This window comes from Talpa europaea (assembly GCF_964194135.1).
Source record: "Talpa europaea genome assembly, chromosome: 5".
In the NCBI taxonomy this organism is placed as follows: Eukaryota; Metazoa; Chordata; class Mammalia; order Eulipotyphla; family Talpidae; genus Talpa; species Talpa europaea.
Genome location: NC_140071.1, coordinates 52,809,222 through 52,953,400, shown reverse-complemented (window position 1 = coordinate 52,953,400; position 144,179 = coordinate 52,809,222). Strand labels below are relative to the sequence as shown.

The 144,179-nt window shown below is 40.2% G+C and overlaps 1 protein-coding gene across 5 annotated transcripts; it reads left to right on the top strand.

Moving 5' to 3' along the window:
• Positions 1 to 46,572: 46,572 nt before the first annotated feature.
• Positions 46,573 to 113,178, top strand: PIK3R1 (phosphoinositide-3-kinase regulatory subunit 1; the record flags this gene model as incomplete). Of its 5 annotated transcripts, none has more annotated exons than XM_084233272.1 (15): positions 46,573 to 47,025; positions 90,033 to 90,125; positions 90,556 to 90,630; positions 95,840 to 95,971; positions 96,781 to 96,982; positions 97,182 to 97,261; positions 108,340 to 108,445; positions 109,189 to 109,287; positions 109,375 to 109,555; positions 109,685 to 109,810; positions 110,459 to 110,601; positions 110,812 to 110,988; positions 111,076 to 111,144; positions 111,801 to 111,971; positions 112,989 to 113,178. In XM_084233272.1, 15 exons carry the CDS (start codon positions 46,692 to 46,694, stop codon positions 113,176 to 113,178), a joined length of 2,178 nt encoding a protein of 725 aa, XP_084089398.1. The 5 variants fall into 5 exon arrangements, with proteins under 5 accessions (XP_084089398.1, XP_084089396.1, XP_084089397.1 ...); XM_084233270.1 differs by having other exon boundaries at positions 90,556 to 90,690; XM_084233271.1 differs by having other exon boundaries at positions 90,015 to 90,125.
• Between the last annotated feature and the right edge of the window lie 31,001 nt (positions 113,179 to 144,179).

Sequence of the window (144,179 nt, the reverse complement as noted above, 5' to 3'; positions counted from 1 at the left end):
TAAAAGGCTACTTTATTTGATATTAAAACTTTCTAACTTCCTTTTGCTTTTGCTTGCTATATACTTTTTCATGATTTGACTTTTAATTTTTCTCTGTACTTAAATTATGGTTCAATGTGGCCCTTGTAAAAAATCTAATAGACTTGTTAATTGAGGAGTTCAATCTACATTGATGACTGGTCAATTTTCATTCATTTCTTTCATGCTATTTTCATATTCTATTGTGATTTTTCCACTTTTTTCAATTTTCAAATTTCAGCTTTTTTGGATTATTTGAAATTTATTTTTTCCTCATTCCGCTTTTTCCCTTTGTGTTGTACTTTTAGTGTTTATTCTAGAAATAATTTTTACATTAACCTTTAATTTTTAAAATGGGCCTCCCTGGTGGTGCAGGTGGTTGACTGCCATGCTGTGAAGCTGTCCACAGCCTCTACAGTGCCGGTTTCATCCCAACCAGCTGGCGAGAATCCCACATGGCACGCAGACCTCTCCTGTCTCACCCGCTGCTCCCCTCAGCAATGTATTTCTTCAGTCTGCCAGTTCTGTGGCCCACTCTGGTGAATCCTCTCACCCTCCCACACATCCAGCCTGTACTCTGGTTCTTGTATAAAAATAAATCTTTAAAAAAAATTAATTTTTAAAAGACCAAATTTAGCCAACACTTCTAAGCAGTATAAAAAACTGACAGTTTAATATTAAGTTACATTCCTCTTAATATATGTTTCCTTAATCAAGGATTTTAGTTTTTTAGTATATAAATTAAATACCATTTTATTTCATTGAGTTACTATTTAAATACCAACACTTAACTACATTTAGTACTTATTCTTTTTAATTCAGATCTTTGGTTTCTTTTTCTTCATGAAATCTGTCATGTAGTTCTTTTTGTGAAGATCTGTTCATGGCAAATTTTGTGTTTTTTCATGAAAACTTCTCTATCGTATCCTATTGTTAAATGATAGCCTTACTGGATAAATAAGTCTGTCAAACAACTATTTAATTATTCTTTGGTACTAAACCTCTCTTTTTCTCCAACTAATGTTCTTTTTATTTTATTTCTATGGTCTTTTTACAATGTGTCAAAATATCAGGGTTTTTTGTTTGTTTTTACATTTTAAAAGTATGAGTTTATTAGGAAAAGGAGAAAGAAAAAGAGGCACCTGCATAGGCAGGTGGGCAGAAGAGCTGCTACATATCAATTTCTATTTAACTTGGGCTTTGTTGGAACACTTAAGTCTAAGAATAATTCTTTTCATAGAAACACCAATTCTATTCGCGTTTTTATGTAATGTAAAAATCTGTTAAACTTTCCTGTTATTTCCTCTAGCAGTCCGATTACAGTGTATCTTCTCACCCCATGCTCTTGACATTTCTTTGTATGTTTATTACTTTTCAGTTCCTTTCTTTAAATCTGATCATTCCAGTGTCTTTCATCTTTGTGGCTATGTCTCTGGTTGCTCTTTTGCTGACTCTTACTCTTGGTGGCTTGTTTCTCTATGTTGTTTGTTTGTGTGTGTGTGTATGTACAAAGAATGATGATGGCTGATGTTCCTTAGCACTTTGCACATTGCAGTTCATTTGGGGCCTGGATTTAGAGAGAACTTATGTATGCTTCTAGCCATCTGAGGGCAATACCTCTTTAGAATCTTTTTAAATACTGTACAGATATTGCCAGTTATGGCCCAAACTCATGTAGTTAGAAATTCTTTAAGGAGACATTTTAAAATATGTTTCCATCCTTATTTTTATCTGTATTTTACTACCTTGGTTGATAGTGGTTTTTTTTATTGCAAAACATCTTATATCCTCTTAGAAAACTTTTTGAAATTGTCACCACAAAATGAAAGAAATAAGTTGAAGAACATTTTAACATTGGGTTATTTTTAACTGAACTTTGTTGGGATCTCAGGGAACACAATCCAGTATGTTTTGCTTTAAAAGAAAGTTTTGAGACGGTGTCTAAGGCCATGATAGCAGAATGCATTGATTTTAAAAGAGAGCTTATGCAGACTCAAAATATGTGTGGAAAACATGGAAGTTCTGAGTCAACATTAAATATTTCCTTGGAAACTGAGATTTAGTGTCATAGAAACTAGGATCTAGGTTTCCTTGTCAATGCAAATGGACAGAATGGAGTAGTGTGGGCTCTGGGCTCTGTGCAAAAGTAAATGGTGATACTCCAAAATTTGATAAGTGAAAATCCATAAGTGCATGTAACAGTATGTAACAGTATGTATAGTATGCTGCCTTCCATATAAAAATAGGAGAAAAATGTGTATTTGCTTGCATATGTGCCAAATATCTATGGGAAGATACCTAGTAAATTAAAATTATGAGTTGCTTCTGGAGATGACAAGACAGCCTAGGCAAAAGGAATTGTGAGCTAGTAGGATGAGTTACTTCAAGTCCTATTTGAACAGATGAGCTAAACCATGGACTGTTGAGCCCTGTCTAAACAAGCTGGGCCACCACACTGACCATGAGGTGACATGCTAGACAAAAAGTGTTAGATTTTGGTTAATGATTATCTCAGAATTTCCTGGAGGGTAAAGGCCCAGAGCCATCATGTGCAACTGGAGTGTAACCCCCATCAGTGCACACCCAGATGTAACCCAACCCAGAACAAGCTATGATGCCACTTTTCTCCTTCACCACTCCTCAAGCACCCACCCTTTAAATATCTCCTCCTAACTCCCGTCAAGGACATATAGCACTCTCAGTGACACATAGCACTCTGGTGAATTCATTTCCTAGGAGGCAAAGAACCCATTCTTTTGAGTTGAGGCCTATGAGAACTGGATGGTAGAGGACAGCAGTAACACAAATTGTTGTTATGCATACCATTTTGACCCTTTTAGGTTTTGAGCCATAAAAATATATTATCTGTTCCAAAAAATGGGATATATTGATGCAGAGATTGACAGATTAAAAGATAAGATAAAATGAAAAATCAGTGGGTGACTGAGTGGGAATGTATCCCCTAAATGGATTACCAGTTTCTTAGCTACTGCCCATCTCCACTGTGCTTCATTTCCTCAACTGTAAAATGGGGATAAGAGCACCTACCTCATTGAATTATTGTGAGAATTAAAATAGTTTGACACATAGTATACAAATAAATGTTAGATATCATTTTTATTGCTATCCACCTGTGAACTTGGGAAAGTTGCTTATCTGGTTCATCCTGGACTTTGTATTTAACTATGTCAGTGTTTTCTTCTAAGCCCTACTTATTTACTGTGCAGTACTGTGGAGAATTTAAAACTTCTCTCCTATATCCTTTTCTTCAACAGTAAAATATAAATAATAATAATGTAACAATACTTAAGTTATACTGTAACAATAGTTAACTTGAAAAACCATTTCAGTGACTTGATATTAGGAAAGTGTTATTTTTTTCAGGTGTGATAGTAGTGTTGTATTTATGATTAATAAGTCATTATATTTTATAAATACATGCTAAAATATTCATGTATAAAAATACCTGATATTCATTGCAAGATCATGGCAAAATTGGCAAGATCATGGCTAAAAGAAAATGGCCAAGAATTAATGATTGCCATAGCTGAGTAATGCACACCTGAGCTCATTGGATTATTGTGTCTACTTGTGTATATGTCTGAATTTTTCCCTAATAAAAAGGTTTTTCTATGAACTGTCATTAAGTGAGGAAATACAGCATATTAGTAGCAGGTATGCAATAGTGGCTCAATAAATGACACCCGGTAGCCAGTCGTAGAACTGTTGGTTATAGCAGTAGTTGATGTAGCAGCCTATTTTTATTAACATCACTTGAAAAGTAGGAAACAAAAGCCTACAACAAGGGAATGTATTACCTGTTTTATATGAGGGAAACTACCATGTTTTTTATAAGTTCTCCTGATAAAGATCCCAGTTTTTTGATATTTGGGGAAATACCATTCTACCCCCCCCCCCATTACAAATGTCTGTAACATTCTCACACATGTTGACAGCACTCAAATTAAAAAAAAAATGAGAAACCCTGAAAATGGAGGATTTTCTCTCCATTGTTAAATATCAGGAGCCATTTTACCTTCATTATGAACTTCAATTCAACAATACCAAACAGAATGGGTATTTTCTTTCACTTATGCAAGTGTACCTGTACAATCATATACCCTATCTTCAACCACTTAGCCTGGAAGAGCTGAAAGTTTTAGTCATTCATGTGTTGCTGTGGGAGAAATCTCATTTTTAACCTTATTAAATTTTGTGCCCCGCCAGATGTGGCCAGTTTTATCTTGGATACTCACCAGTATTGGAGGGGAGGGGATGTGGAAATACTGCCTTAAAAAAGTTTCCCCCTTAACTTATTTTTACCCTTTCCCACCTCTGTCTCCATGGAAATGGGGTCAGAGGCCACCGGGAGCTCACAGGGAGCCCAGCAGCTGAGAATGAGAATTCTCACTTAGAGATTTCAGAGGAGAGCTAGAAACTCCTTTACAAAGACCAGCTGAGTCTTTTGGCTAAGATGGTCTCTGATAAATAAGGTGGCTTTATTTCCTACATGGAGGAGGAAGAGTTGCTATTAAGTAAAAGCCATTTTTGCTTTTAGAGTTGGACTTCTTTCATGCACTAAATCATGTAGGGAGGCATTTCTTAAAGTATTTTCAATGTAAACATTTTAAGTGATCATGTACATTTGGAATTAAGCAATTATCACTAATTTGATTTCTGTTCTTTCAAGCTTATGACAGTAGTGAATATTTGAAGAAAAACATTTGTGAACTTATTCATTACATGTGATCAGTTAAAATGATTCTGTGTGATGGAATATCGCCACCACACAACTCAACATCATTTAAGCTGAAAAAAAAATTTCAAGATCGTGGGCAGTCAGTACTATTCAATATGTTTTATGAATTAAGTGTAATGTGCTATTAGCTCCTTGTTTTTCTTGAACAAGTAGCTAAATAGTTAACACTCTTTCATATTTTTTGCACTTCATGTAGTTAGTTTACTTTCTTATAATCCATTGAAAATAGAAGATTGAATACTTAAACATGCCAAATATTTAAGTTAGTTTTTATATACTATACATTATTATTTATTAACAGAATTAATTATTGAAACATTATGAAATGTAAATTTAGGTTTGAAAATACCCAACCAGGTCCTTATTACATTTGGAGCTAACCCATTCTGTTTCAAGCTATTTGTTTTTTGTTTCTCTTCATGCCATACATCTTTATGGTTCCACATTTGCAGACTCACAATTATTCCCAAGTACTTGCAAAATTTCATTATTACTGTTAAAAAAAAAAAAAACATTGCTATTACTTTTAATCATCAATCACAAAACTTTTCTCAATTTTCCAGAATTTAGTCTGAGTAAACATCAGAACCACAGGACCCCTATAGAAGCTTTCATGATTCATTCTCTCTCTCTAACCCCCATCTCCCCACTCCCTCTCTCCCCGCCCCCTTCTTCTCCTCTCCTCCCTCTTCCTCCCCCCACCCCCTCTCTCTCCCTCCCTCCCTCCTGTGGTCCCTAGTCTGGCGAAGTTGCCTTGATTCTTTGGCATTTCCTTTGTCTTCCAGTCCTTTCGCATGTCTGTACTGAGCCCACTCTCTGTCCTGGGTTGAGCCCTTATTCCACTTTCTTTTGCTCTCTGAGCGAACGAGAACATCGTGTTCTGAAGCTGCCCCAGCACACATGCTTCACCACGCTGCCAAGTTTGCAGCTGACCAATTGGCCTATGTTAGAGGACTTGCATTTATAAAATTTACAACCCTTTATTTTCACCACCCCAACACCCTCCCCCCACACACACTGGAAAAGAGTGTGCCAAATGTACTGATAAATCAAGAGTCCTTTGGTTTTGTTGCAACAAAATGGGCAGTTATTTCTTTTCCCTTCATTGGCTCTCAGCCTTGCCATTCCCTTCTGAATGGATGAAAATAGCTGGATGTGTTGTATAAAGACATTTGGTAGTGACCACCTCCGTATTAATAGACAAATTTAAATGAAATTTACTAACAAAATGATATACAATTTCTTCAGTTTCTGGGACTCCACACTTCTGAAGTGATTCTCTTCCAAAAACCACTCCAGGCAAACTTGTCTTCTTCCAAATTAGGAAAACAGAAGGCTCCTTCCTTTTTCAGCTTGGGTCAGGCAGGTCTTTTGTGTTTAGATATTTTATTTGGGTTGGGGGGAGATTGCTTGATTGTTTGTTTGTCTTTATATTTTAAAAGGACATATTAGGAAAAGGAGACAGGAAAAAAGAGAAACACCTGCACAGACACAGGCCCGCAGGGAGGAGAGCTGCCAAGATATTTGGAATAGTCCTTGGCATTTGAATCTTCTAAGCTCTTTTAATATATTCAAGACCAAGAGAGGGTGAGGATTTCAGAGAGCAAAGGGAAGCCGTGGGAATTGTTCTCTCGCAATTTTAGTGATTTCTTGTGTTGCCTGTCCACTTCTTCAGGAAAAGAAGGTCTAGCAGGGTAGATGCAGATTTTTACAAGGCCTGATACTAACCAAATATGGAGCCCTTTATGTGAAAGAGATTATGAAATTAGAATCAAGAGTATATTTCAAATGAAAAAGAAACTATAGCAAATTCAAATTTTAAAAAGCCTTCGGAAGAAATGGCACCCTTCTTATCAATTAACAATGTTACAACCTAACTGCTTGCAACCTCCTTGCTTGCCCACCTATATGCCCCATCTTTTCCTCCTTTTTTTGATTTTATACTCTTTGATCCTTTTTCACATGGTAAAAATTTTATAACACCATTTTGTCTCTGATATAGTAGGTGTTGTTTCTTTTATTGACGGCTTAGAAAGATTCAGTTTTACGTGTTGGTTATGCCACAGATGAAACAATTTCTTCCTCTGGAGGTGCCTTCCGAGGAAAAGCCCTCAGAATTTCCAGACCTTTGATGTCTCTGGACAGGGCTCCAGCTGGCCATTTGGACATTACCTCAGCAGTGGGTCCAGCTCAGCCAGGTCCAGCAGCCTGTTTGTGGCCCTGGCAGTGGAAAGAGGATAGCAGCATAAGGTACTCGTGGCAGAGGCTGAGTCTGGAGACCCTTGCGCAGAAAGTAGTAGCCTGTTTTGAATCTTCTTGGTGCCAAAGTTGGGTTCCAGGATGAACTCGTGGTATAGGCTATCAGCGGGGGGACAACAAAAATTGAGATGGTATTGACAGCCCACTGACATCATCCACAGACCCTGGATATAGAGGGTAATGTCCTGGCTGGAATAAACCCCAAATCCCGAGGAAGACACATACATAGAAACTTAGAGGGGGTTCATGAAAATTAGTAGCCACAAAGCCTGAAGTTCTTTATCTTTAATGAGGTTCCACCTCTATGCTCAGTGCTCAGCATAGAGTGAACATTTTGCAGAAATGAAGAAGGAACTGAATTTCCTGGCCAAAGTGAACCCCCACTCAGTACACTTAAAATAATAATCTCCACAGCCAAGTTCACAGCCATATCCTTGTTCATCAGAACAGTACCGAGCACATAGTTGGAGCTCAATAAATATTTGCCAAATGAAAAATAATTCTCTTTTTCTAAATACTATTCCATTTGTAGATGGAACCAAAATTAGATACCAGTGTCCTTTATTTTCCTGGGTTAAAACAGGCCAGTCAACTGGAAGCTGCAGAATGTTGCTCACTTTTAATGTCTTCATCCACCCTTGAGATACTTGTTCTTACATCATCCAAGCTCCCAGTACCCCCCCGCAAAGTTGGGGGGGAGGCTTTAAAGCATAGTTTAAGCATTAAGTCATTTTCTTTTCATTTTGAGTGTGTACTCTATTGCTGCCCAGATTGTCAAATGTCAAGCCTTTTAGACAGATTCTTCCAGTTACACTATAGCGCCTGAATTTTTTCAGAGTACAAAAGTTATTTGCTCTCTTTTTTAAAACTTAGGCTAAGATATTGGGGGAAGTTTTTATTTTTTTGAAAATATGAACCTGTTTTCATCTTATTTCTTGAAGATCTGACATGTTCTTTTTGACCTGTAAGGAGAAAATAATGCAATCAGTATGTTCAATCTAGGTTATTGTGGCCTTTTCATTTCTTGAACCTCCAAGTCCCAGTGGGTCACTTCATTATAGAATTATGAGTAGGGAAGGAAAGAATGAGAAAAACAGCGATTACACAGAATTTTATAGCAAGGAGTCACATAATATAGTCTACACCTTCACTTTTTAGTGAGGAAACTGATGTTCAGGGAGCATCCTCCAAAGTTAAATGAGCAATGTGAATTAGGGGTTCTATGAGTCAGTATAAAGAAGTTATCAACTCTTATCTCAAATACAGTGTTAAATGAGATTAACAATGTCTGCATAGTTGAAAACCCATTATTTTATTATGAAACCTGCTAGGAGATAATGAGAATCACATTGTCTTGGGGAAATATGACAGTGGCATGAGACTGAGTACCTACTGTGCACTTGAACACTTAATGAAATAAATTGAGCACATTGAATCCTTCTCTCTAATTGCCTATAAAATCCTGCAAAAAGCAGCACTTACTATCTATTTAACAAACACTATTAAAACATCGCCTTAAGTCAAGAACATTGCTTAAAGGGACCTATGTTGATAATTAAGAGATGAACCCTCCTTCCAGGAGAGCACAAATAATGATTTGATTTCTATTGCTCGGTAACCAAATTTAGTAGCAATGTTTGTTATCTCACAGATCTATAGGTCAAATGTCTGGGTACAGCACAAGTAGATTCCCTGCTCAGTGATTCACAGGACTAAAATCAAGGTTTGATGAGCTGTATTTTTGTCTGGAGCTAGAGTCCTTCAGTTGCATGTGCTTGTGAAAGAATTTCCTTGAGTTTGTAGGACTGGCCGTCAGCAGGACTAATCTTATATCCTGCATTCCTTGCCACATGGCTCCCTCCATCTTCAAGCAATCACTGGGTATCCCCCTTACATCAAATGTTTTTCATAGTTCAAGTCTCTTTGGAAGAGCATCATTTCTTTTCACAGCTTCAAAGATATTAGGTAGGACAGGTCCACCAAGAGTAGTCTTAAGTTGATCTTAAGGTCAACTAGTTGAGCATCTTAATCACATCTGCCATATAAAATCGTAATACATTTAACATCTTAATGACATTTTGTCAATTAACATTATATAATCATGGGAGTGATACCACATTCACAGGTCCTACTCAAACTCAATGGGAGGGAATTATACATGCAGTGCATAAAGGGTCACTTTCAAATTCTACCACATATCAAAAGGTAGCATTTGCCAGAGTAAATGATACATTGAAGATGCCTGTAAAGAGCTATGACCCAAATGAGAGAACAGCAAACCCTGCCTGGTAGAGTTAGGGTAAAAGAAGAGGTACAGATTGGGCTGACAGGGAGAAATGAGTAAGAGTTCAACAAAGAGAGAAAGGACAGGTTCTTGTATGTGTTTGTATTATTTCTACCAATATAGCTAACACCCAGGAGTTCACAGAGCATGCCCCCTCGAGGGACTCCCTCCTTACTCCCAGCATGCTTAGCCTGGTCACAGACTCATAAGTAATATTTAAGAAATATTTTATTGATTTAATATCTAATTTATTACCATTATATGACCTAGAACCTCTCACCTACATTATTCTTACCCATCAGAGGCTTTAAAAATCTAATTTTTTTTTAAAGATTTATTTATGCAAGCACTGGGTACAGTCAGAAGCGTAGGAGGGTGAGAGAATTCGCCAGAGCCAGAGCAGGGAACAGAACGGGCAGACTGACAAAATACACTGCTGAGGGGAGCAGCGGTCGGCAGGAGAGGTCTGCACGCCATGTGGGACCCTCGCCAGGGATACAACTGGTGCTGTAGAGGCTGTGGGCAGCATCGCAGCCCATTGCACAACCGCTGCCCAGCGCACAACCGCTGTGCCACCAGGGGAGGCCCTAAAAAATCTAATTATTCAAGTCATCTAATAGACAATTGAGGAAATCTGAATACTGATCTGATATTAAATGATCTTAAATATTTATTGATCAATGTGATAATGTTATTGTGGATTTTTAAAGTTTTATACCTTAGAAATACAAACATTTATAAATATCTTGAAAAAAATAGTGAAATTTGACTTTATACAGAATTATGATATTTTTGGAGATAGTGCATATGCACACACATACACAGAAATACATAATTGATTTTTAGTGACTGGCTTCTATTAAACTCTCTTATATTTTTCTCTTAATCTACCCTTTATATGAGGCATTGTCCAGAATATGTTAAAGATATTTTAGCTTAAATAACAGAATGCGACTCTGCTTAATTCAAGGGAGTGAACAAAGAAATTACTGAAAGGATTCTGGCTGTCCAGTTGCAATAGCTAGTCTCCAAAGACAGCCCACAATGAACTATACCTTCCAGTATTTTCTCCATTTTTATCAAAATACAACCATATATATATATATATATATATATATATATATATATATATAGCATTGTATAAGTTTAAAGTATATAGCACAATGATTTGATGTATGTATATATTGCAAAATGATTACAGAATAAGATTAACATCTATCACTTCATATAACTACAGTATTGTTTACTTCTGAGTAAATCCGGAGTTCTCATCACAAGTACAATTTTCCCCACTTTTTTCTTTTTATTGTTTGCATACGAGAAGATGGATGCTAGCTGAACCTATTGTAGTAATCATTTCACAATACATGTAAATGAAACCATTATGTGATATGCCTTAAATATATATACAGTGATGTATGTCAAATTTTTTCAGTAAAACTTGAAATTGTATGTATATAATAATAAATTTACTCTCCTAGCAGTTTTCAAAAACAGTGTAATATTGTTAAGTGTAGTCATTAAGTTGTAAATTAAAGACCCAGTACTTAATTATAACTGGAGGTTTGTACCTTTTTGACAACCTTTACCTGATTGCCTTTCCCCCCACCCCTCCCTACCACTGACCACCTGTGGCAACCAACAGTCTGTTCTCTGAGTTTGGATTTTTATTTTTTGTTCTATAGGTAAATGAGCTAACATTTGTCTGTCTGGCTTATTTCACCAGCATCATACTCTCCAGGTTCAACCATGTTGTCCCAAATGGTCGAATTTCCTTTAATGGATAAATATTCCATTGGGTGAATGGATAGATGGGTTGATAAACACTAAAGTTGTTTCCGTATCTTGGCTGTTATAATGCAAAAATTAATATGGTGGTGCATATATCTTTTCAAATTAGTGTTTTCATATTTTTTTGGGTAAATATCCAGAAGTGGAATTGCTGTATAATGTTGTAGTTCTTTCAGCTTTGTGAGGAACCTTCTTACCATTTTCCATAGTGTCTGTAACAATTTATATCTCCACTAACAGTGCACAAGTGTTCCCTTTTCTCCACATTCTGCAAACACTTATCTTTTTGATAACAACCATTCTGACAGGTGTGAGGTGGTATCTCACTGTTGTTTTGATTTGCATTTCCCTAATGAATGAATAGTAAAATACAACTGCTCTTTTATGGGAGCTGTGAAATTATTTTGACTTTCAAAATAGATTCTCATTCTTGAAAAGACTGGAAACATTTAACTACATCATTGCCTTTTGATAGTTAAACAAGGGATCAAACCTGGTCAGCTGACCTTTATTCGGGGCTGTCATACTGCAGTCCAGCCCAGAAGACACAGACCCAAGTTGCCCCTTGGTCTGCTCACGTCTGCTGTGCAAATTAGGCTGAAGTCAGTCAAGTTGCAATGAATGTAATATGAAAATTGGGTGACAGTTAATCTAGCTATGATTGGTCAAGTGTCAGTCCTGGACAGTCTGTGGCTGGCCAGCTTCTTCCCAGAGGTGACATGTCTGGGCATGCCTGAACAAGCAGAGGTGTGCCATGAAGTACCTGGGCCCCCACCCCCATCTCTCAACATCTCTCAATCCCCATCTCTCTTTCTTTTCTGGTTTGCTTTTATACTGATTACAGTTGTTCCATTTTACTTCTTTTCTTTAACTTCTGTTTTCTATATTTCTTGTCATCATTCCCTCATTACCATTGCCATGTGCTTTAATCATAGATTATGAATATTTTTCCTTTGTCCACCACCTTTATCACCCTAGAGTATCCAGAGTCCTATTCTGCGTGCTGGATAAAATGTGTGTTTAAAATTTCCTTTAAAATATTCCTCATTGCATTTCCATTGAGTAGCATTTTTTATATTCTCCCTGGGATGTATTTCACCTGATCTATCTTGCCTACCAGCTACTTTTATATATTTGAGGGCAGTTTTTTTTTTTGCAGAAAATTGACTTCTGCTTTCTGAATCATCCCATATACAATAAAATCTAGGCGAATGTGTCCTCAGGCAAAAGTATACCTAAGTAGTTGAGGACCTTGATAACACTTTAAATAGCATGATATGCAGATTGCTAGTCAAATAGCAGTTCAAGGTCAAAGTCACACTGCTGACTTTATTCAGTTTCCTTTCCACTAAAACAAATTGACTATCAGACAATGTATAGTGATTTTTCTGTTATAATTAAGTTTCAAATTTTTTAAATTTACGAAAGTATACTGTAAAGTATTTAAGCAAAATAGAAGTGTAAAAAATACCCTCATTAATCTGAAGAGGTGATAAAAATTTGAAATGTTTGGGAAGATAATGGTTGTGCTTACAATCTAAGAAATTATCTTATGGTTGTTCATCTTTTCTCTTATACCCAAAAAGACATAAATTTCTTCAATATAAAATATTGAATAATTACTACTCCCTCCATGTCAAATTATTATCATCTTTCATCATCTTTGTGCTCCTTATCATCGTCAAAGGATCAGCTGCTCTTTGTGTTTTGTTGGGAATCTGTATTTACAGTAGATTTCTGTTCCTACCTGCAGCAAGCTAACTTTGTTTTGTTGAGATGCTACCTCTGTGAGCTGGGGCAACTCACTTCACCTTCCCAACTCCTCTGTAAAATATAAGGGGCCCTTGGGATTTTGATACAGAAAACACTACCCACCCTTTTATATTACTCAGAATAAAGCCCAACTCTGGACCCTAAAATAAATGCCAGGACACCCAACAAATTTGATTCCTCCATGGTGACTACTTCCTTGCTTTGGGGGAAATATTAATATGAAATTTTTTTGTATTCTTTATGTATTTCTGCTTCATCTGGCTATTAGACAATCCAATCCCAAAGGATCAAAGTGCACTTTACTCTCTGTTACTCTGAAAGCCCATGAAGAGACGGGAAAACATAAATGATAGCAAATCAAGCTAAACAAAAGGAAATCAGTTTGAGAGAGGGAAATAAGACTATTTTAAAAGTTAATGAGCACTCGAGTTGAGTATGAGATGTACGTAGTGATTTCCAAAGATCACAATAGGAAAAGGGGGTGAGGAGAGAATCAATTTCCAGTAGAAATCTAACAAGCACTACCTCAGTCAGGTGCTCAAGATCAACCTGAACAGTCAGCAATCGTGTTGACTATATATACTCTTGATGTATGAAAATGGCACTTTACTTTGAGATCCTGCACCCAAAAGCTTATTACTCCAGTCTGATCATGAGTAAAACAACAGACAAATCCCAGTAGAGGGGCATTCTCTTATCTCTTACAAAGTCACTAATGTACATCAAAATTTACCGAGGTCAACAAAACCAGCACAATTCTGAGAAAGTCATAGCCGAGAAGAACCTGAGATGAGAACTAAATGTAATGTGGTCCCTGGATGGGATCGTGGAATGGAAAAAGGACATTAGTTAAAAACCAAGGCAATCTAAAACCATGGACATTAGTTAATATATATCAACATTGTTTCATTAATCATAATAAATGTGCATTATAAGATATTAATTACAGGGGAAACCAAGTGCAAGTTCTATGGGAGTTCTCTAATATTGTTTCTCTGAAACTGTTCTAAAAAATCAAGTCCATTTTTTTTTTATTAAAAATTGAGGAATAGGGCCTCCCTGGTGGCACAAGGGGTTAAGCACCGCACTATGAGTCTATCCGCAGCCACTGCAGCTCGAGTTCGATCCCCGGCCAGCCAGGGAGCAACCCACATGGCAAAGCAGACCTCTCCTGTCTCACCTGCTGCTCCTCTCAGCAGTGTATTTCAGCCCCTCTGCCTGTTCTGCTCCCCGCTCTGTCTCTGGTGAATCCTCTCACCCCCTGCATCTCTGGCCTGTGCCCCAACTCTTGTATGCATAAAATAAATCTTTTTTAAAAATTATAAAAAAATAAAAAATAAAAATTGAGGAATAACTATTTAAAATATGAACTGTGGTCTGATAACATTAAAAATATTTTTGAATGTTACCAAGCCCAAATGGGAGGACAAGGGGGCTGAGGAGGGAAGGTTCGTGTTCTAAGTATTGACAAGTGATGCTTCTGTAATTGTGCCAAATGATTTCACCTTATCTGAATTTTCCTGGAATTCTCTAATGTAAAGAATCAATATTCTAGTGTATATAAATTTTAAATTTACTCAGTATTCCATGGCCAACTCACCTGTCTAGGCTATAGTAACTAGCACCTTGAATTTGAAATGTGTCAGTATAATCTATGTTTGTACCCAAGAAAGTAAGTTATCATATGGTCATACCAAGATGAGATTTCTGGCTGTACCATTTTTACTCTGTAATAATATCAAATAAATTACTTAACATTTCTAAAACTCATCTTCTCCTTTGTTTAAAAAAAAAATCGGCAGGGTTGTGGTGAGCAAGAAAATGAGCATAAAATTCCAAATTCATTATCAGGTACATAAAAATTTATAGTAAATGAGAGTTAATAATAAACAGGATACTCAATCCAAAGAAGATAATCTCCTCTGGTTGTGCCAAAATGTAACATAGAACTCCTTCCTTCAAATCCTCCCTTCTGCTTTAATAGGTCACACTTCATCAAGCATCTAGGATGCTCTTTGCCAGCAATTGTGCCGGTCTGTTATCCAAGTGAGTCTTGGTCATTAAGCAAAGTCAGGGTCTTTGTTACTGTTTTCATCACCACTGGTCGAGCAGAGAAAGACTGACCCACAGGGTACATCTCTGTCTGCCAAAGTCCTGTATTCCTGAAACAAAAACACAATAAAAACAAGACAGCGTCAGACTCTGCGCCCAGGCTTCAGAGTGGGTGGGGAGGGGCTCCTTCTCCTTGTTCCTCCGCACCTGTCACTGGGAAGGGATGGCCAGGACTAGGGCAGCCCGCTTCCTCCTCCCCCCACCGGGCTCCCTGGCTGCCCCAGACCCTCAGCTCCCAGCAACGCCTCGCAGTCCACTCCGCGACTAGAAAGCGCCCATTGAGGACTTGCAGCTGTCGGTGCTGCTGGCCCAAAAACTAAATAAAACCTCAACTTCGGTTGCAAAGAAGTCACTACTGTGTTCTTCCTGCACCCCAGTCATGGCTATCAAACATTCAAAGCAAAGTGGCAATGGTTAAACACTGCATGTGTTTACACCCTGAGTCTTGAATCACAATGGGGCTGCTAGAGCTGGCAAGGCCTGGCTTTATCCTGGACACTGGAGTCTGTTCTCTGACCCACCAGATAGAAGTAAGTTTAGCAAATACCACATCGCTTTGCTTGGATAGATGTTGACTCACAGGGACTTGAATGGGATTAGTCTCAGGGTTGGGATTGAAAGGCACATACTTGCAAAAGAAGCAACGTGTTGTATCACACCAGTGGGTGTTCAGAAGCTTTGAGGCTATGTAAGCAGTCTCCAGAGAGAAAATTCAAGCTTAGGGAATAAAATATATCCCCACCAATTAAAGGATATCTGGAATTGTTTAAAAACCTGAATTGAAGAAAAAGTGGGATGGGGGAACCAGTGAAAGAATGGTGGCAGTGTAAGGTATTGGTTAAGCTGAGTCATGGACGCCTTGGGCCTTATTTAAAGCTTTTTTTCAATAAAAAATATGCTACAATAAAACCTCTTTACTCACCTGTTTTCGTGGGTTACATTACCAAAAAAGTAGATTCTATTTTAAATGTTCCAATCTATTCTGTTTTGAAATTTTCAGTTTTTCCCTTTGATTTAAATAACATTAAGGATTTTTTTATATAAATTAAGTTATAATGGGCATATAACATTATATTAGATTCAGGTGTACAACATAATGATTGGATATTTGTATACATTCCAAAATGATCAGAGGTCTAGTTAACATCACCCTGTATTTCTACAAATGAATATTCATAATGATTACTTTCAAGATCTATTCTCTTAGCAATTTTCAAATATGTGAGGTAGTAATATTATTAACTATAGTCACCATACTATATATTGCATCCTCATGAGTTACTTATTTTATAATTACTGAAAATTGTAACTTTCACCCTCCTTTACTATTTCAACTCACTCCCCACCTCTGATGGCAGTCATCAGTCTTCTCTGTATCCATGAGCTGTTTTGTTTGTTTGTTTTTAGATTCTACACATAAGCGAGATCGTACTGTATTTGTCTTTCTCTGTCTGATTTATTACACCTAGTATTTGTTATTTCACTTAAGACAATGTCCTCAGGGCCTATCCATGTTACTGCAAATGGAAATATTTCATTCTTTATATGGCTAAATTATATTCCGGCATATATATATTCATTCATCTAGTTAGGTTATACCCATATGTTATCTATTTTAAATTTTACTTCAGTGAGTATAGGGATGCAAATCTTTTTAGTGCCTTCATTTTCTTTGGATGAATACTCAGAAGTAGAACCATTGAGTCATATGGTAATAGTTCTACTTTTAATTTTTTGAGGACTCTCCATACAGTATTTTTCAGCGGCTGCGCCAGTTTACTTTGCCACCAACAGTGCACAAGGGGCTCTTTTCTTCACATTCTCACCAACACTGTATTTTTTTGACTATTTCATAAGTACATCTGACAGGTATGAGGTGATTTGTCAGCATGGTTTAGATTTGCATTTTCCTACAATCAGTAATGTCAAGCACTTTTTCATGTACCATGTTGTTACCTGTATGTCTTCTTTGGAAAAATGTCTTCAGAGTCAATGCCTGTTTTTTAATAATTGAATTTTTGCTGTTGACTTGCATGAGTTCTTTATACATTTGGGATATTAACCCTTTATCAGAGATAGGATTTGCAAATACCACTCCATTTTCATTTTGTTGATGGTTTCCCTTTCTGGGCAGAAGCTTTTTAGCTTGATGTAGTCCCAATTGTTTGTTTTTGCTTTTATTGTTTTTGATTTTGGTGTCAGATCCAAAAAATCATTGCCAACATCAAGGAGCTTACTGCCTTTATTTTCTTCTAATAGTTTTTGTTGTTTCAGGTCTTATATTTAAATCTTTAATCCACTTGGACTTAATTTTTGTGAATGGTATATCATTTTAGTCTACTTTCATTCTTTTGCATGTGGCTATCCAGTTTTCCCAACACCATTTGTTGAAGAAACTTTCCTTTCTCTGTTGAATACTCTTGACTTTTTTTGTGAGTTTATTGGTCATATATGTGTGGGGTTGTCATTACAGTTTAAAATCAGTAAAACAATGCCTTCCACTTTGTTTTTCCTAAATTGCCTTGGCTATTTGAGTCTTTGTAGGTATATATAAATTTTTAGGATTGTTTGCTATAGTTCTGTGAAAAATGCCATTGGAATTTGTAGATCACAGATATTCTAACAATGTAGATTCTTCCATTCCATGAACATGGAATATCTTTCCCTTTATTTGTGTCCTTTTAAGTTTATGTTGTCAGTGTCGTAGAGTTGTCAGGTCTTTTGCCTTCTTGGTTATATTTATTACTAGGTTGTATTTATTACTTGGTTATATTTATTACTAGGTTATATTTATTACTTTTGATTCAATTGCAAATGGGGCTAATTTGTCTTTCTGATTGTTATTAGTGTGTAGAAATACAAGACACAGCATATTTACATATAGAAATACAATATATTTTTGTATACTGATTTTGAATCCTAGCACTTTATTGAATTTTTATTAGCTCTTTTTGATGGGGTCTATAGGGTTGGTAATTTTTTCTACCTTAAAAATACTTGTCATAGCTTTGAAAAATATAGAAAAGAAATATAATGAAGAGAATAATTTATGTAAGATGTCTCTGAATTTGTTGATTTTTTTTCAATCTATATAGAGAAGAGAGAAACAGAAACAATGATATTTTAACCTATCTGAATAGAATCCTTTTCTATTCAGCTTCATACCGTATTTTTTTTCACCTTTGGTGACCAATTCCCCATGCCATTTGATATTCTTATAGAATTACTTGTAATGATATTGGAATATTTCTTATTTCCAGAAAGTTCAGAACAGTTTTATTTACAACTTAAGAAATTAGAAAAGATTGTTATAATTAGAGATTATAGTAAAATTTATTTTTCATAGATGTATACCATGTTATTCAGAATAATTTAAGAATTGCAGCTGGATTCAGCATAGTATTTGGCAAGTACAAATATAGTAGTAAGTTCAAGTTTTCTCACCTTTCCATGTATTCTGAAAGGGAAATGAGAAGAAGGATGAAAATGGGACACGGTCGGGGGAGGGGGGATGTGGATGTAAGAAACTAAGCTAGAAATGGATAACAATGACTCAGCTCACACATGCACACATACACATCCATTTCTGCAGGCTTTGCACCAGCTGATATGTTTATTAAGTAAGAATTGGAATGAAAAAAGGATCCAGTGAAAACCACAAAAAATTAAGAGGAAAACACATATTCCATGCCAGAAATGCAGAGGAAACAAAGCCAAGGTGGACAGACTAAGGGCCATCCCCATCAGCATTGACTTAGTGCCCGCTCCACAGGGCTGTGAACTATGAAAACACGAGCTGCAATAATCCACAGTTCTTGGCCCTATAGAGCTCACAATCTAATGGAGTAAACAGGATATAAGCAATTGCTTCAGCCCAACATGAGACTGCATGTAGAGAAATGAATGACATCTAGTGGGGACCCACCAGCAGAGAGACAGGAGTCACAGAGATCAGAAGGTCTCAGAAAGGAAGCAACCTGAAGTCAGGATGAGAAAAGTGAGGCCTCATGAACAGACGGGGAAAGGGAAAGTAATGGGGGAAATTTTTACGGTTGGACTAACAAAGAAAAACAGCTAAATTTTAAAATGTCTTTTGCTGTAGACCTGGGACTCAAAGCTATTTGTTACAGATTTGCCCTTTTATTCTGTAATAGAAGTATTCTGAAAAGTTTTTCCCAAGACAAACTTTGATAATTTTAGGCATACTCCAAATAAAGGGAGTTGCCATTTAAAGGAACCCTGCTGTGCATTTGTTTATCTAGATAAGTCCTTATTTCTCTTTTTTCATGTGTGGGACTTTACTTGCCACATATAGTTATTGCAATCTCAAAAATACTTGTTCTCCCATATGTTTCATTCATTAGTTCCAAACCCAAAAGGGCCTGAAGAGACTTGCATGTTGACTTGCCACACCCCACATACACATTCATTCACTCTGCTTATATGGTGAATATTAGAATTCAGATGACAGAAGTCCACAGTACAAAACTTTGTGGCTATGGTGAATGCAAAATTTAAAGGTTGAACTTTTTTTTTTAAGCAAGTTGATTTTGAGAACTACCATATTTGCAAAACTGATTTAGTATTTGTAATTCTCAAGTTTTTATCTTTAACTGGTTTCCAGCCTTCCCCAAACTATGCAGTGACTGTTAAGATAGTTTGAACTTTGCTTTGCAAATAGAGAAGCTGAAATGAGGAGGAAAGGTTAGCTATCAGGTTCTCTCCCAGATAGGACCTTAAAATTGTCACATGTTAAAATGAAGATTTTTTTTTTGCAATGACTAGAGGCTGTGTCCTTAGATAAGGGCTTGGTGCCTGGAGTCATGAAGTTGTCATTGTTAGCAGATGTCATTCTCCACCATCCCGTTGAATTAGAGCACCTGAATCTTGATGGTATTGAAAATATCTACAAATTTGTGATAGGATCATGTGCCCAGGATCTAACAGAATGGGAAGTGGCAAGAGACTGTTCTTATCTCCCCATGTTTTTCCTCTGATCAGCAGGCCAGAATGTGTTTCACTGTGGTTAGAGGAAATAAAGACTCAGGATGATTTTTTTTTCCCCAAACTAAAACAAAAAATTCAGTTGTCCTGAAGAGCACTGATAATGTGACATAGGACAACTGTGGTTGTTATTTAAAAGGTCATCTTGGTTTTTATTTTTCTTAAGTTGATTTTTTTGTTGTTGTTTAGAATACAATGTTTCAAGGATGTGTTTTTAGTTTTAGGAAACTCAATCTGCTTTTCAAGGCTTAAAAAAAAGACATTTTAGAACATTGCATGACTCGATTTATGAGAGTTTTAGGTCTCTTAAACCACTTTATCATTCTCTTGGTGAGCATGGACTATTGATCCACTAGAAAATGTTATTGTCATAGAAATGTTTCTGTGTTAATTTTGATTCTGAATTAGTTTTCTTAAGAATTCTATTGGTGAAGATACTGTTGTGATTACTGTTACTGCAGCAAAACATGTCACCCAGAACCACCTTTTTGAGGAAAAAAAAAAATTTCAGTTTTCTAGCTTGCGTCCTGACTAGGACGTGCTGATATTATCAGAGTGGGCTGGGCTCCAGTCATCAGAGGCTCCACTGCTCTCTCACAGGTCCCCATCTGAGATGTCCCCTGGGAGCTCAGCAGGGCCTGCTAACAGAGCACCTGCACTAGCAAGTGGGGCCCAGGGGAGGTTTCCCCCATAATGAGTGTTCCCAGAGAACCAGACAGAAGCCTTTCCAGCCAATCTCTGCATCACAGCTTTGCCTCCACAGGACTTAACTGGTTAAAGCTCATGGCTAAGTTGGCCTTCAAGTTTGGAGGTAGAGCAAAGAATTTGCAGGCATATCTTTATGCTATCATGCATGTGTTTTCCTATTAAAAAAAATAGCTGAGTGTGTATTATCTTAAACTAGCAGCATGGATCTTCCCCCCAAGAGCCCACAAGTTTGTGAGTTCATTTTGTTCCCCTAGAACCTGGAATATGGGTCTGTGTTAGAGAGTGTTCCAAAATAGTTATTGAACTAAATAACTTGTCATCCAACAGGAGAAAGGACTTTGTGGCTGCAAATTTTTTTTTAAGATTTACTTTTATTTATACAAGAACTGGGGTATAGGCCAGAGGCGCGGGAGGGTGAGAGGATTCAGCAGAGACAGAGTGGGGAGCAGAACAGGCAGGTGGACCAAAAGCACTGCTGAGGGGAGCTGTGGCTGCCAAGTTTTTACTTTTGCTAAGTTGAGCGGTTACTACACTGATAAAACACTCTGGAGATAACAGAGGAGCTTGGGTTTTTAAAGGTAAATTTTAGGATGTGGTCCTAGCATCCTCCCTTTCTCTCTCTCCCCTCAATCCTCCACACCCCCACTCCAGTTTTACAGCTGAGACCCAGAGAAGTTAAGTGACACCACTAAGTGACAAAGATAGAGTCTTATGTCAAATTCTCAGCATTACTTCTTTTCATTATGAGACAGTGTTGTTTCTGCATCTGGGCTGAGTCTGCAAGGCTTCCTGCGATTTACATAAAAGGCCTGAAGGAAATGGAGATGTCCTGAGCCTGCCTCCATCTGTGACAGTCACCTACTGTGTCCAGGTGGTGAGCTTACACAGTGTAGTACACCATCCTAGCTGTTCTGGGTCAGGAAGACAGAAAATCAAGTCACCTATCTGACCTCACACCAATGTAGTTCCATCAAGAAGAGTAATAGAATTTTCTAAATGACCAACCAGTTAATTAACTTAAGGGAAGAAATCACACCATGTCCTTTGAAATTTTTACAGCTTCCCTTAGCAACAACAAGACTTCGATGTAAGACAAGGAAAAAGCCAGGAAGTTAGCTTTTCTGAAATATCTGGAGAGAGCAATATAGAGTCCCATGATCTCCTAGTGAGATCTTTCTGGGCTCTGACATATCTCAATCGCCCAGATAGAATGGATAGAAAGGTAGAGGAGGAAATGTCTCTCATTGAGATCAACAGGTGGACTCACCCTTAGCAAAAATGAACTAACCCCTGTGACTCTATCATTTTTGATAAATTTAGAACCCTAAACAGTGACTGACAGAACAATGTTTTATAATGAAAAAGAAGTAATGTCAAGAATTGATATAAGACTCTACTTTGCCTTGGCCTGTCAGGGCCATAATTAAGGCTCTTTCTACTTCATAAACCCCATATTTATTAAAAATGATAAAAGTAGTGTGCGGGGCTGGTTCTTAAACTAATTTCTTTGGTCGGTAAATACACCTTTATAAACTGACTGGTTTATAGGATGAGCACTCAGTATTGCCCACTCTTCCTCCCAGCACTGTTCGTGACTCACTTGTTCACATTGTTCATTTTCCTCTAAAAATGTATTTATGTTTTAAATACCCTGAATCTCCCTTAGTAAGGGGAAACTGAATAACCTTGGGCCGCCTGAATTTACTAAAGGAGAAAAAGTTTCTGATCAAAAAAGTTTGATCAGAATTCTCCAGAGAAAACCAATAGGAAAAAAAATTTAATGTATGGAAAGAGATGTAGTAGAAGGAATTGGCTCATGTGATTGTGGAAGTTGACAAGTTTTAAGATCTGCAGTCAGCAAGCTGGAGATGAGCAGAGCTATGGTTAGTCCCAATTTGAGGCTAAAGGCCTAGGAACCAATGATTTGGTCCCAGGTTGAAAGTTGGGAGTTTTGAGACCCAGGAAAAGCCAATGTTCTAGTTTGAGTCCAGTGGCGGGAACAGGGAGTGGGGAACGATGCCCCAGCTCTAGGCAGCAGGCGGGAGACTTTTCCTCTTACATCTGCTTATTTTTTGTTCTCTTCAATCCCTCAAGTGATTGGATGGGACCTGCTCACACTAGAAGGCCCGTGGCTTTTCTGAGTGTACCAAAGCAAATGTTATTCTCATCTGGAACTTCCCTCACAGACACAACCAGAATAATGCTTATCCAAATGTCTGGACAGCAGAGGCCCAGTTCAGTCGACACATAAAATAAGCTACTCTTCAATGAGCTAAACCAGTTGATATTGCAGGTGAAATTTGCATGATTGTGTAACAGAAATGACTTTCTGATTAGCCCTGTTTTTCCAAGGATGTGTAAATTATTCAATTCTTGAAGGCTTCAGGTATGACTGTGTGCTCAAAATATTTCCTTCCAGGGCATGTGAGTAAGTAGAATGTCTCCATAGCCCTGTCCTGGGGGTGTTATCACAGTGGTAAGGAGTTGAGGTTGAGGGAGAAGTACGTTCCATGAAGCATAGTCACCTCTGTGGCCATACTAGGAATTGAAGCTGCTACAAGCTCTCCATCTCTACTCCTGAAAGTAACACACTTGCCTTTCCAGGCATTACAGGGCATGAGGTTATAGCACAACTTCACAGGCATTCTCACCCAAAAGTGATGTCGTAGTACACACAGTTGAAGCTCACGTCATCTGCACAGTACTGATTCATCTGAAATTCCGAAATCATAAATGGACTGCCCTTTGGTCTAACTCAAAAACCAGTAGGCTTTTCTCATTTGACGATAGTTGACTTGTGCAATGGGGGTGTGTCTGCAGCAGTTAAGAGCATGCACCTTCTGGGGCTCCAACTACAGATCAAGCGACACAAAAGTGAAAACAGGGAACCTTGTAGAGTTCTTAGAATAGGAGTAAGAGAAGATTATTTTGTGCTTGTGTTAGGTAGAATTCATTGTATGTGTAATTACCACACTGATGAGATTGTATTGCTAGCATCTTACAAAACTTTTAGAAAGTAGGTACTGCTGTGGTCCTTGTGCTACCATCTGGAAACAGAAACCTGATAAACATAAGTAACTTATCCAAAGGTCACTTATCAAGTAAGTAGCAGAGCTGCTTGCAAGGATTTGAAGCTAAGGAGTCTGATTCCAAGTCAAACCACCAAACTAAACATCTCTTAGTTAGGTGGGTCTTCTTCCTGCCACCCAAGCCCTCAAAGGTTCTGTTTTGTTTTCTGACCATGCTGCTTAAACTGTCAGCAGCTTCTATGGGGATGAAATGGAAGACCAGACCTGGTAGGATCAGAGGCCCCTCATGCAGACTCTTCACCAAGCTTTTTACGCCTTACTCCTTCCATTTAAAATCTACCATCGGGCCTCCCTGGTGGCGCAGCGGTTGAGCGCTGGGTTGCGAAGCTGCCCGCGGCCTCTGTGGTGCCGGTTCGATCCCCAGCTGCTCCCCAGCCACCAGAGGAGGGTCCCACATGGCGCGCAGACCTCTCCTGCCGCCCGCTGCTCCCCTCAGCAGTGTACTTCGGTCCTTCTGCCTGCTCTGCTCCCCGCTCTGGCTCTGGTGGATTCTCTCACCCTCCCGTGCTTCTGACTGTACCCAGTGCATGTATAAACAAAACAAAGAAACAAACAAACAAACAAATAAATAAAACATGCCTCTATAAAAAAAAAATAAAATAAAATAAAATCTACCATCAACCACAAGCCCCCCCCCCTTTTTTCCCCCTGTGAATTAGAAAGGAACTTTATTGTAGGTGAAAGTCCACACTCAAAGAATGAGTATGGGCAGATTCCTAAGAGAGTTGCTCACATGCCCTTTTGAGTTGAGTACTGTCCATTCCACTCAAGCCTTGTGTTTTCCCTGCGAAGTTCTTATTTCTTTGTAAATGAAATTTCGATACTGAATTTTAAATTCTCAGCCATCTCCCCACTTGGTCTTTGTCACAAATAAAGAGGGATTCCTCTGCCGGAAGTAGGCTAGGCGTTGGAGATAAGGCAACAAGGAAAGCAAACATGGCCCTGCCCTCGCAGAGTTTAAAGGGGTGGACAAACATTATTCAAAGAATTACATATAAATGTAAAGCTGTCCTGAGAAAGGTGCTATAAAGGAAGAGTCCAGAGGGCAGTGAACTTGGAACGGGGAGTGGACCTACTCAGGGAAGTCAAGGAAGTCTTCCTGGAGGAAATGGTGCAAAGGGTAGATTGGGAGAAAAAGAAGAGCTCCACAGAAAGAAGTTCCTCAGAGGCTCTGTACACAGGCAGGACGGAGTCTGATGACTCTGAGGAATGGAGTGGCAGCCAGCGTGACTGAAGAACAGAGGATGGGGATGTGTGATGAGGGAAGAGAAGCAAGGGCAGTAGGACTGCACAGCCCGGGTGAAGGAACTTGGCTTGTGTATCGAGAGTGGCTCTTGCAATTCTTGGTGTAAATCAGAATCACTGGGGGTAGAGGGCATTTGTAAAATGCCAATAAAAGACTCCCACTTAAATACTAATTTCTGGAAGTGAGACCCAGGTATAAGTTTTGTTTTGAGATTCCAGATAATTTTACTGTGAAGAAAGAAATGATTAAAAGCGAATATGTGTGCTATGTGTGTTCAGGGAGATGGAGTATATCACAAAATATACTTTTCTTTGGCTAGGACTGTGGAGTTAAGAATGCTAGGGATGGAGAGGTTTCAGAAAGGAGGAAAATTAACTGTAAATGATGCAATTTTGGATTGGCATCGCAGCAGTGAAAGTGAAATATATGAGATTTCCAGTTAAACCATGGGGGATTGAGGGATTCAATATAGAGAAAAAGGGAAACTGATTACTTCTGGACAGGCTGGGGCATTCTGCTGTGTGTTAAGGGAGGGGCACGTCTAGAGCAGACATGATTAGGTGGGGGTGAGGCTTCAATTTTGGCCTGTGACATATTTCACTTCGTCCTGTGTTTTACTTCTCTTGTCTCTAGGTCATCAATACGTCACTCACCTATCCTCCCTTCTTTTTCATTAACACAAAGAAACCACAAAACTACTGAGCATTTATTAAGGCCAAGTCATTGGCCTGATTAATCTGACTTCAATTGTAGCTTGAAGACATTTACGGATGAGTAAATAAAATTTCCTACTAAATACACATATTTTCCTAGCAAATTTGTTTCAGTTCTATCTTCCTAAATTTTTTTTTTACATTTTGTATTTCTTAAGATATTTAATGCCAGTAACAAAAATCCTGTTTCAGTAAGCTTAAATAAAGGAACATAAGTGTGTAACTCTTGGAAAAAGATAAATATGCTGCTAGGTTTCAGGAAAAATTAAAATCACAAACTCCTTTCTTCCTTTCTGTATATCTGCTTAGTTCTTCCTTCTCTTTCCTCTCACAAATCAGCTTCCATCACTTCTCTGGTCAACCTAAAAGAAAACATGGCAATTACCAACTTCAGATGTTTCAGTCTAAAAGCTCAGGCATCAAAGGGAAACTCTCCTGACCCAGTAGGAAATCCAAACTCCAGGGGAAGGGGCTCATCAGCTCAGCTCTGTCAGATGTGCTCCTCGACACACAATGAACTTCAGCCAGGAAGTAGGACCAGGCACAAGATGATGAGCATCCCCCATTGGTTCATGTACCCACTGATCTATGGTGGAAATGAACATCCCCAGGCTAGTGCCAGGGACTGGACCTGGGATTTCAAGTCCTGGAAAAGCAGGGGTTAGACAAATAGTTGATGAATTCCATTATACCCCAGTTGAGTAAATTTACACATTTGAGCTTTAATATCTAACTGAAGATTCCAAGAGCATGGATAATTTTACAAAATATTTCCTCTATAGATGTTTACAAAGTATTTCATCTCTCTGGATTAGTGTTTTTATTATGACCTGAAGTTTCCAAAATTTCTAATATTTCATATTAGTGATGGCTGCCAATAGATTTGCATTTTTATGTAATTTGAAGTTTTAAAATTGATTATTTAAACAAAGGATTGCACTAGTTCTGAAAATATTGTGATATTAAATTTCATTTGCATTTCTATCTATGGAGAATTATGTAACAAATTCTAGCTCTTTTGATTCTCATTAGTATTTGATTAATATGAAGACTCTTTCATACCCTAAAAGAAGCAGCAGAATTTGAGATTTCAGTTGCATTTGGGGAAACATGTACTTTGTTCCCCTAAAAATAAAGTACATGTTACTTGACAAGCCATGAAGAAACTGGTTTTGACAGTGTAGTCTTTTGAAGCACTGAGATAAAATGATAGCTTTACAAATTACTGACAAATGGAATCATATATAAAAATCTCTTATGGATTTTTTATGGATAGGCATTAAAAAATACTAGGAAACAGTTAGGTCCATATTTCCATTCTGACTTCTCAGGGTGTGGCACTCTTTGCAGACTCTATACCTTGTGAGTTTATGGCCTTTAAAATTTCTCCCCAGGAATTTGTAATCCAGATGGGATTAAACAAACACATAGTTAACAGAGTTTATAAAATAATCAATTCTAGAGTGTCCAGTATCCAGACAATCTACATAGACTAAGAAGTCAGAGATTGGAAGTCCAGGTGGGCCTCAGTGTTTGTGCGAGGACTGACTTGACGAAATTGTGAAGTGGATGTAGTTTGTTTTGGGTGCCTTGTATCCCTTTATCAGCACAAACTGTTTCTCCCTTTTTGTGTCTTTGTATGTCTGTTAATTTCTTCATCTTCTGGATGTTACCTATCATATGTTCCCGTCTTGCTCATTGCTCATTTTCAGCTAACCTCTGCTAAAGTCCCAACTGAAAATTGAGGTGTTATCTCAAGCACAGCAGAACTGTGGGTCCAGGACTTGGGCTTCTGGATGTGGCTCTGCCGTTATCGCTCTGTATAATCTAGAGGTAATTTTTTTCATGCCCCCCCCCCAACTTTAGTTTCTTCATCTTTAAAAGAATTGGAAGGAATTAGATAAATGCTCAGCTATCTTCCAGATAGTATGTTGTTAGCCTTCAGATGTGTTTGCGTTTTTAAGAGGTGACTATTCTTCCCTACTGCAGTTTAGTGCAAAAGACAGCAGGTTTTTTTTTTTTTTTCCATAAGGATTCAGATAGTAAGTATTTTAGGTTTCTGTGGGCCATACAGTTCATGCTGCTGTAGTGGTAGTGTGAAAACAGCTGGAGACAACAGGGGTTATTAACAAGAATAGGTGGTTGGCCAGAATTGGCCTTCAGAGTTTGTCATCCCCGACTTAGGATTTGCTATCTGGAACCAAGTGAATTGGGTTCAGAGCTCAGTTCTGCCAGCTTCCTAACCTTTTGCACCATCCTTTCCATACTGGTGAATGGAAGAAATGGAATTTGACTTACCTTATAAAGAGGGATTCAGTGAATTCATATGTGGGAAGCATTATAAGTGCTGTTAACTACTGTTGTTACTGCTCCCCCTGTACTCTGCTTCATTTAGCATTTTGTATACTCTTTTCTGTTGATGGACTTGGCCCAATAACCCCCTCCACAGGAAGGTGGTACAAGGCCAAGAACCACCCACCCACTAGTTGAAAAGAGCTCCATCTCGGTAGGGAAGTTCTTCTATCCAGGAACTTCATACTTGTAAACAAGCAAAGATAGAGTCAAAGCTTCTTACCAGGGCAAAAAGCACAGTAACTTGACCTGCTTCCAACAAATGGCTGTGATGTTCACCTGTGTGACATGGCTGTGAATCTAAAGACAAATGGTCTTGTAGTCTTTGCAAGGTTGCCTATGAGAGAGCCAAAGACTCTGAACCTGCTTCTGAGAAAGAATGAATAAGGTAGAGCTTATTTGGTAAGGCGGTCTCAGTCAGAGTACTTGAATTCCTGTTAGGGAGAATCCTAGGTACTACAGAGATTGGTAAAGAGAGACTTTCTGAATGAAGGAAATATTCAGAAACCATTTTAATGGGGGCCATCATGGACTGCATGCAGATTGGAGGTGGTGTCTGTGATCATGGGGGTGTGCGTGCCCACACTCATGGTCAGGTAAGTGGCCTGGGAATAGATGCATACTCTTCTTCCCCTTTTAATTCAGTGATTGAAAAAAAATCCAAAAAAAAAAAAGCCAAAAAATAAGGCTGCCAACTCCTTTTCCATGGTATTGTATGGTAGAATATTCTATAGCATTTCAGGTTCAAATATGTTTTACCTTAGATTGCATCATCAGCCTGGATGCTTCTGTTTTTCGTGTGGCACAGTGCCTTAATGATAGACGTGATTATTAATCTTTCACAAGGGCATTGTTGACAGCCTTGTAATCACATATAAGAGTCATAAATCTTTTCTTCAATAAGTCAATGGTGCCTATTACATTTGGCAAGTATTTATCAGGCCCTGCTAAATCGGATGATACCAGTGGGACCCCAGCTAAAACAGTGGACCTGGTCTTGGATTTAGGAGTCTGAGGTGCTGTCACTGTCCAACTATGTGACATAGATAGAACATCACTAACTCCGTAACATGGAGACAGCTAACTTCCCTGGGACACAGTTTCTTTATCTGAGAAATGAGAGTGCTAAACTAGATGCAAGGCACTTGGCAACTCTACATTCAAGATTACCCAAGCAGAGCGATGAGGGGTGATCCCACACATCAAAAATTCAATGTGGATCAGCCCAAATCCTTTTGGGACCTTCCCAAGTTTCTCTTCGATTTTGGAGATGCTAATCAGTTGATAGTGACAATGGTTAAGGACTGAAAGTTGGCTGGAAGTGGCATGTCACAGATTCGGGACATGAACCTGAGGGAGCACATGAACCTGAGGGAGGCGTTATTGAACAAGGAGGCTATGTATGCCCTGGAGTCAGAGGCCTAAGTGGATATGTGGTTCTGATGCTTCGTCTGTGGGTCTCGGGCCAAATCATGTAACTTTCCCAAATCTGTTTCTTCATCTGTAAAGTGGAAATTAGAAGCATGTTCTCCTACAACCCAGGGTGGGTGCATCAAATAAAGTAAACATGAAAACCCAATTTAAAACTTATTATCACAAGCATGACTCCTTCTTGAAACATAAAACATAAGATCTGTTTTTCAGACACAGTGATGGTTAGAGGAATTAATAACCCACAAAGCATCCTAAATCATAAGTAGCCTTTCTTTCAAAATGCATTTTATTCCTAACTAAAGAAAGGAAATCTTTATTAACTTTGTGCTATAGCCACCCAGTAAGGATTTTGAGTGTTAAAGTACAAGATTCTAACCAATTTTAGAAAAAATTGGTGCTGTCAGCACACAGCCTCACCTGATTTGAGTGTTTTCTTTGTACACACAGTTTGGCCAGACCCAGAGAAAAAGCTGTGTGATAGGAACTAGATTGGGGAGGCTGATGGTGATGTGTTTCCTTTATTCTGTGAGACTGTCTGAATACTTGGGGCTAGGTTCTGTCAGAAGCGCTGACAGTTCTGGATCCCTTCCAGTTGAGGGAACAAAGGCTGGGATTTCTTTTGAAAAATTCTTTCTGAGCAGTGAGATTGTCCAACACAGTTTCCTTGATAAAGGGCTCATTATCTATCGGTGTGACTTTGCCCTTAATTTCTATGCTGGCAGTGCCAACACGAGCATATTTAAGCAAATCTTTTGACCCACTCAGCTGTAACAGAACTCCTACAATGTGTGCCAGAGCTCCAAGCTGGGCTGTGGGATATGATTAACTCCAGGCTAAATTTTCAATTAGTTGACTCACCAAGAAATATAATTTGTTAACTTGCTTTTCATTGTATTTATACTTCTTGTCACTTTTCAAAAACAAGCTCCTTTTCAAATAAAAAGATAGAATGTTTTAGAATTGCTTCTTTAGTTCAATTGGCAGTCCTTACAGATATGAGAAGTCTGCTTTTGTTAGTCAGGTGGCTCTAGAACTTTGGGAAAAGATGGTCATCTGAGAAAGAAAGAAATTATAGCAGTTAACACATGGTGAAGCAGTCTGAGAAAGAGTCTGTAGATGTCCATTTTTAAAAGCTGTGATGTTTGCTTGTTTTTTAATTGTGTTTTGAGAGTTCTTAGCATATAAATACATCTAGAGTGTTTTTAGAATAAGAGTTCTTTGTTGGATATACAGTTGACCCTTGAACAATGCTGGAGTTAGGCATCCTAAACCCCTATGCAGTCAAAAATTCAAGTATAACTTAATTACTTCTAGTAGCCTGCTGTGACACATATTTGTAAGTTAGATGTATTATATACTGTATTCTTACAGTAAAGCTAGATAAAAGAATTAAGAAAAATTTAAGAGGAAGCACATTTATGGTGCTGGCCTGTGTCAATACTATACATTTTTATCATCTGTTTATAAGAAAATCCATGTATTAGTGGACTCATGGAGTTCAAACCCACATTGTTCAAGGATCAACTATATTTTGAAAATATTTTCTGCCAAAATGTGACTTTCTATTTTCACAACAATGTCTTCTGAAGAGTAAAACTTTTCAGTTTTTAAAAATTAATTTTATTGTGGTAACACTGGTTTACAACATTGTATATGATTCAGAGGCGTAGGATCACAGCTCTGCAGGTGTGTTACTGTGCCACACCCACCACCAAAGTACCAAAAGTCCTTTACCATAGTCCATTGTGCCCCCTCCCCACTTTACTCTCTTTTCACTCCCTACCCTTTTGATAGCCTCAGTCCTACAGTCAAACTTCTAAGGTTTGTTTTTGGTTTGGTTTTATCTGATCTTTATTTTGTTTCTCTGCAAACCCTCTCCATATAAGTGACACCATGAGTGATTTATCTTTCTCCTTGTGACTTATTTTACTTAGCATAATCCCTTCCAGTTCTATCCATGTTATCACAAAAGGCAAGAGTGCATCATTTTTTATAACCGAGTAGTAGTCCATTGTGTATATATACCACATTTTCTTAATTGACTCATCTGTCTTTGAGCACTTAGGTTGTTTGTAAATAATGCTATTGTAAATAGTGCTGCCGTGAATATAGACGAGTACATGTTCTTTCAAAGTAGTGCTTTTGCATTCTTCAGGTGAATACCTAGGAGTGGAACTGCTGGATCATGTAGTAGATCTATTTTTAATATTTTGAGAAACCTCCATACTGTTTTCCATAGGAGCTAGATCAGTCTACATTCCTACCAACAGTGTTAGAGAGATCCTTTTCCTCCACAGCCTTTCCAGCACTTGTTTCTGGTCTTTTTTGATACAGGCTATTCTCACAGGTGTGAAGTGGTATCTTATTGTGGCAAAACTTTTCAATTTTGGAATCTAATTTATTGATTTTTTTCTCTTTAATTCATGCTTTTTGTGTCCTAATATTTAAGAAATATTTTCCAAGGCTGCTTTATTTTAAAATTTTTACTGTTTCAGCTCTTAAATTTAGGTCAATGATCCATTTCCAGTCAATTTATTATATGGTAAGGTTTCAGCATCAAAGTTCATTTTTTCCTATAAAGTTTTCCCATTGCTCTGTGCCTAGTAATGATTTAGTGGCTCTTTTGAATTGGCAGCACAGGTAGCTCTGTCCCCACATCTGTCTCTAAGTCATCCAGCCCCTCAGAGGTTGTGCATGAACAGCACTAGTATTTCATCTTCTTAACTGTCACAGATAAAATAACTCAGTGGTGAGTTTCCTCTAGCCCTACAGATCTTTTTTCCCTTATTGAGTGTCTACTATGTACCAGAAAGTCTGTATTAGCTGCCAGAGTTACACAAAAATAACAAGCAGCCCTTTCATTTAAGAAACTATGTAAAAATTCTGGTTTTGTTTCAAATTTTATCAGGTTTACTGAGATGGCTATATTGTAACTTTCTATGTCAGGCTTCTATGAGAGCAAATACTGAGTAAAATGTAACTGAAAGTATCAATAAGGTATTTCATACACTTCCATCATATTGCTTGGTTTAGTTTTATTACCAAATCATGAGAAGTAAAGAGCTGAAAGAGACATCAGGCTGGAGCATGGTGAGGACCAGGAAACTTGAGTAAAGGTGTTTGTGAGAAGTGTTTGCTGGGACTCAAGAAGTTGCCTCCTCCTAAACCTTCAATGTAATTAACAGCTCGTGCAAGCTCCAAAACAACAGAATGAGAATTACAGTATTATTGGCCTTCTGAATGCTTCTCATCCCACTAGGAAGCATCAGTCATTTTTTTTTTTAATCTTTCTTTTAGTATCTGTTTCACCAGGTTAACTCACAAAGGTGGAAGATTTTAAACCAAGTGAAACATGGGTTATCTTCTCTCCCAAGCATTTCAGTGAACAGAGGAGGAGAGAAGGAAAACAAAAACATTGGGTAAAATTCTACAATATTTGTGGGTTGTGAGCATTGGTATTTCACTCATTACCGATGCCTGCAATGTTTGGTGCTAAAGAACAGAAGATTCAAAATACATGAGCCTTTTCAGCAAGGTAGTTTGCTTCTAAGATGCCTCCCCTCTCTCCCCCTGCCTGCCTTTTCAGGCTCACTTAGTTTTATGATGTTCAGCTTTATAAACCTGTAAACTGTTGGACATCATGCTTATGTGCCCTAACCAGGGCTTCAAAACATGTTGAGTTAAATATCCAGCATTTAATAATTGAGAAATTGCCCATAAACTTCTGAATTTCCAGCATCTCTCTGAAAATAAGGTCTGGCAAATTTGGGTTTACATTCCTATGTGGCAACAACCAGCTCAACTCCAGTAACAGCTGCTCCCTCTAGAACAGAACAGCCATTTGGACTCCTGTCTTCCCAGCTGACTTTCCTGACAGCTCCTTCCCTACCTGAGTCCTCCAGGGTCTCATGTTCTTAAATGTGGCTTCCCATTGAATCATGGGAAGAACTTTATAAGCCACTAATAATTGTGTTCCACCCCCAAAGATCTTAATATATATCTGGGGTGCAGACCAGACATTGGGATTTTTATAAGCTTCCAAATGAGTAGCCAAAATTGATTACCCCTTTCTAAGGCAGAGCATCTCAAAGTTTAAGTTGCATATGAATCTCCTGGAAATCTTGTTAAAATGTAAACTGTGATTCAGTAGGTCCAGAATAGGGCCTGTATTCTGTATACCTAGCAAGTTCCAAGGTGGTGTCATTACTGTCTCTCTGTGGACCTCTCTTTGAAGTAAAGCTCTTAGGTATTTGTGTTTGTTTTATTTTGTTTTTTAAATCTCAACCTAGGTTTCAAATCTAATGGAAGCACATTCTAGAACTCATGTTGTTGAATAACTGGAAGTGCTGTTGACAGTGAGAGATTCCAATGGGTTTTCCTTAGGAAGGGCACTTCTCAGCTTGCTGTGACTACTAGATGTCTCTCAAGGTATTGGAGTCCTTCATTCCCTTGGCTCTGATTTTTAAACCATCTTCCCTGTCACCAGTTGTATATGACACCCCTGTCTTCCTTTGGGAAATTTTGAGCTCTGACATTTTGAGCTCTTCAGTGGCAGTACCACCTGCCAGTCAACCAATTGGACGGTGGTTTGTGTGTTCATTTGTGCATTTTAGTGCAGTGGTTTCCAGCCTGTGTTGCCTAGAGCAGTGGTTCTCAAACCCTAGTGTGTATCAGGCCCCTTGGAAGGCTTATTTAAATAGATTGCTGGGCTCTGCCCCCAGCATTTCTAATTCAGTGACAAGAGAATTGCTCTTTCCAACAAGATTATCTCCCTATTTGGCAGATGATGGCATGGCTGGTCCAAAGACCTAGAGGTTCTCATAGTCTCAACACATGGCTTTTCTAACAATCGCATTTGGGGCATGGGGGGGGGGCAGAGAAGATTAAAGAAAAAGGTATTTGGGGGAAGTGGGAGTTTAAATATTGTGTATTGCTTTTGTTTTATTGTTTCATTGAATTCAATGGGAAATAGAAATACTGAAATTAGTGATATGGGGGGAAGGTATCAATTTAACTCAGATCATACATACTGCTATTACTTAGTTTCAAGAAAAAAGAGGACTCTTGCCCTTCCATGACACACCAATTGGACTTGTGCAATGTGTCTAATTACGATGGACAAAATTTTTTACATACAACATACGTTGGAAATAAATTGCAGAATACTAAGAAAGGGAGCTCAATTAAGGACTTCTTGTTATTTTTAGGTTTGTACCTAAGACTCTTTCCAGGAACTCATGTACAAAGGAGGAGACAGCTGCTAATGTTTTCGTGTTCAGAGTTTCTTCAGACCGAAGGAAATACTGTGAACATCACAGCAGTGATGTCTCAGTTTATTGAATTGGATCAAAGTAATTCTACTGCAGGATGAGACACCTCCTTCCATTTACAAAGCTCAAACAATGTAGAAGGTCCTTTTCATAAAGTAGGTGGGACGGATGTAGCTCGGTAAACTCATATTTACTGTTAGATAAGTCGAATTCTTAAACGTGTGGGTAATTATTTGTTTTTATGTCTCCACTTCAAGAGACGTTTTGGAATAATAGAAACCCCAGTGCCTGAACAACATAAAGCACAACTTTTCCGTTAGAATGTGAGTCACCTTTAAAGATAATTATATTTCCTAAGGACAGTCAATAAATTCAGGATGCTATTTCCTGTACTTCCAACGCCCACAGTTCAAAAAAGTTTGACAAAAGTCTGATTGGTTAAAAAAATAATATTCCTACAAGGAAACTAAGGAAGAGCTGTAAAAAGGGCTTTAGTGCAAGCAGACTGGGTGGGAGCAAGTCTCAAAACGGCAGAAAAAGGATGTGAGAAAAGGACTTATAAAAAGTGGACACGTGTATATTTTAATGGGGAAAAGCGGTGCACAAGATGCGGGCATTCCAGAATCTAACCGGTTCGTGGCAGGTTTGAAGCAGCACCAGATTTTTCTTGAGCAACTTAATGAGTGATAATTAGTTGCATCTGCCTTTGAAAGCGAACACATTTAGCAGACAAAATCATTCACGTGAGCTTGCTGCTCCGACCCCAAGAGCTACGAGGCGGCCCTTGGTTGGCCTTAGCGAACTCCATTTGCTCTGTCATTTCTAGATTGGAAGGGACCAGCCAGCGCGCGCCCTCCTCGGAGAACTTCCCTTCTCGCGGACCTGCCTAACTCCCGGCGGCGGCGGTGCCAGGCTCCTGGAGCTCGCGGCAGGCTGCGGGCGCCCGTCCCTGCAGTTCACCCTTTCACCCCTCCTTCACCCCCGGGCGCCGCGCGGAGTGGCAAGGCTTTCCCGCCCACTCCCCAGGCTGTGCCGGCGAGGCCGGGAATTGCAGGGCCTTCCAGCTCGGGCAACCCTGCGATCCTAGTCCTCCCCACCCCAAGCGCTCTGCTGGGGCGCTGGGGGCTCGAGAGAGAGTGGGGCTGGCTCCGGACACTCCCGCTAGCGACGCGGCCGGGGAGTCTGAACTTGTCCGCGACCTTCCCGGGCCCCGCGACCGCGGGTCCCGGAGGCGCCCGGCGGCCGCTGCGCCCCTGGCGGGCAGTAGCCGGCCGGCCGGCCGGCCGGCCGCAGACCGAGCTGGGCAGCGCAGGAAGCGCGCGGCCGGGCCGTCCAGGGCATCCCCGCGGCAGGGGGCGGAAGGCTGGCCCGGCGGCAGGAAGGGTCCGCGGGGCCGGAGCTCCGCCCCGCCGTCGGGCCCCGCGGCCGGCGCGGTGAGTGGCAGCGGCCGGGGGCGCGGCCCCGGCGGAGAGGGGCGGAGCCGCGGGCGCTGGTTGGCGCGCGCCCGGGGGCGGGGAGCCCGGGGCCGGGCCGGGGGCGGGGCCGAGCGGGGCGCTGGGGCTGCGGGCGCTCGGAGAGGAGCCGCGAGCAGCTGGAGCGGAGTTGGAGGAAGCGGCGGCTGCAGCGCGGGCGGCGGCGGGAGGTGGGCGCCGACGAGCTCGGATCAGGAGCGGCCGGTGGGTCGAAGCCGCGGGACAGGCCGTGGGAGCCGTGAGCGCAGGAGGCCGCCGCTGCAGCCCGCGCCCCGCGGAGGAAGGAAGCCGGCCGGCGGGGAGGTAGGCGGCCGCGCCGGGCCGGGCGTGTGCGCTCGGGAGGGGGAGGAGGTGCGTGCGCGCGGCTGCCGCCGTCTCTTCCTGTCACCAGCAGCCGCTTCTCCTTTTGCAGAGCCGAGGCGGGGGGACGGGGCGGCTGTCGGACCTCCCGAAGCGGCATCACCCGCTTTGCGGAGCGGCCGCGGGCCTCGCTCGCCGCCGCCGTCCTGCGCGCCCCCGGCCGCCGCCCGGCTCCCGTTCTCCGTCCGCGGGCTGGTCCTGCACGCGCCGCGCGCATTCGCCCTGGAGCTGCCGCCGCTCTGGGGCTCCCCGCTGCCTCTCTGTCACCGCGCGCTTCCCGGGGTCTCCGCGTGCCGGGTGGCGGTGCTCCAGGGCCTCTCCCCGCGCCGGAGCGCTCTGGCACTGCCTTGGCGTTCGCGGGAAGGAGCGGCGCCTCCCCCCGCGCCCTCCAGCTGCAGCCGGGGTCGCCGCTTCCCTTCCCGGGGCGGGCGGGCGGGGCGTCGGTGGTCCCCGGAGCCCGTCCCCAGCCCCCGCCCTCCGAAGTTTGCCGCCCTCCTCTTCCGGGGTGGGGGAAGTGTGCCTCGGGGCCCGGCTGGGCGGCGCGTGCCGTCGGGCCCCGCAGGTTGCTCCAGGCTTATTTAATGGGGTCCTGGAGCCGCCGGGACATCCAGTTGTTTTGTAGCGAAGGACGAGACTGCAGCGACCTGCCCAGCAATATGGAGCCGGCTGGGGAGAGTAAGGGAGCGTGCAAGCCTGAGCTGTAACGCGGGGGCTTGTCTGGAAGCCACAGCTCTAGTGCTCACTTCCGAAGGGCAGAAACTGTCCCGCAGATCCCAGGACAAAGCGAACCGAAACGCTCCGGCCAGCGCAGAAATGTCCTCTAACAACCAACATTGGTGCATGAAATGCAAGGCTGTGAGCGGAATGGCTGTAACATGCTGAATGCAGAATGTAGAATGTGTGCCAACTGGATCTGGGGACATTCTTGACGCTTCTGTGGGTGCTGTTCATGTGGGGAAGGTCCGGCTTCCTCCGTTAATCCTTGGTGAAGATGCAGTGATGTTGGTGTCTGAGTTTGAGTTTACTCTTTATTTGGGGGGGGGGGGTTATGACTTTGGAAGTGATAGGGTCTTTTTTCTGTTCTTTTCCTCTTTGTCAGTCAGTGTGAAGTACAAATGGATAAAGCAGTTCCGGGTTTTGAATGGAGCATAAGATTGTGATGAGGTTCAAGTTTTAATTGTTAGGGACACACACAAAATTTATTGACCCGGGCTTTGTGTCGAATTGTCTTTTAATATTTCATCAGCTTGCGTTCTGCCCACTTTAAAGATTGTTAGGTTTTAATTGCAAGGTTAGGCTAGGCAGACAGGCTCATTTCTGTGACACTATCAAAGTAATCGATCTCGAATTTACGCAGATCTCGAATCTGTGTAAATTTTGGTAATTGTGTGACTTCTGCACAAGAGAAGGCCGCAAACGTCTTATATCATTAATAAAGGAGAGAACTTGCCCCGCTGACTAGTTTTATTGATGGAGTTATACTGTTCTTGAAATAAATGATGTGAAAGCAGTCAATTGTTTTCTTAGGAAGAGAACTTACTGAAACTTTGGAAAGCACATGTTTTGGTCGTTACAAAGAAAATACCCTAAGAGTGACTTTTTTTTTTGGGGGGGAGGGGTCCTTCCGAACTTAAACTGGAGAGGCTAGTGGAGGAGGCTCCTGTCTTGCAGAAAGACTGGGGTCTGTCACTACTGGGCTTTTCTGCTCTTTCATGCCAGTGCAGGTAGGTACTAGACAATCAGTCCCAAAGAAGTGTAGAGATTTTCATGAGTGGAAGAAAGTTTTATATCTGACACTGGCTTTCAAGATGCTAGATGCATTTGTTTTAACTTTTATCTTGATTTGGGACCTATTCTTGTCAGTTGCATGACAGAACTATGCAATAGTCCACTATCTTTTGTTTTATCTGCTTTTGTAAAATGATGATATAACTATCTTTTAACATATGTGATGCTGATAGTCACTTCCCAATGATTAATTATATTCTTTCTTAGTTAGTTCTCGATCAGGGAACTCCTGCAGCATAAAGTGGTTTTGGGAAACAGAAGTGGCATAATAAATTATAGGTAATATATATTTTGGTTCTTGCCAGTGACCGTAGTATACATTTACCTTCTGGAAATGACAGTTGCAGCTAAGCTGCTTTTTGAAGGGTTTAGTATTTTAAATACAGACTTACTCTACTTACTTAAATTTTGTGTTGTGAAAAGTATTGGTCCTACCTTTGATAAAATTTTTTCCATGAATGCTATGTAATTTTTAAGTTGGTATGTTTGTGGAAATTTCATTTTCTCTGAAAAATTGTCCACATGCTCATTAAAACAAGACCAATTCCAGTTCAGCTTTTATTGTGTTGCACTGTGTGACTTGCACAGTGTTATGTTTTGAATAAAGAGATGGCAGATAAGTAGATTTTAAAAATGATTTTGTGATCAAAATAAATATAGAGAAAACAGGTATTGCTAGCACTTGGGTTTTGCTTTTAATTCACTCACCTTTGTGGCCTATATGATGAGGGATCGCAAAGTGCTTTTTCTTTAGTATGTAACATTGTTATATACATGTTAGAGTCCCACAGATTTCCCTCTTTCGGAAGGCACGGGGACTTGTTATTGGAGGCAAGAGAATGGAGCGTCTTAGTGAAGATGAGAAAATTATTTATTGGTGGCAGGAAGGAATTATTAACTTAGTTTTTACCTTTTAATACTAGTTGTATCACTGTTTTTAATAAAAAATTTAATTTTTTATTAATTTTAATAAAAAATTAATTTTTTAAATATTCCTATTTCTTAATGCATTATTCCCATCTCCTCTACTGCATCCTAATGAGATTACCTGCCATGATTCAGCCATCGCTCTTATTAGTATTACTTTACTAAAGGAGTGACGATTAAAATCCATAATGTACATTATGCCAAATGAACTGAAAAATAGACTGGTAACTACTTATAAACTTGTCTGTTTGGCTTATGTTACTGTATTTTTTCCCCCAAAGGATAGAATGAATGTAATATAGCTTTACTAAAAACAAATCCAACTATAAAAACACCTTTGGAGATTTTAATCTTCCCAGTATTGTTTTCCTTAAAATAAATCAAATATGTACCCATAGGCACCTGTAGTCAAAATAGTTTTCAAGTTAACGATCACCCCAGAGAGGACTGAAGTCATAGGAGTCTGGCCAAGGTGTGAGGAGTCTCCACCTGTGGCAGAGGGAGTTAATAAAGCGAGGTGCCTGGGTGGGCATGTCTTGCCTTTGGCCTGCCTTGCTGGACCCCAAGGACACCACGGTCTGGACCCGGGACACAGCCCCAGGAGCGCGGCTGTAACCTGAGGACACAGCTGCAGTCAGCCTCTGGAGGACTGCATTCCAGCTGCCATCTCAGGGCAGCAAGGGAGCAGCCACCAAACCCTGTTGGAGAAGAGTCCTGTTCCCTAACTCCACCCCCAGCCTCCCACCAGCCTCTCACACACTCTGGGCCCCTCCCAAGTCTCCTTTGCCCTGACTTCTGCAGAGTCACCCTCGGTCTACCTCAGGTAGAGAACCACTAGATGGGCAAAGTCCCCATGCTGTCTTTATCTTGCTGTCTATTTACTCTGAAAAGGAGTTAAGGAGGCAGCCCAGAGTTTTCTTTCAGGTAGCTGCAGGATTCATTGGAACAGTTTGCAGCATTTGGATGTAATATGGAAGAAGATTCCTGGGAAATGTCTGTTCCTGTTTGAAATCTGAATTTTGTCAAAGGCAGTGAGTGGTGTTCAATACTGAGAACAACAATAATAGCAATGCCGTAGCTGCAGTTTATTAGCTTTGTAATCCTAGGCAAATTACTTAGCGTCTCTGTGCTTGTTTTCTCATCTGTAAAATGGAGGTAATAATTGTACCTAGGGGGGTTGTGGGGATGAAGTGAGTTGGTATATGCAAAACTCGAACAACTGTGCCTGACCCATTGTAAGCCCTGGGTCAGTGTTAATTATATTAAGCTCTAATTATCAGGCATGGAGCTAAGAGCTTTATATATGTAATTTCTTTTAATCCTCCTAATAACCTTATGAAGTGTAGATTTGCTTATTGTGTCTGCCTTACAGATGATAAAACTGCCACAGAGTTTAAGTCCTTCACCAAGGTTATATATACTCAGGCATTGATGGGGCCAGTAGCCTGAATCTGAGGCTCAGCACTTAGACTCCCCTTCTTGTTAAGAATCTTACAAAATATTGGGCTGTTGGAAAAGTCATGTTGTATTTTTTTCTATGTTTTTCAAGCAAAAATGTGTTATGACTCTTTCATCAACCAGAGAGCATTGTTTTTTTCACACGAAGTAGGACTTTCAATCTGCCACTTCAGCCCTCTCGCTCTGTGGCCATCTAGTCTATGATCGTAGAGAACCAGAGAAGTGGGCATTGGGCTTTTTCTGGGTGATGGGATTCCCTTGTTGGCCTCGAAACCAGAGTAAGCAGCTTTCTCTCCCCACCTCCCTGTTAGGGACCCTGAACCTGAGAGCCACCTCCAGCTGGGCCTAGGTCTCCCTCCCTCACAGCCCCCAGCAACCACCTATCCTTTTACTCTCTGGAGATTAAAGGCTGCTGGTAAGTTCATCTAGGCTTGTCCTGGCCCCTCCCCATTCTAGCCCCAGCCTCCAAGGTGGCCTGGACGCCCAACTTCCCCAGAGCAGACTCAGCCCTGAGTGTGGCAGAGGGCAACACATTCTGGTTATTTGGTTGGCTTGAAAATGAATGAAAATATATGATGTCTTTGCCTTTGGGCTTAATCTGAGCATATCACTTTGTTCTCATTAAGATAAAATTCACATACCGTAATATTTACCATGAGCCCATCATTTTAAATTGAAAATAATTCATTATGTTTGCTAGGAAATTGTAGTGTTCGATTTGATTTTCACAATTTCCAGGAAATCAGATTTGAAAGGTGAAAAAAAATTCAATAATGATTTTTTTTTTTTTAAGACTGCAAATTTTGATGGGGAGGCTTGCACTCGACTCAGCTAGCACACTGAGGGTGGAGAGACAGAATGTAGAATATAACACTATGGACTGGGTCTCCCCTCCCCCCTTCCATAACCTTCTCATCTGAGACCTATTTGGTGCTGCCACCCAGTGCCAAACTGCTCATTTCATTGCAGGATAGAATCATATCACCAGGATATATTCTCAACTTATTTAAAGTGATTTTAAAATATCCTTTCTTCTTGCTTCCTGACCAAGTTGACTCAATCTTTGTCCTTTGTAAAAGGGGAATGAATAAGCCAACAAAGTCAGGGGACTTTTCAAAGAATTTTGTTTGGGTCTTGGCCAAAATGCCTGCGGGTTTGAGGGTTAAATTGAAAATTTACTTTCAAACAGTTGTACATTAGAAGTCAAGGATTGCATCAGAAACAACTTTAATATGAGGAACAGAATAAGGATTGCTCAGTGTCTTAGCAAGGAGAAAAAATATACTTTTGATCAATGCTATTGCAGGCTGTCTTTAAAAGAGACTTTTAAAAGGACTGGCACAAAATAATTTCTGTTAAGGAAATTTTGGACTGTTGCATATCAGGTGATATAAGATGAAGTTAACTCATTATTTGTTGGTAGGATTCCTTTATGCCTTTGGTTACAGTAATGTGTGTGTGTAACTAGCTTGGAACCTATGTCATAAAACTGCCTTGATATTTTGGAAACATTAATTTGTGGGTGGTGAATATTAATAAAAACTGTGTGAATAATTTTGTTGGTCTGGGTGGAAATAGAGCAATGGACAGGTGTGGATAGCCACAGAGATTGAAGTTGTAATCTTGTAGAACATGGGCAACATATATCCTATCAATCTGGACAATTCAGGATCCAACGTGATCTCAGGAGTTACCCAGGCACTACTGACACTTCATGCTACTGAGTCTCTGAAGTCCTGGAGGGAATTTGAGGGTGAGAGAAAAGGGAACTAGCTAGTCTTCTAACTGTGAGAGCCCTTTTGACTGTGGATTGTTGCTTCAATATCCCCCTAAAAGGAGCCAAGTTGTTAGAAATTGTGCAGTAAGGAGCCGGGGATAGCAGCAGGGAGCAGAGATGCCGAGAGGGATACAGGTGGCAAAAGCTTAAGATCCTTAGAACAGAAATGGGCAGAATTCCAGAAGTGGGCAGCCTTCCAAAAGTGATGTGCCCAGTATTCCTTTATTCACTAGTTTATGGACTCCTTTGGCAAGGATGCATTTTAATGAAGTTCCTTTGGAAGAAAAGTTGCATGGTCCTAGATACCCAGTCTGGTACTTGACAGAACTATATTGCCCAGTTATTTTTCTTTTGTTCTTTTTGTGCAGGTATGATTGTGAAGAGCCACAAATACAATCAGTAGGGCTGCTATTGCAGAGCATGAAAAACAGACATTCTCAGCTAATGAGAGAAGTCAGAGTGTGCAGGCAGGGACTCTGCATCATTAACCCCCATGGACATTTCTGGGTGGTTCTTGAGCCTTGCTAATAGTTGATTTTGGTCTGTCGATTCTTGTGGTGGTAAAAGTGTGGGTCCTGGAGCCAGATGATCTGGATCTGAATTCTGGTCCTACCTCTCAATTCCTTAGTGTTATCATAGCCTAGGTACTAACCTTTCTGTGTCTCAGTTTCCTTCTATGTGAAGTGAGATTATTGATGGTAACTGCCGCGTGGTTATCTGGAATGTTGAACATGTTAAAACACAGAGCTTCCCATAAATATTGGATGATGATAATTGAACTGGTTAATGTAATTATAGCTCCCCTTAGGAATTAGGTGATGATGATAATGACAGTCATTAAAATGGCTGTGGCTCAGGAGAAAGTGTGTGCTCCCTAACCAGGGCCTCTCAGTACCTCACCCCTGTGAAATTCAGTCACCTCCCCAAGGACTAGTCAGCTCTCCCTTTACTCTTACAACATTGGCCCTGAATCATGGCTGACCTTGAATTGTTCTGATTGGTCTCCCCTTCCTGGCCTTGATTGTGGAGTCTCAGAAGACAGGAATAGGGTGTTCGGCTTAAAAATCTTATAGTCTTAGGAGAACTAGGGTTCTTCTTATCAGTTGAGAACTCAGTCTTCTGCACAGGATTCTTGAATAGAAAATAATGTCTTTCCTACAACTGGTGAGGGAAAGAGAATATGTAGAGACATCAGGTCTCTGGCAGGTATGGCCAGCTTTGCTGATCTAGAGTCTGGCCCCATTAAAGTCATCAGGTTCCTTGGGATGTAAGCAGTTTTCAGGTTTGTAAAACCTTGACAGATGTGGACTCCTGTGTCCCTGGTGGGGAACATGCATAGCCGCACAGGTGTGCGGTGAGGAGGGGCTTGATGGCCATGGAGGCTGCGTAGAAGAGAGGGAGGGGGAGAGGCCATGGGCTCCCATTTTGTTAAGAATCTAACCAAACTGACCTATTGGGTTGTTGAAATAGAAGCAGGGATGGGCAGCAGCTGGCATGAAGATGTACGCAGCCCTACTAGTTGAGAGCTTTTTTCAAAAAGACATATATTGCCAGGGAAAGCTAACAAAAATTTCAAGGCAGATTTAGAGGAATTAAATTATTCTTAGGCATATTGCCTGGTTTCCAGCCATTTAGGGATATGTAAATTTCCGTGTTCTTTAGAGTTCTGTGTCTCATTTGCACAGAGTACATTAGTACTAAAAATGAGATTTGCTAGTTCTACATTTTTGTGTGAATTTATGCAGTGAATATTTAATTTGATTCTGGATCTATCAAAAGGAAAGGCCGTCTTCAAACATAATATAGTTTATTTTTCTCATATTCTGTGCTGGTTGCTTTAATTTTTTTCTCTGATGACTGAAATTCAAGTAGAATACCAAATTAATATTCTTGCTACACAGAGATTTCCAGTGTTTGTTTTGTTTCCTTTAATGTGTAACTCTCCTAAAAGTGTTATTGTGTTACAGCTAAGAGGCTTTAACCATGTAAAGTTGAATACCTTACACTTCTGAATGCCAACATAACAATTAATCTGTGATTAGATTTTGCTTCTTAAGATGCCTACACCGAAAAGTGCCTGTAATATTAAACTTCCGAAGAGTCCCGCTCCTTAAAATTTATAAAGCTCTCTTTGATATAGTGCGCTGAAATTGTGTGGCTGGTGTTTTTATTGCTTTATTGTTCAGCAGCTTACCTGACACCTTTAGGTTGCTTAATACTGGGAAACAAATGGGGTACAAAGTGTGTCTGAGTGGAGACGTTTCTATCAGCTGTACACACTGACTTTCTAACCCTCAACTTAAGAGAGTTTCCAACACTTAATTGCTTTATCTCCAATATGTTTTAAAAAAAATGAAATAACTTACTCATTACCCTCTCTGTTGAGCTATCTTCACAGAGTATCCGTGGTTCTGAACTCTGAAAATTCAAGTTATTGTCCTCATTACTGCTAGACTGGAATCTCATATCTCAGAAGTCAGTGACAACCTATGATGAACAGAGCCCCAAATTTCTTCGTCTTGCTTCAATTTTTCCCTTCCGGAGACCTTTTCAGGAGGAGAGGCATCACCTTTTCCCACCTGTCCCCTCTTATCCCCTGTTTCTAGGACATCGCACTGCCCCCAACTCTTGATTGTCCCCTCTCAGTTGCATTCATGAAAGCGCTGCATTTGAGCCTTACAAATTTCAATATTTTTCCTGTGAGTCCCTCAATTCCATTGAGTTTGACCTTGCTCCCCCTCTTCAATCACAGACCTGATTTCCAGCCACCCACTAGCCTACAGGCATTTGTGGGTCTAGCACCACCTCAAATACATCAGGCCTTTTGGCTTCCCTTTGCCTGTTAGTGGCAGATAAATTCTTTAATACATTTTTATAATTGAGATAACGATAGTTTACAACACTGCATATGATTTAGAGGTATAGATCACACATTTTCAGGCATATTACCCATCAGCAAATGCTGATCCCTTCCATCATGTCCCTTCCCTTTCTATACCCTCTGCTCCCACTGTGGATCCCCTCCTGCGGCTGTTTGCCCAGACACTGCAGTGCACTTTTCACTGCTCTCGTCCACACTTCTATCCCTCCACCAGCCCCTCTGGCCCTCCATGGTTAGATGGAGATTTTTTAAGTGCAGCTCTGACCCCATTGTTCCTTTCTTTGTACTCTTTCATTGGCTCTTCAGTGTAGACTAAATTTCTCACAAACTCAACACGTCCTCCAGCCTTTACTTTGCTTTCTAACCACCATCCAGATTTCCCTCTTTGACTTCATACAGATTGGACAGCCTGTTCTAGCTTTTCTTAGAATGTAGTATTGGCTTAGTCACTTTTGTACCTGAGGTCAGGCTACATATTCCATTCACTCTCCAGTTTCCTGCAGTTAATGTGGTCTCCCTTTTGTGTGCACCCCAGTGTTTCGTCTCTGTCTCTCCTGTGGCAATCACCTAGTGTTATGGTTTCTCGTGTGCCAGGTTTATCTCTAAGACATTGCCACATGCCGTCACCCCTCCCGCCCCCGCCTAGTGTTCTTAGAAGGCAGGGACTGTCTTACTAATCTTTGCTGTGTATACTGTGTCGAGCAATAGCACGCTAGCCTGTGTAATTCTGCCAAATTGATTAAGTACTTGTTGAATGAAAGTAGAAATTCAAATCCACACAGATGGCAAAGTGTGATGTTCATTCATAAGTCTTGTCTTTCCCTTGCTAGGTGAAGCTCGTGCGTGGAGTGCAGCAGTAAAATCAGACGACAGATGGACAGTGTGACAAGAGTGTCGGAAAGGATTGGGCCTCGCTGTGAGAATCAGCCCGGAGTCAAAGTGTTGACAAGTTGCTGAAAAGCAAACCGGTGGGAAGACTGTGGCCCGCGGAGGAAGTGGAGTCCTGACTTCAGTCATACCATTGATGGAGGACAGATGGACAGCCGGATGGCCAGTCGCCTCTCCTCTTAAACCTGTGGAGAGCTGTCCTTTGTCTTCTGCGGGACACACGTTAGGAATCTTACTACATCCTCTGAATTCACTGTTCATAGAAACGTAAAGTGAGGCTGCGGCGTGTAACCAGACTCGCCTGGTGCATGGTCACAGATCCACAAACATGAGTGCCGAAGGGTACCAGTACAGAGCGCTGTACGATTATAAAAAGGAGCGAGAGGAAGATATTGACTTGCACTTGGGTGACATATTGACTGTGAATAAAGGGTCTTTAGTAGCTCTTGGATTCAGCGATGGACAGGAAGCCAGACCTGAAGAAATTGGCTGGTTAAATGGCTATAATGAAACCACAGGGGAAAGAGGTGACTTTCCAGGAACCTATGTAGAATATATTGGAAGGAAAAAAATCTCGCCTCCCACACCAAAGCCCCGACCACCTCGACCCCTCCCTGTGGCACCAGGTTCTTCGAAAACTGAAGCAGACAGTGAGCAACAAGGTCAGTATTGAGTGATGGCTTAATGACTCCCCTCTCCAGCCCCGCTTTGTTTTATTTTTTAGAGGAAAAATGGTCTTAGATTTGGTTTGGCATGTGATGCTCTAGACAGAATTCATTGTGGCGACTTTCATGGAATTTATATATGTTATGTAAAATCTTGGTTAATGATTATATGCCAGAAATGTGTGTTTATGGGTTAGAGTTGTCTTAAAAATAGGAAAATGGTATCTGAGAACCTGTTTCATGTCTTTAAAAACTATTATTTCCTTTGAATTCAATATCTGTTGCATTGTTTTTGTAATTGATACTAACCTATTGAAAATATCGTTTGGGGAAAGAAGAGGGTAAGTCTAGTATATTTAACATTAATATGATTTGTGTGAAAAAAATGTAGTAAGATGACCACAGACCTCAGCACAGATGAAACCATCGTTTTTATAACCTGGTATCTACATCTTGATTTTCTCCCCAGAAACGCTGTAGCTGCAGCTGAAACCCAATCCCTCTGTTAGTGTAGCTGGCGAGGGAGTTGTGTCCCTTCATGGGCAATGTCATGTGTCACATTAATGCCAGTGTATGCTTGGCCTTCATGAGAAAAACAAAATCACCGAACACTTTCTTAAATGGAAACCACCTTGATTCAGAAGCCACTCGGTATTTATTGGAACTGGTCCACACCAGGACTTTGTGCACAGCTGTTCATTGAAGATTCTTCTGCTTCACCCGGAGCCCAGCTTCTTGCTCAGCTTTGCTGTTATATGCTTTGCCAGATACTCCTTTCCTCACTAGTAAACCTCAGGCATTTTTGTTCCTCGTGTAATTGTTTTTCCGAAGATCAGGCAAGGTTTGGAAAGGTGTGTGTGAAACAGGTGGGCCCAGCTGCAGTGGGTACATGTTGTGCAGAGCTGACTGGGGAATCACCATGTATCTGCAAAAGATTCCGATACTCTGATACCTCCTTAATGATGGCTTATTCCAGCACAAATGAATGAGGTAACAAGAATATGAAGCAGAATATAAGGATAAATAGATGCCTTTTAGCACCTATTTTGTAATACTCAAAAGATTTGCTAACGTTACCTGAAGGGAAGGAAGTGCCTTTTCCCTCCCTTACCTGACCCAAAAGGGAAACATAATATTCAACTAGTATCTTTTATTATACACTTCAAAAGCAGAAGTTAATTTTTCTTTTTTTCATTGATTCAAAACACCCTGACTCTGTGTGGATGCACAGTGTATGCTTCTTGCAGTTTCACTTAGCAGATTGGAAGAGTAGATACATAGTTGTCTTTCTTCACCATTACAGATTTTTAGTTTGACTATTTTTTAAGTTAGAAACACTTCCTTAATTAGATTAATTAAAAAGAAAATATCATTTAATTTGTCCCAGAATTGCAGAGATTTGGAACTAGATAAGGTTATTTAAAAGGTGGAAAAAGTGACACTAACCTTGTCAAGATTAGTGACAAAAAGATTTTGTAAAAATCCACAGCAACACTGCATTTGATGACTACCGAAGGAGGTGTAACCTCTTTTGAATATAGTACACAGACAAACAAGTCTTTCCTTATACAAAAAATCGTTTTCTCTTTTTAGGTCCTCCACTATTTTATGCTACTTTCTTTTTCATATAATGTGGCAACAATTGAGATTCTTAACAGCTTTCTCATTTTTCTTTTTAATACATGGAAAGGTAGGATAAAATGAAATATTTTAGCACAGTTCAAGAAAGTGACCCATGATAATGTACATTGAAGTATTAGAGCAGATCTGAATATAAATGAAATATTAGTAATGAGTGAAAGGTAGAAAAGGCAGTATGGGGAGGAGGGTTGAGAGGAGTACAGAGCTAAGCATTAACTTTTCTAGAAATGTTAGTCTTGTATTCTCATTTAAATGTGATTCCTATGGAATGAAAATTCAACAACCCCTCCTAGCTGCATGTCAAATTGGTATGGAAAGAACTTGTAAGGACAAATGTTGGAACTTATGGGACTCTGATTTCTTGATTTCTTAGGTTTAAGTGAATATTCATTTGAGAAGTTTTTGCAGTGACAAATTGTATGAATGATAAAAAGTTCTTTTCTCTCCTTATTTTAATTGAATTCTTTAACCCTTTTTTTTTTTGACTCCCCATACCTGACTTAACTTGCTTCTTGCATTTGATTGTCTTTATTTCGTTTAGAAGGTTACCCCTGAGGTGTAAGAACAAATGGAGGTCTCTTGAGAAAGCATCTTGTAGCCAGCCAGCACACCCCTATCACGGGCCCTGATGTAAATATGACTACCTCCATGCTAGTCAGGTTCCCTGGAATCCTGCTGAAACTTACCATCTTTTCTCTTTTTAAAAGAAAGTTGTCATGACTCTGTCCAAAAGTAGACTCTGAGAGGTTCTCTTCCTTCTATGATAGAATCCAATTTTCTGCTTTTCTCATATATTCTTGGAGATAAAGCTGTGAAGTTTTTCTTTTGGAGAGGGAGACGAGACTCAAAAACTAATTTAAAAATCTGTGTCTACTGCCTTTACCTTTTATATACAGATTTCTTAGGCATACCTAGCCTGTGGGTAGAATTGAATTTGCTTATTGGCTAATCTTGTGATATTGGAATGAAAGTCATTTGGAAGCATGAACTGAGTCCCTATATTGTGCTAGAAAGCAGGGATGAAAGATGAAATCTAGACATGAGACACAGAATACCTTCTCCTGCCCTCTGCTGTCTCTCCCACCTCAGGGCAGAGCTGTAACTGGGACCCCTCTACTTGGACTGCCCAGACACACAAGGGTGGACTGGCTCATCCCACTTTCTGCATTTACAGCTTATTTGTTATTTACATTATTCACATCTGAGAAATCTTGACGCCTTTGGCCATTGTCTGCCAAGACTCCTGGACTCATTTTTTCTACCCTCATGCTAATGGCAGGTAGTTCTGCTGATGGGAAAGTGCATTACTCTGACTGCTCATTCTGTCAGCCCCTTAAGCAAAGTGAGCATTTGGCTAACCTAATCTCCTCTCTTTGCTCAAAGCTTTCTTCTCATGGAGGCTGGTGCTGTTCACCTTATTTCATGTGGCAACCTGCCCCTCTCCTTTTGCAAACATGTATTATCTAATCTTTAGAATTTACTTGCCTCATTGATTGCTTATTGTTTATTCCTGCTGGTAGACTATAAGCTCCACTGAAGGCAGGAGCATTTATTGTCCTCCATTATGCCAAATATCTGGAACAGTGTGGTGGGGTTCTCAGCAGGTGGATACATGCTTACTGTGGAAGCTTGTCATATGACTATTTCACGTTCTGAGTGACTTTTGAGAGTAGTCAAATTTACTATGCTTTGTGTGTCATGTACAGACACACAAGGGTGGACTGGCTCATCCCACTTTCTGCATTTATAGCTTATTTGTTATTTACATTATTCACATCTGAGAAATCTTGACACCTTTGGCCATTGTCTGCCAAGACTCCTGGACTCATTTTTTCTACCCTCATGCTAAGGGCAGGTAGTTCTGCTGATGGGAAAGTGCATTACTCTGACTTCTCATTCTGTCAGCCCCTTAAGCAAAGTGAGCAGAACATGTGTCAAGGTCAGCAGGTGTCATTGAGGCACAGAATATGTCACTGGTCCCTCCTTTTATCCCTTCTCTTTGCCTGGCAGCTAAAATTGCCAATATGAGTGTCATATTTCATTTTTCCAGAACCCAGCGAAGCCCCATTTTACCTTTTTTTTTTTTTTTTTTTTGAGAAAACCTCTTTGATGTTTAATGCAGGTAAAGGGTGGGGTGGGTGGCACCTGCTCCTCAGGAGAAGCATGCTGTGGAAAGGCAATGAATGCCCTGGGTCTCTCTGCACAAGGCTATTGAGACACTTGTCCATTCTCATATACACAAACACATTCGGATGTGGTTACATATTTCTTTGATTGGTGGTAGGGATCCAGAGATCGGGAAATGAAAATATATTCCTTTCTTTCATAAATAAGCTGCTTGATGGGACTGTTTATCTAGATCTTTTTTTGAGATCCATTAGTTAAGTTATATTAATGCATGATATCTAGACTCGAGAGTTACTGTGACTGTATTAGTTTGTAGACAGCGTTTAAGCTGCTAACTTGAGAGATTACTTATTAATATAACTTTATGTCCACCTCCAAACCTTTTTGCATTCGCCTTCCCCATTTACCAGAGCATAAGACAATTGGTCCCAGGTTGCAGCTGGGTTTTCATGTAAAACATAAAGCAAGCATTTAGCATGGCCTGTTTTAAATTTTGATCAAAATTCTTTCTAAACAGAAAAAGGAAAAAAATTGCCTGCAATATGTATTTGCTTTCATGGTTTTGAATTTTTCACACTGAGTGTTTGCATGTCCCTCCATGGTTGTCATTCTCTATCTATAAAGCAAGGCTGTAATAAATCACACAAATTGACTACACTGTGTAGAGGTAACAGGAGATAGTGACCTGATCCCAAATTAAACACTTTTGCTGAACCCATGGCCATAACATATCACTGTTATTCACAGACATAATACCTCTGAAAATAATTTGTTCTGCTCCACAAATTCCTGCCTTTAGGAATTCTGTTTTGTTTCAGGGTCTACCTTGTCCTTAGCTTTCCTCACCTTCTTTCCTACCTAAGTGAGACTTTGCTGTGAAGTTGGAAGATTGTCATTCTGTATTGACCACTCTGCTATGATGAGCAAGTAGGCCTAGTTCTAGAATATTTGAAGATAAGGGCCCTTCTCCAACTTTCTGACCAATGAGAAAAATAATTTAGTGTTTGCCATTTTGTGTTTTTGATTAGTTTAGCTTGTGTGTTACTTTTGTTTCTCTAAGTTTTTAGCAGTGAAACATATTTCTGAAAGATGTAGTTGATTAGAAAGTAGGTCTGGAAAAACAAATAGGATTATTGTTTTTGATATAATTAGATGAGCCTTACCACTCATGATCATAGAATATTGTATTCGTGTATTAAGTTACCTGATGTAACACAGTTAACCCTTTCATGACCACGAGTGTTTTTTTCCTTCTTACTAAATTCTTGACTTTTAAGATCTCTTTCCTGTTAATGATATATTTATTTTGTTTCCTCTGAAACATAAAAAAGAAAGTAAACCTCCTTAACAATTCCTATATGCCGGGTAAACAGGTATTTGAAAAGGAAATTGACAGGAAGAGAAAGGATCAGGACTTTTGCTGCATTGTAACAAGAAGTTTCTCTCCCTCAGCTAGCCTACCCATTTAGGAATTTACAGGCAGCCCCTGAGAGGAAGGATGAGTAGGGAGCTCACTACTCAAAGAGCAGCCTTGGACGAGTTCTCTGTGGAGAGAGAAGACATTCCTCCTTCCTTCCCCACTTTGCTCTTTGAAGGGAAAGGTTTGAAAGTCTCTTTCTGGGAGCTATGGTGACTGTTAATTTCAGAGTTACAGATAAGACACTGTTTGAAGAAAAGTTTTCTGTGTCATTTAGAATTATAGGCCTTAGGATATAAAAATTGGGATGTATTTGCATCTCATGTTTAGATGCTTTCATTAAGCCTTCTGGCATTAGAAATTTTCTGTGTTTTTCCCCCCAAATTGTTCAGCTGGTCCAATATCCATATCTATATAGTTAAACAAAGCCCTCTCACCTGATTCAAATAGAAGCAGTAAGTGGAGTGAACCTATTTTGTTTATAGCAACTAAGCTAATGTTGATTTTCTAATAAAATTTTCTTTGTCATAAAAGTAGAACTCTATGTGCTAGAAGCGTTCCTCTTTTTAGCTTTGTTGGCAATAGGCTTGTTAACTTTGATGTCAGTCTTTTCTGGCTTCCAGGTGAATGCATTTTTGCCTACACCAGGAGAAATTCTGATTAATAAGCACTTCTCTGGTAAATCTGAGATTGAGAACATCAACATTTGAAGTTCTCAAATTCAATGACAAATGTTGTCTTGCACCCATCTACCAAGTAGCATCCAAAAAGGGTGCGGGGGGGTGGAATTTTGTACCTCTAGCAAATAAGAACATCAAGTATATAATGCTGTTTACATATCCATGTTTTTCTTAGTAAGAGAAAACAGATGTTAGCAGTACAGCTGGCTGTTGCATATATGTGTGTCTTTGTTGCCAGTAAATTTCCATGAGGAAGGACATAAAATTGATTTGAAGACTGAAATAGAAGAAAATAATTGGTGTGATAGCTAGAAATGAGAAACTTAATTGCATAATGATTATATCTTAACGTTTTGTGGTCTTGATTGAGTGTATAGCCTTCACTATCTAAATAATTCTTAGACTTTCAGTAAAACTAATCTAAATAGAAGAGGTGAAACTCAACTAAAATTGGCTTTTTTTCATTTCTTGGGTACAGTTTCCCTAAAAGGTCAACTTTAGCAAAATACCATCAGAATACTTTATAAATGTGTTGTTCCTACTTACTAATTTATATAAAAGGACCACAATGTTTTGTTTCTACTATGCTAGTTCCATGCACTATTGTGAAAATGTTCTGATACAATATAAGTTCATAAATTAAAAATAAAAATTCTGCTTAATTGGGTATGAGAATTTGCTCCTGGTGACTTAATGCACCTGAAGTATGACTGTCATTTTCAGGAATACCTTCTGTGGACTTTTTCTTCCTTGAAGGTATTTGCTTTCTGTTTATTCTCCGTTGGTGGCATGTGTTATGCAATGCCTATCTGTTCCTCTGTCCAATCACAGTTTGGTACATAAAGAAGTTCCAACTGTGAATTTATTATTATATATTGTAAAAGATTATTTGGAATTTGATCACCAAACCTGATAGCCAAGGTAGTAAAGGTATAGGCATAAGTGGAATACATATCTCTGTGATATATTATTTGAGTCAGAGATTCCACTCTGCTTTGCTTCTAGATTTCGCCTGTTTTTTATTTGTTTGTTTTAAAATGTTTGTCTACCTGACATACGATCAGTAAATGTTTTTCCATTCCTACTGATAAGAATTGTCAGAGAGGGCCTCCCCTCGTGGTGCAGGTGGTTGAGCGCCACGCTGTGAAGCTGTCCGCAGACTCTGCAGTGCCGGTTCCAACCCGGCCAGCTGGCGAGGGTCCCACTTGGCGCGGCAGACCTCTCCTGTCATGCCCGCTGTTCTCCTCAGCAGTGTATTTCGTCAGTCTGCCTGTTCTGTTCCCTGCTCTGTCTCTGGTGAATCCTCTCACCCTCCCACGCATCTGGCCTGTACCCCGGTTCTTGTATAAATAAATAAAATAAATCTTAAAAAAAAATTGTCGGAGAAATAAAACCCAAGTTTTTTATTACCAAAAAGTGAGTTCTCACTAGCAATACTTCCCCCCCCCCCCAAATGCAACCCAAAAGCCAAAAGTGGGAAAGTCGTGAGGAGAAATCTTATGTAGCAAAGGAACATGCTAGAGACCTCCTTACAACATATGATTAGAGGGTGACTCACAGGGTTACATGGGATTATTGCTCATGAAGTGCCCATTGGTACCAGGTCTGTGCATATCTGTTGAAATACATATTATGTGAGTTTAAGGTATATTTCACCTGTCTGAGAATTTATGCTCTGCGTGTTCTCGGAGGGCAGTCAGCAATTGCTGATGTCTCAATTGGTTTGAAGTTTCCTGTTTTACACATTGCAATCCATGAGCAATTAAGATATTCATGGCCTGCCCGCCTCGCGCAGCCATCTGTGTGGTATGACTAAATTTGTTGACATGGTCTGTGCTCAGACTTTCTGGGGATTTGTGTGGTAGTTTTTTTGTGTGAAATTTCAAAGGCAGGTAGAAAGTGACGGTTATAACACTTGTCTATTCAAATTATAAAGTTTTATTTATTCAGACCTCTTCAAATTTATGTGCTAGATATACTAAATAAAACATGTATCCAAGAGAAAACATGTTAGCATAGGCATCGGTCGAGGTTGTGTTATACAACAGCAGGACTGTTGGCGGGGGGTGGCCATTCCCTTGCAAGCGTGATCCGAAGGAGGACAGCTACCACCGTCACACAGACTCATGTGTGGCACAACTGCCTCAGTGAAAGAAAGTCATCTTTGTTCTAACTTGCTACTGGGAAATGCAGTTTTCAAAGTTACTGAAGGGTCAGTAAGATCGTCTGCGGTACATAAACACTGCTGGTTTCATTTTTATCCTATTTTTTAAAATTTTTTGAATGTTGCTTTATCACTAAACAGTTCATTTGAAATATTTCTATCTTTATCCTACCTATAGAAACAGGTGAAAATTTGTGTCATTATTTATAATTTCAAAGCATTTTATAGTATTGGTAACTTTCTTACCATCTTTATTCAGGGAGCAAAATTAGCCATTTTTGAAGGAGATAGATGAGAGGTTAGAGTCAAATCACCTTACTAACTCATGTTAAGTAACTACTAAGTACCAAGGAATGAGATACAATGAATTTGGCTAGACAATGTCAAAGTCTACATTCAGGTCACTGTCCCACACTTCCCTAGGGGTCCATTTAAATGTTGAGAATGTCTTTTTCAAAAATGTATCTTAACATTTTGCAGCCTTCTTTCTGCTAAATATTCTGCTAGGCATTTTAGAGATTTTTTCATTTAATACAACCACCCTATACAAAGGTGGCATTATAGCCATTTCTCAAATTAAGAAACTGAAGCTCAACTAATTGCACGTATTTTTAAAAGGAAGGGGGGCTCCATAGAGAGAGCATTCACAGGTTCAGGAGCCCCCTCCACCTCCCCAGCAGTGGTGGGGATCTCAGTGAAAGAAAAGCCCTTTGTGAAGTTATCAGTAACTGAAGAAACCAGAGTGCATCTGCTTTTTGGGTGGTCTTAAGTACATTTGTTTTATCTGTTAAGTTTCATTGGCTAGTACATTCATACAGCCACACAACAAATTATCTTTGTTTTACATATGAATTACAACATTTTCTCTTGTCTACTAAATACCTTACAGGATTAAATTACACAGATACTGATGAGGCCATGAAATGAAGTAAGACAAAGTTTTGGGTATATGTGTACATATAGTTTTTTTTTTTTTTTTAAGATTAAGAAATACTCCTTGATCGTATACTCAAATGTTATTATGTACATTAGTAAAAAAATTTCCTTCAAGTTCTGTTATTTTTTAAGAAGTTTAATATCTACTTTGAACATTTCTCTGAGTTTCAGGTTTTCCTATTTCTGACTCATAATTATACCGTTTAATAAAATTGAAGCACAGACTGATTATCACCTACCTAAAATCCAGAAAGCTGAGGGTATCCAGAGTAAGAGTTACATACTTTGGCATGTGATAGTGGCTGCTGAACCCATATGTTTGAGAAATTGCAACTTGACTCAAATGATTCTGAGGTCTTGAACGTGAATTCTGTCAAAGTTACCAGTAAAAATTTTTCTGAAGACTGATAAATGACTAAATTCCTTTGAATGTTCAGTTTTTCTTAGGAAAGTTGGTGCCAAGTTTATAGCATAAACATCTGTTTCTGTTACTTAAGTCCCAAGGACAGAGGGTTAATGAGAGCAAGTGAAAAGCACAGGTGAATTTTATTTCTAGGTGTGTAAAAGAGCAACGTGACATTGAACAGAGAAAAATCTCTGACAGGTGGTGAGTGCCAACATAAATTCTTGGATGCCTTTATTTTTTGCTCATAGTTTTTATAGCTTAAAAATGGACTTATTTAACATTTTCCTCATTTAAAAATGTCTCGCCTGGTAGTTTTGACAGAGTCTCTTGCGACTTCTCAGTGGAGTCCCTAAGAAGGTGAAGAAGAACACTTACATTCTAACTGGTTATAAAACCTAGAACTAGAGGGAGAGATGTCTACTGTAAACTCAACAGAACCAGGTGTAAGACAAAATAGAGCAAGTTTTAACAACCTAAAAATATGTAGGCAGGCTCTGGGCTTCCTAACTCTGTAACTAACAGGCAGAGCCTGGGCAGCTGTCCACAAAATGCTCTTCCTTGCGCCTTATCCTCTTGTGTGCTAGAATCTGCATTACAGCACGTTAGGGAGGCATTAGCCAAGGACTCAGTGTAAAGCCAATAGGACTTTTGGGTGCTCATTGTCATTTTCCAAGCCCTGTCCTAAAGAAGAAAACTACCATAATGCCCTCAGGCTCAGCACATGATACTACTGAGAGCATCACAAACCAGAAAATTATCAGGCAGAGCTGGGTAGGTGGGATTAGGTTTTTACTACTACATCCTGAGACTCCTGTTTCATAAAAGTTAAGTATCAGTGGTGTAGAGGTAGAAAAACTTGTATTTAATGAAGGCTTGAAGGTCCTCCATCATTGAGATCCTCAGAAAGCCAAAGCAGCAAAAACAGATTACATTGCATTGAAATGAAAAACACATTCACCGCTATTCCTCACCCTACCAACTCCAAATCTGAAACCAGTGCCTAGGCAGTTCAAAAATAGACTCAGAGCAAACACCAGGTCTGGGTAGATCTCTCTTTGTTTACTGATCAGTAAACAGGAAATGTGTAGTGGAACTAATGGAGAAATTTTGCTCCATAATGGAAGGAGAAACATATTGAAGATTTGAAGGGAGGACAGGCCTCCAACAGCGATTTACTGCTAAAGACAAGATCCTAATGAAATGGGGGGCAGAAAGTAGTTAGATGACTATGAGTTGAAAAGACAATAGGATGGGATGGGACCATAACAGTAACGATTAGAAAGGAATTAAAAATGTGATGGCACATTAAAATCCATATGAGAGGCAATGAGAAGTAGAATTAACAAGCTGAAAATAAAATTAGTGTCATGCAGGAGAAATTCAGATACAGCTCTTCTAGAATCCAAGGAGAAAAGAAAAATGAAGAAGATTGCAGATAAATAGAAAATCTAACTTGAGAATTGCAGATGTTGATAAATAGGAAATTATATGAAGTGAAAAAGAACAACATAGTTAAAATAAGCTTAGATGTATGTGTGCAGATTGGAAAGTATTCTCCACATTACTCACATGAAATCAACATGTACTTTTACTTTACTTCTAGATATGTTTTGACAACTTTTATTAATTATAGGAATACTAATCAATGTATGTGGTTAATTACCAAGGAAACAAAATTCGGGTTTCCATCTCTGAGGGAGTAAAATGCCAAAAAATAGCAGATTGTTTTAGTAGAATTTTGAGAAGAAAAGATCATGGCTCAAGAACTTAATGTGTGTTGCTTCCTTACATTTCATGCAGAAAGGCAATTGAATGGCATCTGATAAGCAAGCTTTCAAGAAACTGTATCAACTCTTGTCATGTGGGGGGCTTTTCTTTCTTACACTTTGTAATTAGAAAGGCATAGGTTAAAGAAATGGTTCGTTCTGATTAAAGAGTAATTACCAGAAGAATAAAACTGTAAGGTATAAATTTTCCAAATACCTGGACATACGATACCTATTTCAAAAAACAGACTACAAAGAAAGGGTAAAAGTATTAACTTGGGGAAAATGCTTACTGTGAATGGAAATCTGAAGATGTGCAATATTAATATATACATACATAAACATAAAACTGCCTCTATACTCTCAATATGTATATATATATATTTTTTTTTTTCCAGTGAATGTGAGTTTTGTATCAGGTGCTGGAGTAACATTTTCCTGCATTAACTTTATTATTCTGTGAATTCTGTGACACTAGTCTTATTATTAACCTGTTGTAAAGATAAAGAAATTAAAACTTAGTTAAATGATGATCCAAGGTCATCCAGCTAGTAGAGAAATTGGAATCTGACCCCAGACCACCTGACTATTGACCTAGTGTTCTTAAACAGTTATGCCATACAGCTATAAGGGCTTTGGAAGGTAATGTTTGTGCTGCGTGACTCTACTTTATTCCTGATCCTGGCTCAGCAGCCAGGAGGGCAGCCCTGAGCCAAAGGCAGACAGTCCTCTGGCTGGCTACTGACCTATGAAACAACCTGACATTAGAAAAGTACTTAAACAATGAGATTGTTCCAAGCTCAGGAAATAGATACCCGTCCTTCCCCACCAAAAAAGAAAAAAACTGAAGCGAATGAACCATGTTGTGTGAGTTATTCTTTCAAGCAAAAGAACCTCATCTGAACAGTACACTGGGTCGAGATGATTATTTCTAAAGGACAGTTCTCTGCCTTGGCAAGTTGGAACATGTGGAACTTAAATGGTTAAAATATGAAACATCAAGCTAGCCCTCACTTAGCGCTTCTTAAATGTTATGTGAGTGTGTATTAGTCATATGTATTAAACATTATGTGTTATAAGATGTATACCATTTATATATAAATATGTAATATTTTTATATCTAATATTATAGATCTATTAAAAATAGTTGTTAGTATAGTATAAAAGGCTATATAGAAGTCACTGTTCAGTTAATTATGCAAAACTGAATTTGCTATTTCCCTAAAATCAGCCTTTAAGGATTGAAAGCTAGTGCTTACTTGCTACTTGACTAGCCATCACTGTTTGTAGTTAACTTGTACAGTTATATTGTAACTGTCATTTGTGGTCTAATCTTCCCCTTAGGGGAAACTTGAGAAACCTGGTCAGCTTTAACATTTAGAGGAAGTTTAAACATATTGGAGCATAAAAATCCACAGTTGTTTAGGTTGAAACTCTGTTTCTTGTCAGACCACATCTATCCAGTTCTTCTGTGATCGGAATCTCAGAACTTTGTCCCACATTATGGAAAAGTTTCACAAGATGCACAAAATGTTTACTCGTTTTCTTTGCTAGCTTCCCTGTCAGGCTTCTGCCTATTTAAGGGCAGTGTGGGCAAATAAGTGAATTGTCATCAGTTAACTATTTTATTTCCTTCGCTGCTTTTGGTAGACTACAACCTAGTTGTTACTTCCCTTTGATATTTTGAGTAATTTATATTCTTCAACTCTCAGAATGAAAACATTTCTTTTGGGGAAGGGGAGCGAGCTAGATATAGTCGAGTTGTGAGACTAACTGCCTTTCACAGACTCTTCAAGAGCGGGAAGGGTTCATTTCACAATCATCTTTTTCCAAAATAAAAAACCACTGCCCCTCCCATCTCTCAGGCAGCCCCCACTCAGTCCATTTTCTAGAATACATTTAAAATGTGGCCAAGGATTTTACCTAAAAGTCTCTTGATTCAGTGGATCGCTAAGGGACCACCTTTGCCAAATGCTACATTTAGTTCATGTTTTGAAATGTTCTAAATTTTATATCCTAGCAAATATAGTTAGTAATCTTGAGTTTATGATGTCTCCCATTTAATGTATAATTAGTCCTAAAAGAAGGAAGTAGAGAGGGTGGGGATTAATATTTGGAATGATCGAAGTGTCTTTAAAAGAAGGGAAGAAAATCATTTGTTTATAGGAGTTGAACATTGTTGATTGTTTTTATCTTGTCCCAGAAATCCAGCAAACAGAATTGATACGTAATTATTTTATGCAAAGGCAGTATAGGTTCTGATGAATTCTGTTATCTTATTCTGGAATTCATGAGTGGGTATGTAGCTAATGATTGCATGAATTTTTGATTTGCTAAAAAGGTCTTAATATGCCATTCTTTCCATTGACACTTTTTGTACATTGCATCCTGGTGCAACCTTTTCTGAAATACCGTCAGATGAAATGTTTTACCTCTGAAATGAAGTTTGAAACTTTCTCAGTACTTTCGTCATTAATATGTTTGCTGGCATACATTGAACATTTGCTTTGTGCCAGACATATTGCTGTGTGCCCAACCTAGTCTCCTCTGTACAGGTTGGGTTAAAGAGAATAGAAATTTGTCCAGAAGCAAACACTGATAGATAGTAGAGAGTTGACGTCAGGATGTGTGTTTTCTCACATCACACTCTCGAACCCCCCGGAAAGTGAAATGGACTGGCAGAGGAACCTCTAGCGATACTAACTTCCCCATAGGTCATGTCATATTAAACCGATCACAGATTCTGAAACAATTATCAAATAATACTGGGAAGTTATGACCTATAAGTTGTAGACTTTTCAATATACTCTCACATCTTTGTAGTCTTTGCCCATATTCCAGCTGCCCTCACACTAATTTAAATCTCTGAAAGATAGACATGTTAAAAATACTTCATTGGCTGATGTATCTGTCAAGATCACGTATGTGAACCATATATCAAACTGGAAATTTAAATGAGATAGTTTATATCTACATTTGTATGAAGTCATGAACTTCTTTCATTTCTTCAGTGTGAAAAATAAGCATTGGCCTAATTTCTTTCAGATGAAAGCATCGTGCTACAAGGATATCATCGGTGCTTGCACCTATGAATAGCAATTCCAGTCTAGAAGCGTGTTTTAACTGATTTGTTTCATAGACGTTTAATCTGTGCTCTCACTAAGAACAGTTAGGCAAGAATATGGAGCAGGTCACAGGAACGTTTCCATCTGGGCTCAGGTTGAGTCTCACTTAGGAATATATGGTCAGACTTAGGTTCATATCACGGGCATGATGTATGAAGCCCAAAGAAATGTCTTAGTGTGGTTTTAAGTCATCAGAATGGATTCAATTTTATTTTGAGCAGTACTTTCCATGAACTAAGGTCTCAGTGGAGCTGGGGAGACTCAAAAAGAAAGGTCTTCCTTGGATATATATGCACTCAAATGTCTACCAAACTTGACCCAAAAGATATATCAACTGCTATGATATGATTTAACCCTGAGACAGATAATTCTTCTCCTGTTGGGTGTTAGGGTATCCTCTGCAGCTTAGATTGGGGAAAATTCACTTCTGTAAAGTAGGAGATGATTTGTTGACCAGATAGCCCAAGGATTTCTCATGCTGGAGATTTCCTGCTTGAGCTTGTATTCTTTCACACATAACCCTTAGTTTCTGCGTAAATTGGAGACTGTCTATAGGGAAAGTCCCTGGTTTGGGTTTAGTCGACTTTGCCAGAGAAAACTGGAACAAAGTGGGAATAAAATTTGCTGACCCTAATCTCAGAGGTTAACATTTATGTTTTACATGACTCATTTTAAATTACAGTGCTCTACAGATATAGAAAGAAGCCTTCCTCTTCCCACCCTCCCCCAGACGCCACATAATGGAAAAAGCAAGAATTTTGTGCATAAGCAAGGCTTTTTTTTTTTTTTAAACAAAAAGCCAGTCTCTGATGGGACTTTTTTCCTGCCAGAATTCCCACTGGTCCACAGTCGCAATTTTTACAAAAGGCCACAATAAAAGAGGAAGGTCCATTTTGAAGCATTTGCTTCTGTGTTGTGTGAAACTAAGTTGTATTTCTGTTCTTGGTTTCAGAAGAATTGTTATTTTTGATGCTCTCTGATAGACATTTGGAACTTAGTAGGCCCACTAGCTACTAAATGACTAATTTCGATTAAGAAAAGATTTGTTCCACAGCTATGACTTAAGACACATAAAACTTTGAAAGGTTTTGATGTTCTGTTTCCTGTTTAATAAAAATGTATCCTTGCTTATGAACTCCGGCTAGATGAGAGGATTTTTCCTCAGAAAATTCATCTCTGGGAAGGGCCATCCATGGGGGTTATAACCTAGAACATTTCTGAAGGGAAGTTTCAATGAACTGAAAGAAGGTGGGGTTAGGAAGCCAATATTTCTGTTCTACTGCAGCTGTAGCTGAATAAATCTCTTCATCTCTGGAATCTGTGCAGCCCCAATAATCTGTAGCAAACACGTCTTCTCAAGTCACTGCTGTTAGTTCACAGTGGAGGAGAGAGGTAGCCTCGGCCCCAGTTAGGAATTCGTTCTAATAGTGGTGTCTTTCTTTCCTCCCCAAAAATATTCATTGGAGAAAATATATGTAAACCAACTATAGTAAACACAGGCATCGCATTGCAGTCTTCCTTTTCTTTCAGAGAGAGTTGAACTCGCTTGCCAAAAAGACGCCACAAGGAGAGTAGCTCTTAGCCCAGGGCTTTAGTGAAGCAAGTGCTCAACTAACTTTGGCAGCCAGGGCAGAAGCAAGCAGCTTTGGAATCCAGATTCAGTAGTTCCCTGTTGAACTATCACGTGGACCAGAGCGACAAGAGACTATTTAATTGAAACTTCATAAAATGGTTCCTTAAGCTTCATGGACAATTGAGTAACTTCAGTTTCCTTTCTTTACTCTTGTTTACTTCCTGCTCTTCTAGAATCAAGCATTAGGTATTCTGGTCTCTTACAATGAGAAGATTAAACAGCTGTAGTTTAAATTAAAGCACTAATTTGGAGTGTTCTGTGGCTGCATTAATTATATCTCTACTAAGATTACATTCCTGTGGATTTGACAGATGCACATAAGCGACAATATGGCTTATCCAGGGCAAACCAAAATTCTCTTAACCACTGATCCTTGATGATCTTTTATTTATAAATAAAACCTTTTTAAAATGGAAATAATTTGAGTGGATATCTTACCTTCCAGTTAGGTAAAAGAAAAACAATGGCATCTGAGCACAAAGCACAATTGTAAAGGAGTGTATTTGCATGAATGGAGGACTGAGGTTTGGAAAACTTTCTTTGATTTGAAGAGACCTAGCAGAAAGCACGCTATTACCTAAGCAGGTTGTAATGAAGGTCTTTAGGGTTTATGCTTTTTTTAAGTATACCAGTAGGTTTACCCATTGGTCTCTGTGAAAACTTTTCTTCTGAGTATTTTTTTAATACTTTTTGTCAAGTAGTAAGTTTAATTTCTGTATACACTGAAGAATTTTTGCCGAGCCATAGTTGTAGCTCATTCTCGGTATTTTAGTGCTGCTATTCACCAGAGTTTTCTGGTCAGATCCACTGTTAATGGTAAGTTTTCTTTCTTCATTCGCTAATAATAGTTATAAATTAATGCATGTTTTAAAGACATGCACTTGTTTGAACTCAGAGTTAATGTGGCGATCAGTAGAGCTAGAGGTAAGTAATGCTTTTAGCTGAACGTCATGTAAAATTCTGTAATATTCTATTGCAAAATCCATCCCAAGGGCTTTACAGACAATTTCTAAGAAACCCAGAATAGTGTGCAGTTTTATGAACCTCTCTCCATCCCTGTGGCACAAGAAATATTTTTGTTATCAAGGGGACAAAAACTGGGGTGAAGTGACTCACAGTTAATTACTGGATTAAATTAGGCATCCAAGTCAACTGTGCTTGGGATTGATTGTCTGAGACTCAGCTGCTGTCTTCAAAAGGAAGAAATACATTTCAGCCTCTGAAAAGAACATAGTGTGCAATATGTGATGGGTCTTATTAACTATTTCTTGTTTTATAATCAAAAGAGCCTCCTGGTTAGAAGAAAAATTTCAATGGCTTTAGTACCGCAATAGATCCTTACTATAGTTATTCATTTCATTCTAAATGATTATATATAAGAGTGGTTGTGTCTCCTGGAAAGTTTAGGTCTTCAACTTCCTTCAACTTCTTTTTTAAATCTAAGCTGGTGGAGGTTTGAATATACTAAGGGTTGGGTCCTTGTGGAAGGTCTGTAGGAGACCAAGTTTATTACTGATGTAGCAGGAGTACCAAGCAACTATGCTCTTTTGTTCAACATTGTTTTCATTGTTCCTGCCTCTGTGGAGCACTTGTGAACAGACTGGGCACCTCCAAGCTCTGAATAATGCCCCTGGCCAACCGTTAGTCCTAATTGCTGTAACTAATTTGCTGTGTAACTGAAAGATGGTAACATACTTAATTTTGGTTTTCTCATCTACCAAGCCAAGAATTTCAAGCTCCTAAAAAACGAATTAGAATATTGAAACCCAAATATTTGGCAAATCAAAATACTCGATAACGTTTAAAAACTAAAATCACATTTGACACACGCGCACACACACACACACACACACACGTTGTTTCTTAGTCTTAAGTGATGTTTAGACCTGAAGGAAATGAAAGAAATTGGAATTGTTTAGCTACAGGAAATAAAGACCATGGCTGATTTAAACAGTTGAAACTTTTATGACGTAGTGCTTTATGGAGAGTCATAATGAACTCTTTTCCAGCATTTTAAAGGGTATCCAAAGAAGAAATGAGGTTAACGTACCACAGAAGTCAGTCAGACATGTCGGGTATTGATATTGACTAATTCTGTTCAGTTTTAAGGGGCAGTGAATTTGCCAACCAACCCTACCTACCTGTTGCCTCAAACAAAAAGAACACTAGAATTATACTTTGTTCTTTTTACCTTTTGTGTTTATTTGCATTTGTAAATTTGTTTCCTGGAAGATACTTTCTAGTCAATCCTGTATTGTTTTTATTTCCTATGCCTTCCTGACCACTACCATTTGTTTGAGAGCCTGTGGGAGGCGTTAATGTGCCACTTGGGTATATTCTATACTTAATACCTTTTTTGGAAAGTCACTGTCAAAACCATGCAAAGCAAGAGATTAAAAAGTCTTCATTTTGCTTTGTTCATATGATGTGTTCCTTTTGGAGGAGATTTTCAGGTCTTTTTCTTTTACCAATCCAGAATTACAGTAAATTAATAAACAGCTATTTTGCTTTTGTGATTACTGATCTTTTTTTTTTTCAAAATAGCTCATTAATAAAAAGAAAAAATGTCAAACCTTCACAGGAGGGAGGGAAAGCAATTTTCTAAACTGAATCTTTGGCCTAAATAGTTTTATCAATAAAGATTGCCACCTACTGGTTAAAAAAAAATTAAATCTAAACGATGTTTGCGAATCTTTCAGGTGGGGGGTTTAAGCAAACAAAATTATTTTGATAGAATTCTTGGTTGGGTGTGTGAAAATGTATGATGGGATAAGGAACCCTTCAAACCTTTGCTTGGAAGTTATCATGCCAAACCTCATTTAATTATAACATCTTTAGTGGGGGAGAAGGTGTGCTGTTCTCATTCATGGTCCCTTTTAAAAGTGTATTATTGAGAGTCTCAGAATTTAATTTCAGTGTAATATTAAGTGGATAAATGCATTTTTAATTGAAAAAATGTTGGAGATTGATTTCAAAAACAACTTTCTAACTGTTGTTAGTTTGGGCTTTTCTTAACTTCTAACTTATAAATCCAGCACTTCCTGTCCAACTGAAATGGGACAGGATTTGTGATACTAACTTTTCATGTCCCTGGTGCCAGGATCTGTTTTTTTAGATCACAGGCACTATACAAAGAAGACTGCCTTGAGCTTTATCATCTCTCCAGAATCTCTGGACAGTCTTACGATGCATTCAGTAAATCCAAAAAAATGCTTGTTTTTGCTGACAAGTCTCAAATGGTTAAAAACTAAGAAGATGATCTTTTTAATAGTACTTTACCCAATATTTGGATACATAAAATAAATTCAGTTACTGGGAACACTTATATTTAAGTGTAAAACACCAGTGTACCAATTTTTTATAATATTGTATCATCCTAAGCCCACCTTTCCTCTGTATCCCCAATATCTGAACACCCTTCAAATCTTGAAAAATTAACTTTGCATAGATGAGTATTCTGTGATTGTGTGTATATATATATGTATTGGTATATAGTCTAACCAACGTATGAATGTCCCTGTATTTTTTTTTTTCTTTTATGTCTGTTCATATTTGGAATTTTAAGCTCTTCTATGTTAGCCATTACCCAAATTATCATTTCATACCCTTTGCTGACATTTTACATATTCATTTGATTAATTTGGCCATTTTTTTACCTAGATATTTACCTATTCCCCACTCCTACCCAACCTCGAGAACTAAGTAGTCTAAGAGCTAAAGAAAAAGGTGGTACAGGAAAATTGGGAGAGCCATGTGTTATTTGCTTTAATTTCTACATCTTGTACCTATATGTCTGTGAAAAAATGCATATAAACTGTTATAAAGCAACATATTGATGAATTTAAATGAGTGTTTAAATAAATAGAACACAATGAAAGCAAAAACCAAACAGAAGAGTGGTTGGAGTTAGGCCATAATAAAGCAAGGAATGTTTTGTGAAGGAAGTAAAACATATTTATATTTTCCAGCAGATTCCAGTGGATGCCAGGAGTGGGCTTGTACTGGTGTTGCTGTATAATTTGAAAATCTGAGATACAGGGGAAAAGGTAGCTTTGTGAATATTGTGAAGGAATTAAGACATGAATATTTTATGTAGGAGAGTTGAAATGCATTGTTATAATCGGTCTGTGTAATTTCCTTCTGTAAAGAACTGCCCATTTACCGGTAATGATACCTTCTTTTTCTTCTATTTTTGTCCCTTCCTTTAGGAAAGGAATATATGCTTAATCATTATTTAAATTTCAAAGTCATTTTCCTGTTGCAGTTGGTTTTGTTCTTCCCGTCAAAGAGTAGAATTAGGTACACATGAAATTTTAGCCCTTTCTGCTTTCTTGAACTATCTAGCTCTTAATCCTATTTTAACAGTTCTGTTCTTTCAGCCATCAAATCTGTTTGGTGGTATCTCCCCTTGTTCTTTTTGTAGTGTGTTTTCACAGAGCAGCTATGCTGGACTTTTGAAATGCTACCCCGACGAACTATCTGCCCTGACATTAAATAGTCTTGTCACAGTTTCCAGTACTTAAACCCACATGATCAAAGTAATTAAATTCAAATTCATTTTTAAAGACTATTTTATCGTACTGGACAGTTGAACCTTCTAACTAAATAATTTCTCTCTCTAAATGACGTACGGTAGTCCAACAGGCCATTCTAGGAATTCTCCTAACCAGCTGCTCCTGTTACTGTGCCACTACATAAGAACTAACCTCCTATAAAGCTGCATTTTAATAGGTGTTTACAAGCATCACTTACCAAGCATTTCAAATACTTTGTAAATGGCAGCTACTAAGGGGGCAAAAAGATTAATACAGATACATTCTCAACAAGGCCACCATTTGAATATTTCAAATAGAGGACAGTTGATAGGTTATTTGCTGAGTAAATGAATAAATGGCTGAATTCCATCTCATGCCAGTGACCTTCAGTTTCCCCAGAGAACTGGAGGTGATTCCCTGGGTATTCCCATTCGCAGTCATTTATTAAGTGCTTACTTTCTGCCAAGTATTGGGCTGCATACATGGGTTCACTACATGAATAAGGTATCTCAGCAAAGTCCAAAATGCAGCGGACAGAAGAGGGCCTGAGCTGAGTGCCCCCTCTTTCAGCTGTGTGAGCAGCCTGCCTTACAGGGAAGAAGGCACCTTGCTTCTGCTCTTTCTTTCTCTGGGGCCTAGATTCCCCGAGGCTCCCCAGATTATTGGAGCAGGGGGAGAGTGCAGGAACCTCCCACAGGAATCTGGAATCTCAGAGACAGGCCCCAGCTCAGGAAGGAAAAGATCTCATGTGTTCCTTCTGGCATTCCAGATCGCCTGTGTCCCTGCCTCCCACTGTAATTCCCCCAGCTGTCACCACCCTTGCCCTGCAATCTTTCGCGAACAGGTTGCGAGTAGGATTGCATTATTCTCACTGGCCTTGACTTACTTAGATATAGAAACTTCTGTGAGTTGTTTTCCTATTTATTTACTAAAATTTATATCACCTGTAATGTGCTGAACTCTGCAGTCACCATTGCAGTCACTACCAATGTAATTATTCAAAATTAACTTGCACGAGATAGACTTTGGTGGTCTAGTCTGGTGGTCTACCTCTTGTAACATTTCTGGGGAAAATGTATTTGGAGTTTTGCATAAACCGGTTACAAGTGAGCTTTGGAAACACAATCCTTATGTATGTTGACGACTTCCTGTGTTGACATTGAAACCAGGCTCTGTTGGCATGCTTGTATGTCCCAGCCCCTGTTCTCCAAAACAGTGCTGCTCAGGGATCTTGAATTGATTCTCTTGTAGTTTGTATGGTTAGTTATGAGATTTCAAAACCTGTGTACCAGGGTGACTGAGCTAAAAGAAACCTAGTTTATATCCTAAAAGGTCCTTTTCTACCAAGAGTATGTTTCCCTTTTGTGCATACACAGATTTACCTGGTGCCCCAGCACTTGTTGCCTTCTGACTCAAAAGAAGAGAAAAGAGGGAAATGATTAATTTCCTGACACAGTCACCAACTCTTAGGTATCAAAGATTTATCTTCAAAGTCTATCAGTGTGCAGCGGGTGACTGCTTGTGCACTCTTTGCTCTCATTTAGGAGTCCATTAAAACTATTCTAGGGTTTTTTCCCTTTTTTTTTTGCCAGGGAGATTATTGAAGGTACATAATACAGTGGTTATGTTGGTTAACATTACCTTAGTCATATGGAAGTTAAAATTCCTGGATCCTAGATTTGATTTAAAATAGGCATCTAATAATATAGGATGGAAATGGACTCTTGACAGAGCCTGTGTTTGCAATAATCTCAGCCTTGCCGTGCATGAGATGACTGAGGCTCTTGGTTCAGAAGATGAAAGGTGTAAACTGTTAACCGAGTTGATTTTTCATTGTTCCTTTGCACTTAAAAGACAGAAAAAAAAAAGTAATAGTTTATTATAATCAGGATATCATTGTGATTCTCAAAGTTGTTACTTTTTTATTGGAACTCAGGGTACTGGACACTGTGAGCCCTTGACCAACACTTAGTGGAAATGCATTGAAGCATGCTTAAGTCACGCTAGAGATTGGGCTTGGGCTGTGGGGAAAAGAGGCTTCCTATAGGCTTGGTTTAATCAGCCACCAGTTTCTGATGGTAGGCCTAGCTGCTAAAAGTCAGAAGCTCTTTCTGTTGGATAAAACTACCACGCCTGCTCTTCCTTGCAAGTTTTTGAGTGTCTTCATTAATCTGTTCTTCAGATTTTGCGAGTTGTAAATAGGGTCTTTCCACAGAGGAAAGCATAGAGAGGACAGCATTGTGAGAGACGGAGAAAAGAGCAAATCAGCTGTCGCCCCACTCATCAGATCAGGGGTTCGGCAGGGCCGACACCCAGGTTGCAGTCGGTAGGGCCTTGACAGTGCAGAAGGGAGGACTGACCTTGGAGCTATTCTGGTTGGATCATGAGTTGGGGCTTTGAGAGCACTCATCAAGTTCACCAGCGGGAATGAGGCCGAATTCATGATTTGGTGTCTTAAGACCTCACTGTTAAGATTGCCAAGTGTTTGAGCAATCCCTCGCAGCTCCCCACTGAATTGAAGAGCAACGACTTGTGCCACACTAAGTCCAGTGGAGATGAAAAGGGGCCCAGCCCCTTGCATTTGCCTCTGGAGTTTAGACTAAGACCCATTCTGTCCTAGACCACTCTTGGCACGCTATCCCAAACCTAAGGATCAGCAGAATTACAGGCCCAATTTCAAGCTGCCTTGAAGAGTGTGCATCTCATGATGGGCAAGCACCTACATGTGTCTTTTATTATTCCATTGCCTGAGGAAACACTGTTTAAGTTGGCAGATATACTTATTGAAAGCAAAGCTTGTTACTTGTGAGATTACTGATTTTACAAAAAAAAAAAAAAAAAAAAGGCATCAAATGCCAAGGGAGAGGGAAGGGAGTGTGTAGCATTTTAAAGTGTGGTAAAGCCATCTAGTTAACAAGAAAAAGTAGAATAAAATGTGGTTTCAATTTGTTGTACTGGGCTCAGGATGATGACTTTGCAATAGTAAATTGGAGAGAAAGAAAGAGAGATCTGATTTTCAAAATCCTCGAAGTTAGTTAGAAGTTTGAATTTATTCCGGCCCCCATATCCATACTCTGATAGTAAATTAGTATTTTGCAAGGAACTTGCTGATGATCAGAACAAAGGTCTGCATTCCTAGCTCGGAGGTCCCCAGACTTTTTTGTGGAGAGGAACTGCTTGTTATTTCCCCTAAGCTTGAGTTACCCAGCAGAGCATGTGGGGAGTGGTAAATGGCCAGTCCTCTCTGAGCACCTTACCTGTGTCCCCGGCTGCCATCCAGTGGCAGCTGCTTAAAAGGCATAAGAGCTGTAAAACCTCGACCTTGTTTGCCTTCTCTCCCTGAGCTTCCTGCATCTGCTGCTCCTGGTAGTTTTGTGTTTGTTTTCCCAGATAATACCTGACACAGTATTTGATGGGAGAAATTAATTGTATTTCTGGCTTAAGCAACTCAGGGTGAATGTGAATTTATTTATCATGTCCCTTCTTCCTAGCCATTCTAATTATTGTCTGCAGCGCTGTTTTTTCTCTCCAAATTCGTCATAATAGGCATAGTTTTTCCTTGAATTTTTGCTTTCCTTGTCTAAAGAATTAACAGTTGGTGGTATTCCTCCTGCTTGTTACAGTCTGAGTTCCCGTGTATCTTTGTGTGCATGCTTTGAACCACGGTTTCTCAGTTTCAAGTCCGTTTCGTGACACTTATCCTACATTTCAGATAGGAATTTATGTGTCCCGCAGGATTCAAGCTGGACTTGGAGAAAGAGCCAGCTTGCAAATGGAATTATTCTTCTTGTGAAAGGTTCCAGCCCTCTAAACTAGAGTCAGAGCAGTAGAAACCAAAGATTCTTGGGAAGAAACTGGGTTTGTTAGTACTTGGCTGGCAGTTTTTGAAAAGGAAAGAGCACTTCCTCTGGCCACAGGAGCACATTCACTGTGAAATATTTTTGAAAAGTAAAATTGTTCCTTGGGTCCTTTATTTGATTTTTTCAAATAAGTTTTTTTAAAAAATAATTCAGAATCCTACTTTAAATGATAGTTCACTATGTTAAACAACATATACCTGATAGCAGCTGTTAACTGAGCGTCAGGGAATTACAGAGGTGTTTGCAAATATCTACCATGGGGCGTGGGGGCTGGTAAAATGTGGCATAAGTTAGTTCCAGCTGCACACACTTGCCTTATTAGAGTTCTTTATGGTAAATAAAACGCAGACCTCATACATACTTTGGAGTCAAATCCTCTCAGCACTAGACTAAGCAGGTGGAAAGTTTATTTAGTCAAAGGAATGACAATTATAAACTATTCTATGTCCATTCCAAGAAAGAGCTATTAAATGTCTTCTTTTTTTTTTTCCCATGGATCCCATTTTCTTTATTTTGTATTTTTATAGCCTTTCCAGAATCTTGAGTGATTTTCAAATGTTTGCCATTTGGTCATAAATGTGTCAAGTAAACGGGAGCCCACATGGATGTTATATAAATCAGTTGCCCAATCACTGGGTGAACAAACTTCTGATGATAGCTGTGTAAACTCCCTCTCTTCAGGCAGTGTCAGCAGATATAAAGCAAGACCAGAAGAGATTTGTTCCTGCAGAAAGATTCTGCATCCTAATTTAAATGTAAATTGTTTAGCTGTTTCTTTCTCCGCCCCCCCCTCCCTTTTTTTGGTCAATTTCCTTCACCATTCCCCTCTTAAATTAGGATGGAAAATTGGAGAGTTTACTGAAAAGAATTTTGAGTGGGATTTAATATTTGAATAGAATCATAGGAATTGTCCAGTCCAACTCCAAAAAGAAAAAAAAAAATCGGAGAGTGTTAGGTGGTGTTTAGGTACTGGCATTTCCTCATAAAGCAGGAAGCATCTCAAGGCATTTTCATCTCAGTCCTTTATCCGAAAGGGTTCCTTTGCAGAGACTTTGTTTTAGTGAAGTCTTCAATTTAAAAAATGACCCATTGTCAGGAATTTAAGGACAGAGGTATGGTTTATTGCCAAATATGGTTTAAGTCATTTTTTTCCTCAAGAGCCCAAATGGACTGATAAGTGTTCTAATTACCATTTGCAGCTTAACTTTTTACGATTTTAATGGGACTGAAAGAAGGACATCTTGGAAGTGCTAAACTATAGTTCATACCCATAATCATGTTTCTGTTCAGTTTTAAAATTTGTGTAATACAGAGGAGTTGACTGTCTAAGTACAATCTTTCCATTTTTTTTTTTTTTCAACAAGGCAAATGAAGCAGTATCTTAAATTAAATCAGAGTTTCCTGAGGTTCCGGAATCTTCTTCCTAAATTTTCCACTGGGTGACCTCCAAATCCTTCTCTTGCCTTTGTCCCTAGTTGACACGAGCAGGGCTGGTTTGTACTGCGAATGGACGCGCTGTTGCTCTGAGGCTGCACTTGCTGGGGAGAGAAATCCTTCAAGGGAAATAAATCTGGAATGGCCTGGAACATTAGTCATTGGGTTGCTCCAGAAGCTTTTTAGAGTTTAAACTTCTGAGATTTCTAAATGGGTGATGAAATTTAACAGCATTTTAATTTTCTGCAATTACCAAAAGAGAATTGTTTCGGCTCCTGATTTGCAAAGTACTCACTTTTCAGTTCTCTTGAAATTTTTGTCAGATAATGATTCTTCCATGCCACGGATGTAGAAGGAATAACGCACTCTTGTTGATAGAGGGAAGTTAGTGTTGTACAGGAACAAATGGTGAATTCAGGGCTTTCCCAGACTCTTTGGAGGTATTCATTCTTGACCAAGCTATATTCAAATAGCATCTTTATCTGGGTTAGCCTCCGATTCAACCTCACCATCCTCTTCAGCAATGGGATAAACAAATGTCACTTGTTAGCCTCTCCTTTAAGACCTTTACTGACCAAGCATTAATTTGAGGCTATGCCCCATGAAAGAGTGGATGGGGCAGTGGGCTAGCCATTTCACAAAGATAATGGGGAAAATGTTTGAGCTTGCTCCTGATGAACTGTACCTTCATTTTGACTCAGCCTTCCTCTGTTCATGATTTTCTTACAGTTTTCCAACCTTACTCTTCCTTGCTGCTCATCTTCTAACTTGGGAGGGAATCACAGGCAATAGTGAAACATACTGGCTGTCAGTGTGGAACAGCCACTCTCTCGCTAGCAATGGATGAGTTGCCATCAGTAGCTCTTGTCATAGATTATATGCATGCTCATGTGCATTCCTATTCCAATTGAAACATTATTTATACTTTGCAGAATTCCTAAGAAGTGGTGATTGTTGGAGTATTTGGGTCTGCAAGACATTTCACATTAAAATGTTGGTAACATCTTCAGAAACCACAGAGACATGGGCTTTCAAGACTTGGTAACTGAGTGTCTTTGTGGTGTGGTTTTTTTTTTCTGAAGCACCTGGTTACAGGTTGTGGGGCACGGCATTCATAGAGGTGTATTCATAAAAGCTTTAAAATCAAGTATCTTTTTATTCAAAACAGCTCAATGTTCAGAGCAATTTTGATGGCCCCCAAGTGATGCTTTTGTTTGTTAATAAAAACAGTCTGGACTTACTTATTAACCCAGTCTTTCTTCATCCTGTCCACACCCCTGTGCTTGTCTCTTCAGCTAGATTTTTTTCTCTTTTGAGAATCAAAACAGACAAAAAGGCATTTTGTAATCTTTTAAGTGCTACAGAAAATATTATTGTTACACTTCTTAATTTTACCATTGTGGTATGACGTTCATGTTGAAATACTAACAGTGAGCATAATTGGCTGATAATTTAGGATTATCTGGTGTCAGCTTTGCAAAAGCCATCATTGAACAGAGCACTTTAATAATATTTTGTCTCTTTCTAATGATTTCATTCCTTGCATGTACATTGGTGTTATGTTTTCAGTGAAGATTGTGTCTGGAGGTCCATATTCAGAAGAATTTGGCTTGAAACCCAGTTAAGATCAGCTGTCTCTCTCTCTCTGATGTGATAACAGAAAGCTTTGGTCATTTCCATTTCAGGTGACTGTGTTTATCAGATCCTTCCCTAGGATGTTGGAGTTTGAGTAGGGAAAACCAGAGAGAACCGTGTGGCACTAAGTCTCATGAATTCGGGAGGAGGAGGATTAGAAATGGGACAGTGGAGGAAGAAAAATGTTACCAAATTTGGAAAGAGCTGGGGAAAGGAAAATGCAGGTGCTCAAGATAAGTCTCATATTTTTCAAATTTGCCTGGACTTTGCCCTCTTGAAGGTCAGTGCATTCACCTGGCCAGTTTCAGCTTGGTGATACAGAGTGTAGACGGTCGTGGTGCCTTAGTGCTTGCCTGTGGGGGAGGGTGTCCTCCACTCCATTCTAATATTTCTCCTCTTAGACCAAGAACTTTTGAACATTTGGGGGGAAATGAATCCCTTTATAAATTCTTTTATTGAACAGATAATCATTGATCATATTCTCTGTGTCCGGATACGATGAAATTTGGGCAGATCCAATGAGTGACGTCCCAAAACTTATATTCTCTCTTGGCAATCTGGACCCTCCTTCTCAGATGTCGGTTATGTTGGTGGAAATTTGTCTTTTTTAGCTTTTCAGTGCAAGCATTGTAGATGCTACTTTACAGCCCGCACACTTCCTCCTGAGACCCAGTTTCCTGAGTCGAGTCAGAAAGTAGCATACCAAGGTTTGACCTGCATTATCAAACCCCCAAACCATTAAAACTGACACCTTGAAAACCACCCTAACTTGCGAAACTGTCAGCGGTCTCAAGGGACAGGCTTTTTCAAACCTCTCCTTGGAAATTCAGGCTTGGGGATTCAGGCTCGGGGACCCCCCCCCCCAGCCTTCTGACTCAGTCCTTCCCCCAGAAACAACAGAGTCCAGAGATGTGAGGAGCACTCACTATAAATCTGTTCTTTTCTTGTAATCTTCCCTCAGTAATAATTTTTTTGTTTTGGTACCTTTAGCTATTCATGATATCATGTATTCTGAGCTCGGAATTAATTATTTGTCTGTCCATTTTGTGCCACCCATAAAACATTTTAAATGGGAGGGAAAAATAGCAGCTTTCCTTTTCTCAAAGGAAGGGGTTTCTGTTCTGGATTCAAGCTGGAAGCAGATATTTGAGCTGTGAAACTCATTTTTTGCCTCAAAGTGTCAGTGAGGAGCTGGGTTTCTGCTTTCCATTCTGTGTACTTGGGAAGGGGCACGCTCTCTGGCTGGGAGCAGGATGTCCAGTCCCTTGCTGCAGGAGGGAGGGCCCATGATAGCACATGCTGTCACGGACCCACCGCATCCTTGTCGAGAGCCCCAAGTCATGCTTCCAATTTAGCAGAAGCTGGAAACCCAGAATGTACTTATTAATGTCACCAACGCACTTGAGGAATGATCTGCAAGTTTTTATAAAAATGGATTCATTAAGATGTATATTTTAGAAAGAGGGCTATATTAGAGACTGAATTGAAGGATGCTGGGTTATAAAAATATGCATATACCATTGGACCATCTTATCAGGAAAAAAGAAAGATAGCTTGCCTCTGCCTCCAGTACTAGGTAGACATTTCCACCTCCTTCCCTTTTATTTTAAACTCTAGTCATTTGTCTTGTAGCCAATACTGGGCATGTAAATAATTACTGATTTTATAAATGAAATTATTGCAGCTCATATTGTCAAGATGTGAACCTAAGCAGACCTTAGATGTTCTAACTTAATAGCTGGACTGTGGCAGCCTTTCCCTGATAATGGAACCTTCTGTCAGCTGTAGTCAGCAGACTGTCTCTAGCAGGAGGTGTGCAGGCACATTTAATGCTCATTTTAAGGGTAGCCAGTAGCAGATGGAGGGCCATCAGCTGAAACCATTTCACTGACAGTGACATTTCTGAAGAACCAACTTCAGAATGGTTACTATCCTGACCCTACTTCAGGCACTATGACAGACACGAGGGTACCTGCTTCCTAGTATTCCAGCATGTTCTTTGTGGCGCCCATCAACCAGGCTAAATGCCTTTATAGTACGGCTAAGCCGATGGTCCTCATCACATGCTAGACATAAAAGAATACAAGACTCTTATTGACCCTCTGGGCATGTAAGAAATATGGTTCTGTTTGTATCCTACTTTTTAGTTTTGATTTCAAAGCTAATTCATCCTCCAAATAACCAAATTCACACTGAGCATAATTCAGTACTATCTAGCTGTGCTGCCCAGTATGGGGTCCCTGTCACAAATTCCATGTCACAAGCACATCAAGCCATTAAAACATGACTGAGATGCGCTTTGAGTGTAAAAAAAGAAAAGAAAAGAAATTAAGAAGGTGAAACCTCACTGATAATTTTTGTATTGATTACATATTGAAATGATCATATTTGGGATGGATATAGCTAAACAAAAGATGCTTTTACCTCTTTCTTTTCACTGGTAACGTGGCACCTAGAAAATTTGAAATTATGTATGTGGCTTACATTTGGGCCTTACTACAAAGCACTAAAAGTCATCCTTTCCCTGAACTTCTGGTATAAACTCTACTGGTGATTATTTTATATATTCTTTTGGTTTTCTTTTCATATCCGTCTGTGTCTCTTCTTCCGAAGTGAATGAGGACTGGGTAGAAGACAGGATCATGGACATGGCTGGTCTCACCCTGTGGTTTTTCACACATACAGAGGGTTGGTGTAACCACGGCAGGGAAGTGCTAGTCTCAGTTAGTAGGCTTTGATCAGATATGCTCACCATTTTTAGGTTATCATAGAATTAGAAAAACATAGTAAATAGGGCCACTGGCCAATCCAGGAGTAGCTATTGAGTTCTCTTCTTTCTAGGTCTGTTTTTTAACTAGAGAGCACTGCTTTCTCTAACTTTGTTGTCTGATTCTTAAAGGCCCCAGTCTCCAGAGTAATGTAGTGGGCTGCACCAACAAAAGATGCAGCCTTTAAGAAGACTGTGCCTAAAGAACTCAATGGAATGACAGTTAATACATAGGGATCCCTTGAAGGGAGCTGCTTTTAGGCCCTCTAAAGTAGATAATCGTCAATGTGTTATCCATTATTAGTTGTGACATCGAGAACCCAAATATTAAGGGTAGTCTTTAGTATATAATTTATGATCCTGCATGCTTGGGGATTTTTCCATATTTTTGAGAATGTTCTCTTTTCCTAATAACTGGTAGCCAGATCCCTTCAAAGGGGACAGATACACTTACAGAGAACCTGGGCTTAGAGCTGTTTCCTCTGAGTATCATGACCTCTGGTTAACCTCTTTACCCATTTTATTTTTTTTGTATTCATTTTTTGTATTCATTGACTGCACAGATCATGAGCTAACCTTACCTGGACCCTCCCTCCTATCTCTTTGAGCCCAGTGTGAATTGTTCAGAAATATCAAAATGTTCATAAACAACTTAATTCATAAAATCAGAAGATGGAGTATAGGAGAAAGACTCTCCCTTAGGAGAAACCAGAGGTGTTGTGGACAGAGAAGGGCCCTTGGATCCAGACCAGCGTGGGTTGTTGCCTCTGTTCCGCAAAACACTAGTCAGATGATCTTGTGTGGTCATCTAACCTCTTGAGTCTTTCTCATATAGAAAGTAAGACTGGTGCCCTTCCTGCGACTGTCACCCTGACTCCAGGAAATGACCTAAGTGATCAGCAGTCCCAGGCCAGTGACTGTGCACCCCTTGTCTCCCCCTCCCTGGGCCCGACTTCTGTTGTTCTCAGTTTCCTAATGTCTACCTCCCCTCCAGTCAAGGCATATAGAAACCAAGTAAATTTCCCTTCTCTGACGTGTAGCCATCACGACTTTGAAACACATTTATTTCCAACTAACTTGTAGTCAGTTGGCTTTTGGATCCACATACAGGATCCAGTGGTTAGGATCCACATACAGGAATTGGAAACATATTTCAGTCTTTTTGAATTTAGTGTTCACTCAGGCAAAGTAACGCGTCTCACTCGAAAACATTTCTTCAAAGAGACATCCTGCAGGGGAGGAGGAGGGAGAGGGAGAGAGGGAGGAGCACAGGGGACTGAGGTGATGGTGCACGGGTGCATTGGGGAAGGAAACTCTAGGGGGACTATACCTGGGGGGGTGGGGGGGGAGCAAATATTGTTTTAAAATGAACAATGATGTAAAAAATATATATGTATGTAAAAGGCTTCCTCTCCCCTATAGGTTAAAGTAGCCCAGTGTAATAGAATCAAATTTTGCCAGTTTTCCATTTATTTGAATTCATTTAATTTATACCTCCCTCCTCACAGTAGGAAGTAATTGTTTGGTATCATCCCCTAGGGGCCTGCTATGATTTTTGCCAGTTTTGCAACAGCATGGTGGCTAAAGAGAATATAGAGTATTTCCAAAGTAACTCAGTAATTTTTATTGGCCACATGACTGCTTGACTTTTACTTTCAGCTCGTTGAATTTTAAAAACTAGAAATTCTCAACCTTCTGAGGTAAACCATACCACTGAACTGATTTGAAGTGAAACCCCAGAGGTATTAAATATTTTCCCCAAAATTCCCCAGCTTGTTTGATAGCCTTAGAACTCATTATCCTCATCCATAGTCGAATTCTTTTTCTTCTACGCATTATCATTTGGATTGTTTTTCATTGATACACCATCAAACATGCACTGGGAAGGCTTTTAATTGCACTGTTTTTCTTGAGGCCAGAGTCACAGAAAGGATGCAATTGTGTCATAAACCCTTTTTCAGTTTTTCCGATAGAGTCCATTAAATGACATTTAAAATATTTTATGGGTTAAAATGAATGTCATTCAAAGGCTAATGCAAAAAGCAACCAATAGGGGGAAACCTAACCCAAACTTTTGGATGAAATTGCTTAATTTCTAGCCCCTTTGAAGAAATTACCCATGCTCCTATTGAAGCCAGCAAAAAACATCTGTTGTTTTATTTATAGCCACAATTTCTAAGAAGCATATTCTATAGCAGATGAAAAAGTAGTTGACAGCTCATAATTCATAAAGTTACTGAGGCCTAATCTGATAGAACAAAATGTACAAAACTCCCTCCCGTGGTTCAGGTCCTATCACTTCCCTTTCAACTGAAGACAGAAGTGGCGCAATGGACAAGTGGAGCAGAGGTGGTTATGCTTGTTAAGAAAGCAGCATTGAGCTGGGAAAGCAGAGAGGAATACCCTGCCTTGATCCCTGATTGCTCTCCCCTCAGTGCCCAGCGGCCTGAGCCTCTGGGTACTTTTTCATTAACAACATCACAGGTATTTCCATGTCAGAGAGCCAACATTTCCCTTACCAGTCCCACCTGCAGCTGGGCCTTTTTAGCAGTGTGCTTTCTACAAACTGTTAGCGCCATCTTTTCTATCAAAAATCTAAAGCATAGATTAAATTTACTGATTGAATAGTTCTACATCTAGATCAGGCTTAATTTTTACTTCACTCCTTTTCTTTCACCAGTTAACTCTGGTTTATTTTCCATGGCCACTTTTTTAAAGAATTATAAAAATTGACTTTTAAACAATCATAAAAAATATAACAATTATAAAAATTTTAAACAGTTATAAAAAAAATACTCACCAAACTTGAACATACACCACCTATCTGTATTTTTTTAGCTTATTTCTAAGCATCTCTTGGGGAACATGGTCAGACTTCTTTTCATAATCCGTCTATATTTTATAGTTTGCTTCTTCTCTGTCTGTAAGACCTTCTGTGGATCACAGTTTAAACCAGCGAAGTAAAAGGTAGATTGGCACAAATAAGGCTCTGTGGCATAGTGCTGTTTATCACCCTGGACTTTTCCAAGAGTGTAGTGATAGGCTCCAACTTCAGCTCCAATTGATGCATCTAAAATTATCCTTGGAAAGAAAAGTACAACCAGAATAAGTCCAGGAATTTATTTATTACATTTCACTAATGAGCATAGTATATTGCAAGATAAGAGAGTTTATTGGCCCTCCAGAATTAACCACATTTGACTAGGGAGTGAAAGTCTATTGCCTCATTTTTAAAAAACTGATTCCTTACACAATTATTAAGGGCAATGTTTGCTCTTATCTCAAAATTGCCGCCCTTTGTTATGTAGGTATAGCTTAGCTTTGTATCAGTGAACTTTTTGAAACTCCCCTAGCTCCTTGTCGTTCTTGCCTTTATTTTTTCTTCCTAATCCTACAGGCAGTCCATGTTTTTCCTTTTCTCCCCCATCTCCGATCACAAACACCTTAATTCCCTTCATACACGAATTAAGCACATCTCATTAATATTTCATTTGGAATCCTTTGAAATATAAATGATAAAATTTATGTTTTTATATGTATTTGTCAGTTATTTGCTGGGCTCTTTTCCCCACCTGATGATAATTAACCAGCATAGTATATTTGTACCTTGCTAAAAGTGAGGTTATCCAGTTATATTTAGCTGAATAAAACCCGTTACAGCCTTGGGGAAGAATGTGCTTAGTTTAGCCTTATGAGAAAATATTTAATAAATGCTGTCCTGAAAATATGTAGCCTGGCTGAGTGGACTGGCAAGGGTTCAGTCCTGATAAAGTGGAGGTGGTGGGGAGAACCTGGCCTGCCCGTCCAAGCTCAAGTTGAAAAGTTGTACCTGTTGTCACTAAGACTTGTAACTGTGGATGTCTCCTGTTGGAAAAGTACTTTACCATCAGCATCTTGCAAAGATTTTTCATCCTTGACTCCTGGCTTTTTGCCTCCAGCCTGACATCACAAGACCTCTGCAAAAGGAGGTACCAAGAATCCCAGAGTGGTTCTGGCTGGCTTTGGGATCAATCTGTTCTCTAAAATCCTAGCTTTGCCACTCAGACTGGCAGGACTTTGGACAACTTGCTTAACTTTCCTTAGCCTCGGTTTCCTCATCTGTAAAACAGGGACAATTACAATGCCTTTCACTTGGCTGTACAGAAGAAATGAGAGAGCAGTTTCTGACACTAAGTGTGGAATATGTAAGAAAAAATAAAGGCAAGAGTGACAAGGAGCTAGGGGGCTTTCTTTTTGAATTAAAATGTGTTTCAAAAAGATCACTGATACAAAGCAAAGCTATACCGACATAACAAAGTGTGGCAATTTTGAGATAAAAGTAAACATCGCCCTTAATAATTGTGTAAGGAATCAGTTTTTAAGACTATGTCAGAATAGCAGTAAGTTGTCAGCATAGCCTCTACCACTGATCAATCCTCTGTCTTGATTACTGCTCAGGTATGATATCAGGTCTAACTGTGCTTGATAGCGCCACCTCCCAGGCACCTATGACATCTGCCGAAATAGGTTTGGATGTGGAGGCCACGTGATCTGGTCTGACCAGCCTGTGGAGCACAGAGCATTGGGTCAACACTTATCGGTATGAAGATTTTTGTTGGGACTCTGTTTCCCACAATGATTTGGATTTCCTCTCTGTGTCTGGCAGGATCACCCTCATTCCTTGCTGTGTGGTCCCAAGACTGTGGTCCTGGGAGTTTGCTGGAAATGTAGACTACCCAAACCTCACCTCAACCTACTGATTCACATTAAAGCTTAGGAAGCACTCCCCTAAACTGCTGCCCTTGGGTCTATTCTGACACAGAGGATATTTACGGAGTACCTATAGAATCTGTATTTGATAAGGATTTTTCTAGACATGAAGTTTCTTTCCACTCTTTGGGTGTAGTGTCCCTATATTAGGCAGCTCCCGCTGCTGTGACAAAATGCCATAAAGTGACTGAAACAAATTTGTTTCTCAGTTCAGATGTCTCCAAGTCTAAGATCCAGGTGCCAGCCTGGCTGGAGTCCGGTGAGGACTCTCTTTTGACCTGCCTTCTATGTTCTCACGTGGCAGAGAAGGGGAGTCTCTGGTGTCTGTTCTTATGTGGACACTGATTCTGTAACGATGGCCCAATCTTCTTGATGTCTGTCATTCAAACCTAATTGTCTTCCAGAGGTCCTATAGCCAAACACTATCACACTGGGAATTGAGCCTCCAACATAAGGATTTGGAATATGGACTGAATTAGCAGTTCCCTCCACGGCAATTGATTTCTGCAACTTATTTTGAAATGCATTTAAAAAAAAAAAAGGTGGATGAGTGGACATATATGTAATGAGACAAATTTAGTAAAATGTTAATTATAAAATCTAGAATGAGGATTTATGGGCATACTTTACAGCTCATTCAGCTTTTGGGTATGTTTAAAACAACGGGGAAAAAGTGCTGCTCTCTGTAGTTTTCAGAATGGAATCTGGTGATTCTTTTTTCCTCTGATTTCCATCCAGGTTTTCTCCAAACTGCCTGTTCTGCTTAGCTGGACTCATTTGCCTCCTTGGCAGTTCCTGGCTCTGTTTGCACTCTCCTTGGTCAGCCAGCGTCCTGCTCCTGTGCTGCTAGTGAAGTTCCAGGCTGGAGGAAAATGCTGCTTTCTGGTTTCTAGTTTCGCCAGTAACAACTTTCTGAGCAGTTCCTCTCTTGCCTCTGCCCTGTCCTGATCAGGGAACCTTTCAGTGCTTATCAGATCGGGGCTGCTTACACTGCATTTACACCTTATTATTTCAAAGCATTTCCAAAGTGACATTCGATGTGTTTGACTGTGAAATCTGTGGTCAGATGTGAGCAGAAGGAATGAGTGCTCCTTAACGGTGAGGGTGACAGTGTGACCCACTTGGAGAACCCCACCCCCGCCCTTCCTCTTGTTATTAACAGGGGCTCCCATTGCTTTCTCTTCATGATCCCAGTTATCTGCATTTCAAATTTTTTTTTATAATTTTTTTTTAAGATTTATTTATTTATTTTACACAAGAACCGGGGTACAGGCCAGATGCGCGGGAGGGTGAGAGAGGATTCGCCAGAGACAGAGCGGGGAACAGAACAGGCACACTGACAAAATACACTGCTGAGGGGAGCAGCAGGTGCGACAGGAGAGATCTGCCACGCCAAGTGGAACCCTCGCCGGCCGGCCGGGATCGAACCGGCACTGCAGAGGCTGCGGGCAACTTCACAGTGTGACGCTCAACCGCCTGTGCCACCAGGGGAGGCCCATCATTTCAAAATATTTCACAGTGAGGGAGAAAGTACTGACTTGTGTATTTTGGGGAAATTGCAGGAACTGGCAATATCAGTTTAACTTTACTTGAACATAGTAAAAGGTGTAGCTACCCACTTGTGGTTCATGCACCAAATAGCTGTGTGTCACTTAACATCCCTCACACAGTTACCCTTTAAGAAAGGGAGCCTTGGCAGGAAATCTATACACTGGTGGAAACATGTCCAGGCTAAACTTAAGGGCACTAATTACAACCCTTGTGGCTTTGACCATGTTACTTACTTCTCCATGTCTATTTTCTCACCTTTCAGTTGAAGGTAATAAGGACAATATGTCTTTGAACTGTGATGAAAATCTGTCTAAAATATTTAGTGTGGCTCCTAATTGATGTTTAGTAATAGTCATTTGTTCACTTATTCATTCAACACACAGTGGTGCACCCATGTGTATCTCACATGATTTTACCTTCTTTCCTTCCTTCTTTCCTTTATCAGGACTCTTGGTCACACTCCATTTGAAATTGTTCTGAGCCAACAGACCAAAAGACCAACTTCCCTTATAAATCTTTAGCCTCTGAAATCCTGTAGGCTCAATTCTAAAGGTTTTTCCTGGTGGGAGGAAGTGGAGTCCTTTTATTCCCCATTTTAATTTGCTGTACATTATAAATTGTGGTCTTTAAATCAAACTCTAATTGAGGCAGTAAGAACCTCAATTAATTAGACCAGCTTGTCAAAAATTAGACTAGCTTGTCAGTGTAATCCTGCATTTTAGGTCTCTCTTAGAGGCTTCAGCTAAGGCCATCAGAAGCACAGCTGTAATGTCTACTTATATTTAATAGAATCATTGCTTACTGTTTCCTATACCAGTCTATTGCCTAGCTAGAAAACTAAATGGGCAGAGGAGATCAGGTCCCTTGCATTTGTTTTTAAGTTGTGGAACAGAAAAAATAAGTGGGAAAAGATAGATTTTAAGATGTTAAAGACTTAGATTAGGGGTATTGGAAGATTCGCAAGTTTCTGTTTAAATCTGTTGACAACTCTTTTAATTCCTTCCAGGTAGTTATTTCTGAAAATAATGTAGTTATGTCTGCAGATTTACTTTCACCTCTCCTCTTCATACTTCCATTTTCAGTTGCCCCTACTTTTTCTTCTTTCTCATCTACCAAAATAATTACACCAGGTTCAATAGCGATGCAACTTCATTTTCTATTGCATTCGGAAAATGGAAGTAAATAATGCAAATAAATTAGGATGGTAGTCCTTATAGAAGGAAATATTGTGATATGTTAGATGTGATTTTTGAAAAGATTGTGTGATGGTAAAGAGAATGAAAGGCAAAATGCTGGTGTCTACCCTGTCAAATATGCTTCCAGTATGTCACCTTAAGAAAGTATTGTGAATTCTATCTTAATTGTAGTTTCTTATCTTAACTATGCCATTGCAATTAGGTGTTTAAAAAAGTCTGTGTGCAAGAATGATAATAAAAATGATTGTATGAATAATTCTAAATTATTAACATCAACCCATTTGTGCTTTCTATAGTCTGGGCACTGTCTCTAAGCTAACCATGCTCATTTATAATATTCATTTAATTCTTATTATATTCATAATTATTCCCATTTTACAGACAAAGAGGATTCAAGTTAATTAACATGCCCAAGATTATACTCAGTAAGTGGTAAAAACAGCATTAAAATGTAAGCAGGCATCTTTGGCTATAAACCTTTTTTATTATCGTTACTCGACTGCAGATTAGACAGGTATGTTCCAAAGTTAAGAAACCCATAATCTGGGGGGAGGGGGGCTTTGTTTTTTAGTGTTTTTAGCTATCTCATCTTCCCACATTTTTTAGGGTTTTTGACCATATACCTTATGAAATTTAACAACTCAGTATGAACCTTTATAGGTAGAAAGTAGGAACATGCCTGTAAGGTTTATTTAAGAAAAGTATTGGAATTTGTTAAATTTTTGCCGACCAACATGTATATTTTTCATTTGAAATAATGAGAGATTGTTTCAGACAAAAATAAAGCTTTGATTCAGCAACAGTGAATAGACAAACATCTTGATTTAATATTTATCCACACTTTGCATATATGCTTTCTTTTCTGTGTATTTGGATTACATTTTAAAAGGTAAGTGGCAGTTTTTCATACACTTTTAAACTGCTCCCATCAGTAATGAAATACTTGGCTTGCACAGTCACTGGAGTCCCAGAATTTCAGCTTAAACTTTCCACTTGTCCCTGCCAGGCACTAACTCTAAAATATCCTTTTTTTTTTTTTTAAATGGAGAACGTCTCCAAAAGGTGCAGCTGTGTGCTGGTTTCATCTTGCACTTTGCAGCAGAACTGGCACCATTAACTCGAGGAATGCCATCATCTCCCACACACCGCTGGTGCCCGGGGACTGTGCAGGCCTGTCCATGCCAGTGGTTTGGGAAGGGTCTAACTTTGGAGAAGACTTTCTTCTCTTACTTCCCTGGTGATTGGTTGTCACCAGGGCAAAGAGGAGAAAATAGAACAGTGGAAAATGCAGCATCTGATGTGTCATCAAAAATTCTTGCTACAACTGGAGATACCGGATCTAGTCAGTGTTGAAGATTGATTCCTCTTTTCTTCTGAAACAATGCATGTTCTGGCTTCACCCACTTTTAGACCTTTCCACTGTTCTTTCTTTTCTCCTCTCTTCCTTAAGTAACACTGATTCCTTTTGACGAAAAATGATTCCGCCAAATGAAAAATTGGTGTTGGATTGTAGTAGAGGAATCTATACAGATTTACCCAGATTCTAAAGAGTGAATAGACCTGGTTCTCCAGACTTACACACTGGCTACAGCAGGATTCAAAATCAAAAAACCCTCGTGCAGGTATAAAAATCTATCTGGAAAATAGAATCTGATGAGAACTTACATGTATATAAACTGTATGAGGATCCTGCTCTCTTAGTTTATGATTTATGTATTAGCCTCCACAGATCATCTCTGTATTTTGTTTCTTTTTTTTTTTTTTAGTTCTGTTATATTTTGTCTTATAGAGCTCTATGATGTGGTACCAAGTCATAGCTTTCTAAGAATAACTTGTCAAATTTGGTAGTTCCTAACAATTGGCATTTCCTGTTAGAATTCCTTAAAATGGAGCCTAATAGAAAAACAAATGTTAACCTGGTATATTAAAAAAAAAGAAAAGGAATAGTTGATTTTAGTATTGTTGAAATTTTTAACATTCTACCTGGGAATACTTTTTAGACTTTCACTGCTAATTGATCTTAAAGTAGAAAATGTGAATTTTAAAAACTTCTTGGGTAGGGCACCCACGTTGCCTATGTTTACATATTTTAAAGGGGAAATGGATTCAATCACAGACATTGTACCAGGGAGTAGGAAATCCTTGAATTGTTATTTTTTTTTAAATCTCTCCTTGTAAAATTTACCTTTTAAAACTTATTGCAAAACGTTGCTTGGTTGTGATGATTCATACATTTGGGTGTAAAGACTTTTTTCCAATATTAAATATTTTGTTGAAAATGCACTCAGTATGTTACAATGACTACTAATGGCTAGTTTTTTTCCTCTTAATGTAGCCTAAGTAAAGTGCTTGAAAAAGTTCTCCTGTTACGAATACCTGGTAGCTAGTACAAGACTTTTTAGGTACACCATGTAACATTTGTACAGTGAAACAAATGTTAATTTGTGGCTCAAGATCACTGAAGATAACTGCCCCTTTTTTTTTTTTTTTTCCTAAGAAGCATTGAAAAGACTAAGGAGAGAAAGTTTTATATTTTGTTTCTTCTTCGGTGTGAAGTGAAGAATAGAGAGATAGAAACCCTTTTATAAGTGGTATTTGCCAGTTGAAGTAATAGAACAAACTGCAGTGCATATTTCAGTCACAATCTGATGAATTCTTAATTTAACTTTCATATTTGCCTGCAGAAACTATTGTTTTGATAAGATTCTGGAAGGAGATTAGCCTTTGTTAAGTAATTCCATTTTTGGTTGCCAACCTTAAAGATTTCTTTTATTTGAAAAATGCTTGTGTAATTTTTGAGGAGGAGAAGAAAGAGCAACTGGGCATGTTTGTTATCAAAGTGTGATGTGGATATGTTAAGTTTGTATATTTATTATTGAGTCTCTAGGTTTGTTTGTTTGTTTTTGCCTGTTGGCATGTAAGACCTGTAAGTTTGAGTAGGCTACAGAGATACTGCTGTTGATCTTAAAGATATTTCTCTTCTTTTCTATTTTCCTGCTATTACATGTGCTTACAGGATGATGTTTCATTTTGTTCAGTGTAGAAGTCATTTATGGGAGAGGATATTTTTGTGACTTGGTAAACTAAGGCAGAGGGAAATGAGTTTACAGTTTTTATCAGAGGAAATAAAACGGCATGCTTTTTCACTTTATGGTGTTTCTTCTTTTATTTTATAAGGTTTTTAATTAAAAAGACTCTTTGAACCTCTCAAGGTCTTCATCTTTTAAATGCTCTTAACATTTAGAAATTTGGAGGCTGGTATTGCTAGACTTTTTTAGGAAGTCACTCGTGTGAATTTGTTTGTCATAATAGTACGTCCTGAAAATTATTAACCCCAAACAGATTATAAGCATCATTCCTGGACTTCTGATTCTGGGGGTGTGCAGTGGTAGCCAGAAACATGTATTCCTAACATATTCTCCAGATGATTACAGGCTCAGGCAGTGTGGGAAACAACCAGAGAAAGTGCCCCCCCAGCTCTGCACAGCCATTTCCAGAAAGAGTGGCACATCCTCCTGCCTTTATGAAGTCCAAATGTGTTCAGTCATACAGGGAACTGAGTGGTAAACTTTGCATGCCCTGAGTTCAGATATTGAGTGCCCTGTGTCAGTGCCCTGTGTCAGATGCTTTAGAGTGGGGTCTTTGTGGCACAAAGCCAACTCACGAATCTTTCATCTGTTATTGACAAAATTTGCCCTTGCTTAGCCTATAGAACTGTGCTTACCAATGCCTTGGTCAGTAGCCACTTATAGTTCTTTAGAGCTCTTTAAATGTAAATCAATAAAAATGTAAAATTCAGTTCCTCACTCACAATAGCCACATTTCAAATGCTCAAGAGCCATGTGCCTGGTCATTGCTTTATTAGATAGTACAGTTAGTAGAACATTGTTTTCACAGAAAGTTCTGTTGGACAAGGCTGCTGCATAATTGTCTTTCATAATTTAGCTCTTCTTTGATCCTGGGAGTTGCAGTGGTTAATTGAGTCAGGTCACAAGATCACATGTAACTGTTTATCACAAGGCATATTGCAAACTGGAAAGGTCTTAGACGACAGGGTTTAGGGTTTGCAAAGTGACATAACTCATCCTCAGTTCTTTGAGGGCAGAATTTAGTAACATAATTTTATTCTTTTATCATGACTCTGTCGCTGTATGCTGACTCATTAAGAGGATCTTAATTATAAATTTGCTTTAATGCGATATATGGCTTATAAGGAATCATGCCACTGAAATCTCGTTGGGTCCAATTATAAATATTTAATCTTTTTTACATTTTATTAGCTGTTCTTAGACAAGAGCACAGTGTGATAAACCTTCAGTGTCTGAAAAGTTGTTTACTGATGACTAATGAACAGTGTGTACATGCAGTAATTTCATAAACACTATCATCAACTTATCTTTTGCAGTTTGAGAAATTTGAGGTGAATATATTTAGCTCCCTCTTCTGGTATTGAGAGAAAGATATTTTCATTTAAAATGGTTTCGTATATTTTTGGAGTGAGAATACAGTCAATATAACGTTAAAGGGTATTATTTGTGAATGGCATCCAATTAGATTTGTTCTTTTGTATCATTGCGCTTGGTGGGATATGTAAATGAGGCATGGAAAACCAATTTATGAAAGTCGAGGTTTCTGATAGTAGGTACACAGAGGGATTTAATTTGAGCAGCCAGTGGACATTCATTTGGCTTCTATATCTGATACTAGGCCCATCCCTGACACCTCTGGGACCTGGGACAAGAGTACAAAAGGATGCCCAAGCTCCCTGTGTCTTAACTAATTTAAATTAGAAATCATGTTAACAAACTGTCCATTAGAATGTGCCCTAGCCTCCTGCCTGGGCAGTCCAGTCCTTCATAATCACCAGGAAGCAATTTTTTCATTTAAATGTCCTGGGCCCCTCAGATTTCCACCCCAGAGCATGGTGTTAAGGGGAGAGCTGAGCTCAGCCTGTCCCTGGCTTTCCCTGACATTTCCAAGGTCTTGACATCCAAACTCCCTTCCATGCAGTCTCAGCTCCAGTCAGAGCCCAGGATTGCACCCCCGCACAAAGGTCTGTTTTGAGAAGGATTGACCTGGGGAAGAAGCCACTGGGACTAGGACTTTTGGGTAAGTTTACTTGAGTGTGTCCTAGGAGATAAGTTGGCATGTCCCCCGAGCCCCCAAAACTCATCACACTGGAGGGAGAACTCAGCTAGAGGAGAGCCAGAGAGGAGCCTCCAAAAGCACCAGGCCCAGCACAGGAGTTGCTCTTGCTCAGACCTGAGTTTATGACTGTCAGACATAACTCAATTATTTTGTATTTCAGTGTGCTTCATTGTTCTCTAACGCAGTCGATGTCCCCTAAGTTAAATGTAATCATAGGATTTTGTTTATTTGCAGCTTTGACTCTTCCGGATCTTGCAGAACAGTTTGCTCCTCCTGACATTGCTCCACCTCTTCTTATCAAGCTAGTGGAAGCCATTGAAAAGAAAGGTAATCAGACTAGCAGAGGGAGGCAGTTACTTGTCCTAGGCTTTCGTGTTTATTAGAATTTCGGTCCATCTCTTGGGCTCATGAAATTCATTCTTGCTGCCTGTGCTAGAGACACACACTATGTGGAGCTCTGTCCTGGGGAAATAATCCGGTCTGTGATTTCTAACTCTAGATTAGCATGTAGTTATTGTATGGAAATGATTATATTCTCCATAATTTAATAAATGTAATTAACATGCTCCTTAGTGGGCGGATGATTTCGCCAAAATTATTGACATGCCAGATAAGATTAATAGTAGGAGTTGACTTCCAAGAATATTTGTTACATCTAGAATAGATACTGGATGGAAACTGGAATGTCTTTCTGGCAGCAGGCTCACAGGTCCTCAGAGAGCTGTATTTTGCATACTCAGTCTGTTTTGTGTCCTAGGTCTGGAATGTTCAACTCTATACAGAACACAGAGCTCCAGCAACCCAGCAGAATTACGACAGCTTCTTGATTGTGGTGAGTGTCTTGGAGTTAGAAGTACAAATGGGAAGGACAGTTGTTACCTTTCTACATCAGGTAAAATACAGAAACACTCAGACTTCTTGCGTTCTGAGTTTGAAGGGAGCCCAGATACCTTGTACAGTTCCCTCCGCCCTATTACGGTAACAGTGTAAATCTTTGCAGACCTTTGATGTTTGTCTCCTGGCTTGGGGTGTGTGTGCATGCCTGCCTGCAGGCACGTTGAATGTCATGACAGCCCAGGAGCCTCTGGGTCCTGCAGGAATTGCAGAGGAGAGATACAGCCTCTTGGGATCTGTCTGGCTCTACATGCCTACCACCTTCCCCTGACCCTGCAGCTGGCTGCATCAAATTCATCTGGATCAGTTTAAAAAATGTTTATAAGTCTATGTTATTTAACAAATGTCTCTTCTGACCTTTTCCCTTTCCCTTTCATTTTGTTCTTGCTTTCTCCCTTCTTCTTCTCCTTGCTTCTTCATGCCATATTTACATTAAGCAACTTCATGATATTATTATATTCAGAGTATGTTGATAAATCAACTCTATGGGGGAAAAAAAACCCTCTAACTTTTAGCATTTGCCCATTTCCATGGTGTAAATAGTCCTACTATGGTCAGTTTCAAGCTACCAAACTGGTCAGCGATGAATTGAGCACAGTTGGCACTTGTGTGCCAATACAAACCAGCGCTAGCACAGCCCTGGTTAAATGACATCAATTATTTGTCCCCTCCCTTCTTGGCCAAACAAAAACAGCAAAATACTGTTCAAGTGTGAATAAATTTCCTTGCCATCATCCCGGTAGGTCATGTTCTATATCAACCTAAAGAATCTCCCAGATCCTTCATTCCCTCCCAATACCTGAACAAATAATAATAATTTCCTATCTCACATATTTTAACTGAATTTGCATGTTTGAACCACAAAGAATAAAAACCCAGTTTGGGAAGACGCTCTTCGAAATGTATAATTGTGCAAAGAATGCCCACATGATACTTAATAAATGAAATTTTGAAGTGTAAGGCAACTTCAAAGTGAGGCAGCTTATGAAATTTTCTAGAAAAGATGTTTCTGGGGAAAAAAAGAAGGAGATTAGATCTTTATCTGTAAATAGTTTCACTTGAAATGCACCACCCACATGCTTGAAGCTTTTAAAAAGGGTTTTCAACTTTTATTTTTCTTTTGTACATGGAAATCAATCTCACACACTTACCAGGCTTGTCTTCTTTGTTATTGAGTCTCCTGTCCCATCCACAGGGCAGGTCACTGGAAACTGACTGGCAGAAATCTTAAGGTGAAAGAGTTATTTTTCTTTATTTTTAACAGTTTCACCGGGATGTTAAGAAAACACAGAATTTTGTCCTTAGCCAATTGAAATATATATATGTATGTTTTGGTCAGAGAACTGGTCAAATTGTACATGCTAGAAGACACAGGAAATGCTTAGATATCAGAGACGGATGAAATGGGAGCTATTTGAGAAACAGTGGTTAAGTTTGCAAATGTGACCAAATACAAAATGATGCAATTATTTTTAAAAAACAGTCTTCACGCCACTGGTGAGATGGAATAAAAAACCAAATTCACGTCAGCAATAGACTTTGACAGCTTTCCTTCTCCACTTGAGATCAAAACACATGTAGAAAACTGGTTTCATTTGGACTCCGTGTTATCAAAGTGAATTTTGTGGCCAGAAAAGAGTAAACATTATCTAAATTTAGAAGTAGATCTCCAGGACTGTTTGCAACCTGAGGATTGCAAACTTGAGGATTTTTCAGGTCATAAAATATTATAAAATAATCCTGGAGGAAGCTCAGAAATAAATCACTTAATATTTAAAAAAAAAGAAAAAAACCCCCACTATAAAACACCCATAGCTTTTAACAAGCTCTGTGAATGGCCAGTGTCTGAAAAGGACAGACATGGGGGACAACAGCCCCCCTTTATTGGCACCTACTAAGTTCTTTTATCTTGCCCACATATTAACCTTGTGATATAAATACTGGTTTCTTCTCCGTTGCAAAGCTGTGACTTGCATCCAAAATGTTCTGATTCCAAAAGTCTTTATTTTTTTCCCCCCTACTATAGCACATTAAAATGAATTCTTTGTTTTCTTGTCTCATTTGACTTGTAATGGTGTAAATTTTCTCCTGATACTTTTTTGTTTCTCTTAACTGAATCAGGCTTTTTCAACCTGAGCACTGTTGACAATTTATTCTGAGTAATTCCTTGTTGGATGACTTGGGAGTCGGGGGGAAGGGTTCCCTGTGTATTGTAAGATGTTATAGCCCTTGCCTCTACCCACTCAGTGCCAGTAGCATCTTCCCCCACTTGTGACAATCAAAAATTTCTCCAGACATTGCCAGATTTCTCCTGAGGGTAAGGGTAGGGCAGTAAAAGTAAAAATGCCACTGAGAACTACAAATGTAAATGGAGATCAATTGGGGAGAGAAATTCATTCTAGCAGGAAGAGGGGTGAAAAGTTGCAGAATATTTACTGTTTCCATGTCGTGAGTATCCTCAGTGAAAGGTAGGGTGAAAGAGGATGTAAAATCTCTCAACCCAGACCTCAAGAGTACGTAGCTCTTACCTAGCTAGCTTCAAAAGTCATTTTCTGTAAGTCAGCGCTAGAAGAGCATGTTTAAGTAGTTTTAATGCAGAAAAAGAGACTTGGAGAACAAAGGTCAGAAGCCCCAAGGAACTTTGGAAGTTATAGTAAAAAATAGAACACACTATGTCCTCGACTCTAGTGGAATTTAATATAAGATGAATTTATCCCAAGACCATATAGGGTTATTGCATTCAATGACTAAAAAAGTCTCTGGAGTATGCCTCATAAGTTAGAGAAGGGTGAATTTGGTTAATTACTCTAAGGACTTTTTATAGTTCTGTCCACGAACATTTCACAAGCACATTCTACATGCTGAGCACCGAGGGATGCGAGGAGGGCAGGTCGGAGCCACAGTCCATGCCCTTGAGGCGCTCAGTCTCCTAAGGAGACAGGTAATTACCATCCTGTCTAAATGGTATCAGAGAGCACCCTGGCTGGCTAGCCTGCTCTCACACAGAAAAGGCAACAAAACCCTCCCAGGAGGCATATGGAATCTCTCGTGTCTTGAGGTTTCTACTGTCTCATTTTTTAAAGGTTGTTATACTTGTTTAGGATATGAAATCATATTTATTTGCTGGGCAGAGAGGTGTATTATTTGAAGCAGACAGGGAGTGAGGTATATGGAGGGGCCAGAAGCTTGCCAAAAATTGGTGACTGGAATGTTCCTATAGCTAGACACACAATTTTGAGTCACATCAGTAGCTGGATTATTTACAATGTTGATCCTTTATGCAAAGATCTAGTCTTACCTTTCCTATACTTGCTAAAGAGATGGCATGCCTCTGGTGAGTTCTTTGTAGGACATTTAAGTATTACCTCTGCCTCTTTACCCTTTACATGTCATCATTCATTTTCTTAAACTGACCCTTCCACATTTTATACCAGATGGGTTTTTCTCAGAGCTTTGCTGTATTGTGTGAGTATCTTTCGGGTCTTAGGGGGGTAAGTTTGCTTTATGATAATGATACGTCCAAAGAATTTCTATAGCTTCAGCCTTAACCTAGAGTGATTTATAATGTCACATTTAGTTTATGGGTATCCAGGGTCCCACCCCCTCCTGCCTATTCCTGCTGAAATACCTTGGGGTAAACTAACTTAGCTATTGTTCTCACCTAAGCCACAACCCAATTAAGTCAGTCACCAGGCAGTTTCAGTTATTGATACTGTCCCACACATTTCTAACTGTGTTAGAATTCAGACCTTGTCATTTTGCTTCAGACCATCAAAAACGTATCTTTGCTTTCAACAAAACTTCATTCCAACTTATTTGCTAACACTGGCATCAATAAAGCTGTGAAAATGTAGCATTTTGCTCATCAGTCCACCTCTTCTTCGTGGAGTACACAACTCTTACTCTCAAGTCATCCTTCATGTTGCGAGAATCACCTCCTTCAGCATCAGCCAATGCCTCTCCCACTTGAAGGTGCCCGTGGTCATTCCTGCCCCCGACCTCTGTTCCCCATGTCCCTTCTTTCTGCTGGGCACTGTGCCTTTCTCTGTCCAAATACTCAGAGTGGTTTTGACTAATGCACACTATTATTGTATCGTCTGGCCTCTTTTCCAGCTGAAGGACTCAGTGGATAGATGTGCCTGTCTTATCTTTGTTCCAGACAACTCAGTGCCCATAAGTTAAATTAGAAATACCCTGTCAGAATCAGGAGGAAATGCTCCAAAGATATTCAATTATTTGTATGAATATTCTTGCTAAAAATTCTGTAATATCTTTGTGCTCAATCATTAGTTTCTCTGTTAGGTTAAATTTGTATTAATTCTGAGATACAGTATTTTATCAACTCAGATTTTAGGAAATCTAGGAATTTGTATTTCCTGCTTCCTGTTGAAGTTTTAGGAAGCATTTATTATATGATTAGCCGTTCCTAGGCAGAATCCTTCTCAATCAGGGTACCCTCTAGAAGTTATCTGGAAATATTTTGGGGACTTTGTGTTTTCTTGAACTGCCACAACAGATTATAGAGGGTGGGTGACCTAAAAAACAGAAACCTATTGTCTCACAGTTCTTGAGGCCGAAAGTGTCAGACCAAGGCAGGTGTGGCTGTTAGCGTGGCCTTCTCCTTGGCTTGTACATGGCTGTCTTTTCCCTCTGGCCTCCTGGCCTTTCGTCTGTGCGTGCTATTCCAGTGTATCTCCATGTGTCCAAATCCTTTCTTCGTACAAGGACATCAGTCAGGTGGGAGTGGGGGCCCCCCTCATGACCTCATTTTAACTATCTCCTTAAAGACCTTCTCTCCAAATATGGTTACTTTCTGAGGTGCAGGGGGTTCAATGTTTCGGCATATGAATTGTGGGGAGACACAACACTTGGCCCCTAAGAATAATGTTTTATTGCTCCAAAGTCTGAGCAAATGTTCCGGGCATCCTGGGCAGGACCATTGTACTAAGTGCTTGTAGTATGGGGGACACATCTCCACAAAGAAAAATGATTCTACTCAGAATGCCAGCCACAACCCCTGTCAGAAACTCTGCTAATAAATTCTCAAGTATCTTTGGTTTGTCTTCATATTGTTTCCTTTCGTGTGTCACATTTAAGTCAAACCTTCAGAAAATGTCTGAATTTTTTGTTTAATGTTTCTGTCATAGATGCCGCATCCGTGGACTTGGAAATGATCGATGTGCAAATTTTAGCAGACGCTTTCAAACGGTATCTCCTGGACTTACCAAATCCTGTCATTCCGGTAGCCGTTTACAGTGAAATGATTTCTCTAGCCCCAGGTTTGTTTTCTCTTGGAGAACCTCATTGAGCATGTACTGAGATGTGGATATGTTTGTAAATGCTACTAAATGTTACCTATGGAGAGAGATTTTAAAACTATTAGTAGAAAGAGACCCTCCCCCGCCTGCTGGCAGCACAAATTCCATTCCTTAGTAGAGAATTTGAAGTCCCAGATTCTCGTTTGCTTAGGAAGACTGTCCACATGTTGAAATGGCTAATTGTTAACCGTTATCAGTGTTAACAAAGTTCACTACATCAGTGAAGGCCACAGTGTTCCATTGATTTCAGGGAACCAGACTAGGACCCATTCCTGGGGATGTTCTTATCTTGGACTTATGCTTGAGGATGTTCTTATCCTCTTCCTCGACTGGCCGTGACAAAATGTGTTGAGGGAAGCGGAGTCTCAGTTTTAAGAGCTAATGCTCAGTTAAAGTGCTGTGGGCACAGGAAATTGTGGTTCATCACCTTCAAAGTTAAAAACCTGCGATACTTATCTGATGCTCCTTCAAATTAGCCAATCACAATCTCATTTGAAGCTGCTCAATAGAGGGCAGATCTCTGCCGGTACACCCTGAACTTTTTGTGGTTTTTTTTTTTATAACAAGAGTTTCTTGCATTTCCATTTGACTTGAGATTTCTACTTTCTCACAACACCCGTTCTAACGTGAGCAAATGTCCTGGATGCAACTTCTGATGACTTTGTTTTAAGTGAGTGCTTTTTCTGTAGCTAGAAGAAATTTTCTAGGTATTTTTCACTGATATCTAGACACATTCTCATGCCTTTTTTTTTTTTTTTTAAACCTTCTAGAAGTACAAAGCTCCGAAGACTATATCCAGCTGTTGAAGAAACTCATTAGGTCGCCTAACATACCTCATCAGTATTGGCTTACGCTTCAGTATTTGCTAAAACATTTCTTCAAGCTCTCTCAAATCTCCAGCAAAAATCTTTTGAATGCAAGAGTACTCTCTGAACTTTTCAGCCCTCTGCTTTTCAGATTCCCAGCAGCCTGGTAAGTGAATGGAAAGAAATGTGCATTTGGGGTGATGAGGGTAGTGCTAAATTGATAAGTAAGCTTACTCTACTGGTGTCAGTTCACAGATGCATAAGCATATTTACACCGGACACCTTCACTTGAATGTGCATGAATAAATATGGGTTTGTGCTTCAGGGAAATGGTTTCTAATAAAACTTTTCATTTTTTTTTTAAGCTCTGAGAATACGGAACACCTCATAAAAGTTGTAGAAATTTTAATCGCAACTGAATGGAATGAACGACAGCCTGCACCAGGTAAAGCCTTTTCAACATTTAAAATGTCTCGTTTATTTTTAAAATCCTGAGAAATGGTAGCTTTAGACCTCCACTGACTTAACAGGTTTCTTGTGGAATAAAGAACCATATTACCTTGGGATTTAAAGGAAAAAATTACCGGAATGATAGTGTAGATGGTAAATAGTACCCGGATTTCATATCTGTGGATTAAGTGCTTGGTTTGAGAGGAGGGTTCTTGGGAGCGTTCTCTGCATCTCTCAACTTTTATGCTTTTGGTTGTTGAATTAATTATGGAGTTCATTTTAATTGTTGACATTTTTGTTTTTCTTTCTAATACTTATAAAGTAGGGGATTTATAATTACTATATAATTTAAAGTATTTTGGAATGCGGTTTTTGGAAGCAGGTATACCGAGAAATGTCTGTTAAAATAAACATTTTCAATAATGCAAGCAGTATGAAACCAGGGTGTTCACTGCAGTAAGCTAGAGCAAGCCAGACACTTCTTTGAAAGCAGGCTAGCTTTCAATTAGTCACTTAAAACAAAGCAGGAAGTGTAGACCACGCTAGCAGTGGATTTAATCTAAATCGATGTATTTTTCTTCTACCGTGGAAAGTCTCAACAACCTTGCTTTGTTATGCACTGTCTAAAGGTTAGCTGAGAGAGGCTGGTCATTTGAGTAGTGATGGGAACCTCTAAATGAAGTGCACTTTCAAGACCAGCAGAAGATGCTGCCTGCTGTCTTCGTTTATGCCTAGGATTTAATAACACATCATGATGTGATTATTTATTATAAGTAACTCATGCAGATTACCAAATTTATCTCTGGATGAGCAGGCATGGGGGGGACCCATTTATCAGTGGCAACGAATTTGTACCTTTTTATGGTTGTTACATAGCCAGGCCTGGTGGTTTGTGTTTGGTTGGGACAGACTGATTGAGGAGAGGGCCGAGGCTTAAAACCCACCTATAGGGATGGGGTAAAAGGTGGGATAGGGAACCACTCACGAGGCAGGTATTGGGAGGGGCTTCTGTGGACAGGCCGCAAATGGAGTTCCAAAGGTGAGGGGGGCAACAGAAACAAGCATGTATAGAGGAGGCAAGCAAGGCATGCTCCACTTACTCCAAATCACATCTCTTGGATAACCAGATTCCTCAGTCTATAGGTGAACTGTATCAAGAAATCTGTCAGTAGACGGCCTAAAATTTGTCCTGGGGAGTGCCTGACTCATGTGACTGCTTGGGTCACTTGTGACTAGATTTTGGAGCTCTGTGTTGGTATTCAGAAGCTGCCTTTGGGCTCAGTAGGAAAGAATGCGGCGAGGTGAGACGTGCCCTGTGGTGAGTGGACAGAGCAGGTGCGGAACATGTCTCCTGGGTGGGGAAGGAAGAAACTAGCAAGACTAAGTGTGGGACCTTGGGCCAAAGGTCGAGACTGAGACCTTTTGCTCCCTGTGAGTTGTGTGGGAAGTGCGTCTCCCGGCTGGGCTCTGCTTGCAGTGTAGGGCAGGGGCGGCACTGGTCTTCTGGAGAGGGGAAACACGGAAGCTACACGTCAGACACAGTTGGACAGATACTCACAAATGTAGCACAAAGAGTTTTTGAGAACTTCTACAGAAGATGTGGCTACATCCCATGTGAATTTTGATGAAATTTGATGAGTCTGACTGGTGTGAACTGGTTAAACGTCTTTATCAGTTTCAGCCTAATTCCCCCAAAGGAAAAAAATCATCTGCAACCATTTTCATAATGCACATTTCGCACTGCTCGATGTGTCTCAAGACCTAACTATATTCTTCTAAGAAAGAATTCCAGTTTGCCAGTTCCAAAGGTGGATTCATTCCGGCAGCTCTGTTGAAGAATGACAGATAAGGCCTTGAACATCAATCAGCTAGACTAGCCCAGAATTCGTGCAGTCCTTCCAAAATCATTGAATCCAAGTAATACGTAAACTCTGGTTGGATTCATTCTTGCCTATATGTCATATTTCTTTGCTTCTCTGGAAATTGCATGGATGCTTGTGAATTAAATGGATGCTTCAGCGTCTCTCCCTTGTGCAAATATGCTCCCATCCCCAGAGAAATGTCCTCATTCTGAATACCTTTGCATTCAGGAATGGCTCCAGTGCAAATGATTGGCAGGGCACCCGGGTCAGAGAAATGATTTCTCAGGCCTGGTTGGAATGCGACTTTGCGTGGAGCCCTTCATCATCGCCCTGGCATGTGCTGGTACCCAGAGGGCTTTGGAAGCAGAACATCAGTGCATCTCCAGGGAACAGTCATAAATCATTCATTTGCAATAACTTTATTGTTGTGGAAAGAAAATGAGTATTTGAGTGATATTTAGGAGAGGAAGCCTGACAGAGGGACATCCTTTCTTGTTTTGACTGGGTAGGACTTGAGATGATAGGCAACACTACTGCTTTGAGGAAAAGTGTCAATTTAAGTAAGACCCATCGGCAAATGCTATGTAACTAAATACTAGGTGGGAATGCATGTACTATAAGTATAAAAGGAATCTGAGAGAAGTGGCTGGTGACTTCTTAGGGTACTGAGTAGGCAGGAAAACTCATAGAAGAAACAGGATTTGAAATGGGCCTTAAAGAATAGTACAATTTGAATAGTGGGAGGAGAACTAGCATTTCAACTCCAGGGCCTTCAAGTTGTATTCAAAATAAATTGCAAAGTACAAAGATAATGGCTTGATATTTTTACGAGACTTTACAAAAGGAGTAAATATTTTCATGGACAGTGTCATAACAAGCATCAATTTAGAGTTGAAAGCACTGCCCCAGCTCTTCATTTGGACACGAAGAAACCGAGGCTCCCAGAGGCTGAGGATTTCAGCTGCTGCTACCCAGCCAGTGTGTGCTAGATCTGGACTGCCCCGGAGTCCAGCCTGCCGCTGTGTCTGCTGCCCTCATTTTTGAAACTTTCATGGAAAAGGTGGTGGATGTGAGTGTCCAGTCAAAAAGTCCTGTGACATTTCCAGCCAGCAGCAGTGCATGAAGTTCGCTCCCAAGGGTTACATATAGTAAAGAGGCACATGGTGATTGTTTTAGCTTTGGGGATAAGGCCCGAATTACTCCATTAGTCACATGGTGGAAAGAACTGTTAAGAGGCAAAGCGGTTTAAATCTCAACTCTTGCTGCTTTCCTTGCCAAATGCATCAAGTTTGCCAAATGCATCAAGTAGGCCAGCCTTTCCAAACAGTTTTCCTATCTGTGCAATGGGAATAATGCCTCTGTGCAGAATTAAATGAGGTGATAAGTAATGAAGCTCATGGATCCCATACAAGGTCTCTAGTTTTAAAGGCCCTGCCAGAGCTGGCTTCTGCAACTTAGCAGCTCCAACTCCTCCACCCACTATTCTGAGTTAATACTGTCTGAATCCTCTGAGGCCATGTACCCCTTTTACCCCCATATTCCTAGTCAGCAGAGCCAGGCCTCTGAGAGTCCTAGGAGCTTTAATGTAGATCTGAAAGAGACATGCATGCTGGTCAGTTGTTGTCGGTGCCCCACTCCCTCCACCCCCAGTGCATCGCTGGGAAAGCAGGAAGGTGTTTTTTGTTTTTTGGAGACCCTTTCCTCTATGTAAGGCCCTTTATTAGTAAGTGGAATAACTAGAATTTCAGTACCAGCACCCCCTGCCACCTTACCCAGGTGCCTTTGCAAAGTGCACAACATGTGCAACAGCCCACAGTGGCCCCAGAGCGCTGTGAATTGCATGTGCACCCAAGTAGGTCCTCCTGCTTTGTCCGTAAATTGTCAACCCATTCCATGTTTGTGCCCCCTGTTCGCTTACAATTAACTGCTCTGTAGTTGTTAGTATCACCTGTGCAACTACATTTTCTTTTGAGCGCTTCCTAGCATAGAGTGGGTTACAGCATGATAACCACCCAAATGAAATTTTTTTTTTGTCTTATGATAAACTTAAGAACTTTCTCACACCAGCCGATTTGATATATCTAGCAAGCTTGTGAAGTAAGGATTCTCCCCTGTATGAAAGGAAACTGAGGTTTGAAGGATTAAGCAGAGTCCATGCTCAGAACTGTGTTGATCGCTTGCAGTTTCATTTGTTACTAAAAGACTTGAAAATATTTAAGGCCAAACATCAGATTTTCTTGACTCATTAAGGGTTATAGTTACCCTCTCAGTATTGAGGTGGCTACTGTAGATAGCCATAGGGCAACTAAGGTAAAAGCAGCACCGTTTGTCATGGGGCACTTTCGAATGAAAGCCATTTTAAATGTATTTGCATTTTTCAGGTTTCATGGGTATATTCAGAAATATTAATGTTACATAATTGAAGTCTAATATTGCACCCTCAAGCCCAGAGTGGAAAATAAATGACTATTTCTCCTCCCTGCCCTTCTACACCTGTCAGAGTTAATTTTTAACCACTGGTGCATTGCAAAACATTTATCCTGAAGAACCTGATTCATAAATCTTATTTTAAATGCTGTGGGCTTGGTTTTCAACCAAGACTGAAGCAAGCACTAAGGCAGAGGGAAATGACTGTGAAAGAGTTTTACTTGTCTCTGATTTTTTTATTGAGTTTAAAATGTGGTCTGACGTTAGAGTGTTGTCTCAAAGGTGAGAAATGAAACCTTGAAAAAAATCACATGCATTTAGGATGGGTAGGAGTAAGTAGAGGTATATAGAAAAGGAGGCCATTTAAAGTGTGCTCAGAAAGCCACATATCTCAGGGTGCACATGTGGATGGGTGCGGCCCAGTTGTACTTTTGTTTTCACTATGCAGCCTCCTGTTTCTCTCAAGGGACAGTATCTGAGAGGGAAATCGTGGGAGGGATAGCTTTATTTCCCCAAGCTGCAGACACACCTTTTCAGGTACCTTGGTGGGCTTGTGCGTAAGTAAAAGTGGGCTTGTTTATAAACTGAAATGGACTTTTTCCTTAGCGTGGGGTTGCTGGGAGCACTGGACATGGATTAATGAATTTGCATCATCCAGAAAGGCCCTTCTGTCCTAAATGAAAATTACGAAGAGAGGCATTCATTTAACCCTTAAATGAAGATTTTAGTTCATTTATTCTTCACCTCCTTTTTAAAAAATGGTCTTTTGTTCATAAATGATAGCGTGCAAGTGTTTGAGAAGCTGTACAGATGAAAACTGGTTGTGGAACATTTGATGAAGCTTTGCATGTATGAGATACTGTGTTCCATGTGTAACTTTCAAACATATCTTAATAATTAAGGTACATAGATCACACTTGCTGAGAAGTGAAATAAGTTCTATTTTTGATTCCAAAATGAGCCTTACAAAATTGCGATAAGGGGAAAGAAAGACATATTGTTTGGCAGCATCCAGAAGATAAAGTTAGTTTTCAATGATAGGTGTAAATGTTCCAGTGTGGCTGAGTTCTTGGGGTCTCAGAAATGCTGAAATTAAAATACAGGGTTTCTTGACAGAGCCTAGCTACCACGTGAAAAGTAGTTAGGCTATCTGCACATTTGATTTCTTTGTTCAATTTTGGACATAGTCTGAGATCAATGAAACATAAAGTTGATCCTTTTTTCCCCAAGCAGGAGCTACTGACTCTCTTCTACCAGCAGAGGGCTCCCTTTTTAAACTAATAAAGAGCATGTGTCTTGGGAATCACTTTTCAAAGACTAAGATTGAATGGGAAAGGACTCAGCTCATACTTTCAGCAATATAATAGAACCTCTGTGGTAGACGATTATATATATTGTGGAAATCTGTTTGAAGCAAGTTTTCAAATCTTTTCCAAGACTTCCTTTAGTAGAGGGCACACTGCTTCTCAGTGAAAAAAATTTTTTTTTCTGAAACAAAAAAAAAAATCCTTAGATGAGAGCATTTTAATCTTAGGTTTTGACATGCACTCTGTGGCTCTAGACAGGTATGCTCACGTGACTGATGTTCCCAAAGTTTCTAGCTTCAGAAAGGCTATTTTTCAAAGTAGGGCAAGTTATACAGCTCACAATGCCAGGGTATTTTCTGAATTAACTACATGTCCCTGTGATCAGCTGGCTGGAGCTGGAATATTCACGGACTGTTTTTGCCACCCATTGGAAAAGTAGGTTTTTATGTCAATTGCACCAGAAGAAAGTTCATAAAACCACTTTCATTGTGCATTTAGCAGTGCTTCCCAGATATTGCAAGCAATCCTGAAGCTGGTTCCTCCTGCCTGTGCACTTTTGTCAGCACCTGGGTCTTCCTTTATCACTGCATGTGACCACTGGGTCATTACTGCCCACAGCATCTGAAGGTATTATTAACAGAACCCACTTTCTGAAAAGGAATTTTTTTTTTAATCTAAACAAACTAAAATAATCACTAGAAAAGAAAGTTTTGCTGTAGGTGTGGCATTTTTGCATGTGGCTTAAGAGAAATTAACTTCAGTTTCGCTTGTTCATTTTTACTTTCTCTGGCAGAGGGAAGTGAAGAGCAGGATCAGCTGGGTAGAGAAAAGGGAGTTTAGAACCAAGCAGCAAAAGACTGTTTTCTGATCCTAGTGGTATAATGTTGTACGACTCCCTTCACCCCTCTATGTCAGAAGTGTGTGTGTGGGTAATGAGGGAATAGATTGATCTCTGCAATGCTTTCTGGCTTTAAAGCTAGTGATTCCATGATTTTACACTGTGTATAGTTCTCCGGATAATAGTAAAGCCTTCTCTGCCGATGTTCTTAGGAATTCCTTAAATGTTAGCCAACGGTCCTAAATCTGCTTCACTCCAGCTTTCTCAAAGTACAAAACTCCTCTGCAGAGGTGTGCCCCTTCTCTTGCTCCCTGTCGTGGGTTCTGGGTAGCCATCAGAGGAACAGAAAGCAGGCACATCTTTTATTATAAAGTGTACAGCAATTGAAAAATGAGCTGGAACTGACCAGTTCCAATAGCCAGAGGGGGGTTTTCTTCCTTTGTTAGCCCTAAGGTGCTCACAGAGTAGTCAGTACCCATGAGAGTTACAGTAGTCTCCCTGAGGATCCCAGGCTGCTATGAAACATTTTTAAAGACCTGTTCCCCACGGAGAGCTCCGCGGGCGGGTCCAGTCCACCTGCAGGCTGTGTGCTGGTGGGTGGGTGGGGGTGCACACGAGCATGGCACCGCGCTCTGGGCCGTTCCGAGAGGTTCAGGCCTTTACAAGCAAGGCTTTGATTCTATTTTTTGCTGAACTAGCTCAGCCACTTCCTGTGTTTGGCTGCGCAGAGTGCCTGGCTTACCGTGGCCACTTGAGCCCCGCGAGCCAGCGAGCGCGCCGCCGCAGCCGGCGAGAGAGGCTATTTTAGGTCCCCTCACAATGGCCTTCTCATTTCCTCAGCGAAATGAGCAAGTTGGGCTGGCGTTGACCACTTGTTAGCCGATGACAACTTTGACTTTGACTCGCGCACCCCTCCCCCACCCGAAATCCCTAGCTCAGCAAATATTTGAACCTGCCCAAGTTAATCATGAAGCTGCGATCTTTATCTGAGAGAGACGTGCGAGCGCCCGGGCTTTTTCCCTCCCCCGTACAGTACCGACATCCAGTGGGTTTCTCTATGGGGAGCCGGCAGTGAGCAGCTGCTGGGGCCGCACGATTGTCTGGTCTGTGGGGCCGCGCTGCGAGCGCCCGAGGGTCCTGCAGCTGCCGGTCCCTGCGCGCGCTCGGCTGCGCGAGCACTGCCCGCCGCCGGGAGGGGGGCCCGCGGGGGCTGGTCCTGGCTCTGGAAGAAGCGCTTTGGGGATTTTTTTTTTCTTCACTGTCAGCTACCAGCATTTCAAAGGAAAATCGCTGAAATGCATAACCTGCAAAGTAAGTTGCTTTTCATTTGTGCACCTTTCAACCCCCCATTGTGTTTTGTAGTTCTGTGAAAGGTTTATTTCGTGTGTGAGTGTGTGAGACAGAGAGATGGATGGGAGATTAGGGGAGACACTCCCCATTTCCTCAAGGCACTGTGTGAGGGAAAGATGGGGATTAGGGTGGAAATGGAGAAGGAGGTAAATCCAGATCCCTGGGCTGGACGCTGGTGCCTGGCCGGCCTCGGAGACACCATGGAAAATCACCTGTCTCCCTGTCCTTCTCCCTGGGTTGATCTGCCACATGGGGCCAGCAGCAGGACTGGTTTGCACCAAAAGCCCCGGGGTCCACAGCTGCTCCCAGGACTTGTCTCCCTTTTGGAAAGAGGGGCAACAATTTCATTAAGATTTTTTTTTCTGAGTTTTATCCTCGAACATACTCCCCCCTGCACCACCATGTCTACCAGTTTTATTTGAATTTTACATCTACTTAAACCCTTTCAGCAAATAGAAAAGAGGGAGTGGGAGAAGCTGGGAAGACTTAGCACTACTCGGAGAAGATGTTGGCTTGGCTCATTTCAGGATTTCAAATTTGACAAAGTTTGATAAATGTCAAGGGCTTCTTTGTCTTTATATGATGGATATACATAGATCACAAAGCCCACTGTACTTTTTAGTATCAGTCACATTTGCAAGGGGGCTTCCCCCCCCCCCCGCACCCCCATCATTGTATTGAAATGTCCTGAATGTTAGCTTCCAGTAAAGGTGTCAGGACTGTAGACAAAATGGCTTTAAAGAAGTAAAATTAATAATTAGATTTATAGAATGGATTGCTTTACATGAAATACTGTAAAGAAGGAATATTATTATTTGTTCCTGGAGTGAGACCTTTGAGATAGGGGAGGGACATAAGCCCCCCAAAGTGATTACATCACCCTCCCCCGTAAGCTGTATGAGCTCCAGAATGTGGCTGAGGATGGTTCTTACTGAGAAATACTTGGCAAGGTAGCTGTACTTCTACTCTGCATTCTACTCTGCATTCTTCCGATATATGGCTGCTTTTGGGGGGGGAAGGTGTAACTTAAGTAGACCAATTTTGCTAGTAACATCAGAAATTCTCATTAAAAATGAAGTTGACAAGTATGTTTACTAAACATCTTCCTTCCTGGTAAGAGTTTGCATCCTTAGTCCATAAAGTCTATTTTCTTGCAGCTGTGCTTTGAAGCACGGTACATTCATGGCAGTGTTTAAGTTCTGAGTTTTCTGTATCATGTAGGATGGAAACTAAATACCCCATTGCTACAGTTTAATCCTTTCCATTTCCAGTAGTGTATACCTAAGGTCCTTAAGTACCTTTCTCTATATCATTTTGATGCCTCTTTGTAAGATTTTTCAACCAAGCAGTGACCAGGCTATCTCTAAACCCAGATGCACTAGGGGAAAAAAAAAAAAAGCTACGTGCTGCAGCATATCAGCTTTTGTCAACCTGCCAACAGCGGAGCGTACCATGCTGCAAAGGAGTAATAAAAAAGGAATTAGAAAACTCACTGCTGGAGGAGAACAGTCAAATTAAACACCTTTTTGAAACGATGAGCCTGTGTACGTTACAGTTCTATTAAATGTATGTTCTTCTTGAGGTTGGGTAGTGTTAGGGCCGGTGGAGAAGAGAAATGATGAAGCAGGAGTGGTCTGGTGACATTTTTCTGACTTGATTGGCTGGGGCGTGTGATGTAATAGGTTACAGTGCAGCCCCTTATAGGTTTTAAAATGAATTCCAAGACACCATTACAAAGAAAGCCGGACTCTTTTCTTATAACTGAGCTCAGCCAAGGAAACTCTCACACAAATGTACAACACTGTTTGGAATATGGAAGACCTGGATTTAGAATATGCTAAGACAGATATAAATTGTGGCACAGACTTGATGTTTTATATAGAAATGGATCCACCAGGTAATACTGCAGTATTCTTGTAGAAAGCTAGTTAATTTTATGGCTTTTTTTTTTTTTTTTTGGACAACTACCGGAACAGATCCTCTTTTGATTTCTATTTTTAATTAATTTGTTCTAATTAGTAAAAATTAGTTTGGTCATAGCTTGAAAATTTAGCAAATTGTTTGACTGCCTGTGGAAGCAAGCAGATCAGGCTGTGTGTGGTAAATGTTTAAGTCTTGAATGGATATGAGCTGAATTCCATGTCTTAACTGGTATCTGTTAATCAGGGTCCTTTGCTATTTAGGTTATATTGTGGCATATTGTTCCTTGAATTTAAAGGATGCATCCTTTGTGCTGTTTTTCTCTGTTGACAGTGGATGAGAACAGTGTGATACTTTGCTGTGATAACACTTGGGTACTTTAGAAAGCATGTAAAATGTAGCAGTGATTGCAACTCAGTTTTGAAACTATTCTGAATCAAAAATTGAGGTTTTGCCTGTTCTCGCTTAAGATACTATAATGAGAAAAGATGTTGACTTTTCATTACTTAGAGTCTTTATGAAATAGTCTCCTGAAGTAATTTTTGCATAAATGCAAATGGTAACAATGCTTTCAAACTTCGGACTTAGAATGTAGCTACAAAGCCTAGCCTTATGTTGCTTTCGAATTTATTTCATTCCAATGTTAGCCCTGCACCCAATTAAGAAATCCAGAGACCCATGGTAGCCTTTTATCTGTCCCCGATTGGTATATATAGGAATACTGATTTGACATTGAGGAAGAGGGGTATGGTTTGTAATCAGTCTTGGCATAGTTTATCGTGTGGAATATTAATGTGAATGCTAAGGAAATTTAGGTCACAGATGAGTTTCTGAAAGTGGCTTTTGGCAGAACAGTGCCTGTAAGACTAAGATTAGAGAAACCCAATTCCTCCTCTTTAAACATATTGCTGTAGATGAGCTGTTTTATTACCACAACAGCATTTGTGGAGGGCACAAACTGAATTTGGCTTGTAAAATTAAATAAAAGGAAATTAAAGCTAACCCACGTGATTCCTCCTGCTCATGGTTTCTTTAGCTGGATTTGAGCAGGCATGAAACTTCAACATAGCGAGAAGTCGAAAATGCCATGGTTAGATTTACTTTGAAATTCATTTACTTGGTCAGCCCAGTGTGTTAGTCTCTAAGCTGTTCTCTCTCGCCGTTTTTCTTTTCGAGCCCTGCTCGGAAAGATGTCCCATTTTAAGAAAAATAGCTTCTCTGGAACTGTGGATTATCGCTGTATTTCAGTCACTCCCATTTTGTTCTATATAAAAAGGTTTTTTATCTAGAGCCATGTCAGTCTAACTTAAAAGTGTTCGATGGTACTTGAGAGATTGCAAGCAACTTCTTCTTTCTCCTCAATCTGCAGCACTGCCTCCCAAACCACCAAAACCCACTACTACTGTAGCCAACAACGGTATGAATAACAATATGTCCTTACAAGATGCTGAATGGTACTGGGGAGATATCTCGAGGTAAGGCTATAGAGACTGTGAGGAATAGTTCAGAAGAAGGGAAAGAAAAGCACCAGCTTGCTAAATTCCATTTTTAGGATAGCATCCAACATAAGCATGAAGCATAGTTGGTTCTCTTCCAAAGACGACCAGAGAAGTCACTGAGCACTGGAGAACTGTGGGTGCTGGATGCCACAGGAAATTAAATACCAGAGAAGTTTCATTATTGACAGAGATGTCAGGAAAGCACCAGGATGCAATGGCACTGCCTAAAGGCAGACTGGAAAGTCACTGTCTGTTAGGCAAAAGAATTAATGTTATTATGTTTAAGATAAGAAAATGGCACTTTACTCCTTTTTCAAGGGAAGTGAGGTGTTGGGGGTATGGGGGTGGGGAAGGAAGCCTGTTTGGGATCCTGAATTTGTGTCCTGATTTGGCAGAGTGGTTGGAGTATTTGGTAAAAAATGAAAACTTCACCACTGGTAGTGAAAGTAGTATTTTTTTTTAATTTCCCATGCACCTGTTTGTAATGAGATGAAATTTACAATATTCCTTTGTAAGCACAGAATCAATCTAGTCCTGAAAATGTAACTGATCAAAATCAATCTGTAGGGGCAGAGGGCATATGTAGGCACACTGTATGCTTTGATCCATTTTGCAGTGAACTAAAACTGCTCTAAAAGATAATGTCTATTTAAAAAAAAAACAGTGTAAACCCACACTCTCCTCGAGGTAAGCATTGTCTTGTATTCTTTTCATTTTAGGGAAGAAGTGAATGAAAAACTTCGAGATACAGCTGACGGAACCTTTTTGGTACGAGACGCATCTACTAAAATGCATGGTGATTATACTCTGACACTAAGGTGAGTCAGAGAAAGTGGCTAACATTGGATTGTTTCAGTGGACGTTAAAACACATTTCTAATGCTATTTTTTATATCGTATGTGCAGAAAAGGAGGAAATAACAAATTAATCAAAATATTTCACCGAGATGGGAAATATGGCTTCTCTGACCCATTAACCTTCAACTCTGTGGTTGAACTAATAAACCACTACCGGAATGAATCTCTAGCTCAGTATAATCCCAAGTTGGATGTGAAATTACTTTATCCAGTATCCAAATACCAACAGGTAATCAAAACGGAAAAACTGTATCTAGTCAAGCAATGTTGTCCATATCAGATAGCTTGTGAAACAACTATTATTTGATGAAGATACCAACTGAATTTTTCTTTCTCCTTTGCTCTCTAATCCCTGTAGGATCAGGTTGTCAAAGAAGATAATATTGAAGCCGTAGGGAAAAAATTACATGAATATAACACTCAATTTCAAGAAAAAAGCCGGGAATATGATAGATTATATGAAGATTATACCCGTACTTCCCAGGTGAGTTTTCTGCGAAAATCAGATTACAATTTCAGGACTCTTAGTTATTAGAAGCATCCCAAGGAAAGGTTGACTTTAAAAATAAAGTGGGGAGAGAGATCATTGTGGATTATCCCAGTAATTATTCATGGTATAGCTCACCCTTTCATTGAGGGAAACCTCTACGTATCTGACTAAGATGTTCACCTGATAAATGAGCTAATTATCATGACATAATTCCTGCTTGCAGAATTCTTTTTAGATGGGAAGCTCCCCAGATTTGTATCACCTCTGCAGTGGAGATGTGGCCCTAATATGCCAGCCATGAAAAGTAGAGGCTGCAGCTGCTACTGGGTTTTCTCACAGGCTTAACCTTGCATAGGCTGTCACGTATCTGGAACTACAAGAAAGAGTTGAAGGCCACCTGAATGCCATAAACTGCTGATAAAGTGGAATAGCTAAACAGATGAAAGCTGTAGGAATGGCCGGGCAATCATTTTCTCCAGATTGGGGAAATTCTCCCAAGGAAGTGTGTGTGCCTGTGTCACCTTGCTACCATAGTACTTATGTGCTAGGAAGTCATATAGACCTAATGTCCCAGTAGTCTTTGCAGTAAGAATTTGCTCTGTGAACGGGATAGGACATTGTCTTATTATAATTGTATCGCAGGAAATCCAAATGAAAAGAACAGCTATTGAAGCATTTAATGAAACTATAAAAATATTTGAAGAACAGTGTCAAACCCAGGAGCGGTACAGCAAAGAATCCATAGAAAAGTTTAAACGTGAAGGCAACGAGAAAGAAATACAAAGGTTGGTGAGCCACGCATGTGTTGTCCTTGCGCTAGACCTAATGAAAATCCTCTGAAACTGTTTAAAGATGATCTCACTTGCTGTGTTCTGAATACCTTGAAAATGATAAAAAGAGAAAGTTCGTTATCTGAGGAAACTGCTGGGAATTCACAGCGAATCCTTCCTCATGTACCCAGGTGATTCAGATGCATTTCTCTTGCTTGCCTATAGGATTATGCATAATTATGAAAAGTTAAAGTCTCGAATCAGTGAAATTGTGGACAGCAGAAGAAGATTGGAGGAAGACTTGAAGAAGCAGGCAGCTGAGTACCGGGAGATTGACAAACGTATGAACAGCATTAAACCAGACCTCATTCAACTTAGAAAGACAAGAGACCAATACTTGATGTAAGTATTAGCAGGGGAACTGTGTGAGTGAGTGGCCGGTAACTGCTCAAATAAGTCATTGATGCATTTGTTTTAAAATGTTTCCAGGTGGCTGACACAGAAAGGGGTCCGGCAAAAGAAGTTAAATGAGTGGCTGGGCAATGAAAACACGGAAGAGTAAGTAGCTACTAAAGGTGGGAGATGGCACTACTCTTTCATTTTTGGAAAACGCATGACTTGCTTTGTTTTCAGAACAAGTAAGGCATTTCACTGAGTTTGGAACATCTTGTATAAACTCAGTCTCATTATCCAGACTTGCAAAGTGCAGGGAAGGGGGAGGGCTGCTCTTTCCCATCGGGCCGTCAAGTGACACTGCGTCCTTAAAGATGTCCCTGAAACTGGGAAGAAAAAAAAAAATCCCAAAATATTTTGGGAACGTTCAGAAAGACAAACAATTATGTTTAGTATATTTTTGAAGCTTATGCTTTGTTTGAATTATTTGAAAGCTGGCACTCCTCCTAGACAATTTCCCAATCTAAACTGGACAAACAGGATCACTTAATACCGTCCTCTTTGCCCAGGTACCTAAGCACAGTTGCTGACTTGGAAACAGGGATCTCCAACTTAGCACTGCTCTCTGTGCCCAGGGAGGTTACACTGAAGGCTAATGAATTCAAGAGGGAAACTCAGGTCAGAAGGTGGTTGAGTCAGGCCTGGCTCGCTTGGTAGGAGGGGCAGGAACGAACGAGGTAGAAGTGACAAAGGGGGCTGGAGGGGCCAGGCGAGTGGCGACCATACACTCCATTTAGACGCCTCCTCTCCTGCCTCCTTAGCCAATATTCGCTGGTAGAAGACGATGAGGATTTGCCCCACCATGATGAGAAGACCTGGAATGTCGGGAGCAGCAACCGAAACAAAGCTGAAAACCTACTGCGAGGGAAGCGAGACGGCACTTTTCTCGTCCGGGAAAGCAGTAAACAGGGCTGTTACGCCTGTTCTGTTGTGTATGTATCTCCAGGACGCTATTTTCTTATTATGGAAGTGTTCATTGGGCAGGGATTTGAGAAAAATCTTACAGTAAAATAATGTAGATGCGGACATAAAGCACAGTATTTCAAAACCCCGGAGTACTTGCTCCTCCCAAGGCCCAGTAGAAAGACACCTGCTATTTGGGTTGCAAGACTGAGGTTTGGGTCCCAGTGCAGCAGCTTCTTAATCCTGAGAAGTCTTTTCCAGTTGCTAAAGTGGAAATAGCAAAGCGTGCTTTTATTTGGCCCCCATTGCTCGGCTCTGTGGTAATGTGCGTGAGCACAGCGCCTCGGTAAAGACCCTGGCTGCTGTCCTTGAGCTGACACCCAAGGAAATACACCTTTCTGTTTGCTTAGTAGCTTGGGGAGACCTTTGAAAAGGGAATTTTGCATCACTAGCACCATTTCAGAGGGGTGAGTGTCCTCTTCGACACTTCCAGAAGTACATCCGACTCTGTGGTCTGCTTCCATTTAAGCAGAGAACTAGTCCGATGGGGAAGGAGTGAGAAGAACTCTGAGGGAAAGTGGAGTAAATGCAAAAAGATGGGGAGTTGTGTAGACAGAGTTAAGGACGGTCTGCAAGAGGAATCTGTCAAAAAGGGTACACTAGTGCTGCCCTGGCCGAACCCCGGCGCCGACAGCAGTAGGGGGCAGCCACCACGCTGCACTTGCTGCATTCCAGGCAGGCTGTCGTGCACAACAGCTACATGATCTCAGTGTAGTGCGCAAAGCCACCCTATGGCATGGATAGCACTAAGGTCTTCCTAGTACACCATTTTCAAGTGGAAAATACAGCCCCTCGGTGAAGCCAGGTTACCGACCTGGGTCACTCAGCCAGTGAGTGACACGGCCGTTCAGCCCCACTCAGCCAAGGCTGTGGCCTGCAGAGAAGGCACGTTCTCATGATGGGCACTTGATTAAAAACCCCTGGTGGAGTTGTGGAATTTGTCCTGGATAAGCTCAAAAGGCATTTTTTCCCCCTCTCCTCTCTAGGGTGGATGGCGAGGTAAAGCATTGTGTCATAAACAAGACAGCGACTGGCTACGGCTTTGCCGAGCCTTATAACTTGTACAGCTCCCTGAAAGAACTGGTGCTACATTACCAACACACCTCCCTCGTGCAGCACAACGACTCCCTCAACGTCACACTAGCCTACCCGGTATATGCACAGCAGAGGCGATGAAGCGCTGGCCCTCGGATCCTTCTCCTGGAGTTCACACACCCTGAAACCTCTGGAAAGCACAGGGCTTCTCTCCAGCCTGACCTGTGAATTGAGCTGCGGAAACGAAGCTGTCTGCCTTCAGATGGGACTCGAGCTTTCTTCGACAAAAAGTAGTAGGGGAAGACAAGCAGCCTCACGCTGCTGTGCCGTGACCATACGTTTCTAATCCGGATTGCTTACCCTTTTTTTCCAATTTTTTTTTTTTTTTTGGGTTTAATTTAAAGCCACAACACCACAAAGAGAAAAAGAAATGCAAAAATCTCTGCGTGCAGGGACAAAGAGGCCTTTCACCATGGTGCTTGTTAATGCTTTCTGAAGCTTTACCAGCTCAAAGTTGGGACCTTGTAGACCTCGGAGGGTGGATGGGCTGAAGAGCCCTGCCTGGGATGCTCGGTCCAGCCTGGTTTAGCCTGGGTGTTGCTGTGCACGGTGGGCCCAGACACATCGCACTGTGGATTATTTCATTTTCTAACAAATGAATGATATGTAGCAGAAAGGCACTTCCACTCACAAGGGACACTTTGGGAGAATGTCAACTCACGTATGTTCAAAGAAAATTCTGTTGTAGCAAAGTGCCAGAAAGTGTTGTTTAAACTTTTCCAAAAAAAAAAAACAACCCACCAACAAGGAAATGAGCTTGGAAAACCAGACTTAAAATGACATTCAGTATATAAAATATGTACATAATATTGGATGACTAACTATAAAATAGATGGATTTGTATCAATACCAAATAGCTTGTTTTGTTTTGCTGAAAGCTAAATTCACAGTGCTATGCAACTCTTAATTTTTATTAAGTTGTTCTCTCAGTTTCAAATATACCTTCAGAATAAGCTTCCCCACCCCAGTTTTTGTTGCTTGAAAATATTGTTGTCCCTGATCTTTTTGTTAATATTCGTTTTTATTTTTTTTTTTAAGAAGAAATGTACAGGATGCCAGTAAAAAAATGGCTTCAGAATTAAAACTATGAAATATTTTACAGTTTTTCTTGTACAGAGTACTTGGCTGTTAGCCCAAGGTTAAAAAGTTCATAACAGATTTTTTGGACTAAATGTTTTGTTGGGCAGTGCCTGATAAGCTTCAAAGCTGCTTTATTCAATAAAAAAGAAAAGATATATGAATATGACAAAGTATCGCTAAGTTTGACAATGTTGTTTCAAGACGTAAAATACGGTACCTGACAATGTTTGTTTCCTAAAGAATTGTGAACTTCTTGAATCTAGGGAGGGGGGACGTAGCAATGGGGTGTACAGGTGGGATGTTGGGGAGGGGTGGCAGGGTGGTATGCACTTTCTCAAGATGACAGAGAAGAAGTGAATTACTGCAGAGCAAAGTTGCTTATACTTCAGTCTTTTCCCATTTTTGATCTTCTAGTTATTAGCAATTGAGGACAACTACACCAAGCGACTATAACTAACACAGGCAGCTGGTCAGAAATTTCAGCCGGCAGGGGCAAGTTAGGCTCCAAGAACCACATTCACCTTTGTTTGCAATGTTGATTTAAAGGTATACCCTGCATCTATCAACCTTCTCTTAAACATTAGGCTACCCATTACAACCGACCGACAGTCATTTTAGAAAAGGCATGATCTGACATTCAATTTTAGCTTTCTTTTCTTAGCTTTCCATTCGATTTAGACAATAAGGCAAATAGACATGATGGTAACCACTACTGCTCTGGGCTGGGCGGCGCTTGTTACAGGCACGGCCATCGCGGCGACGCCACGACGGCCCGTCCCACCATCCAGATCAACGTGTGTTACACTGTGAGGGTGAGGGGAGAGATGTTGGGTCCGCTTTCCAGTTTAGGGCAGCAGTGCGAGGTCACTCTCCCTGATTCACACATGCAAAAGCCTTTCTGTTCAGTGGAAGTTGGACAGGTGTTGGGAAGAATAAAATAGTCATGGATGGACACTCCCCTGTAGATTAAAGTGGAATCTCCCAATTTCAGTTCCTTTCTCAGTACTAAACAGACTCACCCACAGCTTGCTTGCTTTTCCCTTCCATTACTGGGGCAAGGGTGGTTTTTTTTTTTTTTTTTCCTATTGTTCCCTTTTAATTTCTTTGAAAGAATCAGTCTAGCAGCTGGCTTAGCTGTAGAATGTAGTTTTTCCTCTTTACATGAAGCTATACATACTCAAGAGCAATAGTCAGTCTTACAGCCAGACTGTCGGCCCTCAAACTTGACTGTACTGATCTGACCATCTAGCTCCCTCTCATCTCCAGACAATTGATTTCCCTGCTTTTAGTCTGTGAGTGTCTGCTTTACACCTCCCCTTCCATGTCACACAGAGATCTAACAATTAATTACTTTAGTTAATAGCAGTTTATGAACTAGTGTTGGGTTCTTTTGTTTTTTTTGTGGTAGCACATCCATGTATGCCATTGAATATATTTTTCATTTAATTTCTAAAAAGTAAGACCTGAGATGGAATGTTTCATTAAGAGCTACAGTTTTGTAATGTTTTTGCATTGGCACTTCACGAGATGCCACGGTATTCAGGCACTTGCCTTACTTTTGCATCTCAAGTATAAATGCAATAGACTTTCCTTTAAACAGCCAAGGCAAGATTCGTCATTCCTTATCACAGTGATTACACCATCCATGTGATGTGACCCCGCTGCCAAATGCCTTTCTGAATGCGTGTAGCATGCCCGCCCCACCTGTCACTCGAGATGTTTCACCCGCAGGTTCAGGCTTTAGGTTCAGACTCCTAACAGTATTGTCGGAGTGGCTCAGGAGCAAGAACGACTACAGCAGAGCACTCCTGATACATGTTTTTATCCATGCATTGACTTTCCCACCCGTGTAGTGTCCTACATGTCAGAAGCTAAGCTGCAGAGAGGCTGTAATAGGGCTGTAGAAGTGGGAGCTTTGGCACCTGATAGCACACACGAGAAAAATCACCATGTGGAAAGGCAAAAAGCATATGCTTGCAACATGTGACAACTTCATGGCCCTTTATCTGTATATATGTATATGTGCATGGACTGTGTTCCCAGGACACCTCAGCCGAAATGATTCCACAGTCGTTGAGTTCCAGTACATAACAAGCAAGTGTCTAGTACAAGTCTTGTATATGTGTATGGGTTGTTGCCTTCCTTTGAAGTTGCTTTGTTTTGTCTTATAAAGGTGAAATTGTTTGCAAGTGAAGTGAGAAGTTCATAATTCTTTGGCTTTTTTCTGTTTTTAAAAGTTACTCCTTTGGGGGAGCTGGTCTGGATGACTTGCTTTACTCGGAAATTCTCCTTATCAGTGTGTCGAGTCAAAATGTGTTTATGTGAGCCGTCACTGTGGGGAACCAATTGCTTTGTCATATAGCTGGTTATGAACTAGTGATGTGTTTGGGAAGTCCTACTGATGTTCCTTATTGGGAGAAAAATTCTGCTGGTTTTAACAACTGTGCTTTTGCTATGCATGGTGTCCACGTCAGTTGGAAGGCAGACCCTGAGATTTGAGTTCAGGGTCATTTAAGAAAGGGGCAGTTGAAAGCACAATGCCTCACATGGGACAAAGTTCCAATATGCCAAATTACTATCTTTTTTTAGATCTACTTACATAAATACTAGTATTACGAGGAGGGAGGAGACAGAATTGGGCTCATTGGAAACACTATCCAAGTTAACATTAAACTTGTCACCATGAGATAGCATTAGCTGCCCAGGATGCTGCTATTAAAAAAAAAAAAAAAAAGCAAAACAAAAAATCTCATTTATATGTGTGTATTTTTTAAAGCTACGATCTGTTCAATGTTTTTACAAATCTGTTTATATGACATTGTTAAAATAAAGTTGGTCTTTTGACGAGAGGGAGGATGTCATGGTCAGTTGTAATTTTGCCTTTACAAGGCAACTGGGGTGGGGGGTGGGGGGAGTGTGCCTCCTTGACATTTTGTTCAAGCTATAGATGCAATGGAGCTATGTCTTTGTTGTTTTCAGTTGCTTTAATGCATTGTATTAGGTCTTCAAATAGAATAAAGATTGTTTTGAAACTTAAGTTATAGTTTGAAATTTCAGTTATCACCTAAGAAGTTTTTCTACAAAAGCCCTCTTGCTCTTTTGGGCAGTAAATGTTGCTGCTGCTCTCTGTAGTCTCCCATCCCCCATCCCCTTGTGCTCATTTATCACAATTATCTCATTATTGTAAAGTGAGGGCATTACAGTAGTCACGTGAATGAAAGATAGCTAAGTGTTTCCATAGCCTTAATAATGGAAAAAGAAATACTCTAGATGCTGTTGTTGCAAGGTACATTCTCGGGTTAAGAAAATATCAGAACGCCCACTGTCTTTCGGTCCTTCCCTTCTCTACCACCCATCTCCAAACCTTCCACTCAGCCTCTGCAAACCATGGCTTGATAAGGTTTGTCTCTCTGTCCTAGAGTCTGCACATTTTTAACACCCCCAGCATAGAGGGCAGTATGAGGCACCGCAGCAGGTGTGACATGGGCTACGGACGGGAAAACTACATGTAGGTTCAGGGCTTCACAGTTTAGTAGTACCCAGGCAATATATACAAACTTCTTAATCTGAAACGGCATTCCCATTGGCTCTTACTGCTGAAGGAACTTAGAATGCCACTTTGCATACACACACACACACACACACACACACACGGCACTGCCTTCCGTGACATACAGTGAGGGTTCGACATGAAGACATGGTCCATGGAGATGAGAGTGATACATAAAAATTGACCGTCATGGCAGCAATGACTAAGAAACAGCACGGCAGTGACAGAGCCACATACTGCTTTTGCCCTGCTCTGTTCTATATCAAAGAACTATTTTCCCAAGGCCTTTTGCCCAATGACTTTTACACAGTGGATCTCACATACCTCCATCTTGCCTGACAGGCCCTTTCTTTGGGATCTGAGTAGTCCCACTCTGCTCTTTCAGGAATCTTCTGAGTGCTGGCAACATTGCTTCCTCCCATTATTCTAGCCCAAGGAGAAGAAATAACTTTGCTGTTGCTAAATTTGTGGTATCTTTTACCACACCCGTTTGGTGTCAGCCCTTCCATCATATGAGTAACCAACGGTCTATTCATTTCTCTCTGAAAGTATAGAGTGATTTTTATGCATTAAATACTCTCTGAGCCTTATCTAATTTAATCTTTCCACAATTCTATGAATCAAAAGATAATATCCCCATTCTATAGATGTAAAAACTGAAGCATAGATGTTAAAATTACTTACTCAAGATTGTGTAATGAAATAGAGCACTTACAAGGTCTGACTCAAAGGGTTCTTTATCCCTGCACTATAACATACTGTCATGGAAAAGGCACCAGGGAATTTTAAGAAAAGGTCACAGCTCACTCTTCCTGCTGGAAATCTAATCATGCAGCTCTCGACTGGTGGACGGTGCACAAATAGCTAATAATAAATGGCAGGAGATGGCATGGGCTTGCATTAGACCAGTGATTCTGGAAGTATCCTAGGAGCTTGGAAACATGTTTGTTAGAAGTACAAATTCAAGGGCTTCCCCCTTGATCTGCTCACATTCAGAGTGGAACACAGTAGTCTGTGGAAACAAGCTCTCCAGGTGATTTTAATACTAAAGTTGAGAATCACTACTTATGATCACCCAATTGTTGAAATACTTGTAGTGTTCCAGTTAAAAGCCACCACTATTAGTGAATGAAATGAAAATGTTTTATGATATAATTTATGCTAATAGTATAGCACAGAGGAAAGACTATAGAGTAATTTACTGGTCTGTCCTTAGTTGGTCTTAGTCATATATTTAAGCAGTTGTGGAAAACTGACAACTCAGTTCACCTACAAAGACCTCCAACTCTAAAATAAGATTCAGTCTCGTCTCTGGACCTCTTTTTAAAGCATATGTTGTGATTTTGGTATACTAAAGGAGACAACTCAACCCCCACCCCCGTTTGCCATTTACAACTTGGTCACAATTATAATGCAATAGTGGTGATTATAAACCATGACTGGTGTCACTCAGTTGACTGAGATCTGGTCCTTTGTATGGCCAATGACGATGTCCAAGTGAAAGCATTAGAAGAATTGGGGTCTTCTTTTCTTGCTGATGTCTTAAAGTATCAAGTGGGTATCAAATAATCAAAATGGGCATGAAGTTCATGATAACGTGGGGTAAGTGCCCTTGGAAATGACACTTTGCCCCTTTATCTAGAGCACAAGGCCCTGAGTCTGGACAATTGCAAGAGACAAGTAAGGATCATATGTTAGAAACTGATACCCTGTCAGCCCATTAAAAATATTTTCCCCTGAACTGTCCCTTAGAAAGTCTGTCTGAAAAGCCGAATCCTATCCAGACCTAAGTATAAGACCTACAACTATAAAACTCCTAGAAGAAAAAAAAAAAAAAGGAAAAAAGCTCCCTGACTTGGATCTTGGCAATGGCTTTTTTGGGATATAACAGCTACAGCACAAGCAACAAATTCAAAAATAAACAAGTGGGATGACAGCAAAAGAAATGATCAATAAAATGAAAAGACAAGTGACGGAGTGGGAAAATTATTTGCAAACCAAATATCTGACAAGTCATACAACTTACCAGCAAAATAATCATTAAAAATGAGCAAAGGACCTGATAGACATTTTTTTCAAAGCAGATACACAAATGGCCAATAGGTAGGTGAAAAGGTGCTCAGTATCAATAATCATTAGGGAAATGTAGTCAAAACCACAGTAAGATCACTTATATGTGTTTAAATGGTTATCAAGAAGACAAGAGAAAAGCTGGTGAGGCTGTGGAGATGGGCACCCTGGTGGATTGTTGGTGGGAATATAAATAAACAATTGGTACAGTCAGTCACTGTGGGAAACAGTAATGATATTCCTCAGAAAATTAAAAATAGGAGGCAGTTCAAGGGAATGTAGGAAGATCCTGGAGTCACCTCCTGTCATGGCATATCACACCAAACATACAGCCAATATGGTACAATTATCTCTGAAAAAGCTCTGTAAACAACCGAGCGGCTCTCTCCACACCAAGGAACAAAATGACCTCACCAAAACAGGAGAGGCAGAGGCTCAGCCTTGCCAAGCAACCTCGCCCCTACACCACAACCCACAGCAGGGCCCTCACAAAAGCTTCAGTCCCCTCATCAGGCAGCCTACCTCTTGGTTTACCAAATAACCAGGAGCCCAAGAGGCAGTGGAGGGGTGGACAGTCTATTCTTTACAGGCAAGTGCACAGACGCACTCATCCTTGCCACTGAGCACAAAAGCAGCAAATCATTGGAGTTATCTAAAAAAGCACCTAAGCCATCTAGAAAGAAGATGTATTAGCTAATCTTAACATGTCTGCCAGAGACAAGAGTCTGTTGTAATTCTCTCCAGGTGTGGAGACACACTCAGGCACCATTCTGTTTTGTTGTTTTTTTCCCCCTCACACTCTACCAACTCTGGCCAGAGATAGCATGCCACTATAGTGTTCCCCCTCTATTGCTCAAGTCAGCATATTCTCATGCCTCTTGAACTTCTGGGGCCTCACTCAACAGGAGGAACTCAGGAACATAGGGCAGGGGATGCAATCTTTGTGAGGCCAAGAGTGAGCACTACGACCTAGCAATATCTCCCAGAATGAAGATTATAGTCATAGAACCCCAGTTCTGCCAACTATTCCCCAAAAAGGACGTCTCCATATCACCAAGTCTGTAAGAAGGCAAGGTTTACAACAATGAGCCCATCGGGTCATACATATTGGCATACTTTAAAAGCTGATATCTGAGGACCTGGCACAAATCAGCCTGAAATTAGGTACTGAAAGATAATCCCTCCCCTCAGAACACACACAGGTCTTGGCTCACCTTCAACAAAAGAACTGCTCAAGAACACCATGGCAACCGCAATGATTCAAGAGACAACAAAAAAATAGGACAAATTTGAGCAAGATTCAGAATTATACAAGATTATTTTTCCAAGACAGAGACGGCTCTTTTACCTAATTCATACAAACAACACTGTTGAGCAAAATGAACAGACAAATATGTTCTAAATAAACAAGGGAAACCTTCAGAAAAAGACCTTAATGAAAATGGAAATAAACAATCTGCCAGATAAAGAATTCCAAGTAACAGCATTGAAGATGTTCACCAAAGTCAGGAGAATGTATGAACAAAAAGAGAAGTCCAACAAAGAGAAAATACAAGTGCCAACAGAAGTTACAGAACTAACAAATACAATAACTGAAATGAAAAGTACAATAGCAGAATTGATGAAACAGAAAAACATTTAAATGAGCTTGAAGACAGAAATAATCAGAAAACTCTCCAAAAATAAAAACCAGAAAGTTGCAGTGGAGAATTCTACCAAACAACAAACCAAGATTTAAAATCTATAGATCTCACACTTAGAAAAATTCAAAGAGGAAAACTTTCAAACTCATTTCATAAAATCATTGTTACACTGATACCAAAACCAAACAAGAACCCCCCCAAAAAATACACACACACAACACATGCACACATGTGTGCTTGCACAAACACACACACACACACACACACAATATCCCTAATGAGCATGGAAACAGACATTCTCAAAACCTCAATAACACCACACCACGTCCAATGTTTTTTTTTTTAAAAAATAAAAAAGCATATATTATAACCAACTGGTATTTATTCCTGGGATATTAGGATGGTTCAACATTCACAAAACAATGTGATACACCACATCAACAAAATGAAGTTTAAAAATCACAATCACAATAGATGTAGAAGTATTTGCTAAGACTCAACATTCATTTAGAACAAAAATTCAACAAAGTATATAAGGCATTTACCTCAACATAATAAAGACCATATATGACAAGTCATTGATCAGGAGAATTAATATTGTTACAACAGCCATTTCACCCAAAGCAATACACAAATCCAATGCAATCTCTATCAAACTCCCTGTGGCATATTTTTAGAGAAATAGAACAAAAAATCCTAAAATTTGCATGGAATCATCAAAGAGCTCAAACAGCCAAAGATATTCTCAGAAAAAAAAATGGTAAACACATACACACACACACTTTCTTACTTTATACTACAATCCTTCATGCTACATAGAGTATGCTATAGGAATAAAAATATACTTCAATGGAATAGAATCAAGAGTCCAGAAATAAATCCATATATATATGGACAACTAATTCATGACAAAGAAGCCAAGGACATTCAATGGAGAAAGGAAAGTCTCTTCAATAAATGGTGTCAGGAAGATTGGCAGCCACGTGCAAAAGAATGAAATTAGACCACACTCTTACACCATATACAAAAATTAACTCCAACTGGATTAAAGGCTTGAATACCTGACAAGATAAAACACATAGGAAAAAAATAGGCAATAATCACTTCAAGATTTGTCTTGAAGTGAGAAACAGTAAGAGAAACTAAAGCAAAGCAAGCAAATGCAACTATATCAAACCGAAAAGTCCGCAGAGTAAAAGATACCATCATTAAAATGAAAAGGCAACCTACTGAATGGGAACATATCAAATCATATATCAGACAAAGGGTTAATATCCAAAATATGTACAACTCATATAACTTAACATCAACCTGATAAATGGGAGAGATCAAAACAGATGTTTTACCAAAGACATACAGGTGGCTTCCTCACTGCTTATCATTAGGGAGCTGGAAATCAACCCACAATGAGATAGCACCTTACACCTATTGGAATGACTTATTAAAAAGACAAGGAACAATAAGGGCATTGTTGTTGGGAATGTAAACTAGTGGAGCCACTTCAGAAACCAGTATGAAGGTTCCTCAAAAAAATTAAAAATGCAACTACTTTATACAGCAATTCCACTTCTAGGTATTTACCCAAAGGATATGAAAAGATATATGCACTAACGTGAAAAGATACATGTATCACTAAGTTCGTTATAACACTATTTACAAGATACAGAGACAACCTAAATGCCCATAGATGGATGGGTGGATAAGGATGATGTGGTGTGTATATATAATATACATACACACATATACATACACAACAAATTGTTACCAGCTAGGAAAGTCGAAATGAAATCTAACTATTTTTGAACATGTGGATGAACCTTGGGGGATTATGATGAGTGAAATAAGTCAGATAGAGAAAGAAAAATTGCCATGTGTTTTCACTCCTGTGGAAGTCAGACAATCAAAGCAAATGAAAAAGCAATACCTTAGATTTTGACAACAGAATGGGGGTCACCAGAGGGAAGGGAATGATGGGGTTGGATAGAATGGATAGAGGCTGTGGATAAGATGGTGATGAATGGAAACGACTTTTGGAGGGGGTGGTACATATAATATAGAGTTTTAAAGGCAAACTGTTGTAAGTTAATGTTACCTAAAAGCTTGTTGGGAAAAAAAAAGATCAGGTTCGTGGTTACCAGAGTGATGCATGGGGGAAGATGTTTGGGTGGGGAGTATTGGATGAAGGCAGTCACACGGTACAACCTTCTGGTTAAGACAAATCAATACTAGGGTTGTAATGAACATGACAGCTATAGTTAACAGCTCTGAAAAAGAGATCAGAAAGTTAGGAGAGTAGCTCCTAAGAGTTCTCATCACAAGGAAAACTTCTTTGTGTCTATATGAGATGATGGATGTTAACTTAAATTTATACAGTGCTTTATGCCAATTATATCTCAATAAAATTTTAAAAAAATTCAAGAATCCCCTTGTAATATCTTACATATAGATATAATTGATTGTTCATCATCCAAATTTCTGATAATCTTCTCAAAAAGATAGCATTTTGTATTCTCCAGCTACATACTGGTGTCATAAATTAGTTCCACAGAAAACTGCTGAGATGCTTTTGAGGGAAAAAAAAGGATAAATGAGTAATTGCCAACATGCTTATCTGCATTTTTCCTTCCAGAAGGAAATGCCTTGCTCTTTGTGGCACTCAGTCACAGCAGTCTGATGCATGACCTTAGGCTCATGGGGTTGTTAAATAAGAAATTCTAAAGCTCTACCTGGCTTTACACATGTAAAAGTGTGGCCTATAATACGAGAACAGAGCGGTCGACCTCCAACTACCACCACTCATCACAATAACAGCTAAGTTACAGGATAGCTCCATTTATCACTGAGACTGCTCATTAGAATTATGGTTTTGACTGGAAAATACACCATGTGTTCTGTGACTAACATACTGGAATGAATTTATTTATGGAATTCTCATTTCAGAGTTCAATGATTTATAGTCTAAGCCTTTGCAAACCAGGAAAAATATAGATAACTTCATCACCATAGAGAAAATGTGGTGGTTACTTCATATTTTGTCATGTTAAGAGGGGAACATTTGCCACATGGCTTGGGGCTTTAAACAGTTTTATTGACAGTGGTTATGATCTGTCTCCCTGCATCTGTGAGGATGATGATGTCTGATGATGGGTTGTTTTATTGAACACCTACATTTGACCCTTGAACAATGTGGGGTCTTAGCAGCACTGACGCCCTCAGTAGTGCAAAATCAGCAAATACTTTTTGATTCCCTCCCCTAAACTTTATATTCCTCCCCTGATCCAGCAGCCACAATTGATTAAATCCATGAATGAGAAGCTGCAAATAAAAAAAAAAAATCTGCAAGTAGATCTGTGCAATGCAAACCTATGTTATTCAAGGGTCTACTGTACTGTGTCAGGATCTAGAGCTTAGCTCTAGATCTAATAACACAGGAGGCTGTCTTCAAAGATCTGCAGCAGTGGTGGAAGCAAACTCCTACACAACTGCCACTATCATGGTAGGAAATACAGCAGAGAGGAAAGAACAATAAGCCTTGAGAAGCGAGAGGGAAACATAGGCAAAACTTCAGAGAGAAAGGACCGTGGGCTTCATCGGCGAGAAATGTTTTGGGACCCTAATGCTTTTGTACTAGTAGCCTTAGGGGCTGCCACATAAAGGGAAAGAAAATGGGGTTACTAACTTCATGAACTCCACTTTTCCCAAGTCTATTTCAGAATGTCTATCTTAATAGAAAGCAGAGGAATAGCAAGGAGACTATTTCTGCTACAATACAGGCAATATTAATTCTGCATGAAGGAACCAGTATAGCCAAGGATCTCTGGAGTTGCCTTTATTCCTAAAAAAAGGGCAAATTACAGGAGTCACCTCCAAGGTTTGTATCTGAAAAGTCTAGCAAGCCTTGAAGATTGACTCTGGATTAAATACCAACTGGGAAAAGTAACTGTTTAATACCGCTCATTGCTCATTTAGGATAAATTGCGCTCTTGGAAGCCAAAGCAACAAATACCTGGAAGGCGAGGGGCTAGATACACCACAGAGGCCAACCTACCGCCAGCTGTCCTCGGGAGGACCTGGGGGCTGCAGATGTCAGGACAAGGAGACTTTCCAGGTTCTCCTTGTTTCCTTCCACTGCTTCCATCATGTGGTGTGCATCAGACATTATATCTTTTGGAAAATAAATTCATAACACTTTCTAATAAATAACTTTAAAACATCATACTGAAACCCGTTGCCTGGTTAGGAGAGTGGCTGTCTCTGCTCCCGGTTGTTCCTCTCCCGAGGTCAGGCGGCCACCACAAAACACCATACACGTGTAGCTTGTAAACAAGAGAAAATAGAAACGCATTTCTTACCATTCTGGAGGCTGGAAAGTCCAAAATGAAGCTACTGGCAAGAAAGGAGTCATCCTGAGCTTTCTCCTCTGAGCTTGTACGTGGTCACAGGCGCTGGGTGCTCACGTGACCTCGTTGTGTGACTGTGAGGAGGGGGCCTGGGAGGATGCAGGTGTCGCTTCTGAAGGCCCTGATCTCATCGTGGGGGCTGGCCCTTCTCACTTCATCTCACCTAATCACTGCTTAAAGGCTCTGTCTTCAAATACCATCACATGGAAGGTGGCGGCTTTGGCCCATGCTTTTAGGGAAAGACATATTGAGCCTGTAACACTCCTCCCCAGCCTTTATGGAAGCTAATATTGTTGAGGCTTGGCCATTGCACCCCTTTAATACACTTTTCAGGTGTACTGTTTCTATAATTTCTACCATAGGCTTCATCTCTTTACAAGTTCTTCAGAATTGAATGTCCCCATTTTGCATTTCTATGATACAGCTGGATCCAATAGCTGACATCACACCCTCCCGTTGAGGCGGGCCACTGCACTTCCTATGCATACACAGATGCCCCGTCCCCTGACACACGAACAGACGATGGGCCTCGCTTGGCTCTTTGCTTTGGCATCAGATGTGCTGTGCATGCAGCAGCACCTATTCCCTTTTCTTCGGAATTAGAAAATCTCAACTTTGGCTGCATATTAGAATCACCTGGCTAGAAATTCAATAGGACACCTGATCTACTGAATTAGAGTCTCAGGGTGAGAATTAAATAAGATAATGTATAGAATGCACCTGGAACATGGCTAGTATCCAGTGCATGAAAGCCAATAATTATGGTTGCTGGTAAGACTGCCCTGTCTAATAAGATTAGGTTCCCCAGAAACTAAAGCTACAACTTTTGATTTAATGTAGTTCTTAGTATAGGGCTAGATATATGGTAGACACTAGATATATATTAACTCTTAAAATATTTATACCTTTTTTGACTTCAGAAAAAATATTTTACTTTGCTTTTATTGGATATTAGGTACAAAGCAATGCATGACTCATAATCCAATGCACTAAAGGCACTGATCCATGCATGGCTGACTGTTCTACTTCCATGACTATTCTGAAAAAGAACATTTTCTAAATACATTGTATTAAGTGCAAGTGCAACAAGGTTTCTTAGAAGTCCAACAGCGAATAAACACAAAACACATAGTGAAGGAGCAGGGGAAGAGAGAAGTTATTGAAAATAAAAACAAATCATGTCTGAAGAAAGTTCCAAAACTTGAAGGAAAACAGCTTTGATCAGCCAGTCAAAAAAAGGACCACTCCATGGTTACATAGTCCTAATGCTGCACTATGCCGATTTTCTCAATTAGTTCATTGTGAGATACATTGCCCTTGCCCTGGTGCTTGAGAAGGAGCTGTCAAAATGGTCTCTGCAAATGATAGAGGCTCTTACATGACACTTTTGATTTTAAAGTTGCTTCAGCAATATTCCTCATGCAGTGTTAGCTAACTCGACCTGTGGCAGAAGTTGAATACTGTCCTAGAAAGGAGGCTCCGTGGCTTGGCTTTACAATCCTGTTCATGGAGCAACTTGTCCATTTCCTAGCACTCTTTGGGTTGCACACACTTGAACATGCCTAATAAAGCTGATCTGCAAGTTCTTAAAGGGAAAAACCAACGAAATCTCAGACCACAGCTTATATGCTTGACTGTTCCAGGTCACAAGCTCAGTGGTAAATCTCTCTTGCCACTTACTATTAGTTTTGGCGTGTGGATAATAAAAGTCAAGTTAATGCAACTTTCCAAGAAGCCCTTGTGACATCTCTGGCAGTGCCAAATCTCAAATCAATGGGGAACTAGACACTGTACTCTTGTTCAGACATCAGCTTGGTCTGGTCTGGAATCCAGTTTGATGTGGCACTACATGCTGTTCATCATTCTCCCATGGGAGATACTAGTTGTAGTTTACTTTTACTGTTTTTTTCTTTTTAACTTTATCTCTTAAAGATAGATTTCAATGGTACATTTCAGTTAAGAAATACCCAAAAAACCTTTTGAAGTCCATATTTTCCAGCCTTTTTTTTTGAGATGAGGTGTTGTTATCAAATCACAGAAATTTTGAGGGATTTCTGCAAAAATTTATGAATGCAGAATGGGATGGAAGTTCTGAGTAGCTTATAATTAAAGGCATTTGAAGGGAAGGTCTTCAGGAAGAAGCTGTAAACCCTCAGCCAAAACGCAACAGCTTATCTCCATAGTCCCTCCAGTTCAGAGACATTGAGGCTAGAGATAAGGGCAGACCAGTAGAGAGATTCTGGAAAAATACTCAACCATCCCACACATCACTGAGCTTGCAGTTGGGAAGAGATGCAGCAAGTCATGGTAGTGTGTAGTATTGCTACCACACAGATACAACAGAAGACAAGCAGTCTAAAGAACACATCTTAAAATATAACAATGAGGAAATGGTGGGTTTTGAATACTTGATTGTGAGTTCATATAGTTCAAATGATGGTTGTGTTTATAATATATTTGATTTTAAGTTTGCATCTTTTAATTTTTTAATAATAGCTGTGTTAACAACTAGCATGCACAAGATCTGCAAATACAGTGAATTGATTTTTTAGTCAACTCAGTACACTACTGGCAGTCAGAAGGGACCAAATCTTCAATGAGGACACTGAGACATGCACAGGATATAAACACACACCAACTGATTGTAGACATCACATTCGAGCTTCTGCTTGGAGGGGGGATGGTTGCAAAAGCAGAAGTAGCCCCACACCAGGTTCCTAACAAAATTAGCTAGGAGGAGCAGACCATGTCCTGACGAATTTAGGACTATCACAATAATCATGGGAAAATTGGAACAATGGCTATTTTTATTCAGAAGTTTTGTCTTATGCCATTCCAGAACAATAAGCTCTCAATTGGGGGGGAGGGGGAGGGTGAACAAAACAATTTTTCAATAATTTTTACATTTGCCTTTTTAGAGTTTTTTTAAACTTGACTTTTTTAACAGGTCAATATAATAACATTTTATGTAAATAATCATTTAGCAACTACTAAGTGAATTTTAAGCTAAATTGGAACATCTGCAAAAGTTACCTTAGGTAATCACTAATTCATACTTCTATATTACTATATTACTTTCTGATTGCATTTTAATTTGAAATAGAACATGAATCAATAAGAAGGGTAAATTTCAGTTTTTTTGAACTTAACTGAGATTTAATTGATATATAACTGTATATTTAAGTTGGATAGTCTGGTCATTTGATATACATATTCATGGGAAAATGATGACTACAGTGATAGCCTTCCGATGAATACTATTGCTTTTTTCCCATTTGGTTCTGTAATAATCATGTAATTTAAAAATGCTTATTTTATTGCCTTGTTTATATGAATCCTCAATAAACTTTCACTATTCAAAAAAATTGTATGTTCATATCTCATTATTGGTATGAAAATATTCATATTATACATTTTTATCCAACAATAAAAACAATAATCCCATTATGCTAAACACACATATATACATCTGCATCATGCCTTATATTTAGGAAGTATGGTTTTCTACAGACAACTTCTAGAAGGCTATTTGATTATTTTTACTTAGTGAAATTATATTTGAAGAATCATTTCTTTTTCTTTTTTTTTGTGCTCTGTCACCTTTTTGTGCATTTTTAGGTTCACAATGAGAGAATGGCATGGCGGGTTCTACATTTATTTCCTGCCCCACACATGCAGTCTCCCCCATTATCAACAACACCCCTCACCAGAGTGGAGCATTTGTTACAATTGATGGATTTACATCAGTACATCATTATCACCCAAAGTCCATAGTGTGCATGCCATGGGGTGTCATACAGAGTAGTTTCACTGGCCTAAAAACTCTGTGTTCTACCCATTTCTCCTTCCCTCCCCCTGTTCCCTAGCAACCCCTAATCTTTATTCTGTCTCCATAGTTTTGCCCTTTCCAGAGTGTCATATAGTTGAATTCATAGCATGTGTAGCCATCTCAGACTGTCTCCTTTCATTAAGTAATTTGTATTTCTCTTTCCTTCTTTTCATGGTTTCATTGCTCATTTTCTTCCAGTGCTGAATAATACTCTATTATCAGGATGCACCACAATTTGTTTATGCATTTACCTGCTAAAGAACATTTTGGTTCCCTCCAAGTTTTAGCAATTATGAATAAAGCTGCTATAAACATCCATTTGCAGGATTTTTGGTGGACAGAGGTTTTCAGCTGCTTTGGGTAAATGCCAAGGACCATGATTACCCGATCATTTGGTAAGGGTATATTTAGTTTTGTAAGAAACCACCAAACTGTCTTCTACAGTGACTCTGTTGTGAAACTTGCATTCCCATTAGCAATGAATGAGAGTTTCCTGTGTCTCACATCCTCACCAAAATCTTAATTTGGCCATTCTTTAAAAAAAAAAAGATTTATTTATTTATGCATACAAGAACGGGGGTACAGGCCAGAGGTGCGGGGGATGAGAGGATTCACCAGAGACAGAGTGGGAAACAGAACAGGCAGATTGACTGAAACACACTGCTGAGGGGAGCAGTGGATGAGTCAGGAGAGATCTGCTGCGCCATGTGGGTAGCTCTCTGGCTGGGAATCAAATTCCCACTGCAGTGGCTGCGAATAACTTCATAGGTTGTGTCTTAACCCCTTGTGCCACCAAAGAGGCCCAGAATTTGGCCATTCTATTTAACAGGCGTGTAATGGTATCTTGTTTTAATTTGCATTTCCTGATGACCTACAACGTGGAGCACCTTTCGTATGCTTAGTTGTCATCTGTATATCTTCTTTTGTAAGTTTTTTGTTAAGGTCTTTGGCCTAATTGTTAATCAGGTAGTTTGTTTTCTTTTTTTTTTTTCTTTTTTTTAAAGATTTATTTTATTTATGCATACAAGAGCTGGGGTACAGGCCAGAGGTATGGGGGGTGAAAGGATTCACCAGAGACAGAGCAGGGAACAGGCAGATAGATCGAAGTACACTGCTGAGGGGAGAAGCGGGCGAGTCAGGAGAGGTCTGCTATACCATGTGGGTTGCTCCCTGGCCAGCCTGGGTTTCTAACTCGTGCTGCAGAGGCTGTGGATTGCTTCATAGTACAGTGCTTAATCCCATGTGCCACTGGGGAGACCCTAGTTTGTTTTCTTATTGTTGGATTTTTAGAGCTCTTTGTATACCTCGGATAATAGTTTTCTATCCAATATCTCTTTTGCAAATATTTTCTAAAAATCTGTGCCTTGTCATTTTATTCTCTGCACAGTCTATTTTCCAAAGCAAAATTTTTTATTTTTAATGAAATTCAGCTTATCAGTTCTTTCATGAATTGTGCCTTTGGTATTGTATCTCTTTAAAAATCTGTCTATCAAATATCAAATGAGGCACAGAAGAGGTAAATTTCAACTGGGGGTGTCAAGAACACTTTTAAAGGACAGCATAAGTAAAGGAAGGGAAAAGTTTTGATGGAAGAAGAAAGGGCTGAAGGTGAGAGTGTGCACATGTGTGTTCATTAGTTCATGTCCATGCCCTAGGGGTCCAGTCACTTAGCTAAGGAAGACCTGTCTGGATAACAATAGGGAAATTCTCAAGAATTCAAAAGTACATTAAGAGGGCAGACTCTAGCTTTCTTCTTAACATTTGTGACTAGGTCCTACTCTCAATCTTCCCATTTAATGCCTCTCCTTTGTTGATAGTGAAAACTGTGCACAACACAAGCAGGACTTATTAAAAGAAACTCTTCCTCCCCTTGAATTTTCTAGGGCATGCCTTGAGATCCGAACTTCTTTAGAAATTGTCAAAATCTAGGACAGTTTACTCTGGCCTATGGCAACCCTGAAGCAGTCATTGAATCTAAAGGTCATTGTTTAAAGTTTTGATCTTCTTTCCTTCTATCTTATCCTGGGAAAAAGATGCATAGTGATTTTTAGCTCAAAAGAGTATTTAAAGGGCTAACCAACAACAAAATGCTGTATTTTATTTACATACTCCATGCAAATTTGCTTCAAAGAAAAAGAATTCCACAAGGATCCTCGCTAACATTTACTATACCTGTGAAAGATGACATTCCCGTGTGTTAGGTATAACAATTGGATTCTAAAGAGTTAAGCAGGCATAATTAATATCTGATCACAATAGTGGTGATGATAACCAACACTCATGTAGCTAATGTTTATATAATAAGCACTTACATGCTTTACATGCTAAAGTTTACATGCTTTACATGCTTATGTAGTTGCAGCCTAACATGGTTCAGCAAAGTGTTCAAGCCATGTGGTTAGCAATGGAGCTAAAACCCAAGTCCAGGTCTACCTGATGTCAGAGTCCTTGCTTTGACACATGACGCTGTGTGGCCTCCAATTACCCAGAAAGTCCTTGACTGTGTGTCACCCATAACAACTTTTCCTTTAGCGATACTAATTCAGCGACAATAATAAGCAGAGACTCTTAGTGCAGCCACTCCAACATGCCACTCTCCATCCCATCTGCTGCATTTCCTCCCATTTAAGCACTTGCCATTGACCCTGGTTCCTCTAACTCATCCTTCCTTACCTCTCCAGTATCACTCAGTTCCCCCCTCACTGATCTGTCAGTGTATTGACTCTCCAAGTTACTCTCGCTTGGTCTTCAATTCTATCTCCCAAGTCAGTTAGGAAAAAGCAGCAAGTAAGAAAAATGCCAACTAAAAGTGGTTTCAATGAACACTGCTAGAAATCTGGAGGCAGGCCACTGCTGGGATTGGTTTGGAAGCACAACATCATCATCCATGTGAGAGTCCTTTCAAGTTTTACTCTGTATATTGTTTTTTTTTGGGTCTCATGTTTGTTGCTTCTGCCACACTCCAAGCAAAATCACATTCAAGGCAAGGAGAGGAAGGGACAGTGTCAGTGAGCTCTTTACTGTCCCTTTTACAAGACAAGAGAACATCCCCAAATGCCCCCGGCAGACTTTACATAACTTTGGTGAGGACTGATCAGATGGCCACCCTTAGCTTCAAGTGAGACCAGGAAGGCAAGGACCTCACTTCCACATCTGTAGTAGAAGGCAGGCCAGGAGAAGGGACTAGAATGGCTGCCAGTTCAGCCAGTCAATGGTGTCTGCCATTCTGGTATTGACATCCCTTTCAGCTTTTTCTTTCATTTTTTGTCCCCCTGCCCCCAAATATACAAATCTTTTTAATTCCTTCTTCTTTGTGTCTCCTCCCTATTCTCACCTATAGCTCACAGATTTCTGGGGCACACTATCGATATTTTATAAATACGAACTTATTAAGTATAAAAGGCATACCTAGGAATATAAGGAGAATTCTTTTTTTTTAGTTTATTTCATGAAAGCTTTTTTGACACCCAAAATGAGAAAGAGATTTTTTGAGAAAATCTGTGAAGACTTGGTATATTTTACTATTGTGAAAAATTTTGCAGTGCTCAGAGGAAAAGGGAGGCTGCTGAGCCTAATAGTTTCTGTTGTGGCTACCTTTTCTGATCATTTCTGTGATGGCTGACCCCGTTCCAGAGGCTGAGAGGAAACAGCACAGGAAGTCAGGCTTACATTTACTTTTGCTGGCAAGACTGATTAAAGGTCTGTTGGGGTGGAAATTTGAAACTGCTGGAGAAAGTTGACTCTCTTACTGCTTCTGTCTTATAACAGGCACAATAAGGACCGGCCAAAGTACTATAAGCTGAGTGTTTCTGAGGCTTCTCTGAGACTCTAAACTGATCCTAATTCACTGCTCTTTTAAGTTTCCATGACATTTCCTTGCTTTCTCTTTCCCATCATATGCACTCCCTCCCTCCCATCTCTCAGCTTCCCCGATGGCCTTTGGGAGACAATGCACTTTGGAGTCATAAGTTCAGAGAACAGAAACAGCTGCTGGACTAAGAGAAAGCCTGATTTTAAGCCAATGTCATCACTTAAACAAGACATAGTTGCAACTGATGGCAATAGTCTCAGATAGAACAATAAATCTGTTGACACCTGTGGTGGCCAACTTTCAAAATGGTCTCTAAAATGGCCCCAGTGATTCCTCACTCCTGGTATTCAGGTTCCTATCTGGTTTCTTCCACATTGAATAGGACTGACCTATGTAACCAAGGGAAGTCCTGCTCAGTGAAAGCCTGTTAGCTGCCATGGGAACCAAGCAGCCTTGCCAAGAGGTCCACATGGTAAAGACTAATACCTCCTGCCAAAACCCAGCATCAACTTGTCAGCCATGGGGGTGCGTCATCTGAGAAGTAGATCCGTCAGCCCTTCCAATGATGCAGCTCTGGGCATCATCTTTACTCAAGGGAGTCCTCCAACATGGGCTACTCAGCTAAACTTCACCTAAATGCCTGACCTGCTGCCACTGTGAAAGATGATGAACATCTAAAGTTACTAGAAAACACTGATACACTCATTGTCTCATATTTGTTATCTCACTTGATCCTCATAACCGTTGCATCTAAAGGGAGAAGACCAGGAGACCAGGTACACAATCTATACTTCATGGCTGGGAGCATAGGCTCAGGGAGGAGAAGCAAGATGACCGGGATCACATTGCCTGCACATGTTGGGAACTGACCATCTGATTTCTAGTTTGGGATATTTTTTTTATCACAGCCATCTTCTATACCAGTGGGACTAAATCAAAGTGACCACAGAGTCCTCATTTTATTCCCTGGTCTAGATTAATAGATCACTGGCATAACTCCTATAGTGACTTATACTCAATTTGATACCAACTCAGATGTCTAGCCTCTAGCAGGGATCAAAGATATTCACTTTTTTGCTATAGGCAGCCTGAGCTCAGGAGCTTACTGCCTGAGATGGGAGGGGGAAATACACATGATCTCTCCAAGCTAAATTTCATTTCTACCTTCCTCTTTACGCCTCATACTTCCTCTGTCCATCTTGTTTCTCTTCAAAGTAGAATTTGAAGAAATGATAAGAATATGAGGTTTTATTATTTTTAAATAATAGTAAAATTCTAAATAATTTTAACAAATTGTAAATAGTTATAGATGATGACTTTAGATGCTTATCTTACCTCACAGTTTTATTAGAGGAATTTTCACATGGTTAAAGAGCTTCCTAGTGCGTGGATGATAAAGTTTTGAGTGGAGAAGAAACTCCCAAGTTTCCCATGATTCTCCTTCCACATTCTTCCCATCATAGCTTCTTTCCAAACCACCTCAATTTCCAGAAAACCCCTGGTTCCAGTGGATAGGATTACCCGTTGGCCACTGGACCAGGCCCACACTTTATAAATCCCAGGTTAGGGGACAGTTCTCAAGGCTTTGGCAGTAGCACATGTTTACCCAGTACAGATCCCAGCAATGACATAAGGAACATAGAGATAAGAGCTTTAAGCAAGCCCTGTCTTCAGGATAATAAAACAGGAATGTAGCTGGGCGTAGGGGTTTTGCAAACCATTTCAGTCAAGATTTTCCTTCCTGTAGTTGAGCTCCACCACTGTTTCAGGGGATGACCAGCTAAAACCTTCTGGGCTCCACCAGGTCACATCCTCCCTAGTCTACTTGACACAGGCAGACTCCACTCCATGTTTCCAAGCGCAGAGGGGGAGCCGATGGTTAGGCTCAAATGGGGCTTCTGGTTTTCTAGAATACATACTTTTGTTTAACTACAGCCTTTCACAGTTGGAGATTTTTGGCAAGTACTGTAGCTCAACCTTTGCATTTTACAAAGAAACCAAGGGCTCAAGGATAAAGAAGCACCTAGGGTTCACATTAGTCAGAACTGTAGCTCTGTGGCTCGTGTTCTTTCCCCACATCATGTGGCCTCACCCGTAGCCCACAGCCCTTGCTCACAGATCACTCAGAATAGTTTCTTTCTGCCACTTATGTGCTTGCAACTAACAATTTGGGGATTGACCCCCCCTGAGGTTTGGGAGTAACCTACTCTGGGGCCCTCCCCAATGGGAGTCAGTTATAGCCTTGTAACACTGGAATTACTACAAACTCTCATTTAACCTATTATGACTCAGTTTCTTCATCTATAGGATGAGCACTGTAATACCTGTTTCATAGAATGTTGGAAGGATTAACTGAGGGGGGAAAATTCTATGTAAAGAACTGAGTTCAGAGCCTGCCATGTAGAAAACTTCCAGTAAATGTTAATAAGAAACAATCACAATGATTTCTCACTCTGCCGTGCAGACTCACAAAAGAGTCATACGGTTTCCATCACTCAGCGAAAGTCGTCCTGGCCACACGATGTGATGAGAGTGATGGAGGACAAGAATAGAAAAAAAAAAAAAAAAAAAAAAAAACCACTGAAAAGGAGACCAGAAGACTCACAAGGAGGTGTGGGTAGAAGAGATTAGCCTAGCCATTGACATAGTTATGGAAACCAAGACCCTTAGGCACCAATCACACAGTTGCAGAAACTAGTATCCTTAGGCACAGACTAGTATCCTTAGGCCTGGACGCCTACATTACAAAGCATGACATCCAAGCAAGTATCAGGGCACCTCCCAAGGTAAAGATATGGACATTGACCCCATTGTAGAATCTCCAGTCCCTTTCAAATTCTACAGTTATTCAAAATAAGCAACCCACTGAGGGCTCACAAGGAGTGAGCCCCTCCCAAACAGAAGACTATATCAGTTCAGTCTGCACAGGCTCTGACAGCACTCCCTCGGCCCACCTGTGCCTATGCAGGTGCTTTTTTTTCCGCCAACTCCCTCTTCGGGGCAGCAGCCTTCCTGCCTGCCCGTGACCTGTACCATGCCAGGACTTCTCTTCACTGACCCCCTCAGCAGAGGAAGCTCTCCTCAAGGCTGCCCGCCTACAACCATGCAGGCCTCTCTTAGCACACCTGTCCCTTTTGGAGCAGCTCTATCTGACCGCTTGTGTCTCTGCAAGTGTCTTTATTCTTCTGTCCCTTTCCCTAATAAACCTTCTCTTTAAATATAACTAACATCTCTGTCTCATGGAGAAACTAACCTGGGAAACTCGTCGTGTGTCACTGAAACCGGAGCGCTGGTGAAACCTTCCCCAGAGTGAACCCAAGGACCCCACACTCCAAACCGTCCGTCAGGCTCCAAAAATGACAAGAGGCCTGGTTCAGGTCAAGGGAGGTTCAGAAAGGACAGAAGGCCACGGTAAGTAGAGAATCAGAGGAAGCAGCCAGCAGGTGGGAGAAGGGACGTGGACAAACTGAAGGAGAGGGGAGAGAGAAAAGAAGAACCAGGCTAACACGCTACATTCAACTCTCCTGGGCAGCTGAAAATAGCCTTTATCCTCCTCACCATCCGGAGAAGGTGACCCTAGGGCTGCATCTTAGGGAAACATGAAGAGATGAAGAAGACACACAATATGGATGGCTGTGAAATCTCAGGCAACCCTCCTATTATGAGAGTCTTTGTGTAGCAGTCATAGGGCTGGACACACCCTCAAGCCCTCGGGGATTTCCCCACACCCTCCATCCTTGGCATTCCCCACACCCTCTTCCTCAGGGCTGCTGGCTGGCCTCCAGGTGCAGCTGTGGGCTCTGGCCTGGAGGGATGCAGAACCCATTCTTCCTTGCCCACTTCACTGAGTCACACTCCAGGCTTGTCCACTTCCACTTCGCTCTGTAGCATTTTTCTCCCAACACAACAGAAAGCCTGAAAATATGGCTTATTTGTTATAAGCCTTAAGGGCATTTGTGGGTAGTGACCAGGTCTTACCACCAACTTGCTAAGTAACATCGGGTAATTTTGCCTCAGGTACCATTCATAAAATTAACTTAATAAAACACCCCTGTTATTATCCCAGGGCATGAGTAAGGATCAGTGGATTGTTAGAAGTAGTGCCTCAGGAAAACAGGTGTCAGTAAATTGAAAGACATCTTGATTCGCTTAAGACTATCTGATAGACAAAAAAAAAAAAATAAAAATAAAGAAAAATAAGAAAGAAAAAGAGAGGAGAAAGAGAGAGGGGGAGCGTAAAGGAAGGAAGGAAACTTTTCAAAAACCTAAGGTAATTGTACATACAATTGGGCATCAACCCATGCTCCAGCCTCAGGGGAAAGAAGACACTGGCTTCCTGCACCCCAGAAACTGTCACTAGATAGAGACATTCCTGGGGACCCTAGAGGTAGAGCCTAGTTGATTGTGCCCAAAATGCATCTGCACATTCTTACTCCAAGACCATCTCCCTGTCTGACTTACCAACATTGATCACAGTTGCCCTGAGGAGTTTTGGTAAGTGAATCAAATTGTATGCTTAAAGAACCGAGCAGCTCAGCAGTACAGATAAAGTAGTAGTATGGAGCAGTTTGCCTGCAAGAACTGATGCTTCCTCAAGCTTCTCTCAGGCTCACTACTGTTCTACTCAAGTGATTCTACAGTGTAGTCCCCTGGGAACTTGTAAGAAAATTCCTGTACCTCACTGAGACCTACCAAATGGGAAATTCTGGGGATGGAACCCAGCAATCGATGCTATAACAAGCCATCTAGGTTATTCTGATGCTTGACCAAACTTCAATGTACCTGTCAACTGCCTAAGATCCTGTTCATCATCAGGATGTGATCCTGAATGTCTAGGTGGAGCCTGAGAGTCCACTCGTCTGGCAAGCTCCCAGGCCTTGCTAATGCTCCAGTCTCCAGCCCACTCTTTGAATTCCAAGGCTCTACACCAGAGAGTCGCATACGAATTTACAAGAGAATCATCTGGGGAAGAGTTTTAGGCGCAATGCTTGAGTTCCAACCCCAGAAATGCTGATTCAATCAGTCTAGGGTTGTATCCCACTGTTGGTATTTTTTAAAAACTCCCCCTAGGTAGTTCTAGCCAGTGTCAAAATTGCCGCCTACACTTACAACTTTCTAGCAGTTGGTTTACGATGCTGCGGTTCCTGTTTGTTTTACAGTCAGTCAGGAGTGTGTGCATTCACTCCTGTGCAGGCCTACATACTCCTGTCATGTGTTCATTATAAATGCACATCGCTGAGGTGGCTAGCCCCTCAGGATGTGGCGTGGAGACTGTCCTGGGAATAGAGGCCACGAAGGCAGTGACTGTAGATTCTGTTTATTTCTGGTTCTGCCTCAGGGTTGCCCAGTGTTTTTCTAAGGATCAAAGGGAATTTTTTGGTTGTAGCAAGTGTCAGGAAATATTGTGAGAGTGAAAGGGGCAAAAAAAGCTTCCTGGGTGTCTGAGAGCACATTGAATCATCTCGGTCTTTCAATGGAACCACAATTCCATCCACTGTAGAATAATGACCATAATGCAAGCCACTTTTTTCATAAAATGCAAATTATACAGAGATATCCTCAATATCCTACAGATTTTGACCTGTTTTATATCCATTTATGCATTCATTTCTGCATTCCTGATGATTGATGTATGTGCATGGGATTTTTACTCACTTTTGAAACAGTTGTGCCATTTTGCCCATATCCTAATAAATTAGTGAGTTAAATAAAATTTTTGAAAATAGTGCTGCTATAAACATAGGGGTGCAGGTGCCCTTTGGAATTACTGTTTCTGTGTCATTCGGGTAAATACCTAGGAGTGGAATTGCTGGATCATATGAAAGTGTTTAATAGTTCAAGAAATCTCCACACAGCTCTCCATAGTGGTTGGACCAGTTTGCACTCCCACCAGCAGTGCAGGAGAGTTCCTTTTTCTCCACAACCTCACCAACATTTGTTGTTGCTAGTTTTTTTTTTAATATGTGCCATTCTCACTGGTGTGAGATGGTATCTCATTGTAGTTTTGATTTGCATTTCCCTGATTACAAGTGATGTTGGACATTTTTTCAGATGCCTATGAAAGCAACCCAAATGCCCAAAAATAGATGACTGGATCAAGAAGATGTGGTACATATACACCATGGAATATTACTCAGCAATCAAAAAAGATAAACACATGCAATTTGCCCCAACATGGATGGAGCTAGAAGGGATCATGCTCAGCGAAATAAGCCAGAAAGAAAAAGAAAAATACCGGATGGTCTCACTCATAGCAGGAATTTAGAAAACCTAAATAAGAGACCAGGAAAAAGGCTAATCAATACAAAGTAAAAATCAAAATCAATAAGCAACTATAAACCAGAGAAACACTACGGGGTGAGGGGGGAGGGAATGGAAGGAGAGGAAGGACCAGAGTCAAAATAAGGGGGGGGTACAATTGTATGGGGAATATAACCAAAACGAAAATGCATACATTGTGCAAAGATGAAAAAAGATGTAAGAATTATATAAAATAAAATATTTAAATAAAAAAATAAATAAAATTTTTGACATGTTGACTTTATATTTTATATTATTTTATTATATATATATATTTTTAAAGATTTATTTATTTATTTATTTATTTATTTATTTATTTATTTATTTATTTATACAAGCACTGGGTACAGTCAGAAGTGCGGGAGGGTGAGAGAATTCACCAGAGCCGGAGCAGGGAGCAGAACAGGCAGAAAGACCGAAGTACACCGCTGAGGGGAGCAGCGGGCAGCAGGAGAGGTCTCATGACTTTATCCCTGAAAAAGAGGGAGAGAGAGAAGAAAAGCCCTGGGTCATTATGCAGGCTGATGCATGGCTCCCCAAAGATGTCCATTACTAATCCCCAGATCATCTGAATACCATAGCCTCCTTGGTAACAAGGGCCTTTACAGAGGTATTTAAATTGAGGGTCCTCAGATGGAAAGTTTAGCCTGGATTATCGGAGGGAGGGAGGGTGGGCAATGTAGTCACAAGGGTCCCAGTAGAAGGGGGCAGGAGATCATGGAGGAAAAATGCTGCCAGAAGCAGAGGCTGGAGTGATAAGAGGGAGGGGCTGCAAGGTCTCTAGAGAGCTGAGAAGGCAAGGAAATGGAGTCTCCCTTAAAACTCCAACATGAACAGGGAAAGAAGGGATTCGGTCAAAATAAGGGGGTTGCAATTGTATGGGGAATATAAAAATAAAATAAAAACATTAAAAAATTTTAAAAAAAGGAAAAAAAAAAAACCACCTCCAACCTGATTTTAGCTCTGTTTCAGACGTCTGACCTCTAGAACTGCAAACTAACATTTGTGTTTTGACTCATTACAGCAGCCATCAGGAAACACTCACTGATACAGCAGTGGCCAGAGGATGGCTTCCTATGCCTCCTGAGGTGATGGGTTACATGGAGTATTTGCCTTTGACTTGCCATAAGGTCTGAAGCCATGCCTTGCCTCTGGTTTTCTATGGCTGAAGTAGAAGTCTTGATTTCTCATTCTCCCTCTAACTTCCCCTCTGTCTTTGTACCCCAACTTTCTAGGCTACACCAGTAAATTCCACCCCACCTTGTAGACCTTCTTCCCCTCTTGTGCTTTCCCAAAATGATATTGCTGAGGCTTAACCCCTCATTTCTTGGAGGCTTTCAGAAGCATTTTCAGCCATAGCTTAGCCCTCTTTAATGTGCAATTATTGTCATTTTCAGGGAGGGTAAGAAAGGACCACAGCACATTTGACTCGATGAAGGTCAGTAAGTGAGGGACAAAGCCCAGTGCACCCTCCCCAGGATCCGAGCAGTGCTGGACGGACTCCTAACTCAACAAGATGCTCTCAACGTGGACTTGGCAGCTGCAAAGGGATGAACAGCAAAATGCTGATTGGCCCCTGAATTTGGTTTTCTTGTTCTTTGTTCCTAAATCGAGATATTTCTCATACTCATCTAAACGCTCACTGAGCTTTAAAAAATGTTCACATCATCCTCATCAATGCAAACTGTTATGGAAGCCCCTTATCTGCTGTATCAATTGCAGATATGAAAACACTGCAAAGACATAGTCTTTGACACCAGGCATTTACAATTTAAGACAAGGACAAAATGAATAGACCATGAAAGTAAACATCAAGTGGCGAATACACAAGAATTTTACCCACTTAAGTCAAGGGTAAGTGCACAAAGAACGAGCCGCCAGCTGGGACTGGGGTGGGGGTGAGGGGAAAAGGACCTCTGAGTTCAAAGTCTAGCCAGGAAAGGGCAAGAAGTCAGCTGTGTTCCCGTGGTCAGTTCTGGGAAGAACTTTCTGAATGGGTGGTGTTTCATGGCTGTCAATGAGCCTCTTTGCAAGGGGTAGTAAAAGGAGTTGCACTCCAGACACCTGTAGTTCAGTGGGTCCCCTGGAGGGAAGGCTTTGGGGTGCTGGCCTGAAAAATGTTAGAGCTGAGTGAGTCAGCAGACACTATTTGCTCCTAATAAGAGCCCTGCAGACAGACCTCTCCAGGAGAAACAAAATCAAGTTCCAGCTGTATCAGCTATTATGGTTGATTTTCTGCCAATTGCACCTAGAGTGAGCTGGAAAAGGTACCAATTAGCTGTTTTGATTTAGCAGCAGTCAGGAAAGCAACCCCGAGCTCAGTTTATCTCCAATCTTAGCTTGTCATTTGCCTCAGCTAGACGAGTGGAGAGAGAGCGCTGCACGAAACCCCGCAGTCCCCGGCCAGCTTGGCTCCACCATGAGAAAACAGCAGGGCCGTGCCAGCACCTGAACAAATTCATCAGGAGACATTGCCAGACTGTTATCCTTTCTACCTTCCAGAAAACAGGCCAGAAGGAGACCCATTCCTACACATGTGAAGACTTACCGAAGAAGGTTAATGCCAAAATATTAATGAAACAAGCCTGTTTTTAAATATTTTAAATGGACACGTTAATCAAGAAGCTTCATTCTCTCTTTCACTCACTCACTCAGAGTTTCTTCTTCCCACCCTCCCAGTTCACAGGAATCCAACCCAGGTAGCCTCATTTTGGGTCCATGGTGAACCTGGGTGCAGCTTCTGTGTTGGTGTGAATAGGAAGCCTCTCAAATTTCCTTTGTCAGGGATCTCTGTCCTAACTGATTTTAAAAAAGTTTTATTTTCCTTATCAAAGTAATATATGAACATAAGTGAAATGATAATATTTATTGAGTTTATTGATACCAGATTATAGGGTAAGGTAAAAAAAGGATCAGGCTTTTCTGCCCTCCTGCCATTAGGATTGATGATGGATCCTTGCGGTCCCGAATGCATGCCTGATGGCGGGCACCTGGAGTGGGGTGTGGGCATTTGTAAGTGGCAAACTTGGGCTGAGAGACTGGGCTTATAAGGGCAGGTAAAAGAACCACGAGAAGAGCAGAGAAGCAGAGACCACCAGAGAATGCTGGAGAGCACAGAGAGAGTAAAATCTTGCTGGGGGCTGGCAGGCCTGCCAGCCTCCCGGCCCCCAGCACCCCTGCCTGCTGTGTACTCAGTAAAATCCCAATAAAAGTCTGAAAAGCCACCAAGGGCTCCAGGACTCTCTCCTCCTTTACCCTGTCTGCTTGGGCCATAGAGAACCTGCTCCGTGTTCTCCTGCCCCGTACACAGATATCTGGTTTCACCATAGTTGGTGTTTTACAAGGCTGATCTCATTTAATTCTCAATAAGCCCCATGGGTCATTTCATCCTCATTGTGCTGACATTAAAACCCAAAGCAGGGCCTCCCTGATGGTGCAAGGGTTAAGCAGCAACACTCGGAAGCAATCCACAGCAACTGCAGCACCAGTTTGATCCCTGGCCAGGCGAGTGACCCATACAGCACAGCAGACCTCTCCTGTCTTGCCCACTGCTCCCCTCAGCAGTGTACTTTGACAGTCTGCCTGTTCTGCTCCCCACTCTGTATCTGGTGAATCTTCTCACCCTACCATCCCCCCTCCCCCACACCTTTGGTCTGTACCCAGCTCTTATATGCATAAATACATCTTAAAAAAAAAAAAAAACAAAGCAAGCACATCACCAGTTACTTTCCCGCAGTCCCAATGCCACTAAATAGTGGCACTGAATTTGAACTCCAGCTGTTTGTGTCTTGAATCAATACACTTAATATGACAGTGTTTTGCTTTAAGAAAATTTATAATAAATTTTGAGAATTTAGAGTCTTTGAAAAAAGCAAATTATACACACCCACATTTCTCACTGTCTCTTGCCTCAAATGCATCTATCTTTAACTCTTTGAGATGTGTATTTGGGACTTTACCACTGCAATGCTAAATATTTACATACTTTTGTCTCTTGGCCTATAATTTAGCATAATCTGCTGCATGCTTATAATGGTGAATGAGCATTTTAGCTCTCAAATGCCTCCAATATAATATCATCATAATTTTTGGTTTTATTTTTCATTATATGTTTTTATTATTTTTGACTACTATTTACTTCTCAGTTGAATAACTACATACATTCTCTATATTGTATGACTTTTTGGTTTTCCTTCAACTAATTATAAGCCAACTTTTTATTTGCTTAGGGGTGTTTTTCAATCAACAGCAAAATAATCCAGGTCTTCCTCCAGCTGTATACAAGGGCTTTTTCACGTCTTCAAACCCATCAGATAACTAAGCTTCTGGCTCCCCTGACTTTTCTCCTGGACTCCTTCATTTCCCTGCTCGCTTTTGGGCTGCCTTTTCTTTCTTGCTG